This window comes from Ischnura elegans, chromosome 10 (genome assembly GCF_921293095.1).
Source record: "Ischnura elegans chromosome 10, ioIscEleg1.1, whole genome shotgun sequence".
NCBI lineage: Eukaryota > Metazoa > Arthropoda > Insecta > Odonata > Coenagrionidae > Ischnura > Ischnura elegans.
This window is the reverse complement of record NC_060255.1, coordinates 299,420-443,598: the sequence shown is the minus strand read 5'-3', so window position 1 is coordinate 443,598 and position 144,179 is coordinate 299,420. Positions and strand designations below refer to the sequence as shown.

The 144,179-nt window shown below is 38.0% G+C and overlaps 2 protein-coding genes and 4 long non-coding RNA genes across 7 annotated transcripts; 3 read left to right on the top strand and 3 right to left on the bottom strand.

The window, feature by feature from the left end:
* The first annotated feature begins 30,689 nt into the window (after nucleotides 1-30,689).
* LOC124167097 (jerky protein homolog-like) lies at nucleotides 30,690-31,430 on the top strand. Its single transcript, XM_046544887.1, has one exon. The coding sequence runs from the start codon at nucleotides 30,690-30,692 to the stop codon at nucleotides 31,428-31,430; it is 741 nt and encodes a 246-aa protein (XP_046400843.1).
* Nucleotides 31,431-42,761: 11,331 nt separating this feature from the next.
* LOC124167079 lies at nucleotides 42,762-87,583 on the bottom strand. 2 transcript variants are annotated; one of them, XR_006866605.1, is made up of 6 exons: nucleotides 87,508-87,583; nucleotides 63,561-63,650; nucleotides 47,050-47,348; nucleotides 46,387-46,553; nucleotides 42,955-43,240; nucleotides 42,762-42,781 (listed from the first exon to the last, which is right to left on the bottom strand). It is a non-coding gene; the product is annotated as an uncharacterized LOC124167079 (long non-coding RNA). The 2 variants fall into 2 exon arrangements; XR_006866604.1 differs by lacking the exons at nucleotides 42,762-42,781; nucleotides 42,955-43,240 and having other exon boundaries at nucleotides 46,181-46,553.
* Nucleotides 87,584-88,604: 1,021 nt separating this feature from the next.
* Nucleotides 88,605-98,352, bottom strand: LOC124166798. The gene is made up of 3 exons (XR_006866514.1): nucleotides 98,312-98,352; nucleotides 97,567-97,713; nucleotides 88,605-89,716 (listed from the first exon to the last, which is right to left on the bottom strand). It is a non-coding gene; the product is annotated as an uncharacterized LOC124166798 (long non-coding RNA).
* Nucleotides 98,353-102,348: 3,996 nt separating this feature from the next.
* LOC124167349 lies at nucleotides 102,349-125,822 on the top strand. The gene is made up of 4 exons (XR_006866666.1): nucleotides 102,349-102,888; nucleotides 103,165-103,334; nucleotides 103,914-104,051; nucleotides 125,751-125,822. It is a non-coding gene; the product is annotated as an uncharacterized LOC124167349 (long non-coding RNA).
* LOC124167348 lies at nucleotides 125,490-126,693 on the bottom strand. Its single transcript, XR_006866664.1, has 2 exons — nucleotides 126,652-126,693; nucleotides 125,490-126,204 (listed from the first exon to the last, which is right to left on the bottom strand). It is a non-coding gene; the product is annotated as an uncharacterized LOC124167348 (long non-coding RNA).
* Nucleotides 126,694-138,866: 12,173 nt separating this feature from the next.
* LOC124167346 (myb/SANT-like DNA-binding domain-containing protein 4) lies at nucleotides 138,867-140,970 on the top strand. Its single transcript, XM_046545347.1, has 6 exons — nucleotides 138,867-139,501; nucleotides 139,811-139,993; nucleotides 140,090-140,132; nucleotides 140,214-140,270; nucleotides 140,473-140,598; nucleotides 140,732-140,970. The coding sequence occupies exons 1-6, from the start codon at nucleotides 139,289-139,291 to the stop codon at nucleotides 140,965-140,967; spliced, it is 858 nt and encodes a 285-aa protein (XP_046401303.1). The 5' UTR covers nucleotides 138,867-139,288; the 3' UTR covers nucleotides 140,968-140,970.
* Nucleotides 140,971-144,179: the final 3,209 nt, after the last annotated feature.

Here is a 144,179-nt window from a genome sequence, read left to right as displayed (position 1 = left end):
GCATAGAGCGTGTCATGCTAAAATGAAAAAAAGTCAGCACGGATTTATCCGTTAATGAACGCGAGTTAATAACTAAAAAATATAGGATGACTAAAGCCGCCACGAAGGAAGCGTTCAGGAATGCGTTTACGAATTTTAAAAGAAAAACACTAGTAGAGCAGTTACAGGATAACCCAAAAGCATTTTGGTCATATGTTAGGGAAGTTCAAGGTAAACGATCTACCGTATGTTCGCTGAGAAACGACAATGGGGATGTGTTGACAAGCAGTTACGATAAAGCCAATTTATTAAATTCCTACTTCAAGAGCGTGTTCACGGAGCCTTCCGAGAACTCACCCGAGACCATTGACAATCCCTGTATACATAAGATGCCAGCTATTGACATTAGTACGCTCGGAATAGAAAATATATTGAAATCGTTCAGTCCAAATAAATCACTTAGTCCAGACGAAATCCCTTTTCGCGTATATAGAGAACTAGCCTAAGAAATTGCCCCCTACTTGCAGTTAATATTCAATAAACCCATCAAAATCAAATAATCATCCACGAAGTACCTAATGACTGGAAAATCGCTAATGTAACGCCAATATTTAAAAGTGGAGACAAGGAACAGCCATCTAATTACAGGCCGATATCCTTAACGTCCATCTCATGCAAGGTCCTTGAACACATCGTAGTCAGCTCGGTAATGAAATACCTAGACGCGCAAAACTTATTGGTCAAAACTTATTGAACGCGAGTAAAGAAGAGCCGCCAGGTATGTGAAAGGTCGTTACGATAGTCTTGTTAGTGCAGCTGACCTCTTAGATAAACTCGAAGAGGAATCTCTATTGGACCGTAGATTGAAAAATAGACTAAACTAAGACAGGTTCAGAATGTCTTTTTTCCACGATCAATAAGAGATTATAACGGCAGCCATAGAACTCATAAATAGATTTCATGACTTGTAGTGTAGCCTACCAACCCATGTAAAACTTAGTGCATGTCCTTAATTTTATTGTTATTTCTAGCGGCATATGGTAGCATAATTTGTTACTATACATGACATTTTTTGGATCGTGTGCTGTGCATGTGGGAGTCCAATTGCATGATGCATGTCGATGATTGATCACCCCCTGCCAAACACCCTAGAGGTGGCTCGCAGGGTATTGTGTAGATGTATCCAGGACCAAAACTGGGGGGAGCAAGGCGTGGTCGTGCAAGTTGTAGCATCGTAGCATTGTAAAGGTTAATGAAACCAAAATTTTAAGAAAATTACGAAAGCAAATTATTTGTTTTTCTTATCATATTCTTGGAGGTGTGATTTTTTATTTTTGTTATCTGTCACGTACTTTTACAGAAACTTTGTTCAAACATTTCGTTTTGGATTTATTTACTTCCGCCCTAATGGGGGGCAGTTGCACCCTCCTGTCCCCCGCTGGGTTCGCCCATGGATTAGAGGATATAAACTTTGCAATGGTTCAAGGCTTCTCGTAACTATGAAGGCACCAAGGGACTATATGGTTTCATCGAATCCAGTCGGGTAAATGCAGTGTTCATTGCATCACGTTAGTATATATACCCTTAGTTATAATATATATGGTTAGTACCCTTACATACTTCCGCGTCGGCGGCAGTGCTTCCTGCGCAAACTATTGCCCTGAGCGGAGAAAAACTCGCGAGTCCTGCTCCCACCAGTTTTCAAATGCGCCCACAATCAACCGATAACGGCCTAGGCGCTCCAAGTTACCTCTCGCTTCTCTATTACATTCCGTACCATTCAGCACTGGCCGTCGTTTCTAGGAATCATCTTTCATTTTTATCTCACCACTTTTCCTTCTTTTTTGTATTTTTTCGTAATGTTTATGGTACTTTCATTTTTCTGAACTTAATTGTCTCGAAATCGAAGATTAATGTGTCACGTATGCATTCAAAACTCCTCTGAATAATAATTCTATCACATAAGTTTTACATTTCTTTTATTCGTACATTAGCACTGTAAATGTGCAGATGCATCTCAAGGAAGCAAAAAAAATGTGAATAAATTAGTTTGGACAATTTTCATAGTTGCTTATTTTAAAAATAATAGATTTTATGTTTAGCGATGATAAGTCCCCTGAAAATGTAATTCACGCAATTGACCAAGGTTCGATGCCGCAGTTTATCTCGAGTCTGATATCGAACACCATTTTGAGATGAAATATTGCACACAGGATCTTTAGTATTGACCTTGGCAGTGGAATTCAATGCCGACATTGACGGAAATGTAATACCGGGATTTCCAAGACGATCGCAATAACTTAGATGTGAAGATAATGACGGATTATGACTTGATGGATGTCACCATTCAGCCTGATAAAGAGATGGAAAGCGAGGAAGATAATGCAGGAATTCAAGAACTCGTCCGAAGAGAGTCAGGAAGTGGATGAAGAAAACGCCAATGCACCTCACCTAAATTCTTCCGAAGGCACTTAAACGACTTACGATTTATGGTACGCAGCTAAACTCGAAGTAACGGATACGCCTTTTTCTGGCCCCTCAGGACTAAAAGTAAATCTTCCCGACGAGAATCCTTACGACTATACTATACTCATTTCCAATGATGATTTGTTTAGTTACTTGTGAAAAAAACGAATGCCAATAGTGATTATATGGTTCGAAATAATACTCCTCCAAATGCCGGAATAGCGTAGTGGAAAATCTTTAGTCGATGAGAATTGGAAACATTTTTTGGCTGTCTATTTCTAATGGAAATATATCTCTTAGAAGATTACAAATATTATTGAAAAAAACTGAAATGTATAATTTCCCTGTTTTTTTCCAATTACATGTCACGCGATAGGTTTTTGCAAATATTGCGCGCTATGCACTATGGTAGAAATGTGACAGAAGGCGAACACGAACCCAGTGATCCATTGCACCAAATACGTGCAGCTACGAGTGAAGGGTAATACCCAGTAAGGGCAGTGAGTCTAGACGAATTTCCATGAAACGAAGAGATTCCCAGACGAAAGTCCATAGTTCTTTGTAGAAATCGGTTACTGGTTAAAATTCATTCCTAAGAAACGTCACAAATATGGAATAAAATTGTACATGATCACTGAACCATGCGGTTTAGTTTTTGATTGCTTGATATATTGTGGCGGTGAGGATGAAGGAGTAGAGAGTTCAGGTCACGTCGAGAAAGTGACTCATGAATTGTTGGAAAATTTTTAAAATACGGTGCAATCAGTGCACATGGGCAACTATTACAACAGCCTGAACACATGCAATTGTCTGCTTAGAGAGGAAACATACGTTACAGGTGCACTGCAAATGAAGAGGAAAAATAACCCCGATATATTGAAATAAAAATTGGAGAAGGGTGATCTTGTGGCTTGCTTCGATAGAAAGGGAATGGGCGTTTTAAAATGGAGGGATAAACGAATGCAAAGATGATTTCGTCCAAGTATGGACTTTTCAGGCAAGAGGGGAGGGAAGTCCACTAAACCCGCTATGATGGACACTCACAATAAACATATGGGAGGCATAGACAAGGTTGATGAATTGTTGCTTATTATATTTGCGAAACGAAGAAGAAGTTGGTGCCTAACATTGAGAATATACTTTATTCAGATAATAATGAACAATTATTTCACATTACACCCAAGATTTAAAGGAACACCCATACATTTGTTAGAACACTGCAATGAAATGATAAAATCATTGCTAAATGTCCTACCTGAGGGGAAGCCTTCAATGAGTTCCTTTAAAAATATTCACTTCTTAAGAAATGTAAAGAAAAGGAAGAAAGAAGTGCAGCGTATGTGCCAAAAATAGAGTGAGGAAAGGTGGTAGCACTTGCCATTCAGATAGCCGGTGGAAACCGGGGTTGTGTTGCACGGGTTGCATAGCTTAGTCAATGCTGTTTGTGGCAGGCGCAACGGTTCGAACTTTTTTTTTTAAAACAAGCATAGGATTATTATTTTTCACGGTATGTATAGAGACAAATCTACTCGGCTCTGCAGAAAAACCACTGTCGATCATGGGGACATTTTTCATCAAAATGGCAAAAAGGGAGAGTATTAAATAATTAATGCATGATAAGGGTGGTAGGTGTAAGCCCCACGGTTTCATATGTTGGCAGAAAATGAAGTGAGCAGGTGCTGGGAGAAATAAGATGTAGAGATTACCGAGCTTAGATTTGGAGTGGTGTCAGAGGATGCTCGCGAATTTTTCAAGATAGCAGAATTATCATCCAATGGTACACATGTCCTTTTTCTTTGAGCATTCTCCTCAATATAGTAATCAAACCGTTGTGTTCACCTTGGGTGGCGTAGCATACAGCAGAGTGAGACCAACCGTGGGAGTTGCATTGCGAGAAGCCAAGGAGATAACGTCAACAATCTAAGAGCCCGAAAACTGCAGAAGTCGACAAAAACATGTAAACAAAATCAAATGAAACAATTTACGAGAATACCTTCTCTATAACATACGACACTGATAATCGACTGTGAAAATTTCCTTTCATAGCAAATTTAACGTCATAGAGGCAAAAATCTGCTATATTTGCGGCTTGTATCTCCTCGGCAACAATGATATGTAAAAATGTATCCCTGTAAGTTTCACCACTTAATTTGAGCTGTTCCTGTTGGCGGAGGACTACTCACCCTTCCTCACAATGCTCTCTTTATAATTAGCTGGCATGGAATCAGCGAAAAGAGGATAAGCGCAGGGGTGCATTAGGACTAGACAACCGTTAAGGGGAGACGCGATAAGCCAGCCGCAATCGACAGCCAACAATCCCGAAAGCTGCGGAAATCGACGCAAAAACGTAAACAAAGTCTAATGATACTATCTACGAGAATACGTCATGAAATACCGTACGACACTAATAGCCGACTGTGAAAATTCCTTTTTAGAGCAACTTTGACGTCACAGACGTAAACATCTGCTAGATTTGAGTCTCCTATCTCCAGGGTGAGCATACATTATAAGAAAGTGATCTTGTTAGTTGCCCCACTTAACTTGAGGCATTTATTTTGCGGAGGAATACGCATCCTATTCCCAATGCTATGTTTGTAATTAGCTGGCGTGGTCCTCAGTGAAAATAGGGAGAGCGAAGGGAGTGCATTTAGACTAGCCAGCCGTTGAGGCGAGGACGACAAATCTGCCGTTCAATGGACAGTCAATAGGCCCAGAAGGTGACGAAAATACAAAAAAATTCTAAGGGTACCATTTTCGAGCAATCCACATCCCTTAACAAGCACCACGTAAAGATGGCGACGAAAAAGTAATTTTGAAAGCATATCTGACGTACTAGATGCAAAATCTGCGAGTTTTAAGTGTTGTGTCTCCACTTCGAGAATGGCATATAAGAAGGTAGCTGAGTGTTTCAATGGACAGTGAAGACGCCCAAAAGCAATAGAAGGCTAGAAAAAGATAAAAAATCAAATGATACCGATTACAAGAACACCTCCTGGGATGACTTACGGCACTAATACCTTGGTTCGAAAAAAATCCTTTTTAGAGCAAATCTGACGTCCACGAGACAAATATCTGAGAGATATTAGGATTGTACCTGCACGGCGAGAATAACATTAAAGAAGGTATCCCTGTAAGCTGCCCCACTTGACTTGAGCTATTGCTCTTGACGGAGGGCTACTCAACCTCCCTCTCAATGCTCTGTTTGTAAATGGCTGGCGTGGTCTTCGGAGAAGTGAGGATTTAGTGGCTTTACTGTAAGTAAAAAACAGTTAAATTATAGGAGCCACTTTTGAAACAAGTTAACTATGCAAAGGAAAAACCGTCGCCTGTATCTTAAAAATTGCATCAGAAAACCTAAACGCAGAAATTACTGCGAATCATTTCCGGTATTTTCCATGGAACTTTTAAAGTAAAAAAAAACTCCATTCAAGGCGGAACAAGCCAAATATAAAAATTGTTTATTCCCAGATTTAAGTATATGACCCCGTGAAAAAATTCTTATAATCCAAGTGAAGACTAAGGATTAGAAATGGAAACAATTTGGCATATAACATAATAAAATGTCGTGTAATATTGAAAATTGAAATTTACTTACCATTCATTCCTCAGGATCACTCTCCAGTGTTAAAGAATTCCGAGACATATCACTCGTATAACAGAAACACCACAACTTTCACATGGAATCGATACACTGAAAATAATGAAAAAGAGACACACATTAACATATAATTTTTATCATGCACCAACCGACTATTACGTTGACGGAAAATTTCAGGTAAGAAACGAAGTTGATGATAATGATAGTTAATACACTAATTTATTTGATAATCCTTCCTTTTGTGAATGCTGAGGCCATGCAAGTTAACGGCCGCGAAGAGAAAAAAGAAGAAAAAAACTTATGCATTAGCTGGTTAAATTCCGAGGAAATTCCGATATATTTGCGATAAATTTAAGCAATTACAACCTCCTGACGACTTCAACAAAGGAGAGGCGTCCTTTTTCAACTCTAAAAACGAAATATTTAGGAATATATCTTGAAGGATCCCCGAACAATATCATGCCACTGATAAACTGCAAGGTTATGCAATCAGCGGTGAAATGGCACAGCCTTACAAATATTCAAATATCTTGGTGACAAAGTCCCGAAAATTCGAGTACAAATACCTTGCGGCAAGACGTCATGAAAATACTATTATAATCCCCTCTAAACCACGATGGGAGACAAATCACTATATTATAGCTGTTCCCAGAAGCCTTAAGAAATCACTCGAGAACCACGTACGGGTTACCTTCAAGCACTTCGTTAACGTCACACAAACACTCAAAACAGATAAAATTAAACAGAGTACACCTTAGGGACTAAATTATCACAATATGGCCACTGGATCGCTGCAATGGACAATTTCAAATTGTCTCATACGTAAGAAATGTAGACAACATTACTGAAACTTGATTACTAGGCATCGTACTCAATGAATAATAATTCAGACGTATCCCGTATCACAATAGCAATCGATCGTGAAAGAGAATAACGAATAGCCCACTATCCACGAATCTTTGGCAGGAACAATAAAAGCATTCAAATTACTGGCGAAGATATCGAAAAACATTTCCCTCAAATTATGTGGGTGATAAATGTTCTTAAGCGTAATAAATCTAAATAAATCAATCAGCTCACGAATAATTTTCGGCATTAATCACAGCAAATTCACAGATATCTTAAACATTAAAGTAAAAAGTAATGGCGTAAATATTAAACAGGGAACCGGTAACTTAAACATGGCTTCGTTACTTACCTCTTCACTCGACGACGACTATCACCAAACTGAGGCTCCCGAAGATTCGTAGGTTGAGCCGGCATGTGATTGGATAACACCTTTGACGTCACGAACATATGGCCGATGTATTTTCGTATAGATATTAAAATAGACTTTCAGTTAAAAAATAAATAAATGGGATATCATTGAAATTAAATTTAAAATGTAATAATTTATATACATGTATTTATAATAATTTACTATTTCAAAGAACTTGCATCCTTACCTTGCGTAGCGTAATAACTTCGATAGTTTCAGAGTTTGGGCCCTTTTGACTCTCCAACGGTTTCAGTGCTCAATTCAATCATGCGTCGCTGAATTCCATTATTGATCCTCGCCACTCCCTCACCCTGGCGAAATTTCTCGTCTTGTGACCGTCAGAAGACTATGACTCACTCTCAAGTGTCATTTCGAAGACTACTTCCACACTGTGAGTGTTGCAGTGTCTACACCAACGGACCACCGTCCCTGACTTCATCAACAACGGCGTGCACACAGGATACGCTTGAGAAATTTGAAAGCAGTGAAAAAATCTGTGCATGTGAGGTTCGAGTAGGATAATAACCTGTTGCAAACAGCGGCTGGCTGGGAAGAAATTTACGTGATTGACCGTGACTTAGTGAGTGAGTAAATTATTGTTATTTTGTGGGCACCTATTGCCATCATAATCTGCATTCCATTTCTTAATGCGCCGGTTGTCGGCAATTTGTTATAATAACACGACAAATATTGTCGATTTATACAATTTATGATTGAATTGCGTGAGTTTTTCTATTATATTACTACTATTTCTCCTAAGGGAGCTGTTGAGTATATATGATTTTACACTTTCCCGGCGAACACCTTTAGAAAAATCTTCTCGGGATACCGCGCGGGTTAGATTATTTAAGAGCGCCGACGTTTCGGGTACCGACTCGCTACCCATGCCGTGAGAATGGGTAGCGAGTCGGTACCCGAAACGTCGGCTCTCTTAAATAATCTAACCCGCGCGGTATCCCGAGAAGATTTTTCTAGAGCTGTTGAGTGGTAAAACTGATATTATTTCACAATCTGACATTCTCCGGTGGATTCTCGGAAAAAAACCGTTGTAGTATTTTTTGAATCTCTCTGTCTTTCTTATTTTTTCCTTGGTATGGAGCATTGGGGACTAATGATAGGATTAAACTATGGATAAGAGAATTTTTGAAAGATAGATCCCAGAGGATAAGAGTAGGTAGTTGAAGGATATGTCTAGGAGATAGCGGTAACAATAGGGGTCGCCCAAGGAAGCGTATTGGGTCCAATATTGTTTTTCATATACATTAATGACATGCATGTGGGAGTTGACTCCAAAATACTCTTTTTTTACGGATGGTTGCACAATCTACCGAAGGATTAAAATCAGAGAAGACCGGTGTAGGACCTACATTTCGAAATGACTTAGATAAAATATCTTCATGTATGATACCCTTCAAAATGGATTTTAATACCAGAGTGCAAAAAATACATTCACGAGAAGGAGAAATGAGGATAATCGGTCATATTTTTTTCGGGGGAAATATTTCCAACTTTAAGGTATTTAAAAAATTGGGGGTTAATTTCACATCCAAACTTGGTTGGGGAATGCATATTGATCAGGTGGTAGGAAAATCATTAAAAACTCTGCATTGGGTCATAAGAAAAATAAAAGAGAGTACAAAAGAAACCAAATAATTTGCCTATATTACTACGGATCGACCTGTATTAGAATATGCTGCTTCGGTGTGGCATCCGTTTTGAGAAAATGATACTTTAAAGCTTAAAAAAGTTCAAATAAAAGCAGCCAAGTATACTCTAGGAAAGTATATAAGGGGGGACAGTGTCACAGTTATGATAGGGTTTATGGAATGGAAACCTCTAAAGGTGAGAAGAACTATAATATATTATGTGGGGTCTTCAAAGCATTTACAAAAGAGTGGGGCTGGAAGATAATAGGTGTAAAACTGGACTCACCCTACGGAATAGAAAGGAAAGATCATAAATTCAAAATTAAGTTCAAGAAGCAGAAAACAGAAATGTTGTTAACATCTTTCCTACATAGAGGAATAAAGGAGTGGATCGACCAATCTGAAGATATTTTTAAGATCTTCCTCTTTAATACTGCAATTTTAAGAAGCAGTAATCATCAATTCTTGGCTGTTAACATTGCAGTTTATTAAGGAGAGTTTGAAATGGGAATATTTTTGGTCATTCGCCATATTTTATAATTAATGTATTTTTATAATATAATTGTATTTTCTGTTAATATACTAAGTTATTACGTGAGTAGACTAGTCATTCATTTTCTTAAATCTAATGCTTTATATACCACCAAAAAATAGACTACTTGCAATAGTTTGTAATAAATAAATTGTGGTTCGCACACATACCGTTAGGAATGCGTTTGTCCTCTCATTCACGTAAATTCCGATATTTTTTCGTCCTATAAATTTGAAAATTATAATTATTGGTCGAATTTTAAATAATTTCTCTTACCTTAGGGTATTCATATAATGATTCTAACCACGAATGTCTTTGGTTATTTAGTGAGAAATGTAGTTGATATGAGAAAGAATTTTTCTCAACTGAGATTGGACATTATTCAGCCGAAAGGACACGGACCCCTGCCACTTCCTCTGCTTATTTCCTCTCAATGAATAAATCTGCTTGAAAATAAATGTGTTAATAACGTAGATAGTCATTATTTTTTTAAAATTAGACGTTTGAAAAAAATCAGTATTAACCGTTTATTTAGTTAACTGTGTCTATTATGTTGTTGTGAAGAATGATTAGTTTACAAAATGAAGTAAATATAATATTACTTCGGATTCGAACCATCCCAAAAAGCTAAGCGCAACTAATTCACGCAGGGATGCCAACTTACAAAAAATATTGGGGGGGCCGAACCGGGGCTCTTGCCCCGGGAAATTTTATTAGTAGTAAGTTTTACGTTTTTTACGCATTTTAGAGGAATCACATGATCGATATTAGAACCCTGATAACTCTAATATCGATATCTGGACACTCCGGGGAAAATCGACTAGCCTGACTCATTTTTTCCTCACATCCATTAGGAATTTTTGAGGGGGCTCGGGCACCCTCATGCCCCGTAGAGTCGGCGCCACTGAATCCGCGTGAAATAAACCTACTCTACAATGGAGCCACATTTACCCAACATGTAAATGTTGAGTCCAAATAGGAATTTGAAGAGAGGAACGACCTCGCCAAGGAGCCCGAATGAAAACATTCCGACCGCCAAAACATGAGCGTGAGTTTCATCAGTGCCTGTCATCCGCTTGGGCTATTGCGCTTGGAGTTTGACTCCTGTCTCGCTAGCCCGATCGCCCCCGCGTCCGTCCTCGTCGGCTCTTGGTGGCGTGCGGTTGAGGCATGTTGTTACCCCATGTGCCAACCTTCCAAACTCTTACCGACCCGACCGCAACAGTGAAGTGGGGATCGTGGGTGTCTACACATTATTGGAAATGATAGTACATAACGTTTTAGACTTAAAGAATTAAACACTTTAACGCATTACCTCATGCATGGGAAAAAAGCCGCTATTGTATTCGGTTTGTCGGTATAAATTAGGGATGGTTGGATCGGATACCTCGGGTCCAAATACCCTCGGGTATTGCCCTTCATCGGATACATCGGATCCAAAGTCGCGGAAGACATCGGATCTGGATCCGAAGTTACGTAGCAGAATTTCAGCCGAGGAAAGAAAAAAAGGCAAAATACGACTGGCACAAAGACTGACTCTCCCAATAGATTGAACAATCGTCGGGGGAATCTCAGCGTCGTAGGATAATAACTACGTCAAAAGTAACTACGTCGCAGATTTCGGAAAACCACCCTCGGCCGTCCATCAGCCCGTGCCTCTGTTGTTTTTTTTCGAAATCTCACGGACCATAAATCATTGTCTTCGTTACGGGGGTGGGTGCAAAACCAGGGGGGAGAATTTTTAAATAACAGGGTACAAAGTAGAGGGTTTCAAACTAATTTGAACACCCTTCATAATCTAAAAAAAACTTCATTTTTCCATGAATTCTATTGTAAATTCATGATTTTTCGATATTTTTCTTTCCTTTTATGAAGGAAAATACTTGAATAACTACTTCGTTTAATAGCAGAAATATGAAAATGCATTTGGATCCGAAAATAACCGATCCGAGAGATCCAGCTCCGAAAATCTAGGATTGGATCCGAAAAAAATCCTGGATCCGTCCATCCCAAGTATAAATATATATATGTATATAGAACACCACGCAATATTACATGATGTCGGTGGCGGTTGTAGGTTTGGGATGGAACCTCACAAAATGGATTTTTGCGCCCCCCCTTGAGTTTTCTCGCATCCACCACTGACCACAGCTCACCCAGCCAAACGGAAGTAAGGACGGGGTTATATGGGACTTTGGCACGATAGTACTCGCTGAGGGTTAATCTAAGAGAGTGAATTTATCCTTAATTAAATTTTATTTTTGAGTATTTCCCCAGTAAAATTTTCCCATTTCCAATCGTAATAATGAGGTTTCAGATCCGATGCTGATCTCTGCTTTTGGTAATCGACCTGTACCGACTAATGATTATCATAAATCGAGTTGAGTAATTTTTTTCGTTGCTGTAAACCACCCTCGAGTAGAGTTTTCAGTTCGTAGTCATGCCACGTAAAGTCAAGTTAATCACTTCTCCTGCTTGCTGTTATAACATTAGTCCACTGTCGCCAACGTTATTCGCTCATTAAAGATAATTATTAGGTATTGAGAACATTTTTCTCGGATGGACACCCGAAATTCTCAGCTACGTCAAAAAGGTTGCAAAACTCCCATCGTTATGCTAAACGACCACTGCAATTTTAACCCTTTATTGGCCCAATAGTTCAAGAGAAATGCACTCTTAACCCAGGCTCGCTTATTGGTTTTAGCTCACGTATATATTATCCGTATGAATAAGTGACGATGCTTTGGGTAATCGGACAGACTTAGTACATAAACTGAATACATTGTAAAAATATTTGTATCATATCATCTTAATCATCAATTTCATGTTTCCGAGAGAGCAAGGAGAAGTGATATTTTTCTAGAATTTCAATCTTGCTTCGAGTAAGTGGAGGCTTTAAAGTCTGACTGCCTTCACACTGCTATGTGATTGATTGTGCTTACTCATTAGTGGACTCCGAGAAATACATTTTCAGTGTAGTGATGGGCCAATTATTGCATAGTCATCGTGAATAGACATTGTGTACAGCTAAAGGGAAATACTACCGTCGAATATTCCTTAAGCTTCGCCAATGGTAAGATTAGCTAAGTTTACTACGAAAATGCGTTTCATCCCATACGCATTATTATTTGGAAGTAAATTTTCTGGGAGAATTACCGTGACAGCATTCAAATATAATTTTATCAACTTTATTGATTTTTTAATTACTACCCCGAAATTTTTAACTATGTTTTTAACTAGGTTTTAACTAGGTTTTGTTGGAACTGATCATTTTTTACTTCTAATACTCCAGCCAAAGTAATCTATTTTCGACTGGTTTGACAAAACTAGAAGTTTTGCAATACCAACCCATGATCGACTAAAGTTATTGTTTAATTCCTCTGATAAAATGTCTATCTTCCACGTTATGGATTGAGTGCCGTATCAATGGCCTACGATAAAACCTTACACACAATTCAAATGTCATTCACCATATGTATTAATTTCAATAAAGTACACCGAAAAAAGTTCAGTTAGAAATATTACATTCTAATGAAATTCAGCGAACATTTCGGTCTATGTGGAACATTAACTGTTTCGGTAACAATGGCCAAACCTAATTGATAAATTTGATTTTCATTCTATCAAAATGGTCGCAGCAGTTCTATAATAGTACCCAGTTCAAAAGGATAGTAAAACCGACGAACAGTGCATATTGGACAGATTTTCCACTCGGACAAATTTGGGCTGATTGAAAAATCACGAAGTTAGGCGTTTAACGTAAGTTTCCACAAAATCATCATCATCACTGGTCAACAATCCCAGGATTGGTTTGACGCAGCTCTCCACTCAGTTCTCCTATCAGCTTATCTTTTCATTCCATCTACGTATTTCTTCTCTTGCGTATTTCACTCTTACGTATTTCTTCTCCTACGTATCTCTTCTCTTCCACAAAATAAAGGCGAAAAAGTGAAGAGAAAAAGACATCTTCGGGAAGCATTGAACGTTGATTTTTAATGTTAACGTTGCAATCGGTTGCTGTTACAACTAAAAGCACAGACGCTTCAGTGTATTTCTATTGTTATCACTCAACCTAAGTTTTGAAATATGAAGGAGGTGTGACTGCAGTTTCCTTTCGAAAGCTTAAGACAGTGCCGGATGCAGAAAAAATTCGAGGGATGGGGCGCATAAGGTATCTCGAGCTACCTTTCATTTCATTGTAACGAAATAATCAAGTAATACGCTTTTGGTAATCGACCTTTACCGACAAATGATTATCATTGATCGGGATAAGAAAGTTATATTTAAACTGATTATACACACTCAAGACAATGGCATCTTATGTTATACGGTCCCGCAAAGAGGGGGGGGGGGGGGGTTTACGCGCGCCCCGTATGTATCCGCCACTGTCTTAGGTGAATACATGATAGTATACGAAGGTACCGAATAGCTATATCTTGTGTAGATACGAAAGAAAACTTTTTGCAGGTTCTTTTATTGATGTCATTTTGTAATAACGTGGTAGGTGAGACCCTTGGCATGAATGGTGTACTATGACGAATTTTATCACATGATTAGTCATCATGATCGAGAATAATAACACTTCAGAAATACCTCCAATTAAATTTTTAATGTGTGGAAATACATAAAAATCTCATGACAGCTTTAATGTCCATGATAATACTCAAATCATCTCTTGAGTAGCAGAGGAAAACCAATTATTACTCAAGTTATGATTCTGAAGATGCTGACAGCTAAATAACTTGGTCGGTCAATCAAACGTGATCCTCGTATGCGGAAGAAAGGATTGCCTCCGAAAATTTCATTGCTGAATGCACGATTCCTTCCTGCACGTTGACACATGAGCGCCTCCGTATAAATATCGCTTGTCATATCGCCTTCCTCCGAGGGTTTCCGCGAACTCTTTTCGACCGGTAGGGGGTACACCCACTTTCCACGCTCAGAGTGTTCGTTAGTCTTTGCATCGGGGGTGAGGTTAAGAGGCATTTCAAATTCGACTTCAGATCGAGACTTGAAAAACTTCGGCTTCTTGGTGGTAAGATATTTACGTGCGGTGCATGATATCAAAGCAATCTTTTAGTCATGGCTGTCCGCAGGAGATATACGACGGTGACTTTTGGGGGAGGAATTAATATTTTGAGGGATTTCAAATATACCCTATAATCGCGATGACTTCGAGAACCTTTGGCTGTGGATACGAGTGCCTTAGTTTAAAGTAACCTAGTGTTGCCTTTACTGCATTGGCTTTTTTCTAACATATTGTGAGATCAACCCTCGATATAGAGCACATTGTTTATATTTTTACAAATCTTTTTATCCTATTATTTTTCATCACTGAATTTTTATGGCTGGATATTTTACGATATGCATAAGTTTACTAAACATAATAATTTCTAACGGTCGCCATGCATTAAAAAAATAACCGATCAGTTTAAATGTTTCCGGAAGGGTTTTTTCCAGATGGTTTAACTAAAAGGCTATTTAGGGGGAGACTGTCATTATAGAGAAGAAAAATGTTTACCTCGAATTACGCGAGATGATTCAGGAATACGAATCTAAAAAGAAACCTCTAAAATAAGCTTTTCGAGTGACCCTTTCAAAAAAGAATCAGGTTGCCTTTATTCTTCTGACTCCTTTATTTTATTTATTTTTATACGACCTATTTTCGGTGGATAAGTCATAAATAAAGCAAATTAATGAATACTTGGAATTTTACAATTACAAAATAACTTTTTATTAATTACACCTTTCATATAAGCTTCACGATAGACGCGGGCGTTGTGGGGGCCCCTGAAGCTCGGGGCCTTCGGCGATCGCCCACCAGCCGATCTGGCCTTACCGCCCCCGGTTACAATCATTTCAATCGCCAATGTCAACCGATGCGATAGCTATCGAAGAGAATGGTGGGAGGAGCGTCCCCCCGTCTTTCCGCCCCCCCCACCTAACAATCGTCCTGGCTACGCCCCTGAATCCGAGCGTCGAGTGAGGACCTACTCCCTATCGGTCAAAAAGAGTCTTGGAAGCCCACGGCGGCGGAAGACGTTTTGATCGGCGATTTTCATGACTGTGTGCCCCAGGATGAGATTGTGACCGGCCCCTTCGCTTATCAGTCGAAAGACAACTATTCCATCCTGTGCTGCCAGGGCCGGCCTCAGGGCGGGACGACCGGGGCGAGAGCACCCGGCCCCGCGCTTTGGGGGGCCACGCGTTCGTGAAAAAAAATTAAAATATACGATAGTTTTGAAAATGCAATTTCAACTATTACTGTATTGTTAAGTCCGTGCTTGACAAAAAAATTAATAAATAAATGAAAATGAAAACTCATAATCTAACTTATAAAAATATGTACCTATTGAAAAAGCGCGTTTTTTGTTTATTTTACGTTATAAATTTATGAATAAATATAATTATAAATTCTATTTGTATCTCATACTATTTTGAACTCAACTGCGTGATGGTATCATAACGGCGTTATTACGAAGTCCGAATTTGGGAGGGGAACGCATACTTAGCCAGAGAGCGGTAGGGATTCAAAATGCTCGAGTTTGTAGATGGGGTATAGAGTTTAATATTTTAAGTGACGGACCCCGCACTGAAGGTTCGCCCCTAGCCCCGCACCTGCTAGGGCCGGCCCTGTGTGCTGCAAAGGAAAAGAAGTGGCTTCTGGAAGTGGGGAGGAGAGTAAGACGTTTTGACTCGCGATAATGAGGTGATCATGCGTATAGGCCCCCGTGACACAGGGAATCTGTTGAGTTGAATAGTTGAGTCACGGAATTTTCCGTGGCCATCCTTTCGTCCGCATAAGTCATTTTTCCCCAGAATACGTCAGAATACAAGAGCCATTTGTGCCTAGCTATTAGATGCGTCGTGCCAAATATTTTCAAATCCCTCAACGATCGTGGATAGCTGGGATCAGGGACGCAGCTAGGAATTAAGGATAGGGGGGGTTTCAGGCGTAGCTAATACTGGGTTGCCTGAGTGTGTGCTATACCCGCTAGGGTAAGTGGTAGGTGCGGGGGCCTTCCGCCAGAAAAAAATTAAGGTAAATGGTTCAAAAGTTTGAGTTTTTCTGCCCTCTGAGGGATATTTTGTTAATCATCACACTATTCTGTAAGCAATATTAATCCAATTAAGTAACATAGATTTAACCCTTAACGAGTGACGTGCAATTCTTGTTACACTACCAGTGACCGCAATAAATCAAAAAGAGGGGCAGGAGGGGGCAGCGGCCCCCCCTAGAAGCAAAAATCCCCGATTTCTTTAAAGAAAATAATATTTTTTCAAGCAAATAATTAAAAAAAACTAATAAGGAACTGTTGCTTGGGCAGCGGTTTTGTTGTTTTTAAAATGCTGGCCAGATTTGGTGGTCTTTTAAAGACGAGGGAAGGGCATCGCGGGAAAAATCTGGAAGTGGTTGTATTGTCTGAGAGGATGGGGGTCCTGCATTAGATCTAATCTTGCATATTTGTCTACCTAAGCTTCCCATAAACAAACACCAATTCGAAATCGTCGGCGTACTGCCGCCTTCACGCAGACAAAATACGGCAGGTTCAGTTTTTCCGCGAGGACGCAGCGAACTGGAGACATGACGTCATCAATTCTCAAAGACAGGCTCTGATTGACTCGCTAACCGCGGCGTCAACGCAACGCGTAAGTAAGTAAGGCAGTAAAGTAAGTCAGGCAGGGCACCAGCTGTTGTTTCCGCACGCGCAAATGCTAGCGATTACTCATGAAGCTTTACCCGTTGCACTGTGCCCCTAAATAACTTACTTCTTCTTGACCTAGGATGGGCACTCAAAAAAAACTTAGTGAGGTAGTAAAAAACTAAACATAGAATGAAAATATGTATTTTACGGGGTTGCTCTAATATTCGATGAGACGTAACCCATATTTCTCAAGAGAGGAGAGGAGCCGCTAGAGAAACTTTTCATCTAGCATCTACTCGTCCGTAATATCACCACTAGTCCATAGGCAACCGCCCTCTGATCCTCCTTCTTACGGTATACAGATATATTCCATAATGTCGGCCAATTGCCAACGATGAATTTAACTTTTGGTTTTATTCAAGCGAAACATACTGCCAATTTAATGGCATTTTTTTGTTTCCCAAAGGAACCGGATTGACATGTAAAAAACAGTATATGCAACGCGCATACCACACCGGCATCCCAAACATATTTTTGGAAAAATTTATCCGCGTTCCAGTTCGATTTGAATTTAGAGCATATTATGTTTCAACATAGTATTTTAGATGATTGAGCAATAGTCCATGCTTTTATTTTTTAAAGTATTAAGAATAGAGTTCATTATGATTCTGGAATGAAGTGATCAAGATGAGCCTCTTTTTTACTATTATCATATTTCTCCCTACATTATCAGTGCTAAATCATAATTTGTGACATAATGGATTACTCTTTCTACTCCCCTTCGTATATTTCTATTGATACTAATTTAAATTTGGATTGAGAGTTGTTAATCATCGAATTACAAGTAAATATGTATCGAATCTGTATTTTTTCATCATTGCAATCTATGGAGGAACCATGTAAAATATTAAATATTGAGGCTTTATGAAAGAGGTTCAGATCAGGGGAAAGTCCAGGATTTTTTTTCTGGAGGACAGCAAGGGTATCTAATAGGTCTCCTCATATTTGAGATTAAAAAACAAAATACAACAATTACTGCAGAGAGTATTAATTCTCTTAATTTTGATATGAATGTTATTAACATTAAATTAAATGATTGAGTCTCCGCAATACACAAAAGAAAACGAACGTAATGATGACCGTATTAAAAATCTTGTATATATATTTTTTTAAGAGTTTGGGGGCGGGGTGGCATGTCCCCCTATGCCCCCTCCTAAATCCGCCTATGCCATCCGTCAGTCCTCTTCTCTAACATCCGTGTTTCCAAAAATATGTAGACGACCACGAGCCCCACTTAACTGATGGGGCCGGGTAGGAAGAGACTTGGAAGGTTGGCATATGAAGAACTTTTTCCTTTGCCTTCACGAAACCAACAGCCGACGAGGACGGACGCGACTGAGCTACCGAAGCCGTAGTCAAACTCCACGAGCTAAAGGCCTATCGGATTTCATATAAGCGGATGGAATGCACTGAGGCGACTCCCCTCCACGCACGCGTTGGGCCGTAGGTTTGTATACTTTCGGGCTCCGTGGCGAGGTTATTCCTCTCTTTAGATTCATATTTGGGCTCACCATTTATGTCTCACTGATACGAAGCAATGCAGCCGATTAGTTCTATTCTGTGCGCGGTAGATGTTGTAAAGTACTGGGAGGGTTCGAGTCCAAAGTAATCATAATTTATGCATTTTTAAATAGAAGACACCTTAACACCAACATACTCTATGCAGATGGCTAAACGAAAAGATAATATCGAATTTTCTAAAAGGCTTAATTATTAAACTGATGAATCTATCTACGTTACCATATTCATTTCTACACAGATTCATTCAAGCAGTGGAAATAAGGAGAAATAAATTGGTAAATGAACTCTTTACTCTACTTAATCCAACGACTATTCATAATAATTCATTAATTACCGAAATAATGATCACCTTTGTCTCCCAACCGTTTATTCAAGCTAGTCCGTGATTTTACTGTGATATATTTTTTCGGTGTAGAAGGCTCTTATAGCTATTAGCGTAACAGATCGTGAAATATTAAAACTAATGCGGAAAAAAGTTGAGAAATTAATCAATGGGCCCTGATAATATGTCCATCTATACATTGAAACTAGGGGATGAGGTAATATATTAGAATAATTTTTTTCGTCGCCCTAATAATGGGTACTTGCCCTGCGATAGGAAAATGGCTACCGTCACACCCATTTTCAAGGGGGCGATAAAACTAAATTAGAATGTTATAAACCAATCAAGACTAATGTCAGTAGTGTGGAATTCAATTGAAAAGGTTATCGCTAGGTACTAGTGCGAATTCTAGGATTAAAATGTCAGGCTATTTTTGTATCACTATTGTTTCAGGAAGGGCTTTTTTAAGTTACCCAGTTACTGGGGTTATCGCAAGACATTGCTAAAGTCCTGTATCAAGACAGTGAAATTGATGCAGTGATCATTGATTTCAAAAAAGCTTATGATAAGGTGTCAGATGGTCAATTGATATATAAAATAAATTGGATCGACAGATACACATACAGATAGACAGATAGATTAACCATGGATAAGAGAATTTTTGAAAGATAGATACCGGAGGGTAGGAGTAATTGTTGAACATTCCTTGGAGATAGCGATAATATCAGGGGTCCCGTAAGGAAGCATAGAAGTGGGAACAGAGTCACAGTTATGCCAGGGTTTTTGGGATGGAAACCTCAATGGTGAGAGCCATTAATAGGTTATGTGGTGTCTTCAAAGCCTTTATAAAAGAGCGGAGTTGGCCGGAAATAGGAAGGAACGATCATAAATTCAAAATTAAGTTCAAGAAGCGGAAAACAGATATTTTGTAAAAAAAACCCTAAAAAGAGGAATAAAGGAGTGGATTAACGTCCCTGAAGATATTTTAAAGATATTCCCCGTAAATACAACAATTTTAAGAATAAGTGCTCATCGATTCTTGTTTGATGACATTGCGGTTTATTATGGCGAGTTTGGAATAGGTTTATTTTTGGTCAATGTTCACATTTTAGTTATTTGATAGTAGAATTAATGTCTTTTTAAATAATATTTGTGTATTTTCTGACAATTTAATTCGTTATTTCATAGGTAAACGTTCATTCATTTGTTTAAATCTAATGCTGCCACCAGAGAAAAGCCTAATAGCAGTTATTTGTAATAAGTAAGTAAAATGTGGTCTCACACAGTTAGGAAAGCGTTTGTTCTTTAATTCACGTAAATTCACACATTTTGTTTTCGTAATTAAGTACTAGACATTTGAAAACTATAATTATCGATTGAATTACAATTAATTTTCTTAGGATACGGAATTCAAAATGATTTTACATATGAATGTCTCTGGTTATTTACTAAGAAATGTAGTTAATATGAGTAAGAATTATTCTCAACTTAGATTGGACAGTAGTTAGCCGAAAGGACACGAAGATGCAACCTCTGCCACTTCCTCTGCTTATTTATTCTCAGTGAATTAATCTGCCTCGAAGTAAATGTATTTTAACCGAGATAGTCATTATTTTAATAAATTTGGTCGTTAAAAAAAATTCGGTATTATTTACGCATTGAGTTTACTGTGTCTAATATGCTGATTTTAAGAATGATTCTTTTACAAAATGAAGAAAATATAATTACTTCGAATTCGAACCCGCCAAAAACTCAAGCGCTACTAATCCGCTTGAAATTATCCTACTCAGCTACGGAGCCACATCTATCTCACATTTAAACGTTGAGTCCAAATATGAATCTGAAATGAGGACATAGTACATCCATTTTATGAAAAGAAGGTATGGTTACCTCGAAAATTAATTTGATGCATGCGTATTTAAGCCATTCTTTAGAACCTGTTTTCATGATAAGAATAAAAATAACCTATAATAAGCTGATGTATAACTCTGAACAGAATAAATGAAAGGAAACTTTTCCAAATTAGAGAAACAAATTTGAAGAGATTAAGTATTCTGATAATGCATTCGTGAAACATGGCTTCGTTAAGAGGTAAATTTTCACGTACATTTTTGGCTCATTCATTAAACTATAATAAAATGGCAAATTCTTATATAAAATTGCACGTTGTATCAAATAAGATAGTGGGAACCGAGGGTGGAACGGGATAGCGATTTTAAAATGTGAAAAAGGTGCTCCGCAAGCGGTAATAAACTACAGCTAGTCCAGATTGGTGTTGCTCATAAGTTCATCAACAATAATCTGGACTAGATATAGTTGTTGCCGCTTGCGGAGCACATTCTTCGGCACTTATAAATCGCTGACCTCGTTCCGCACAGGGTTCCCATAATTAAAATAATATAATAATAATAAAATGTGTTTTTATGGCGTAACCAGTCCTTCCGGTAGGATCTAGAGAGTCAAGCCCCAAAAACGCAAGTTGCATAAACGACAATAATTTTTACTTTACCTCATTGCCAAAGAGTATATCTTTACTTTGCACCTAACGATCAAAACATATTGATATAATAAGCAGAAAAAGCATGGAATAATAGTTACAAGTAAAGACCTACCTCTATTCTTCAGCAACAGACCATCCGCCTCTCACCACCAATAAAACAGCTGTGAGACTCCGACTTCACGATAACAGAATGAGGACTAAGGCCCAGTTTCACCAACACGGATAATATTCTCTATTATCTCAGTTTTCAAAAACTCGGTTAAAATCATTATCTCAGAAATGTGAGGGCCGTGTTTCACCAACGAAGTTTTATCCTAGTTTTCAAAAACCGAGATAATCAGAATAAATGATTTGGCTTGTACGTTTTTCATAACTCTGACGTGGGAAAAACAAATGACGGTAAGCAACCGTATGACATGGAATCAGCTTTAATAAGCCGGTAAGTGTACAATCAAGTACAGAGTGATAAAATGAACAGCAACAGTATTAATATAGACAATGAGAGTTCGAAAAGCTCAAATATTAAGTTTTCGTGTAAGGATTTATTAATTTGCCTTACGAAATACCACGCACGGGTAGTAAAAAATAAATAAAAAACAAATAGGGGAACCGCGTTTAGCAAGAGCAAGGAATGCGAGAAAATTGCGGTAAAAAAACTTGTAAGCACCTTTGTTTAATGCATCGTTATTTAAAAATGAAAATTTTTGATTTACCGAGACTCCCACATATAAACAAACACAGTTCTTGGTTATTTTGTGCTACAATAATTAATTACGTCTCACATTGGTAAAATTGCTATTTCGAAGATAACGATGCTGTTACATAGGTATTAATTCAGGAAGAGGACAGAGATAAAAGATTTTTGTACATATATGTAAGAAAATTCAAAGAAAGGCTTATGACATTTATGAATACGAACATATTTTGGCAAGAGTTGTCGGAAATATTGGCTCAAGGGGAGCATAGGCATGGGAAAGCTCAAGTTTAAGAGAAAGAAACGTGAAATTTCTTTGACAAGGGGAGATCACGTACCCCATTATGATGATAAAAAATTTTCCTCATGTCTATGCTTGCTACAATTAAAATTATTCATATACTTGTCGCCGTATGATCAAAACGAAGACGAAAAAAAAAGCTATGCAAAAGTTTCCACGGCGAAGGATCGAACCCTGGTCCCCTGAGTGAGAGTCGCCGACGGTACCACTACACCAACTACCCGAGATATGAGTTGCCGCGCTATTTTAGCATTATAAATCATTATTGAATAAGGCTTGTTAAAAGTACCGCATGAAAATTAATTAATTACAGCCAAACAAAGGCCCATTCATTAGAATCACCACCAGTTTATAGATGTGTTCGCCATTCCGAATGCTATAAAATATACGGCATTGGAAACCTCCACTTCCCCTTGTTAGTAAAATTCGTCTTCTTCAATGAGAGCGAGAACTGCCTTTGCAGTTTCATATGCCATTTTGGGATGAGTAAATAAATGTACTTTACCATATATATTAAAATAATCTGCACGCTCATTTATCCATAATGAACGTGGTCTCCGAATAGAATGTCGATATTCTTCATCGCTGTCATTCGTATTTTCCGAGAGCTGATGAAGCTGCATGCGCGCCATGCCATCTGCCCTCAGATTAACTCGGATAATAAGCTTTGAACTGCGGAATATCGTCAGTAAAAGTATAAACCGAGATAACAGCGCAAAACCGAGTTAATGCATCTGGTGAAACACGATTGTTGTAATATCTCGGTTTTTGAGAATATTATCCGAGTTAATTCAATTATCCTCGTTGGTGAAACTGGCCCTAAGTGGAAACACCGAAAGCGGTTGCACTGCTTCTTACTTACACCTCTTGGGGGATGAGAAATTGCTAAGAAATGTATGGGGTTCTCCTCGGCAAGAATAGTCCAATGCAGAGTAAAATGCACTGAACTGATTTTGAGTCACAGTGCACCACGAAGTCAGACGGGTGAGTTTCGGTTTACGCGTCATTGGGCTAGCAAGGCAGGGAGGGAGTCGGTGGCTAAGGGGAGGTAGTAATAGAGCGATGGCGAGACGAGGGGGGGGAGGGGAAGTGTCTCAGGGCGCCACCCTCTATGCACTAACACCATTAATTAAATTTTAACGGTGAGCTATCGCTACATTAATTTGCTGCCATGTGTTCTATTACATGCACTCTGGCTATTTTAAAATTTCTAGGCGAATTTTATGATCAAGCTGACAAAAAAATCATACGTAAATTTACAACTTGAAATTATTTCATGTCCCTCGTTTTAAATTCAAACAAATTATATCGTATTTTTCCTTTGCGTTGTTTAGGGATCGCGATGCTAAGGTTGGTTACCTTTATAGATATTGAATCTCCCTTTTTTGCACGGAGTGCTAGCTTTACGGCACGGAGGTATCGTTTAGATTGCAACAGGTGTTCGTTGCGAAGGAAAATCAAGTTTTCATTGTTACTTATACTAAAAAAATAACAATGTTGATGCGAGTAAACGGAGAGGTGGTGAGAACTGAATCTCAGAACATTCGCAGCACTAAATTTTTGGCGCAGGGCGTATCACTATTCGAATGTATTCGTATCGACCGGCTTAACATTATGGTGTTAAACGAAGTCAAGTTAGGATGACGTTTACCGTCGTACTATGGTAGACGTGATCACGAGGAGAGAGTAAAGGAACAGACTGCAACGGAGAGACTTGAAATGCCATTTTACTCGTACTATTACGTATAGCAACGGTGTCTATGAATTAATAGAATTAATGGCGTTATTCGCTATGACAACTTATTGCATGTTTTCTCCATAGTTCTAACCTTGCAATGGATTTGCTACAGGAACTAAAAACCACTGGAAAGTTTTGTCTTTGCATGAGTGATCACCTATATTTTGCTATAATTCGTAATATTTCTATAACCGTGTGGTGTGCATGCTGGAGTCCAATTGCATGCTGCATGCTGAAAAATGATCATCCCCTGCCAAACACCCTAGTGGTGGCTTACAGGGTATCATGTAGGATAAATTTGAGCCAATTAGGGTTACATGCACGATAAAAGCTTGTGGAATCAGGATTTCCCATGCTCGGAATGATTCACTTTAGTCAGTTAGCACCTCACACTTCATTATTCCTCCCTTATCATGGACCAGAAAAGAAGTCGCTGGTCACCGAGTAGGGACTACTTTGGCTCAGTTTCCTCATGTACCCCAAGGAGAGGACACCGGTGGCAGAAAGGCCTGCTGAGCGCGGCTCGCGACTATCTTGGGAATTAGGAACGAATTGGCGGAAATGCGATGCAAACAATGATTTTTAAGTCGACGTTCTAGAACCAACAGAGAATTGAGAAAACTAACGTATGAGCTAAATATTCTTTTATCTAACGTTCAATCTCAAGTGTCTCAGATGTCTCAAGTAAGTGTCTAAAATTCTCGATGTAAGTGAATTGAATAGTAAGTGCTTAATCATTTGACATTAGTAAATTGATAATATCGTTAGTCATTACAACCCAAGATTTATGGGAAAATAACTATTGCTTAACTCGGGGATTGTCTGAACATGCATATATCATTGTTCTATTTTATTGTACTCTTTTCAGGGGCCGTATTCTGTATTTCGTCGGTACCGCACCGGTCGGTTTCCCTTCCCAGCCCACCTACAGCAGATCATTCCGTACCGACGACGGTTTCCATACCGACGACGGCAAATTCAGCGATTCAGTATGGTCGTCGGTATCAAACCAGACGGTACGGTTCCCCCTCCTTTTAAAACAGGGAAAATCCGAATATATCCGAAATTGAGTGAAATAATAGTTGCCTATTCAGAGTGAGATAAAGTGATAACATTGCGGCATAACTCATATTTAATCAAAAATATATTTTTTATGTCAAAGGAGCAAATAAATGATGATAGAGAGAAATAAAGCCTATTACAAGCGAGTGAAAGTGGTAACATAAATGAGAGAAAGTCATTATATGTTAGCAAACCTCATTTTTATTAACCATTATCTTATATTTCTGTCAAGGTAATTAATATAGATGATGACACAGTGAATTATAGAGGCGTATTCGAAGGGGCAGAAAAAGATAACATTGCAGAAAACCTCATTATTTACTCGGTGATGAGGTAAAAACAGAATAAAACGTACAATGCGCACCCACCCGGAGTTCATGAAACCCACTAGTCGGTGGCCGTACCGACACCTTTTTGCTGTCGGTACGGCTACCGACGATCTCCCGTCCTCTCGTCGGTGCAGCACCGATCGGGTTAGTACAGAATCGCACGACTTCTTACCAGGAGTCGGTGTGACGTCGCACCCGACGAATCGGTGCCGCACCGATCGGTTTGGAGTTACAGGATACGGCCCCAGGTCAATTCGTGAAAAATTTGACGTCAGCCATGCAACTGCCTTGCTGACTGTGCGGATAGTGACAAAGGCGTTGATATCGCTAGCACCTGTCGTAATTCGATGGCCTAGGCGCCATGGAGCGCAGGTCGTTTGGGGAGGTTTTGAGGCCATCAGTGCCTTTCCTAAAGTTTTGGAAGCTATCAATGGTACACACAATCATATTCCTGCTCCAAAACATAATCCGGAAGCCTATATTAATCGGAAAAAAATATCATTCCATTCAGTTGCAGGTAATTACTAACTGAGTAATGTGACCCTGGTCAAATTTCAATTCGAATGATGCAAAGATACCAATATAACATTCATTATTTCTCACAGGGAATATGTGACCATAAAGCCCGTTTCCTAAACTGCTACGGTGGGCACGTAGGCTCACCCCATGATCAACGAGTTTTCCGTCTGTCGGAAGTGCAAGACTTTCATGGCGATGCAACAAAATTTCCTAGTGACAGTCATTTATTACGCGATGCTGCTTACAAGCTGCACTCAAACCTCATTGTCCCCTACCGAGATAATGGACACCTGATGCGACGTCAGAATCATTTTAATTTTTGTTTATTGTCAGTTAGGATATCTATTGAGAGGGCCTTGGGCTCCTGAAAAGTCGCTTCCGCAGTTTGCTGCATTGTCTGCAAATGACTGACACTGCAGAAATACCCCAGTTTGTTCTTGCTTCTTGCGTATTACACAACATCTGCATATAGCCCGGAGATGATTGGCGCGAATCGACCACAAAATAACAATACATGCAATGGGCATGCCTCACCGGTATCCCAAAGCATATTTTTGACAAATTAATCCGCGTTCTAGTTTGATTTGAATTTAGAAGAAATTACGCTTCAATACAGTATTTTAGATAATTGCGCAATAGACCATGGTTTTATTTTTTACACAGTATGAATAATAAGCTCATTATGATTTTGGAAAAGAGTGATCAACAAGAGCCTCTATTTTATTATCATCGCATTCCTCCCTACATTATCAGTGCCAAATCATATTTTGTGACATCTGATGCTACCACATTGCAGAAAGAGATTTCAACTCATAAAAATAAAATTTTCATTGAAAATCATGGAAATAATGATGAACAGCAGCCTTTTGTAAAATGGAAGGTAGAAAAAAATTATGCCGCGGCCAAGAATCAAACATAGGATCTCCGGGTAGGAGTCAAGTACAGTAACCACCGCTCCCAGTTGTTGAGACCGTATTTCTGAGGGAATAAAACCAACCTGTAAATATCTAACCTCGTTTTTGTTAAAACTATCGGTTATATAACCCCATATGGGGGATGATTCGTGGTCAGCTCCCGATGGACTACGACACTACTAAGTTAGATCGAAATCTGAGACCCTCACTTCGCCACTTTCCTTGTTAGACAAGAGGAGGAAGTAATAGGCTTATATATTGAGGCAGGATTAACATCTGGAAAGTCGCGGTGGGTCTAACTAACCGGAGAGGTTTTTAAAATGAATAAAAGATACTGTCATACATATATTATTTAATTTTTGAGAGATTTTGCTTATTTGTAATAAACCATTGCAAGCATATTTAAACTAAGAGTGAGAAAAGTATATAAATTCTTTTCTATGTAATTTTACCAATCCATTCTTGTTTTAATCTTAACAACAAATACTTTTACGGATCATGAAAACACTTTTGATTTAAAAAAAGAAGTTCGCCTCCATAAATTGACGTACAAGAACAATACTTGCAAATTAGCAGTAAATATAAGTATTAGACCACTGGATCATATGGAAAAACGATATGATAACTTCTTTTTACTATCGCCAGCTGGCTTATAACTATCACGCCTTTTTATTACTAAAACCCAGATTTTTTCCAATCATAATGCCTCTTTAGAGAGCGCTTGTCGATACCCGTAATAGATTCGAGAGCAGCGGATAAAGCTATTAATAAAGTACTCGTATTGACCATGACAAGGTGAATTATTTCAGGTAACAATGACTGGGGGGAGAGGGTGTTATATTTTATTTACGAATGAAAATCATCGCATTCTGAGAGCTGTTATTAACAGAACAACAGAAAAACTCCCTAGCGATATTTCACGTCCACAATACGATCTAAATTCTAACTGGAATTGCAGTCTTTGACTCTCAAAAAGGATAAGTTGCCATTAATCCTCTGGGCTACTAAGACTATCACTGAAAGAGAGACCGCACTCACCGGCAATCGCCTCGATGGCATGGTTCAGTTGAGTCATTCCGCGATGTAAAAGGAGTGTGTTAATCGCACAGTATGGGTGTACTCAGTTGGGGGGGTCAGGAGGGGCCAACTGCCCCCCTCCCCAGAATCGAAAATTAATGTAATTCAAAAGGAAAGTTTGGAACAAAATTTATTTTGAATAAAAATGGTTTGAGCATAAAACGTGTACTTAAAGAAATAATTTTTTCAAGCAAAATATTTAGAAAATGCACGACTACGGCTTGTCCCCTCCCCTAGTTGTGATCCAGGGTAGCCCCTAGTCTTGGTGGTCTAGGGATGACTACTTTCACTATGTCTAAACATAGGACATAATACTGAATGCGGGTGAGGTGACGTCGAGATGCTAGTAAAAGAAGAAGGTTGGGATATGGACAAGTGAACAAAAAACCAACTAACGATGTGTAATCTAGCGATTACCTTACTATTTCAAGTCGGAACATCCCGAATGAACTTTAAAATGCATATAACTTACTGCCATCTGACTCATTCACAATCCTGGATAATTAATACTCACCACTATGAATTGCAATTGCAGGCGCAATACACAGTTAAGGATTTGGCGGAAAAACGACTGATCCAGGAAAACACGCAGTTCATCCCTGTAAATTAAATTCAATTGAACTCAAAATAAGGAACAATATACGAAAGATTATGGAATTCCGTCTCCCTGAAAAAGATCGACCAATTAAAGTGACATTAATCAAGGTTATCTGTAAAATAAATCAGCATGCATGAAATTCTGCTAAAAACCCTAATCTAAATAACTCAAATCAAGTCTTTCTATCGCTTTAATAGTGTCAACTAACGTCTATGATAACATCACCCAAACCAAAACGGGTTTACTGTTAACCTTACGAAAAAATGAGCTTACCATCTTGATATTTTGAGCGTTAGCAACTACAGCAGACTCCCGATTATCCGGGTGCGGATTATCCGTGCTGCGGATTATCCGTGCATGATTTTTCACTCTTCGTTGAAATTTTTCGCGATCTTTAAAAAAAAATCGCCGGAGTTCCGTATTTAGTAGGATAAACTTAAAGCCGTTTCACATTAAATGGGTGCTCATTGTGTCACCCGTGGTAAGGAGTAGTGAATATAAATTCGTCTAAAGAGAAAAATGTCCAGTTCCGGGACGACTATTTAGCCTTAACTCTAATTTCTTCTCGCTACAGTTTTTGCGAAAATTAATTGAACGAAAGAATTCTAGCTTACGTTAAAAGTCAAATGCAAGTTTTGAAATCATCAGAAATGGATGGATTTACTAATATAATGAACAATTAGAATAACAAGAACACGCACAGTCGGAACGCGTCACAAGCGACGACATGGGGGTAGAATACGACCGGCCGCAGGGAAGGGGCTAGGCTGGGCAGCGGAAGCACGAGGAGAGGGGGGAGGAGGAGGGGGCTTGGAGGAAGAGGGGGCTTGGAGGGGAAGGAGCGCGTTTTCTTACGACTGCTACGAGGTTATACAAACGTTCGTCTCTTGACTCCTCCCTTCGAGTTAAAGAGAGGAAGGTGATCCTTGAATAAATGACTCGTGCAGGAAGTGAAAATAATTATGACGCTCATAAGAAATCAAGAAAGCAAAATATAAAGATGCATTTGTAGCGAAAACATCTTAGCGGTTTTTTCGTGCAGCCAAATACAGGAACTGGTGATTCTTGGATAAATCGATAAATGAAAGTTATGGTGCCATGCTTGACAAATTTTTAAAAAGTCAGAAATGCGTCGTGTTTGGACTCATTCTTTCTTATACTTGGTGCACGCTACTATTATCGAAGTCATATGGAGGCAAAACCGTAATTATGGAAAGTTGCTTACTGTCAGCGAAGAACACAGTGGGTGACTCATGCTGGCAGCTTGGTTCATATATTGGGGTCAAGGAAGTCAGGTTGCGTGAATAGAATTCTACTGGAGAGGAGGGGAAAGACTTCAAAAGATACATTTCCTATTGCCCTCAGGTAACTTGAAGCTTTTGCTCAAGGCTAGTGAACCTTTCTGGGAACTTAAAGTAATATGATATTTTATTTTGAGGCCAATAATGTATCACCTACGTAACATATGATCCCTGCGCGAAACATAATCTGGGGTGACTTGGGCCTGTTGGATGGTCTTAGAAAGGTGGAAGGGGTAAAAGGGGTAGGTTGAGGCCTGATGAAGAATGGAGGGATGAAGTCGTCCTAAACTTCGTAACTTAGTGATTACTTTTTGCTGACACGTGTGAGTAACTGCCGGCAGCAACATATCGATTAAGGCTTGAGTTTTGTGGGTCTCCCGCAGTCGCGGCTTATGCTTCGTGGTTCTCTGTTGCATGTGCCATCGTTAATTAGGTTGTCCGGTGAACAATTCATCCACCTGGAGGAAGTAGCATGGCTGATAAACGCAAGAAAATTGTGTTGACTGTAAAACAGAAACTGGAAGTGATTAATAAACTAGAGAAGGGGGAATCGGTGATAAAGATTTCCAGAGATTATGGCATTGGATGTCAAACAGTGCGTGATATTTAAAAAAATAAGACCAAGCTAATGGAATACGCTAGGAACTGTGACAGTGGCGCAGGACCATCAAATCGCAAGACAATGAAAAGTGCATCATACGAGGAGTTGGACGCCGCAATGCTTCAATGGTTTACCCAGAGGAGAGCGGAAGGCACACCTCTTTCTGGTCCAGTTGTCACAGATAAAGCAAAGTTTTTCTACAAGCAACTGGGCTTCGAAGGCGAGTTCAACGCATCATCTGGGTGGCTAACAAGATTTAAAAATAGACACGGCATACGTGAAATAAGTATTCAAGGAGAACGACTGAGTGCTAACAATGAGGCTGCAGTAGCGTTTCGGGAAGAATTTCAGCAGTTTGTGACTGAAGAACGGTATGACTCCAGCCAAATTTACAATGCTGACGAGACGGGGCTATACTGGAAATGTCTGCCGTCTAAAACGCTAGCGTTCGTGCAAGAGAAGCATGCACCCGGCCACAAATCCTCCAAAGAACGATTGACAGTGATGTGCTGTGGGAATGCTTCCGGGAGCCATAAACTTAGATTGTTAGTCATTGGAAAATCGAAAAGGCCTCGATCCTTTAAGGGCACTGAAGGAAGTCAGCTTCCCGTTGATTACAATCAAAAGGGAGCGTGGATGGACCGAGAGATATTTGAGTATTGGTTCCACTCAAAATTTGTTCCCCAAGTTCGTTTGTTTTTAAAAGACAAGGGATTGCCTCCGAAAGCAGTGCTACTCTTAGACAATGCCCCTTCCCATCCGAATTAGAAAATTTTAACGTCAGACGACGGATTAATAATTACTAAATTTTTGCCCCCAAACGTCACATCAATTATACAGCCAATGGATCAAGGCGTCATTGCATCAATGAAAAGAAATTATCGCGTTGGTCTTCTGCGAATCCTATCCATTGAAGATGAAAATTTGATGAACTTCTGGAAGAAAATGACAATATTAGATGCAATTCACGGTGTATCTCAGGCCTGGCTTTCGGTGAAAGATATCACACTAGTTCGTTCGTGGATAAAACTTTTGCTAGACCTCGAAGGTGATTTCGAGGGATTTTCAGAATCAGATGTGAGTGATCCCAACTTGGGGGAACTAGTAAAAATAATGAAAGGGTTCGAAAATGTTGATGTAGAAAACTTAAACGAGTGGTTGGAGAGAGACGAAAGTGAACCGGGATTCCGTCATATGACGGATGAGGACATTATTAACGCCGCGATCTCTACCGGAGTGGCGAGTGAGGAGGGGAGTGAGGGGAGTGAAAGTGACGAGAGCGGAGAGGAGGGGAGTAGCGACCGCATGACCAAGGCCCTTATATACTGGTTACTAATCTTTGGCTCAATGTTGTTGCCTTGACTGACGCTCCCACCCCTCAAACCCCTCCAGAGAAACTCTGGCGCGCAGTGGCGCTACCACTAGGGGAAATATGGAACTAACTGCGGTCTCGGCGGCGGTTCGAAAGCAAATCGGGACGAGATGGAGTGATAAGAGTCGGATGTGGACGAATTATAGGAGGAACGATTAGATTCATTGAATAATTTCACCATGGAAATGCGCTATGGGCTGTAAATCACTAGTTCCTTAGTTTCGGCGGGTAAATAGGACCTAGTGAAGCCAAAGTAACAATAAATTTATCTGCATTAGGGTTTTACCTAACTCTCGGAATTTTCTGATCGAAGGCGGCGGCAGTTGGAAAAAAACATATATAGGTACATTAAAAGGCATTTCTCCCGTTAACAGCCATTTTACACCGTGCACATAATTGCACAAACTGATGAATTTACTAAGGCGCTGTCAAAATAACATCGTGCAAAGCGATAAAGTGCTAGAACGAATACATGCAAGATGGTGAAATAGCCCCTATTCTAATTTCATTGAAATATCCGTGCAATTGCACGCCAGATGGGGATAGAATAAGATCTCATGATGGCCACTGCTAGTCTTCTTTACAGAGTGAGTCAACACTTCCAATGGTCATTTTAACAAAACACAACAAAGAATCACTCTCTCGTCGCCTAGGGTCCGGTCTCCCAGATGCCAACGTATGGTGAGGATATGATTGATCAGTTCACCTTACACATGCTTATATAGGGTTATGTTATGCAAGCAGCTACATAACATACAGGGTGAATTCTGAAAGTGATGCAATTGAATAACCCGTGCCACCCCAATTGGTTGGAGTGGGATCAAACTACTTGGAGTAGGAGGAATGGACTCTAATCATTGTTGCAAGACCAATCTGATCGCTTTCTAAGCTATGGAAGGACGTAAGTTATTATAAACCCCCCCCTTGGCCGACCTTGTCAAGGAAAAAAATGGAATCAACAGTCGAGCAAAGTTTAAGTTTTATGCTAAATATCTTTAGGAAACGAAATAAGTTGTGAGGCTTCTAGCGACTCTGTTCTGCCCTACTCACAAGTTTTGAGGGAGTTAAAAGCCTTTACAATAATAATAATATGCCTTTATTCAGGCGAGGTTGAGACTATGAAGTCCCCTCTTCCACCTATTGAAGGGCTCCTTGCCACAACATGCTACGAATCCACACCCTGGTTCCCGGCCAAACACCAGATTCGTATGCTGCCTCACCTGTAGTCCGGAGGTCACCCCATCAGATATTTTTGTGCAAGTTAGGATTAAGGCAGCCCTGAAATGAACCCATTATTCATCCATAGAAGAGATACAAACAGCCATGAAAAAGACCTTACGAGAAGCCTCCGAAGAAACCTCCTTGGGCATGTACTCAGTCACAGCACAGTCGCTGGAAAAAATGTGCAGAGGCCTAAAGACAGTACTTAATCAATTTCTTATTACTCTAAATTAATGACACAATATCCAGATCACAAAGGAAATATAGTTAATTATTAACCTATGCTATTTAATGTCTCTTTAGAAGTGCACCCTATAACATTTATTGAATTAGAAATATAGAGCGGCTGTAAAATATACAAGACCATTCAATGCACTACTCTCCAGTGTTGGGAAAAATCTGAGAGAGTAAAAAGTTCTCTCTTATCTTTTGGAAATAATCACTAGGATTACCTCTATCAGGAAAAAAAACACCTTTTGAAGCTTACCAACATTTATTTCCGAGAAAAATTGATAAGCAAACATTTTCAGGTATACATTCTATCAAAAGGAAGTAAATTTCCACATCAATTCGTCAAACAACATCTCTCTATAATGTCATGAAACAGACAGCCATAAAAAGCATCAATTATTCTCCTGAAAACGGATTAAATAAAAGCTGACTGTAAGTTCTTCATTTGAATTCTAGTAGGAAACAGCCACCATAGGTCTTGAATATTGAAGTCCACTGATGAATCATCTTAAGGAACAGCCTTCAAGGAGTTTCACAGACATCATATTAGCTGATAGAACAAATAATAAAAAAGTATTAGTACAAGTATAAGGGCTAATAACAAAACCATGATAAGAAATTTAAAATAAAAAATGTCCAAAATTTAAGAAATTAGACCAAGGCATTTAAAACATATTAAGTCACAAATAACACAAATATTAGTAATGTGAGTGAGAGTAAATTATTGAATAAACTGAATAAGAATAGGAAAAAAATAAATATTCAGGCTTACAATTAGATAATGATCAATAAACAAAATTAGTTCACAAATTTGGCATTTAAAGTAATGATTTCTTAATGATTTTATAAATAATTAAATAGTCATCCATGAATTCCTAAAAGTCAAAATGTAAAATTCATAGCATGAGCTAAAAAAATTGAGCCATCAGCAGTAAACACTATCCCACTGAAAGCGCAAGTTTTATTAGAACACATTTCCCAAAACTACATCACATCAAATTATTTTCACAAGTTCATGGTTCACTGGTTTCATATACCAGTTTATCATGTGGAAATATGAACAATAATGAGTCCTTCTCTAGACTGTGAGAATGGAATTGAGAAGCAGGATAGATGCAGGTGAAATGTATCTCATGATCCAATATATAATAGATTTGCCAGTGATCATTTTAAAAACCTGGAATTTGCTAGAGATGAGAACATGGCCCATAAGGACATTGCCCCATCTCAATTCAATGCTAAGGTAAGCCCTCCTCTGGGGCAAATGTGCAGAAAACTCGGTTAAATAAATCAAGCCGGTGTCCCACAGTCAAATTTGCATCCAAATATTTGCCTCAATATGTTTGGAATAAAAATTTTGTTGCAAAAATTTGCATGCAATGGGACAGGGGTTCCCCACGATGGACCAAAAACAAACGAAAGACAATGTTTATGTATACAAATTTGGAAGCTTGTGGAAGTGAAGTATTCTGTCTTTTTAGCAGTTGAAATCATCTGAACAGGCCTCTTGAACATTAAAGAGAAAGAAAACAGAAGGAATGCTGAACTTGGCGTTGGCTGGAAAGCGTTGGAGTAAGCGTGCTTAACATATTGGAGAAGGAGTTGCTCACTGATGTTCCTGTATATTACTGATATTAATTGACGATAAGTGAGGATATTTTCATGTCCCTTATAAGCAAGGTTGAGGGCAGAATAAAATGCCAGGATACAAACGTGAGGCAGTTTATTCCCGCAAGGAAAATGTTATTAATAAGTGATGGACATGGTCATTGAAATGTTATGAATTAATAGTGCTTTAATACCTAAAGTAAATCTTTTATTCTTTCCAAAACACCCCCTCCTTGTATTGTGAGTCTAAAAGGAAGGTTCCTTCTCATTAAACATGAACTCATTTACACATTACAGATTTCCTAGTTGAGAGTTTCCATCGCGTATTCCATACAGTATTTATGAAAAATACTCCACCGGTTTCGACCTTTTCAGGTCTTATCAAGAGGTGAACGATAATGAACATGACCTGAAAAGGTAGAAACCGGTTGGGTTTTTGATGCATACTGTATGGAATGCAACAAATTTTATTTTTGTGTCCATTATATATATTTATTAATTAATATGCTCATGCAGACGATAAATAACCTATGTGGCCTGTGTGTCAGCGTTTGGCGCTTCTCTTTTGTCCAGTCCAGTGATTGGTTGGTTTCATCCAATTGGATGAAAATTTAGAACCTGTCCTACCCATTTGGACAAAACCGTGTTTTGTACAAACCAAAGGACCAAAAGCCAGTTGGATGAAATTTTGACCGTGTGATAGGGTGAACGTCAGTTGTATCAAATTTTGATACAAATTTGACCCTTGGACATCGGCTTCAAATAACTGTGGTGCCCTACTGTATATTCAGAGTGTATACGCTCACATTTATGAACTTTGATGGTTACTTTACTATGAACTGTGGATAGTGATGTGCTTGGTAGAGGCATCAATTCCGAATGGCTTAACAATAAATTCAAAAGGCTTCTGAGCAGGACAGTGAATAAAAAGTGATAAAAAATTGTCTTCATAGTGACAATTGGCCTAAAGAGTTAAGATTTTATGAGCTTATCCAACATGAATTGGGTCAAATTAATTAATTGCTAATAAGGGCCATTCCACCGTTACGTACGGGACATTTGTACTAATTTTTACAGCTTTAAAATATTATTTCTGCTCCTAATATTTTTTGTGTTTCATTGAAACAGCTATAAATTGTTAGGTGTAGACCTAAGCTATTTTTCAAGCTACAGTTTTGGCTTTAGCACTTTGTTGTAACTGTTGCAAGAAAAAATAAGTGCCTGTTACGTACGGGACAAGCTGAGTCAACCACTTGTTTGGCTCATGTTATGAAAAATGATATTTCAGCTCAATTAGAATTTTCATAATGCTGTGGTATTTTTTTTCATATAGCTTAAAAAGTATGCTTCAAGTACATATACTTAACATTATTAACAAATTTTTTTCAACTAAGTTACAATTTTTTCACCTTTTGTTACGTACGGGACAAGGGTGTTACGTACGGGACATTGTACACTTCAGGCTAAAAGTTATTGAAAGCAGGCAGAGTTAACATGGTCAAAAACACATTTATCAGAAAAGGTTGTTAAGCCAATTACAATATAAGAAGATCATATGTTTATAAGCATTATTTTCTTGATCAATTAACTTGTATTTGCTTAGCTTAATTATAATACAATTAAGGTATAAAAAAAATTATACAGCTACTTTAATCTTGTTACCATGGTATTATTAAAAAAAAACAAGGAGAAAGATACCAGAGTTCATAATTTAAGATCTTTACGGTTAAATTTTCCATCGTCTTTTTTTGTTCAACACTATAGGAGGAGAAATAGCTTTAACCACCTCTGTCTCTCTATTGTATACAATACAATCGGGCAGCGTTGGCCATTTATAATGTTCTGGGGACTGGTGGGTACCATCAGGGGTACAGCTAGGAATTAAGGCTAGAGGAGGTTTTAGAGGCGACTAATAGTGGGGATCTGGGGGGTATGGAATACCTGCCAGGGCAAGCAGGAGGTACGGGGACCCTCCCCCAGAAATTTTTTAAGATAAATGGTTCAAAATGGGGAGTTTTACAGCTTTCTGAGGGATATTTTATTAATCCTTACACTTTTCTATAAGTAATATTAATCCAATTAACTAATTTAGATTTGGGGGGTGATTATGCCCCAACCCCCCCCCCTCGCTGCGCCACTAGGTACCATGACTGTAACTTACAGTTGCTTCTGTGAGACAATTTCTGTGATTTTGCCTCAAAATAAATTGCCATTATATTGCACTAGAACCCACTGACCTCTGAATTCTGTCTTCACTTCAACAAACAGGTCTAAATTCAAGTTGATATCTTTAAAATGTTTCTCTCCTGAAAAAATTTCATTTGTATTGCATATCACGTGAAAGCTAAGGATATCTGGTGCTGCTTGAACATTGTCTCAATGCTTTACTTTGATGATGGTATCATTTATATAATCTTCTCCAGCATAATATGCCTTGAACAAACAAATATTGAACAACAATACAATAAAACTTGTCTTTGAACAAACTACTGAAGATTCTGATGCAAAATCCTTGGCAGATTGAATAGAGCATCATTTTCATCCTCACTACTCTTAACATTCAGTCAGTTCTCTAAAATTGCATTCAGGAGAACTGATGTGAGCTTGATTTTTTAGCTTAAGTTTGCCTGCTATTCACTGTCATTTTTTCCCTTTCATACTTTTTCTTTGTCGGTAAAATTTTCTCTCCGCTTTTTTCTTAATTAATTTATCCTCTTACTTCTTTTTAAGAACCCATCATGATCACTTGCATTTAGTTTACTTCGCATTTTCTTTACTCTAGCAACAGCAGTTGCCTAAGGTTTTTCCACCACCATTTAAATTCTGAAAAAGCATTAAATTTCTTATCTTCAAAGTTTCAGGCATTACTCAGTGGTGCTTATGTAAACTTACTTAAATAAAAATACTTCATGTAGTCCACATTGTTTATTTTCTGACCTTGATTCCCTCCTAGTAATCAGTCACAAAAATAACATATGCTATAATCACTCACGCACTGAAACTTGTATTACGTGTTGGCTAAAGGCGACTGTAAATTCTAGTATCACCAAACATCTAATCGAGAACAACTATCCCAGTGATTTCACATCTGAGATCTACCACACACTGAGACAAAAGAAATTAAGTCCCCACTTTTTGTCATGAAGAACTGGAGATTATTGAGGTGACAAAATCAAATGAAACGCAGGAATTAAACAGTCATGATTTACCATTTCATTCACCTTACTTTTTCTAACCTTTTCTACCCGCCCTCTATGCACCCAAAATTTTACTTGTTCTTCTGTTTACTACAATGCATACTTTCAACCACAGCACCTACTCCTCTGCCACTTTGTCATTTCATGACATAAACTTAATACCTGGCCCTTCTATTAACCGATGCCAAACTCCCCAACCCTGAATGCCCAGAGCACAATTTTAAATTTAAATTACTGTAGGCCTAGACTTTTCTGGCCTAAATGTAAATAACGCTTCATTTTATGTTTTAGAATTAAATATTATCAAAATTTAGTAATGATATGACATAGTGAATTCATTTTTATGTATATTGCATATTATGTTGTGAAGTGTCCCGTACGTAACGTTACGTACAGGACAGAAAGAAATTGAACATTAGGGTATGTTTAAATTTTATTATTTTTTCACAACATCATAATCATTTAGTTTGACACAAAACCAGTTTAGAAAATTGTATTTTGAGTAGCTGTTTGTCAAGAAACTTTGTGAAAAAATAAATTTATATATTTTATGTTACATACGGGACAAAGAAACAATCTACTTTCAAACACTGTATTTTACCATTATACTATCGCAAAATTAACATAATTTTGTGATAGAAACTCTTATACTGTACTAGATTTTGATATTATAATTACCAAGACACATAAAAATAGCATTTAGTCAAGTATTGATATGGCAACACAACCTATGAAAATGGCAATTTTTGAACAGCTGATGAAGAGATGACTTTGAACCTAGGTTACCTACATATTTAAACATATTTGACTAAAATTCCTAGTAAATACTCATAATATAACCTTATGAGAAGACAATCATGACACAATAAGTTAAATATAAAAAAATATTTTTATTTCCAAAAGTTACCTATTTTCATGGAATGGCCCATGAGAGGGGCAAGAATAGTACATATTACCAAAAGTTCTCCAGGAGTGTAAGTCAAGTCGTCGTTCACAAAGGTCATATGGAGGTTGTTAGTATGAAGAAAATTTTAAGAACCAAGGTTTGGAGGAAAAGTATGCAAAAAGATGTTGAACAGTGGTGTAGATCCTGCCATGAATGTCAGTTAGTGGCTAGTAGTGACCCACTAGAACCAAGAGTACGATCTGAATTGCCATGTCAACCATTGTAAGTTTGTATTTCCTTGGCCCCTAACCATCAGGTGGCAATTTGTTGATAGTGTTAGATTTGCACAGTCCTTATTTGTCTAAAGGCTTGTTTGCACGGTATGGTTTGCTAAAATCTATTTCATCAGATAATGGACCACCATTTAAAGATGCAGGATTTCAGAGGTTTCTGAAAGATTTAAATATTATCCATCATTTTTCTACACCATATTGGCCCCGGGCAAATGGAGCGGTAGAATGCCAAAACAGGAACATTATGAAAAGATTAAGGATTGCTGGCGCATAAAAGATAAGTTGGATAGAGGAACTTCTGATATACCTATCCTCATATTGAGTCACTCCCCACTTGGTAACAGGTTGCCCACCAGCAGCGTTGTTTTTAGGATGCAAGATTTGGTAAAAAAATTCCTGATTTACAGTTATGTATGCAGGTGAACCTGATATTAGCTGTAATAATTAGAGACAGGGAGTTAATGTTGAAAGATGATGGTAAATTGTATGCTCATTTAAACTGTCTTGCAAAGCCTAGTCTTGTGGAACCAGGGGATGTGGTGTTAATGAAACAAGCTTGGGAAAACAAACTATCCACTCCCTTTAGACAAGATCCTGTGACCATTATAGAATCTAATGGAAATTCGGAGTTCATTTATGATAATCAAGGGAAACCTCATAGAAGGAATACTTCTCATGCTAAACCATATCTTCAGAGGGAACAAGAGAATGGGAATAAGGAAGAGAACTACAATGAGCTAACACCAAGGGAGGATATATGTAGTACAGTTGAGGACCAAAAATACGGAATCCAGAAACCCAAAAAAAAACAGAAATCTAAAATGTTTGAAAATTCTTCTGCATAGGGTTTCGACTAGACACCTCGTGGCACCGGCCTCTGAGCCTTGTTCTGGGACGAGTAGGATGTTAGCACACTGTAAACATACACTAACAACCTGGGCACTTAGGGATCTCAAATATCAAGCACAAGAGCCTGAACACATTTATAAATTAATTAATTAACAAAACATACCATGAAGACCAGAAATCCAGAAACCCTTTGGTCCCAAGCTTTCCGGATTTGAGGTCCTCAACTGTAGATGGAGGAAAGAATTTGCAACCTAATCCTGTGATGGCAGGAAACAATTACAGGAAAACAGGAGACTCTCCAGGAGAGATGAGGTCAATGAGAGAATGTAATAAATCTAGTTCTTTGCAGTATTATAAAATGTAGATCACTGAATAACTAGTATTTATTTATTTATTATTTATTTACTGAACACTCAGTATTTAACATGCGCTGATTATTTAACATATGCCAAGCTTGTAAAAAGACTTTTGATTTATCTGGAATGAAGAATGTTATTTTGGTTTATAAGTGAATTGGTGTAGTAAGTATCAGGATTTGCATTTGTTTTTGTTCAAGACTTTACGTTTATGTAAGGGTAAGAATGTCTCTTAAAGGAGAAAAGGGATGTTGAGTCCTAAGGTTTGCCACCATGCTCAGAAGTTGGGAATGAGAGTTCCGGTGTAAGAGTGATGAACAATAAAGATGGCGAGATGTAAGGTGTGCTTACACATCGTTGATACATACTCTAATAGGTGATTGATCACCCAAGCTTGGTAGTACATATACCAACTTTTATGTTATGCTTAATGGTCTAAACTACCTAAACCTCTCACAGATGTTGGACATTGAAGTTGTAAAAATCATCCATAAAATAAAACTTGGGCTCATGTCACCTTACTTAAATTAATAAACAATAATAGTGATATTCATAAATATGAGAGCAAAATTTTCATATTACTTCTATGAGTAAATCGGGACACAAATGTTCAAAAGAACAAGCTCAGATCAGACATCAATATACATTTACATATTTTCAAATTTACTCACATTGCTGGAAGGCGGCTGTATTTCTCTTGAGGACATACAGTATATTTGGATCTGAGGGTTTACATCATTCTTTGTATCTAAATGTTCGACTCCTCCAGACAGTATTATTAGGTTTCATCTCCCAAAATTACTTCACATTAAATTACATTCACAAAGCTTCATGCTTCACTGGTTTTATATATCAGTTAATCCTGGGGAAAAATAAAGAATAATTAGTTCTCAAAGCCACTTACAGATCCAACATCAATATGCATTCATGTATTTTCAAATAGTAGCACGGTTAGACAGAAATTGTTCATGAAACATGCAGGGTGTGTAAGGCTTGTCAGCAACTGGCTAGTTAGTAGGCCATTTATGACTTGGCAGGGAAAGATGGCCAATTTCTCTTGATTATCCAGATAATTTGCACTGAACCGAATCGATAAATCTCAGCAATTGTAGAAGCAGATCACATTGATAAACCTCGACATCCAATTATTTCCAGAAAATTTATTGCAAGGCATTTATTAAATAACTATTTCAATTTGTTAATTCACGCATCTAGTCTTTAAAAGCTCCCGAGTAAAACAGTCATTGGTTCCGGTCATTGATTATAATTAATTGTAATTCCCAAAATATCATATCATAGTAGAACGTAGAACACTTCGAAATGGCAGAGCAAAAATGAAGTTAATTACATTAAACGCAAAATCAACCAAAGGAAATTCTTGTGCGCGACATTGCGAGATACCTGTTACGCTTTATCTATGAATCCTACATAAAAAGTTAATGTTTGTCTGTGTCTGTCATACAAAAATCATCATATAAATGTGGTTTTTATCCGATCGAGCTAAAATAACGTAAAAGAATATTTATCGGTTGTTTAAATTGCAATGCATTTAAATTCTTCAAGACTATTAACCCTGCAAGGCACTAATATACGCTAAAAATAGAGGCCAAGATAGAGAAAAAATACACTTATTTGCGGTGTGTAGTAGGATACGATCGAGGAGTACTCCTCTCTGCTACCATGAACAAAACTTATGAACCTTGTGACGAAGAGAAATAAACAATAGCATTTTCACGCACAACGGCCGACTTCAATGCACAAAGAATTAGGCAAATTCTCTAACTCATCTCCGAGCTGCTCAACATCAAAGGACTTCTCAGCTAGTAATGTATATAAACAAGAAACCCAAACCAAAACATCAGGTCCATTCCAGATAAAAAAACTTAAAAATAACTTTTCAAGAGTTTGATTCTACTTCCGATAGAGCAAAAAAATGTTTAAAAAATATCAACTTTAAATGCGAATACTCACTGTGCCATGCGATGGACAGTATGCGGCACACATTACTTACAAAATTAAAATTAACGTGTCCACCACATTCTGCCATCTTGGAATAAGGTCGGCTAAAAATGTTGAGCGGGATAGGTGTTTCATTTTCGACAAATGCTGTAATATGGACACGCAGTTGAAACATTTGCATTGTTATTAAACTTAATTGCTAAGATTAGTGACACTTCGGGCCTTCACCGTTATCATAACTTCGGTACCATGCACAAGAAACAACTTATTCAAAAATGCAACATGTAAACTGTGCTTACCGCCGTAAAAAGTGTACTTACCGCCGCCTTCCACAAATGGGAGTTTATAATGCCCAGTTTGGAATTTTATTTCTTCTTAGCATTATATACTGACTTAAAACCACGCACAAAAACGATCCCTTGTCGTAAGCCATGGTGTTCACAGGTAAGTAAACGGGATCCCACTACGAGCGAGGGCACGGGATTTGTTTCAAGTCACTACTCCTGAACCATCGCTGATTTTTCTGAGCTAATAGCACTAATTTCTAGCCACTACACTCAGTTTCGTACTGTCAAAAAATGAAACCTCCAGAAGGCCTCCTTACCACTGAAAAAATGGAAAAAAACACCACAAGTCAGCGTTTAGCCTATACTCGCCATGTTAATTTTCCTACAACTAGAAACCATTGGCACCCTCGCGCTGCCACTCGTTCAAAAGAGGAACTATTTGGTGTCGGAAGATTGAGGCAACAGCGCCCCCTACCGATTTCAATGAGAACCTTTTGGAAGATTAGTAACCAGTATATAAGGGCCATGCGCATGACTCACAGCCAAGCGCTCACCTGCGTAGAAAATTTGCTGCGCTACATGGAACACTGTAATTACGATTAAAATGACGTTATTGCAGCAAAAAAAAATCCGTGTTCAGGTGAAGAAAGCTGTCAACGAGTCCTTAAAACAAACTAAATTAACGGACTATTTGCGAAAATGAATATACGTATGATAATTTTGTGCATATTACGGAAAATTTAAGAAATAAAATGGAGTTTGGATTATCCGTGTTTTTTATTATCCGTGCACCACCTCCCCATCATTAGCCCGGATAATCGAGAGTTTGCTGTATAGCAGATCCCATTTCGACATTTTCCCGATCACTGATATGAGGAGCGAATCACACTTCGATGAATAACTGTCGGCTGACTAGTGGCTAACCCTTTAAGAGTCGCCCGAAAGTGCACCACCACAATTCTTACGACGAACCCCCTTCATTTCAATCTATATTCAATTCACGATCTATATTCAATTTCTCTACTCGAAAATGGCGTATTTTTTCCAGTCGTTACAATAAACCTTATTTACAACTCCTGATAACGTGGACTTGTGCGCCTTCTTGAAAAAAATCTGAACTCGCGTGATCGTCGCCTCAAAACCGTCATCGCCTCGCTGTTAACGAAGGAGAGGGACATAAAGAGAGAAAGAGTTTTGAATTTGATCGTTCCGCAAGCCTGAAAATATATTCTAAAGCAAAAAGGGTCGCTACGTTTAGTGTTGGCAATATTTGGTCGAATTTGTTCATAACAATTTAAATTAAGCTCAATTTAAAATTAGATATTGATAAAATAAATAAAATCTATACCCTAGTGACCACTATTAAGTTTTAATTGGGTGTCACTAAACTTGTTATTTATCTCTCATAATCCATCTCAGAAGTCGAGTTATCTTTTCATTTCAATGAATACATACCATTCCGAAAATAAACTTAAAGTAGAAACTCATTTATGCTTGTGGGAAAAAATTTAAACATTCACATTTTTCTCACGCACATCTCTTGGGCCCTCCAATATAAATACATACATGAGGGTATTAAATACAACTTTTATGCAATGAGGCTCATGAATTCAAGTAATTTATTTTCATTTTTTTGAGGGTGAAAACCTCCTCCTACTTCATGATATTTAAACCCTTAAAAATCAACCCTTATTCGGGGTTAAGGAAAATAATTATTTACCACCAAAAATATATTTTTCGTCAAAATGCCCTAATTTAAGAACGATGCCGATTTAAATATGTACAACCCTTAAAAACCACCCCTTGTAACATTTCAATTCTTACAAACTACTTAAAATAGGTAGAAATAGGAAAAAAGTAAATTTACACACTAACGTTTATTTAAACAAAATTACATTACAAATATTTACATGCTTAGAGAGATATATATATACAGATAAAAATAAATATTTTAATCATGTTCAGCATGTATAATTATCGTGGTCGTCGAAGTCATCCTTGCAGGAATAGAAGGATCAAAAACTTTGCTATTTCCAAGTAGTATTATATTAAATATACTTATCACTTATCACCCCAGCCCCATCCCACTCCATCCCCCATGCCACCCCATCCCCCATCCCACCCCATCCAACCCCATCCCACCCCATCCCCCAACCCACCCCATCCCCATCCCAACCCATCCCACCCCATCCCCCATCCCACCCCATCCAACCCCATCCCACCCCATCCCACCCCACCCTTTCTGCCCACACCCTCCAAGATGGCTTGCAGCTGAGGGGAGAAAGATGGTACAGAAATTGAATTTCCATCGCGGATTTATAAAAACTGTATGTGAGTGCACTGAAATTTAATAGGGTATGAGGAATCACTGCAAAAACAGCCATGGGAAAATTCAACATTAGTGGTATAAGAAGCCCGCGTCTTATCTCTGCATGAAAAGTTGAAAAGATGTTTCATTTCGATAGGGATGCATGAAAATTTCAATGAAATTTAAACAGAATTCAAGGGAATATGTTCAAAATGGTTATAAAGTTTCTAGAAAAAACTTGAAATCCTAAAGCTGAAAGTAGTTCTAATATGTGTTTAGTGCTATAATTTAGGACCTGTATAAAATTTATCAAATTTATACCAGCAAATTTTTAAGTTACTTCCTGTGATACGCTATGGACGCCAGAGAGCAAATATCTAAATGGGCAGAGTATTTTCCTAATGAATTGATAAAATGGAGGAGACTCATACAATTGGGATTCAACAAGAATTCTTTACTTAGCCAACGAGGTATTTCTTCAGAAGTGGCATTAAAAATATAATTCACTTTATAATCTATCAATACTTAAAAATAATTCTGAAGAACATAATTTACATTCTTTCATTCTCTACTTAACATATTCACAAAAAAATGATGATTTGATTTTTTGAAAAAGAACTTTTGCAAAATGTTTTGAGAAAATATTTAGTTTATCAATTGAGAAAGAAAAAAAAACATGAATAAAAATTAAAGAAACTGATTTTCAATGCAGTGCTTGGATGAGCAATAATAAAAAAATGAAAGGTGACTGATTACATACAATGTTCATGATGCATCAGGATTATGCAAAGAGGTGAGATTAAATGAATGTATCTAAACTTGTTTGGAAGAACTGAAAGATGTTGACTTCATTTTGCATTAGTATAAATTAGGCTAAAAAAGCAAGAAATCCTTAATGGCAGAATATGCATCATGAATCAAAAAAATAAACTCATGTGGATATCGTTTTAAAAAATTGAATTGAATGTAGAAGAAATTATTTTATAAATGAAATTAATATGCAAAATTTAATTGAAAGTGGGTAATATTGATTGGTTGTCCTTAAAAGTTGATTTCATTGTAATACAAATTTTGGATTGTTATTCATATTTAAGCGGAGTTGGTTTGCGCAGAAGAAAGATAAAGGTGCTCAGGACAGTATTTGTGGAGAAATTTACCTTAGTGAATCTATCAAACGTTTCTACATCATCCTGATAATGCAATTAAATTTTAATAGGTTGACGCCTTCCTTCTTCTTTGTCTTGACATGTTTCTTCTCCTTTCAGTTGTCTGATGGTACCTCTTGCAATGCCTACATTCCTTCGGCCACCGGAATGTCTTGAGCCTAGGGAGAGAGTGGGTTAGTTCATGCAAGGTATATAAATGATCCTTCCCCCAAGACATAGCACACTCTGCACTGCAACATATGGAAAGTCACTGTGGGAAAGGAGGAAATTAACCCTTTCTCATTCAAGTGACACAGTTTCTAACCCGAGCACTGCAATGGTATGCTGTGAATGCCAAACCTTGTTTCAACATAAAATTCTAGATAACGCTCTTTAAAATCCTAGCCTTACTCGACATAATAATTCAAAACCCAGAGGGCCCAAAAAGTAAGCTACGTGTGAAACTGGGATCCTCTTGTCTTGAGCCTATGGAGAGAGTACATGCAAGGTAAATACCTTTCCCCCAAGGAATTGCATAAGCTTCATTGCGGTATACAAGTCATTGTGGCACAAGGAGGAAGTTACTACCTTTTCATTCAAATGACAGTTTCTATTCCATAATGCTGCAATGCCCATGTCAAACCTCAGTTTGACAAAAAAGTATAATTGACTCACCTAAAATAACTTAGTCTTACTTGGCACAATGATTCATAGTCCTAAGGGCCAAATCTAAGCTAAGTCACTCGCATTCTTCTTCCTGGAGTGGTCTTCTTGTCCTGGAGTCTCTCTCTTCTCCTAAATTTGGAGGACTCGAGAATCACACCCATCCTTTTGTTTCTGAACAATCAAAAGGCTCAAAATTTTTGCTCAATCATGCAACCCATCAGATAAAGTGCATGCAAGGTTCACACACTTTTTGCTTTTTTTATTCTATCTTCAAACTCCCATCATTTTGCTTCATCCTCCACGCAATCCTGGAAGAGAGTGAATAAATGACATGAATGAAATATACCACACTGTAAGTTATCCAAATATGTATCGTAAAATCGAAGAAATTATAATACATAGTACACATAAATTTCCTCAATATGGTACCTTTATGCCAGTTCCTTATGTTAGCTTAATATATGTATACCATTTGTGAATGCATATTGTAACCGTAGAAATTTGGCAGGTTACATATATTGGTTTGAATGGATATTTTTGAGGGAAGGAGAGCTTCATTTATTTGTCTTATATAAGTTTGACCGTGTGTGTGTGTGGGTAGTTCAGTGTGAATGGACTTGTGTGTAATGCATTTCACCTCCCCCCCAATTCCCCACCTCCAGATTTTGGGGTTTTCCCATCACGTGACTTTGTGTATGAGCTGGACCCAAATAGAGAAGAGTGCACTCCTTCTCAACCACCCACACCCACCGAGGAGTGATGGTGCAAGGCTGCCTACGACCACCTGATTCTCCATCACCTATACATTCACCCTCTCCCCCCAGATAGATAAAACATACCTTAACTCTCCCCATGGTGACTTACCTCTAGAAATAGGCCTCTTTCTCATTTTCTCCCCACCCTCCTCACCCCCTGAAAACCAACCCTCTTTGAGGCATGAAACCTAAGGAGCCACCACCTGAAAGAGATACATCAACCCTGGCCTTATCATGCTGCCGGAGGCTCTGCCATTTTGTCAGGGCAAGCGCCTCATTACATGAGTGGTCTATGGAGAGAGAGGGAGAACCTGGAGACAATGGAGTTTGGACCGGAAAGGAGGAAATGAGCGGAAACAGGAGAATGAATGGTAGATTTCCATCATCAATAAGAAGAAGATCAACCCATGTCATCCCACTGAGTATTCTCTCAGCCCAGGGTGTGTAGATGGTTTAGCGATGAGATATGAAGTGAAACACTTTGCAATTTCCGCATAAAAATTTATTAAACTACAGTCGATATATTTTGTGGGAGTCTTGATAATTCTGCAGTGCAGCAAAACATGTCGACTGTAGTTTAATACATTTTTATGTGGAAAGTGCAAAGTGTTTCACTTCATATCTCATAATGGATCTCCACAAAGTATCTGCCTCATCCATTCAATTTAGGCTCGGCGATTGCCGAAAAGGAGCCATTTGAGGACGTCATCCCTCAGCCGTGAACAAGACAGGAAAACTTGATAAGCCGAACCACAATCCTGAATTGTATCCCCTAGTAAAGAAGAACCTTCACTCAAAGCCCTGATCTAGTGTTGTTAAAGAAACCCAGATTCCCCCCCCCCAGAAACGAAGAAAGAAGATGCCGGAACCTTTGTTGAAGAGCCTTTGCCCATGAGTTTTTTTAATTGCATTTATGATTCTATCCTCTTTTCCCCTCCCCCCTTCCTTGAGTGATTGCGTGCACTAAAGTTTTTTAGGACAGGGTGTACTTTTTTATCTATAAGTATGCTTAAGGTTAATGTTTTCTTTTTGTTAACTAATTTTTGGGTGTTCATGTCTTGGTGAGAAACCAGGCCAAAGACTGATTGGAAGGAAACTTCCTGTTTTCTTTTTATTAAGTTTACTTTGTTTTGTTGAATTAATCATTTTGGTAATATCCACTGGCCAGTTTAATGTTCAAAGCATAGAAAGATATTGAACAATTTCACGTGTTCTATGTGTACATTTCCCTTTTTTTCTGCATTAAATATTCTGTAGAACTCAGAATCTATGTTATAAGCTCTAATTTTTTGTGTACCCCAATCATCGCAATGAGCCTCCCCACATAATAATAGGGTAGTTTTCTTCATCAAAGAAAACACAAGGCATGGATTCCAATTCGTTACCCATGATTAGTGCATTCATAATATAGAAATTATTTGGTTTTAGAAATTCCAGTTTAGACGAATGGCAATGGTTAATTTTAACCTCATTTGAAAAAGGTCAGATTGGTGCCCATGCAATGCCACTCGATGTGACGTCACCTAGTTTCTATACGAGTAGATAGGAGTTTTACATCGTCTGAAATTACCAATGCATGCATGAGGCACAGAGCTCAGGGAAACATATCTTAATAATCAACTATTTAAACTTCCTGTGGCCAGAAAGTTTCCCTTGTTTGATAGGGTATTAATAATCCTTATTTAAGCCGAGCGCTACCTGCTAGCAGGATAGTCCGCTTCCTGCATCACAGCAGCGCACATACCCTCACCAAAAGGTCACCTCACACGTCGACAGCGGGAACCATAATGACGTCACACGGGGTTTTCCCAGCATTCATACTTAGCCGTCACATTTTCGCGCGCTTGAAATTTCTCACTTTTCATTTAATCGCGAAAAATATATATAGTAATTTAAAAATCTATTAGGGTATAACACATACTCCAGGAGTGATAACCTTTCGATTTAGGCAATAAAAAAATAATAGGAAACCTCCCTATTCTCCCTTCCCCTCTTTCCCTCCCTTCTCTTTCTCCCCTCTTTCCAATAAACCAACCAACCCCCACCTCCTCACGTCACAATATGTATTTAGTCCCCATATGTATGCATGCATGCTATTTTATTCCATTGATCACTGAGCAACTATGTACATAGTTCATCAGAGCTATCTTAAAAAGACCCAATTATCATTGAGTCAGTAACCCTTTCCTTTTCACCATCTCTTTAGAAGTGAGTTTACCAGGATTATCACAAAAAGACTCATTTGAGGACCATGATTTCTTATTCTTCCCTGCCAAGGAACTCATGCAGTAAGTTCATTGCTCAAGAATTATTCTCGAAGAAATTGACAATTTAACACGAAGAGATTTGCCACTTGGTGACCTTATGACACTCCTTTTTGTGTAAAAGATGACAAATAGACATATAGCATTGTTTTCCGGATAATCCTCCGATAATTTATCTTACAATATTGAATTCAAGATATATTTCCAATATGGCTAGCAGGCCACTTGGAATTGCTCGTGAAGGATAGTTACCAGAGAAGTGGGAAACTTTGAACTCGGAATTCATTGTGACAAGGAAGGAAGAAGCGATATACAAAGTGATGGTATTCATATGTAAAAGCAACCAATGGAAAGAACAATTTCCGTATACTACAGCCAGTGGCGTGCAGGGGGTCCAGACCTCCCCACTCGAAATATAAAAACACTATTATTTTCCTTCATAAAAGAGAACAAAATATTGAAAAATCATGAATTTACAATAGATTTCTTTGACAAATGAAGTTTTTTCGATTATGAAAAATGTCAAAAATTAGTCAAAAACCCTCTAATTAGGACCCTGTTTTTTTTTAATTTTCCCCTTGGTTTTGGAGCCCTTCTGAACGAAATTCCTGGCTATGCCACTGACTACAGCTTTTACCCTGCTCGACATAAAAGACATCTCGACAAGATTGATCTTTATGTGTACCCTAATGTGTTTTAGACGAAAAGCATCGTGTGAATGCATACCTCAGCAAAAAGGTTTGCATGGAGAGGAGTAATAGTAAAGTGTTGAATCATATGAGCTATATTTGTCATTGAGAGTGTCAAGAGGTGTGCCTACCCGGCAGGATGTCCAACCACAGAAGTTCTATACAGTGACATAACAAAGGGTAATGAGAAAAGGATGTAAAGGACGCGTCAGGCACAAACCGAGGTGGCACTACGCACTTTGGGAGCATGAGATGCACCAACGTACAAACTTTGGTTGCAATCCGTGGAGTCGTATGGAAATGTATAGTGGATAGACAAACAGACATCCTGCCTTTTTTAAGGGGCTATTCGAAAAGGTTATTACGGAGGTATTTTTAGATTCCAGTGCAGTTTCATGGAATGGATTCACTAAATATATAATAGAGCCATAACACATTATTAAATTGCATAATCTGTGAAATTTTCACTTTTCATAGTATTTTCTCTCACGAAATATTTATTTTGTTAACTATTATCTAGTTTTTAAGAGCCAGAAAAGCGACAAAATGCATTTCCCGGCATACAGTTTCTGAAAATTTTCCGGGGTTGGACACCCGCGTTCTCCCGTGATACGGACCCTATATCATGAGCCCCAGCCTAGCTAGGATCGAGTGCCCTAGGGCAGCCGATCACCTCAGCCCGCCCAGAACTTTTTTCTCTCCTCCTTATCACACTGCCACAAATGGGGCATCAGAATATCAAGTGAAACCTTTTAAAAATAACATAAAAAGTATTATTTATACTATAGCACCTGAAAGTATTGAATTTCCTCGTTCAAAGGGGCATATGCTTTTATCAGCATAATAATATAATATTATTTACATCAGCATAATCTATGCAGACGACTCAAGAAAAAGTTGATACTGAATTTTTTTAAACGACTAAAAGTTATTAAACCGAACGTAGTCTAGGCTACGAGTAGCTACAAGTTAAAATAATTTTGCGGAAATGCTCACATCAGAGTAAACTAAGATGCGGTGATGCTGGAAAATAAATAATGAACATTCCAAAATGCGTACTCCTCAGGGAAAAATTAAACCAAATGTAAAAAGCACTTCTAAAGTAAAAAAAATACACAAAAGCGTGTAAAAGATCAAACCGAAAGTCAATCTACAAAATATGTCACTAACTTGGTCATAGTTAATTGCAATTGCGTTAAAAATAAGAGCGCTAAAATCAAGCACATAGTTCAGGACGTAGCAGTTTTTCATTAATCGCACTCTCTTTTACTTTCTTGCCCGAAAATATTTTCGCAATGCGCTTGACGCCATAAATATTTTTATGTAACTCATGGTTACTTCTCTAGTGCCTTAGTGGTGTATTCTCTTCCCTAGTGCCTCTCTGTTTAACCCCCAAATATACCAAGAAATAATTATCCGTTTTGATTTTCCAGATGACTCTATTCCTATTTTTAAGGCTGCAAATATTACTTTGTGATCACATATACCGTCCACGATATCGATTTGATTCATCACCTTAGTACGGCTCTCTGCTTAAAAGTCTAATAGTTTATTTTCCCTCGTGAACATGTCAACTACTTGTGCAATTGAGTGATTTCCGTTTAATAAGATCTCGCAGATTTCTCTATTCCTTGAATACGGTTCTATAGAGAGCAAGAATCCAAATTTATGCGTGGGAGATAGAAATCTCGCAGAATAATTATAACACTTCTACTGTGTCTCAAATAAAATGCAGATTTTTTATTTTCTAATAGTGAAATAATATCAAATCGCTGTCTGATTGTACACCATACCATTTCTATTTCAATGTCTGTTAATACATGGGAGGCGATGTATAAATGTGATTTGACTGCTAGAAAAACTCCGCCACCTTCCCCATCGCAATAGTAGATTTTAAATAGTGGAAAAACTTCGCTGTCTCACATATCCTTCGTAAGTCGATTCTCTGTCACTATGACCATAACCGCGTCTCGAAATTTGTACTAGATTTTAGCGCTCTTGTTTATAACGCAATAGTATGAATTGCGACAATGTTAATGTCATATTTTGAAGGTTGAATTTCGGATGGTCCTTATCTACGCTAATGTGGTTAAGATGGGCAAATTACACTGGGTGTGCTCATAAAATTTCATATAATTTCCCTGGGTTAATTGTTATGGATTTTTCCTTAGTTTCCGGCATTACTACTCTTAAATTTACTTCACATGACGTGAAGAATTGCCCAATGCGGATTACCTCTGAGGATAACCTTACTCATAACTAATATTTAGTGTAGAATTTTTCTCCCCGAATATCCCGCATAGATTATGTTGATGGTAAGAGTGCGTCTTTCAAAAAATGAGAAAAAGTATGATTATTGTGGACTAGATCCCTCCCATGAATCTACCGCCACTACCGCGCACAGTATAAACCTACTCACCCATGAAGGCACGCACTAGGAAAAGGTATACGGTGAGTTCAAATATAACTCTAAAGATAGGAAAAAAACCTCGTCCCGGAGCCCGAAAGTAAACACTCCAACGGCCCGACGCCTGAGGGGACGTGAATTACCTTAGTGCATTCCACCCGCTAATATTAATTTCGATGGGATATTTGCTCCTGGAGTTAGACTCCAGCAGGATTATTCCTCTAATCGTATGGCCGGGCAATAAGTCAAAATCGACCATAACTACGGCCTCGGGACATACGTATGTCTTCGAGCGATTAGTACGTAGAATTTTCATTTTTAGAAGAGCTGATTTTGATGGGTTTAAGGGTCATCTGAAAAACGCTCCTGGAGTTTGACTCAAGGTCCGGTAACTCGGTCGCGTCCGCGTTCGTCGTCGTCGGCTCTTGGTGCCGTGAAGGAAAAGGATGCAGGCTGCTTCCTGTGCCAACCTTCAAATTTCTTCACCGACCCGAGCCCATCAATAAAGGGTGTATCGTGAGTGTCTACATATTATTTAAAACGATAGAACATTTATGTAATACGAAAAAGGACTTGATGGAGAAGAATACCTGACTGAAATATTTTCCTATTTCCCTCCGACAAAATTCCCTCCCACAGATACCATAGAAAGTGCTGAAACTAGTTTCCAAACTGCGGTGAAAGTGGCATCGCTTCATTCTTTGTAATAATTAATCCCACTGTACCTTCTATAGATTGGGAGACGCATAGATTCATTCCTGGTGGGAGGGATAAAGTGATTTCCGAGGCGTTTGTACACACTTTTACATCAGATTCATTGTTTCAAATAGCATCCGCACCAAATAGAGGAGAAAGTATTCTTGGAATAATATCGACAAATATACCTCATCAGGTAATAAACATGAGCACCGTCGAATGAATTAGTGACCATAGGTTAGTAACTGCAAAATCTTCTTTGAATACCGCTGAAATTTTTAAAGAGCCTAAACTTTTAATTTTTAAAAGAGCTGATTTTGATGGGTTTAAGAGTCATCTGAAAAATGCTTCACCTGCGTTTCAAGAATCATTATCAAAGTTAAATGTAGGTGGTACTTGGAAAGCTCTTCTTTCGCTCGTATCCTCGGAAGTGAATAGCTACATCCCTAGTGAACCAAAAAAAAGAAGATAGCGACCGAGATGGTATGACGCGGAAATGAGAAAATCATTGAGGCGAAAAAGAGCGTGACATACTAAAATGAACTGCCACCACGCTAATGAACGCGTGGTATAATTAAAAAATAGTTTTTTTTTTAATTCCGCCACGAAGGAAGCGTTCAGGAATGCATTCAGCAATTTTCAAAGGAAAAACACAAGTAGATCAGTTAAGGGATATCCCAAAAGGATTATGGTCTCATTTTAAGGAAGTTCAAGGTAAAAGATCTACCGTATGTTCGTTGAGAAACGATAATGGAGATAAGTTGACAAGTTCCGATAAAGAAAATTCATTATATTCCTACTTCAAGAGCGTGGTCACCGAAACTTCTGATAACTCATCCTAGAAAGTGGTCAATCTCTGCATAGGAAAGATGCCGCCTATTGGCATTAGTACGCACGGAATAGAAAATATATTGAAATCGCTCAGTCTAAATAAATCACCTGAACCCGACGAAATCCCTTCTCGCGTGTACAAAGAACTTTCCTCAGATGTCGTTCCATATTTGCAGTTAATATTCAGTAAATCCATCGAGCAACACAAAGTACTTAATGACTGGAAAATTTCTAATGTAACGCCAATATTCAAAAGTGGAGGCAAGGAAGAGCCATCTAAATTCGGACCGATATCTTTAACGTCCATCTCATGCCAAGTCCTTCGAAATATCGTAGACAGCTCAGCAATGAAACACCTAGATGCGCAAAACTGTTAATGAGAACTCAACATGGATTCAGGAAAAGTAGACCATGCGAAACCCAGTGAGTGCTTTTCGCCCTGATACTTTAGTCTCCGAAGAGGACAACATTCAATTAGAAGCGATCGATCTCGATTTCAAAAAAGGTATTGATAATGAACCCCACGGAAAAATGATAATGAAACTGAAGCCTTACGGCCTAGATGAAGATGTCATTTCCTGGATAAGAGAACTTTTGAGCGACCGCTTGCAGAGAGTAAGTAGTATTGGACGGTGAAGTCTCCAACGAGGTTGGAGTCACTTCTGGCGTCCCTCACGGTAGTGCCATAGGCCCACTCCTATTCCTTCTTTATGTGAAAGACACTGGTGATATAGTCCACAGTAAGCTACGATTATTTGCAGAGGAGGCTGTAGTTTACAGAGAAATCCGTTCCAGCAAAGACATAGATGAACTAACGAATGACCTAGCTGCTATCCAAGCATGATACGATGCATGGCAGTTTGAATTAAATTTGAAAAATCGTAGATTCGTAGTAGTTTGGGAGGACCAAGATCCAGCCAGGTATACTGGACCCAAACAATGGTCGAGCGCGACCCTTTTGCGAACCCTTTCCTCGGTCACCCAGAGGTTATCCGGGACCTCTGGAGACTGCCATAACAGCACGAGCTCACCCCTACAGATATCACCTGTTGTAGTAAATTTTTTGCTTTTTTAATTCCAATACTTAGCGGTAAATAAAGGCGCTAATCATATTCCTCGCGGTTGAGCGATTAAATTCGTCTTTTGATCGAGATTCTACGATGAAAAATAAGTATTTTATGAAAAGTGATAAAATTAACGCCGATTGCCTCCAGAGATTTGCAACGCCGAAATTTTGTGATGGGAGGGGAAAAGTAAAATAATCCTTTCTCTTCCCCCACTCCACTTTTTAGCTTGACCACGTGTGTGAGCGTATCCGAAATTCTGGTGGAGACCGCAAATGTATTTGGCAGAGTGAGAGTTTTAACCCTCGTACACTATTTTCTTTAATATTGTAAAAAACCCGAGGTTGGGAAGAATCATAGAACACACTAAAAAAAGGATAAAAAACACTCACAGTTAGTACTAAATTTTCGGTGGCGTATTACCACCTTCCTCAGAGTTAGGTAAGAGACTGTAGGTAAAGGATAGCTGAGGGAAGGGGAAATAGTGGGGAGGTAGGGTCCAAAGAGGGGGGAAAGAGTGTGTTGAGGCAATTAAGGGATTATCGATTGATATTTAAGCCAGGAGGAAGAAATGCTTTGAATAGCCATATGTGCGTCAATTCAATGGAATTAAGTTTGAGTGGGTGGTCTGTGGGGGGAAGGGAGGCCAAAACTGATAGGTACATTGTAGCAATCATTGAATTGACGCTGATGAGTGGCCGCATGTTTCGCCACTGGGAGGGACGCAAAGTGAGAGGAAGTGCACGATGCCCTGTGGTCATTGATTTTTAGGTTAAGGGGGGTTGAGGATTTGCCTATATAAAAGGAGGGACAGTGTTGGCATTGAATGAGGTAAACTCCATTCTTGGAAGTACAGGAGGCCGCAAGGGGTGGTGGTAGACAGGTGACAAGATGACTAGGGATAGAAGGAGGGGCAAAAATTTGGGAGGTTTTGCATCTAGGATGACCACAGGGCGAAGTAGTGGGTGACTTCTGTAAGGGGTTAGTTGAGCGGAATAAATTTGAAAGGTTAGCAGGTCGTCTGAATGTGACAGTAGGGGGTTTGGGAAAAAGATTGGCTGTCGACTTATTATTTTTTAGAATAGGGAAGAGGTCTTTGAGGATAGATTGCAGGGATTGTATTCCAGGAAAGTAAGTGGTGCAGAGGGTAAGGTCACGTGGTTTGCTTCTATTGCATGGTTCAGCGGGGCAGTTTGCTGGGGGGAGGGGGGGTGTTTGAGAATTTTTTTATACAGGAGGGACTCTGGGTAGCCTCTATGGATGAGGGAACGGTGAAGGCTGTGAAGAAAATTATTCAGGGCATCAGGATTATTACAAATACGGTGGCCTCGAATGGAAAGGGAATAGGGAAGGGAGCGTTTAGTGTGGGAAGGATGACAACTGCTAAAATGAAGGTACTGCTGCTTATTCGTGGGTTTTACATGGACAGAGGTGAGGAATTTGTTGTTGATGAGAGAGATATTGACATCAAGGAAGGTAATCTGCGAAGTAGAAATGGTTGATTTTAATTAAATAGTTTTATTTTTTATTAGATAGTTTTATTTAATATTGTACTTGCGGATCTGCATCTACATAACTCAGTGAGGGAAATTCAAACAAGGCAAACCATTTCCTTTCTCCGCCGTCCAAATACGCACCGATCACCGAGTCTCCCCAAGCCAGAGCATGACTCGCGATGAACTCCGTAGCATGGAGGCGCATTCGACGGCATCATGTGCGCACATTGGGAACGCTACTCTGAATTTTCCTTCGCCTATCTCAACGAAACGGCAAAAATCACTACGGGCTATAGCAAGGTTTCTTTTAAGGTATACAAGACAGTAAAGAGATGATTCGAAGGGCCACTTATTTGAATGCAGTTGATTTTGAAGACGTTTTTCCGGAATGACTGACGAGCACATTGCCAGAACGCGTTTTTCTTTCGATCGAGAATGATATGTTCCTATCTTGATTTAAGATGCCTTTGTCAGCAGGCGAAAGGGGGAAAAGAAGTCAGCTTGTTGGAGGCAGGCTTATTCATAGCGGAAACGTAGCTAAGGATGAATAAAAATCGAAGCACCGTGTACTACTCTGAGAAACGCAACAGAGGCATTGAAAAATCGTAGAAGACATCCACCTGAGAAGTGACCGATTAGGACCTAGGTGTACAACCTGAGATGTATTTGCTTGCAGATAATAAATCGAAATGCTGCTGAGATTTCAAATTTAATAAAAGGAGAGATATTGTCCCAAGTGAAGTGTGAATTCAATGGAGTATATTTTTCGTTCTTCATTTTTTTCCGCATTAACTCAGATATTTTATTTGACCCTTAAATACTGTAAAAAATAATTTGACATCAATATGTCGAGCATTGATTTAATATTACGAAATTGGTTTTCAAAAAATGGAAGGAAAGTGAGTTATATAATTGCAGAAAATAAATTTTTTTTTTGCCACTAGTTAGGAATAAATAAAATGTTAATTTTGTTTTGCGAGTTATGGAATTTACCTCGAAAAATTGTGTCGTCAATCAAAGGCTATAGCGGGTTAAGATGGTAAAATCTGCACTGGGCTGAAATCTTATTTAGGATTATGCACTCGAAAGTAAATATTTAGAAACCCCTTCAGCGAAATTTTTAGATGCCTAGGTGGTCCCACGGTCCTTTTATCGTAAAAAACGTGTTTTTTCGAAAAACATTTTTCCTGAGCGATTCTTTGCTTTAAAAAATCTGAAAAAATTCATGAAAGTATATTTTTATGCCCAAATACACCCTGATTTTTTTCATACTTTTTGGGTCAAAATTGAGTTTATGAAAATTATTTTAATTTTTTCATGAATTTTTAGGTTATGTTAGTAATATTTGGCAAACTTTTAAAAAATCATTTTTTGTGTATTTTTTATTGTTCTTTTGAATGGCTGTGATAGATTTGCCATTTTTACTCCGGAAAATCTTCAAAATTTGAAAAAAACCCAATTTTTGGTGTTTTCCCCATACTTTTTAGCAGATAAACTCTACCGCATGTCAATTAATAACGATTTTTAAATTATATTTTCGTTTTTTTAAGTGGTGGGATCAGATTTGCCGTTTGAGCTTTAAAGAATCTATAGCCCAGCGTATTAGTGAGCTCCCTGAATACATTCTGCACGGTATACAACTGCTACGTAAAATCTCTAATATGATAAAAGGGAAAACAATAAAAATTAAATATAAACTACGCTTAATTACCATCATTTTATTCAAATTTGAAATTTTATCGAATTCGAATTACAATTGTGGTAGAAGCCGCATACTTTAACAGCTAGTCAATGAGTATTTTCGCATTTTAAAGGGAGACTTGGAGTCTTTGTGAAGATTATTTTGTTAAGATTATTTGAATGTGTTTGGGAGGATAATACAGAACTATTGGTGAATTGATGAGATATATTGTTGTAATGGCACGCTGGGGATATTGTTTAATTATGTGTGCGGGATTGTTGCGAGGAGTGTGCAGTTTGGCTGAGGGAAATATATTGTTGACAGTCGGTCGTCGCTCGAGAAATGAACTGATCGGTGGTATTTTCGGTGCGCGACATTTATTTGAAATAAATCAACATTCCGCCCTGATGATGAGTGCCGAGACGGTACTTGAAACGTTGGCCGTTATAAAAACATTAACCCGGTGGGAATCCCGAGAAGAGTTTACCCACATTATTCGCCGAGAAAGTGTAAAATCATATTTCACAATGAACATTTTGGTTATAGCATTTATAAATAATGAGCGGCGGAACCGATTTGAATCATTTTTGACTTATTATAATACCGTAAGGAAAACATTTAATAAAACTACAACAATTAGTATTACAATTGCTTGTCAGAAAGGCATTTTCTCTATCTACATAGGGTTGACCAGGGCATGTTACGCAGAATTTCTTTCTGTGAATTTTCTAATTTTTATGTTTTAACTTATCAAAATTTAGACATTGTGGTTTTATGAAGCAGTTAATAAAGTCCAAATTGTGGCGAGCCATTTATAACTCGGTTTGGTAAAAGTGCACTCCGTAAACGTGCCCCGTAAGTAAACGAACCCGAGTGTACACTACACATTTGGGTTTATTCTGCACTAGCACCTTCTGATATACAACAGTTTTTGCTTTGTTATTAGACGCACGAACAAATGAAGCGGATAGTTTACCAACAGTGAACATGACACATATAATTGTTCATGAGAAAAACATGGATTTCCTAAATTCAGACTACAAACACTCAACGGTTGACATAGGAATTAGCTAATCATCATCGCAAATGAAACACGAAGCCGAAATTTGAATTTATTTGAACTCATAGGGCATATCAGATGGGATCATGGGAATCCTTGGAATGAGAATATCCTCATCTTCGAATTTTCCTTTGAATATAACCGCGTGAATCACATTGATTATCGTTTTTTATCACCTAATATGTTCCATTGCATATTTTAGGTTTCAAAGGTTCATGACCACCGAGTCAACCTTCTGCTGTACATTTTGCGTTGGTCACACCTAAGAAGTTTAAAAATGCAGATGGATAGTTGGTGACTTCATCTATTTTTGTAACACAGTCAATAGATTTGAGTGAATGCAGAATACCGATTATTTGCAAATTTCGAACTTTCGAAGAAGTAATCCACATCTTTGTCCTGAGCCGCCAAAATTGCTTGCTCGCTCTAAAATTTGTGATTATTGTGCTCATCAGTCATGTTCGAGAGCACTTTGTTGAGGAGTTCATCTTTCGATGAAACGAAATTGCAAAAATGCCGAGGATATGAAATAAATCCACTCGATTCGTCGACAAGAACACGGCCTTTACCGATAGTCAAACATTTTTATGAGGCTCACTTATTAAATTGGTAAAAACAAAACAGATCATTTAGTAAGTAGAATGACCGACTTGAACTTTCCTAAAAATGTCCCCTAGCATCCATATTAATTTCTTCCATGAACTGATATTATTTTTAAATGTTAATTCTGCTATTCGAGGTTGATACGAATCCAAAAAATTCTATTCATCTAGAAAATCGTTCAAACATATGTAGCCGTTCTCGAGTTACAAATAGTGTAACTAACACGATTTACGACTTTTTTATGAATATAAATATACTTCGATTAAATAAATAAATATCATAGAAACACTGAAAAAGGGACACTCACAAAATGTTTTTCAGACGTTTCACTGGGGTTACCCACCATTCTCAATGCGTGAGACAGGATTGCTGATGTCTTCTGTGGAGTTTAGGGGGGGGGGGAGGTTGAAGGGGTAGATGGAGGTGGGGAGGGATAGGCTGGTGGCTACTGAGCGACGTTTAGCCCTGGCGGTTTGAACGCTGTTTCCACCCAGGTGTGCTGGGTAAATTTTCTGGTAGTATTTCGATTTAGGAAAGGGAAAAGCACTGCTCGAAGGAACTATTTTGTGTTGGAGTACTGGTTCAACGAATGAGGGGGACTTGGTGGAGAGGCGATGGTTGTTCATTCGAATCGAGAATGCCGTGGTGCATTCTCCAATGTAGTAGGCAGGGCAGAAATTGTAGGATAGTCGGCAGATGGAATTAAAGGAAGTATTTAAAGGAAAAAGGAGAAGAGGAAGATTTGTTGATGACTGGTGGGGAGGTGGAGCGAAACAAGAAGCAGCACTTGCATCTTTGGCGGTTGCATGTTGAGGAGGGAGAAGATAGGGGGGCAGTGCGGGGGAGAGAGGGGCGGATGGATCGGAATATTTGCGCACGTTGGGCGCCTTTCTGTAGGTGATAGAAGGGCGGGAAGGGAGGAGATTGGAAGAACTTTGGTTTGCGCTGATGATGGGGTAGAGGTCTCTCAAGATATTTTTTATTTCTTCGGGTTGTTTAGGCCTTCTTCTAATTCATTGGATAAAATTCTAGATTGTGCATTCGCAATAGGGTACAACATCAACAGGTTTCCACTATCAGCTCGCCGATTACTTGGATGAATCCGTTCTGACAAATTAGTTGGATCTTTGCATTGATTGAAAACTAGAAAAGACATTCAACGCAAAACCCAAATGAAGTAGTATGTGATGATTATAAAGGCTATTTGCTGTATGTAAGTCAAGTTGGACGTCATATAATGACACACATATCACCCGTCTCAAGGGACGGGTGAAAAAGTATGGAGCTCATTGCAGAAAATCATAATAATCAACAGCTTTCTAAACTAATTAATGCAATAATCAACTGCTATGTATGACCCTTCATCGCCAATCTAAAATCACTAAGTGAATACCAACGCTGGGTTTGAATGCATCCCTTACCGTCGGGTTACGGATACCCCTTTTGCAAATCCCTAACGTTCAAAATGTGTACTAGCAATCCATAAAAAGGATACGTCAACCCTTGCCCAACTCTTAACTTGTATATTACCAGTTACCATTTAAAAAAAGTATCTAACGGTTACAGCGAATTTAAATTATTTGAAACCCATTATTTATTACAAAAGGAGTAGCCAAGGAAAAAAAAAGTTGAGATCTTAATTCCGATCAGGGGAATCGATCCAGCAACATTTACTATGACGACGTTGCATCAACTCCACTACGCCACCACGACTTTTGACGTTGAGGTCTTTATAATACATAATATCGGAACAGCAGTGAAAACCGGAGCAAGGGCACAGAGTATGCACACGAAATTAATCATTAAATCCATCAAAGATCAAAACAAAACGAAAAATTTAGTAAGTAACTTCTCCCTTTTTGTTCATATATCTTCACATGGAAGCGAAATATTTGCAGTGCGTGAGCAAGGAAAACAAATGGAGTAAGGGAAACTAAATTTTCTTGAGAAGCAGAGGTGGCGCCACAAACTTTGTCCTAAAACTTTTGAAAGTGACTGTACCTAAACAAACCCGTCTTTCGAACTGCCAAAGCATTTTCAGAGGACTAAATAACCACGTCAATAACTCTGATGGACAAGTTATCTCTTCCGCAAAATTCAGGAATCAAACGTGTGTGCTAGCAAGTTACAATTATTTAATCCTATTTTCAATAAAAAATTTCAGAAAAAAAACAGTTTAAATATCTTTGGAAAAAAATGAAGTGTTATAATTTAAAAAGTGCGTTTAAACGCAATACGAAGTGTTTTAAACTTCAAAAACAGGCGGTTATATTATTTAGCTGTAACACGCAAATACCTATAGCAAGGATCTCTTAAATATAAAGAATTCTCAACTGATTTCAATCTAGATGCATTCGGAAGAATTGAATGATTAAGTTAGGTGCCATAGCCATAAGTTTAACCATAGTGTAGATACTAACGCGAGGAAATATCAAAAATCTGTTGGCGTTGCAAAGAATGGAGCTCATTTCAGCATATTTTCCGTCAGTTTCTACTAGACAACACTATCAATATTCTATTATTACATTTAAATGTTGTCGAAAACCAATAAGAAGTAGCATCGGGGCATAAACGTCTTAATGTTCCAAGAGAACCCATCTTCTAATTCACCCAGTGCCAACATACTCAAAGAATCACTCGTCAAGCGTATTCAGAAGGCGTTGATATCCATAACAAATATACAAGTGTAGTTAAATTTTAGTCGTCGCCTATATATTAAGAAATTAAGAACACCAAGAAACCTAAACGCACAAATTTCCACGCATCTTTTACGGTATTTTTTCTGGAATTTGAAATTTTTAAAATCTCCATGCTGAGCGGAGGAAGTCAAAAAAAATGTTTATATCTACACTTAAGTATATGACGAAGTGAAAAATCTCTTATTTCAAGTATAGGCGAAGTATTAACAATTGCAACAATTTGGCGCATAACATAATAAAATGTTGTGTTATAATGAAAATTGAAATTAGCTTACCATTTATTCCTCAGGCTCGCTCTCCGAAGAATTCCAAGAAATATCATTCGTGTAACTGACACACCACAAATTTCACATGGAATGGATGCACTGAAAATAACCAAAGAAAGACACACATTAACATAATGCTGATAGTTTACACGAACAGAGAGTACGAAAAGCATAAAATTTGAATTCTTAAATATTATCGCAGCACCATACGACTATTACGATGATGGAAAATTTTAGGTAATAAACGAAGTTGGTGAATAATGATAGTTAATACACTAATTTATTCGATAATCCTCCCTTTCCCAGTCAACACAGTATTCGTAATGAGGTCTTATATGAACTCATACGTTGGACTCCTTTAAGATTCCACATTAAGAGACATGAAAGGGCCTTTAAGACCTCACACTTCATGAGGTCACATGAATGATGCCTTAAAGACCGCATACTTCATGAAGTCTTGAAGACCTCACACTTCATGGGGTCTTCAAGATCACACACACACGAGGCCTGAAAAATCAAGTCATGTATATGTTAATGAACTATAATTTCAATCGTAATTATATATTTCTGCGTGTATAATATTTTTTCTTCCTTCAATTAACTCTTTATATTAAGAGATGGTTTCGTAAACTTCTCCCTCCGATTCTATTAAATAAGCTGACACTTCCACTTTCCGCTAGGTCCGCCATTGTGTTGTCGTGTTATTCTACTGCCTTGAGCTCAGACGTCTAGTTTATGATTAATATCGTGTGTATTCCATGGCCTAGTTCTTGCTCGTGTTTTTCCTTGTGTCTACGAACGTGAATCAGGATTCCATCGGATCTGAGATTGGCACGAACCTTGTGGACATCATGATGTGTTACGTGCACGGAGACTTGGAAGGTAAGTTTCAATGATTTTATGTGTCCGATTCTTTATCCACTTGTTAATGAGAAAATCCATTAATAATACTATTTTCAAAGCTGGTTAAGTTCATGCTTATCTTTGATTATCGGTAAATATATCCATGTAAAATATTTAGGTGGAACACGTTCTGTAACGTGCCTTTGTTGTTGTTCACGTTTCATCTCAGGGAAAACTTTTTGCTTTGTAACTGCTTTGGAAGCCTTTTGAAACTGCTTTGGAACACCAAAATCTGCATTGGAACTGTTGTGAAACTCATTTTCACTCATTTGTACCAAAAATTAGAAATATGAAGACGTTTGTAACTCATTTGTGATCCCCTTTGGAACTCCTTTGTACAGAGTGTGTTCGTTTGGATTTGCTTTCTACTCATTTGGAACTACGTTTGAACGATTCGGCAGGATTTCCAGACGTCATCATTCGTATTGTAACTGCTGTGTACGGTGAAAATTCATTTGGAACTCCCTTTGAACGAGATGACAGGATTTCCGGGCGTCATCATTCGTATTGTAACTGTTGTGTACTGAGAAGATTAATGTATAACGGCTTTCCATACGTTTGTAATTCTTTGTGAACAAATCCATGCGATTTATATACGTCATCATTTGTTTTGGCACTGTCTTCTACGCGCCAACATACCATGGCCAGGTTCAGTCTGATACGTTTGGTCGAGAAAAAAAAAAATCTTTAATATATGCAATAAAAATGCATACGTAGTTTAATAAGAAATAATCGCAAGTCAGTTAATAGAAACGGAACTACCAAATAATCACTCGAATTAGTTTAAAAATTATTCTATTTTCCTTGTGGCTTAATCGTATTTTTGGGTCCGATTTGAAATGCGACGAGATTATCTTCACTACGTACCGAGAATTTTGGTTGCGTATAATAAAGGTATTCAATAACAAATTCATAGCGCTCGCGTTTTTTTGCGTTTCCAACTATATTATTATCGTAAAAATTCAATGTCTATACTTTCAAAGTATACTTCGCAATTATAAATATTGAGAATTTTACGGCATATTTGCAACCTTTTCTTTCATTGCTTTCGTTCTTTGATATTACCGGAAAAGTAGTATTTTGCATAGATTAATATACATAAAACCATAGAGTAAGTATATAATATACTTACTCTATGATAAAACATACCGATGTATTGTCTTCGCGATCCCTAGGAAATGGTTTATGTCCATATTTGGATCCGTATTTTAGGGCTGAATTTTTTCGCCATGAATCCCTCCTTCGAAAATATATTTCAATGTCGAGGTTGACAAGTTCGATTACCCGGAAAGGCCTTTTTTCGCATTTCCCATTGCATTTTCAGATATTTAACATGACGGTTTTCAAGAAAAAATATCCAGAAACGAAGGCATTTCACTCAAAAATGGACACTGAATGATCCACATCAACCACGTAAGATCGGAATTAAGCTCTCGATAAGGACTTTCTTGACCACCAAAGTGACTTACCCCTCACTCCCCTTTAAGAAAACATGAAACTGATGAAACACTTGTGAAGCTTGTCGAGCTTGAAGGTCTTTCGTTTATGACTATTGCTTTGCAAAGCAATGGAGCTATAGTGAAATGGCGGCACTGCCGCACTTCCATTCGTAATAGTCATTTTGCCTAAATATCCGAAACAGACTAAAATTAACTTCAAGAAAATCGAATACGCCATCTTGAACTGCAACAAAGCAGGTGGCATAGTGTACAAATAAGTTCCAAATGGGTGTCCAACTGGTACAAATCAGTTTCAAAACGGATGAACGAGTGGTACATACGAGTTCCAAATTCAAATCCAAATGAGTCCCATAGCAGTTTCCAATGGAAATCCAAGGCAGTTCAAAATATGTTACAAATGAGTTGATGACATGGTAGGATGCTAAGACGTCATGAACTGCTGTGTACCGTGTTTCAATTCCACAGTAGTTCAAAAGCACATACAAATCAGTAGTACAAAGCAGATAGATGACAGTTCCAAATGACTTACACAGCAGAAATTTTTCCCCGAGATTTCATTCATTCATCGTATCCTTATAAATTTGCTGTTATCGCATTTTAAATTATCTCCGCTAATATACACTATCTCGATCATGTCTAGTACGTGTTCAAGCAATGTTTTTATTATCTCGGGTTCACAAAACAGTTTTCTCTAAGATAATTGAAGTTTATAAACTTCTCAGTTCTCAAAATCATGACGTAAACAAACAAAAGTGCTAACCGATTTATAATTTGCTTGATTTTACTTCGTAATGTAACTTATGGAACGATAAAGCATAGAAATAACGTTCACCATGTATTTAAGTTAACTTCTAAGAGCATTCTAATGCAATAGGAATGTAATTAAGTGTAAGAGTTAATCAAAAGTAGTTCACTAATTCGGTTACTCCTAAAATTAACCAAGTTAAAACGGTCATCTTCGGTGCTAAAACCGGCCCTGGGAGTATTTAGGGACTGCTAATGAGATAAATAGTCTTAATCTGGTTTATTTGATGTTATCATGTTATCAATCATAACTCTCAACAAACTTAAGTTCAATGTTTTTTTGGCAGCCTCTCTTATGAAATGGAACCCGACATCAGCAAGAGGTGTCGCCTTGGAGAGAGCGGAGAGGCAGCGGCTGTATCAAGCGGAGACCGCGTAAAGTATGCAGAGAGAAAGAATTCAAAAACTCGCGATGTTTGTTTATTGACTTTATATTATGAAGAATAAATTTATAAATATCATGAAGTTGTCTATTCCATTTTGTTTTTCTGCCGTATTTCCACCTATGGTTCTCATTAAATGTACTATTTTGCTTTATTTTAATTGGATACGTCGGGTACTTATGTCATCGGAGAATTTTCTTAAATAAAGGTGCGTAAAGTATTTTGAAATCTTAATTAATGGGCTAGTAGGGGCCCCGGCGTTTTATTAGGCTATTTCAAAGCCATCTATCAGAATTATTACGAAGTGGGTAATTTTTCTGGTTCTCCAGGTAGTTCCATTATCACACACGTGGAGGCGCCACATTTGCGCCTATATCATATTGGAACTGTTATAGGAGTCCTTTAAGACCTCTTGACTGAGCTCCTTCAGAGTCGTGTGAGACCGCGAAAAGAATTCCTATACGAGTGCATATGACCTCACGGAGACATCATTATGAGGCCATTTGGGACTCTTTTGTAGGAGTCCTACAAATTCGTCAGACTTCTTTATGACCTCATGCATGAGTCATACGTGTTTACTGGGTTATGATTGCTAAGGTGGTGTAAGTCAACAGTCGGTGAGAGAGAATTTAAGAAAAAAACCGAAAGGTCTTGGCTGGTAAAATTCCGAGTGAATTCCCGAGCATTTGCGGTGAAGTTAAACAATCACCAGCACTTGCTGACTTCATCAAAGGAGAGGCGTATATTTCAACTTTAAAAACGAAATATTAAGGAATATATCTTGAAGGATCTCCGATGAATACCATGCCACTGATAACTGCAAGGTTAGGCAATCTGCGGTTAAATTGCACAGTCATACAAATATTCTACTATCTTGGTGACACAGTCCCGAAAATTCTTTTACAATGTTCTTGCGGCAAGTGCTAAGACGACGTGAAAACTCGATCACTATCTCCTCTTGCCAACGATGGGAGACAAATCATATTTTTAGCTGTTCTCAAAACCCACTCACCCACCCACTCACAAACCCACTTAAAAATCACTCAAGAAACACGTACGGATGACCTTCAAGCACTTTGTCGACGATACACAAATACAGGCATCCCCCGAGTAACGTGCTCAGGACAAACTCTCCCTTTCATAGTGTATATATTATTCTCTTTTAAGTTGGATATAGCAAACTGCAGAATCGCCGTATTCTTCTCTGGCAGCGCTGAAATAGTTATCAACCCTTAGACCCTTAGCACACGCCGATTTTGGACGGCCGTCCACATTCCAATAGTGAACGTGGACGGCCGTCCACATTCCAATAGTGAACAATGGAAGGGCATGGAAGCTTGCACAATGACCGACCGCGCACCGGCACCGGTAAAAAGTCGGTTAGCTACTGATCATTGCCACTACGGATCTCGGGCGCCGGCTCAACAACCAAGTAACTTATCTTTTGACCTGTAAAAATCCGGCGTGTGTGCAAGCAGCGCTTCACCGGTAAAATATCGGCCGGTATACTACTGGCTATCCAAAATCGGTGCGTGTGCAAGAGGTCTTTCAGTAATCTTCGCAAGAATAAATACTGGCAACAATTCGCAATTCTATGTTACGATGAAGACGAATCTGAGGCGAACAAAATTGATTATTTTACGATATTAGTTCCCCTTAGTCACCATAGGCTAGAAATGATCAAAAGCCTTTAAAACTTGAAAAAAAACGAGCGTTGTGTGACAGGGATTGTTAATATAATATGAAATGCATACCTCTAGGACCACTTCAGCGTTTAACAGGGGATAATTCGAATAAAAACGGAAGCCAGCCAAGGCCGGGTAAATCGTAACAAAAGTAAGTATTTGATACAAAATACACTCATAAGTACGATTAACATATTTAACAGTGCTATCATAATTAATATGCATTGACTCCTAACTTGCCCGCTTGACTCCTTGAATTTCCGGAGCGCTAAAAATGTCATTGCTGCGTATTTAGATATTTTTCTTGCCTTGCCCTCTATTTATTAATGATGAAAAATGAGCACCAGAGCACTCATATTAGGCACAGAATTAGCCCTCACAAAATCACAATCCGAAGGCATTTCTCACCACGGCATCCACAAATTCAAGCACGGCTCGGAATACGGCGTTCACCGAAAGCGTGTAGTCAGCGAGGTAGCTGTGTGTGACGTCACAGCCATTCGATCCTGACTTCCCGCCGAAACAGGCCGTTTCAAAGGCGCACAAATTTCAACGGAGCACTAAAGAAAATGTAATGCACCTATTGCAGAATTTTTTTCACCAATGTGAATTATTAGCCAAAACTCACCGTTATCATCTACTTAAATGGGTATTTTCGTTTGAGGTTAACACCCCTATTGGCTTGAAAATACAAAGGTAGATCAAATTTGTTATGCTTCGGAAAAATTATTAAATTTTTTAAGTAATTTGAAACAAGATATAAAGTTATGTGGATAGTAGAAGAAACTCTTGTCTTACTGATTTGGAATTGGTTTCTCCAAGCTGCAATTTGATTTTAATTTTGATGATGGTGATAAAAATGTCTCTGATAGCTAACTTAAATATTCCAAAGAGCAAATCAATGACGTACATTGGATCTTTAGGTATTCCTAAGTACCTCTTGCGGTAACTTCATTATTAAGTCAATTATATTATTGTTTCCACCAACTCCAAAACTGCCAGCTGAGTATGTGCTCGAGAATATTTCATCAACAAAAATTATGTTTGGCGACTGTATGGCAATCTCTGGTGTACTAAATCTAAGACTAAGTTGGCATCAATTAACTTCGGTGATCATTGAATAGTAGTATAAACATTATTCTTAATCTTTCGTAAATTATTTTCCTTCAAATGATTCAATAAAAATTGTTTTCGATCGAAATCCGTTCGACTTATTTAGGAAGACCGAAAGTAAAACAGTATATCACATTAACTGACGTTCTAATATATAAAAATGGAATTTAACATACATATAAAACTAACATTAAAATGATATGCACAGCAAAAATACGATGTTTTTCCGCTGATTTTTGGTCATCTCGCCTTGCTGCAGTAAACAATTTCCTTCGCACACGAGAATTAAGGGGCATTGCATTAAAACGTTCTCCCGGATTTCTCATTGTGGTCGATTTACAAAGCGGTATAAAGCAATATATATACACGCCTTCTTCCTAATTCCCTCCATTTTCACCCTCGTTATTTTTTCGCAGACGAAGGATCACAGGTTTGTTGACGGGATTAACGGGTTCCGCGAGAAGTTCGCTGTGTGTGACGTCAGCATGCCTTCGGCAACCATCGTGCCCTCTCGGAGCGTTTGAGCCGACCCTCGTATTCCACACTTTTTGCTTAGCCTTTTAAGGGTTAAATTTTTTAATAAAAAAGCGCTGAAACTGCCGCCAGTATCCCCTCGGTGTGTACTTTCATTTACGACAGTAAAAAAAATTGGTGAACAACCCTATCATTAGCCGCGTCCGGCTTTCCATACTATCAGGGGCTGCGGCGGACTGCGCGCGCGGCAAAACATCGATTTTTATTTTGCGTGATACTAACGGTAGTTGTTGATTTTTTTGGATGGACACTCTAAAACGTTTGATGTAATTTTAACTTAAATATCTCGAGGTAACTCGGAGATCCTTTCTTTTATAATCGTACGTGAACACAAAATTTCGACGAAAAACAGAGTCCTCCAATTTGTCAATTTGTATCGAATCAACTATAAATATCGCAAGACAGCGAAGAAATTAGGTTATAAGAAATGTAAAATAAATGTGACCCTAAATAAATTATATCTTATACACAATTCACTTGCTAAAAGATTCACTTCCCAACGTCCGCCGCAGAAATATCGCCGCACGTTAGAAATATCGATCTTTATTTCGGCGTCGCAGGTGGTCGCAATTCCCCTTTGGTATCATACTCTATAGGTTTTGTTGTATATGTGGTGTAAATATCTCACGGTAACTCGGTGATCCTTTTTTTATAATTGCACATGAACACCAAATTTCGACAGAAAACAGGGTCCACCATTTTGTATCATATCGACGATAAATATCGCAAGAAAGTGAAGAAATAAGGTTGTATGAAATGGAAATTAAATGTGGTACCAATATAATATAGCTTGTATACAATTAATCTAATTTAAAAGATTAAAGGTCCAACATCTGTCGATCACGATATTCCCCGTGGCCAACAGCGAGCTGCGAACTGTGCCGAACGTTCGAAAAACCAATTTTAATTTCAGCGTCGCAGGTGGTCGCAATTCTACTTTTGTTATTATACTCTATAGGTTTTTTTGTATATGTGGTGTAAATATCTCACGGTAACTCGGTGATCCTTTTTTTTATAATCCTAAACGAACACAAAATTTCGACAAAAGACAGGGTCCAATATTTTGTATCGTATCGGCCACAAATAATAAAACTGAGTCGTGAAATTTGCCAAGAATTAACAACAATAAATCGCATAATAAAATTATAAGTTTTTGTTTGTATTGAATCACTACAGAAGGTGTAGCATTAGTTTTAACATTCTGAATTTCGAAAAATATTTCAATGATGGCAATTTTTGCGAAAATTGTTCAAATTTGAGGCCAACTAATTTGTTTGAAAATTTATCCAAATGTCTAGTTTGTTTAAATTTAAATTTATCTAGCTTGCGTCAAAAAATGCACTTATGTGTTGACAACAACTGTGTAAAGTTTCAAATTCCGCACTCAAAAAAATCGATTTTAAGGTTTTGACCAGCTTTTTTTCGATTTCAGCCCACTGCGTGATCGTCTTCAAGGATTCCTGAGCTGAGATTCCCTTTCAGAATAAAATGTGCTCTGCGTTAACTTTTCCGCCTCTGTACTAAGAAGTACCCCAACAAAGTTCGCGCCACCACTATAGCTCAACGGGAGAGTCTGTTTCCTTTCCAATGGGTTGTTATTCTCTGGTCAGTGAAGGAAATTCAAACAAGGCAAATCATTTCCTTTCTTCGTCGTCCAAATACGCGACCGACCACTGAGTCTCCCGCAACCCACAGCATGACTCGCGATGAACTCCGTAGAATTGAGGCGCATTCCACGGCATCACGCGCGCACGTACGGAAAGCTACTCTGAATTTTCCTTCGCATATCTCAACGAAACGACAAAAATCACTACAGGCCATAGCAAGCTCTCACTTGAGATAAGCAAGACAGTCAACTCGCAGATTAGATGGGCCACGCATTTGAATGCAGTTGACTTTGAAGAAGTTTTAGCTTTTCTGGAAGAACTGACGAGCACATCTCCAGAACGCATTTTTCTTTGGATCAAGAAGGATATGCTTCCTATCTTCCTTTGAGATACCTTTGTAAACAGGCGAGAAGAGAAAAGTAGTCGGTATGTTGGAGGCAGTAGCGATAGCTAGCTTAACGTTAGCGGAAACCTAGCGAAAGATGAATAGAAGTACTGCGTACTACTGGAAGAAACGCAGCAAGGAGTGTAATGAAGCATTACAAATCGAAGAAGAGTTGTATTATGTACACCTGGGTGTACAGCCGGAGATGTTGACGCTAATATATAATACATCGAAATGCTGTCAAGATTTCGAATTTAATTAAAGGAAGAGATATAGTCCCAAGTGAAGTGTGAATTCATTGGAGTATGTTTTTCGTGCTTCGATTTTTTTGTCCACGTTAATTTAGATATTTTCTTTGGCTCTTAAATATTGCCTAAAGTAATTTGACAGCAATAAACGTCATGAATTGTTTCAATAAAAAAATTGGTTTGCAGAGGAATTTAAAAGAAAGCGATGTATCAAACCAAAGAAAAATAAAGTCCTTTTTGTTTGTTTTGGCCACTCCCTAAGAAAAAATAAAATTTTATTTTTTACGATTTATGAAATTTACTTCGGAAAATTGTGTTTCGTCATTTAAATTTGTAGCAAATGTGAGTAGGAAACATTTTAAGTCGCAAGTAACGTAAGTTACTAAAACATTTTAAAGTGATGATTTGTTTAGGTGTTTAGAGAAATTCATGATGCTCAAAATCGCCCCTCACCATTGCTGCCTTGCAGATTACGTCTAGCGAATATTCATGCAGTAAATTATAAGAGACGAGGAAATGAGGAGGTGGAGGTGGGCATTCAGAGAATTCGAGGACGAAAGCCAGAGTAGCTTCGAAGAGGAAAAGGAAAGGAGGTTTAGAGGGAGATAGAGGAAAAAGGAAGGCACAACAGATAAGGATATCGAATGAGCTAACATTCTGGTGAGCCGTACGAAATACGTTCGAGCCTCGGCTCGAGGCAGGCAAATTAACCGTCACGACCTTGGTGGCTTAAATAAGACCGTAATTGAATTTCCCTCGTATCTTTCCAAAGATTATACACCGTTAGAGAGGGAAACTTCATGGATTACGTGGACATTTCATGTATTTGTAAGTGCAAGGAGCCCTTGGAAAAATTAAATCGCGTTAAGAATTCGTTTGATCGTGGAGTCACTTTGAAAAATGATGATTATTTAATCGCCTTTCGCCTCATTATTCATCCATTCTCCCACAAAGCGATGGTGGCGGCACAGACTCTGCTGGGATACTTTTTTATGCCACTGTACGTCCACAGAAAAAATTAAAATTTTCACGAGAGGATTTCCCATTCGGTCCATTAATGTGTTTTTGCCCACCGCGCATTTCATTGGGCTTACACAAGTCGCCGCTCGCGTCACTAACGGGCAAAGCGAGCCGAAAGTCACGAAGGAGTGAGGCTGCGGCTGTTGACATAAATTCATATTCGTAAAGATACCTCCGTGCAGTCCCAATGATTTCGGCACTATCGCTAAAAGTGGAATTTGCCCTCTCAACAACATTGACTGTGATGATGTCCATGTGGGCGCACAAGGAAATGAATATAAGCAATGTGATAATATATGAATATTTTAAAGCTATTTAAGAACGCTGGCCAAAAAAAGGAACAGAGTTTGCCAAACTTATAAAAAGCAATTACAATGACAGTGATTTTAGGTGAAAATGTCATGTATTTTTAAGTGCAAAGAGCTGAACCCCTTGGAAAAAGAAAATCATTTATAGAACTCGGTTTATCCTGAAGTCACTTTGACAAATGATGATATAATTGTCTTTCGCCTCTTCACAGTTGCTGGATTCCGTCGGTAGGATCAACTGAACTCAGTTTGGAGTGTATGGTGGATATGTCTTCTTTGAAATTAAACATTAAGAGGAATCCTGAAGCGCAGCATTCGATAACGGATAATTAATAGTACCATAGATAGTGAAAATTGAAAGTAAACAGGGATAGGAGACGGAATAGAATCAATAGGATTGCAATATAAACCTGAAATAAACAGATGAATGAACGCAAACAAAATTAAAACGTATTCACCATCACACTTAATGAAAATAAAGTCATTTCTACCAACCTTTCTTTTATGCAAGGCCGGATTAAGAATCTTTCAACTGCAAATGTGTATTGGTATAAACAAAAGAGGAACGACAGACCGTTCAATAGATTACGAAACTTCTATCGAACCAAATTTGCATAACAAATTAGAGTCTGATAATTTTTACCAAACACGCAGCAAAATCCGTAAAATTAATCATAACTTCGATAAAAGTTACCTATCTCTGAATTGTATTGAATTAATTAAGTTATTTTTACCAAACTCTCTCGTGCAACTGACCAAATTATGAAATATCAAAATGTTTGATGAAATATATCAAGAGCGTTTGGTAAAATAAATCAAGAGCTTAATAATTTACACCAAAGTTTAAGTATATTTAACAAAAATACTCCCTATCAAACCTGTTTGATATTCTTAATCAATTTTTTTCCGTGTGCACAGCGCTCAATAACCAAGAAAGCAATGCGAAATGAAATTCAAAATTTCAAGAAAAAAGTACCTAGGGGAGACTGGGGCACAGTGGGACAGTTTTAGCATTTCATTTTTATATCCCACATAATTATTGAAAAATGGAAGATTTTGGTGCCATTGCTTAAAGAGTATATTCCTCGTGGGACAGGCTTGCATTACTCAATAAAATACAAAGTTTAAATTAATTGAGGGTACAAATGAATTAATTAACATTAATGGGTGAAATATACATGCAAGCGAACATTTTAATCAAGAAATTTTTATTCAAGATACATGTGCTGATAAAAAATATTATTGAGTCATGTAATTATAAACTTTAAAACACTGCATGCAATGTTTTTCATCAACATTTAATTACGCTAATGGCTGAGGTTCTGCCAACTGTCCTTGGTGGTAAATTTAGTCACTTTATTCTGAAACTGTAGCTATATCTTCCATTTCCAATCTTTTTTTTAGTTCTTTAATGTGAAAATCTTGATTTTCTTGACATTTTATCGCTCATTTTTCAACATTTTCTTATGACCAGGCTTTTTTTTCTCTCTTTCCTTTGATGATATTATTTTATTTATTATTGATGATATTTTCCAGTCTCTTTTTAACTGGTGTGTCCGTAGGTATCTCCTATCTTTTCTTTTGTCTAGCATGTTTAGATATTAGCCTGCTAGATTTTGGACGTTATTCCTCAGGGGGGAAAACTATGCTCTCTAAAACGAAGTTTCAACCCGGGTTGTCCTGGGCTTTCGAGATTTTACTCGGTTTCTAAGTGAAATTCTAAAGGTCCAACAAACTGATCTTTGACAGTTTCTTGGGCAAGGTCTTTGTCATTAAAAATACTTGGGTTAACAGGGTTGAACCGAAAGTAAAAACAATATGTATTATTAGATGTAAATGCTTTTTTATATGCAGGGTTTTCTTTAAAAAAATTTGCGTGATCGATGAAATATTTTAAAACCAGTAAAAATAAATTGATAGCCATCCATTCAGAAGGACATGCGGCACCTACTGATCCTATGGGACACTTCAACAGTATTTTTTGGAGGAATTTCACTCTAGACAACACAAGAAATGGAGGAATTGTATTAACCTGAACCTTTATAATATAGCACAATGACATCGAGGAGCCTCTTTCAGAGGAGGTAACTTCACCTACTTGTTTTCACCTTTGAGGGCTATCACTTTTCCCTGGAGTTGAACGGTAGTGGAACCACTTTCATCATGATTACACCTCCAGCGGAAAATACATGTTGACATAAAGAGCTGATAGATCGGAAAAAAAATGCACTCACAACCGTCCTATAGAAGCCCACGTCTCTGGCCAGTGAGGTTGCTTCTGGTTTTCGAAGGCTAATCGAAGGATTCCGCTTCAAAAAAACGTAAAATAAACCAACATCAGCGATGTCTTTCTGATCGCAAGATGGCGGGTATTTCTTTCTATTTCTCTGAGCTAACTCATATACTAATTTTTTCGTGCGCAGAGGAGACAGTCTGTGGTGCAGTCGTGCTGCAGTTTTAAGTCACAGTTTACTATGGTGGTAATTTATTTTATAAGCTATGAATCTCAAAAATTCAATTTATAAATAATTTGATTTAAATAGATAATACGTAATAAACAATCTTGCCTCAAAATTCTCTTTAAAAATCAAGTTTTATTGCCTGTTTTTCTTCCTTTCACGCAAATCACTGAATGTTCCCAGAGCAGGCTTGTAGAAAGGAGGAATGTGGCAGCAACTATTGTTTATGAGACTCTCTCCTCTCACTACCTCAAGCTCGCTTCTGACCAAGACTGAACTGTTGAATTAAAACTTTTGGGCTATGTCGCCGCGTCAGATTTTGGGTGGCCCCAACGTTTCCCGACCGATGCTGGTCGCTTTCTCAAGGGAATCTGAAGAGGTGGGATTTAAAATTGGTATATATAGGTATACGTGTCAGGTGGTGGGGGGAGGGGAGTGAGAGGTTGGAGGAGTAGGTTGTCGATTATTTTTGCCGATTACGGGTTGCCAAGTACGGCTGATTTTAAGGCCAGTGTCTCTGTTAAAGTTGTTTTTCTCCTCTTTAGATATTTCTATTGCTTCTCTTACGAGTCTCTGTTTAAAGCCTTTCACTCTCGCAACAATTTTTGCTTCCTTGAGGTCGATTGTGTGGCCCAGCGCTGCGTGTTCGGCTACTGCGGACTTCGTTGACTGCCCCAGTCGAATTGCTCTCTCGTGCTCCTCTAGACGTGTTTTAACCGATCTGCCTGTTTCGCCGATATAGTTCTTCCCACAGGTCTGGCAAGGAATTCGGTATACCCCTTCGACTTGTAGTGGAGTTCTATCCTTGACGGTTTTCAATAGATGCTTTATCTGTACGTGAGGCGAGAATATTGTCCTTATCTGGAATTTGCGTAGGATATTTCCTATTCTGTCAGTCGTCCCCTTAATGTATGGTAGGAAGGCTTTCTTCTGGTCGCTGAGGTCATTAACAGAGGAGTTCGCTGCTTCTGCGGTGTTGATTTTGATCTCATTGTTCTTTCTGATAACTTTATTAAATGTTCGAGAGATAACTCTGTCGTCGAATCCATTTGCCCGTAGAATGGCCTCTAGCTTCTTCCTCTCTTCGGCAAAGTTGTTCTGGTCGCTTATTTTGTAGGAGCGGTGAATTAACGTGTTGACCACTCCATTTATTTGCGCTGGATGATGGTGAGATAAGGCGTGCAGGTACCGATTTGTTGCTGTAGGTTTTCGATACACTGCATGCCCCAATGTTCCGTCCTTCTTCTTTTCCACGAGGACATCTAAGAATGGAAGTTTTCCGCCTTCCTCCACCTCCATTGTAAACTATATGTTGCTGTTGATCCCGTTCAAATAAGTAAAAAATTCCTGAAGCTTTTCTTTGCCGTGCGTCCAAATGATAAAAGTGTCGTCGATATATCTCACCCAAATCTTCGGCTTGTAGGGGGCGTTCTGAATGGCTGTATCTTCTATGTGCTCCATGAATATATTTGCAATTGCTGGGGAGAGAGGGGAACCCATCGCTGCTCCAGACGTCTGTTGATAAAAATTATTCCTCCACCGGAAGAAAGTGCTCTTGAGGCAAATCTCTGTCATCTTGGCGATGTTTTCTCCGAACCTGTCTTTTATGATATTTACCGCCTCGTCACAAGGAATATTTGTGAAGAGCGATGTTACGTCAAAGCTGACTAGGATGTCTTCTTCTTTGACCTTGACGCCACTAATGATCTGAAGAAAATGTTGCGAGTTTTTCACGAAAGATTTAGCGTCTTCTACTGCGGGCTGTAAGATCGGTGCCAGATATTTCGCTAGTTTATATGCTGGTGAGTCAATGGCGCTGACTATGGGTCTAAGGGGCACTCCTTCCTTATGAATTTTCGGCAGGCCGTAGATACACGGAGTTTTCGGAAATATCTAAAGAGGAGAAAAACAACTTTAACAGAGACACTGGCCTTAAAATCAGCCGTACTTGGCAACCCGTAATCGGCAAAAATAATCGACAACCTACTCCTCCAACCTCTCACTCCCCTCCCCCCACCACCTGACACGTATACCTATATATACCAATTTTAAATCCCACCTCTTCAGATTCCCTTGAGAAAGCGACCAGCATCGGTCGGGAAACGTTGGGGCCACCCAAAATCTGACGCGGCGACATAGCCCAAAAGTTTTAATTCAACATGACGAGCACCCGCGAAAGTTTTAACGAAGAAGCAAGACTGAACTGTTCCTTACAAAGAGCACATCTATATAACAGATGTGGGATTCCGGAAATGTAGACAAATTGTCCATACGATCGAGGTTCACACTAATTATTTACTTCGGCATTACTTTTCTCATGTTCATTGCTGTTGCCATTCTTTAGTTTTGTCCTCACATTCACTAACTGAAATGTACTGCTTCAAATGCTAAAGCATCAATATGGAGCCAAAACATTATAAAGTAAGCATGATATGAAATTTGAGAGCGTTTAGGTAACGGATATTGATAGTACGAAGCTCCTGGGCTGTAATTCGGCATCAAACTGTGCCCCAATTCGAGTTGTCCCACTGTGCCCCAATCCATGTTGTCCCACTGTGCCCCAATTTCAGCTGTCCCAATGTGCCCCGCATGTCCTGAAGTCTTGTATTTGTCAGCAAAAATTTTAAACATGTTACTTTCGAAAAATATGTTTAGAAAAATATTACTAAGTATCTAAATAATGTATTCACCAAGTCATTCCTTATGAAACTTGCTATAATTAAGAGAATTGCATAAATATTCATAACATGAAAGTTACGAAAATTATAGCAAAAAACATATTTTATAACATTTACGCGAAGCTACATAAGATTAGGAAATAAGATTTTTGTGCATTATTCCTCGTGATATGACTTCCTTAATTTTAATGCATTTGCCCTTTGACCGAGTAAATTGTTTAAATAAATCAATTGTCCCACTGTGCCCCGTGTCCCACTGTGCCCCAGTCTCCCCTACTCGATGAATTACTAGAAGAAAACGCGAAATCCTTTTGGTCGTATGCGAAAGAGCTTCCGTGAAAATCTTCAACCGTAGATTCGTTATTTGATAAAGATGATAAACTTGTCACCGAAAATATTGAAAATGCTAAAACGTTAAATTCCCACTTCGAAAGATATAAAGTACAGAAGATACCAAATTCAATTTATACGTCCCATGTACTGAGGAATCGATGAAAGAAATCTCTATACCACGTGATGGGTAACTAAATAACTAAGATCAATAAAGAATGGTATATCTCCGAGTACGGAGAGAATACCCGCGCGTGTCGTCAAGGAGTTTGCTCCACAAATCGCACCTTAATTAGATATAATATATTCAAGAAGTCTCTGAAGTGTGAAATCTGAAGGAAAGTTACCGCTAAACTGGAAAATTGCAAGCGTAACAACGATATCCAAAAATGGAATCAAACATGACCCAGACAACTATCAACCATTTTCATTAACAACGATTATAGGATAGATACTTGAGCATATCGTCGTTAGCAACATCATGACTTGCTTGGGCAGTCGGAACTTCCTCCACGGCTGTCAGCACGGATCCCGAAAAGGTAGATCATGTGAAACACAGCTCAGGCTCTTTATACACGAAGTTCTTAAATCTGGTGAATCGAAAACATAAGTTGATGCATTGATTTTAAGAAAGCTTTCGACATGGTCCATCACAACAAACTTTAATGCAAATCACAGTCATGCGGATTAAACAAAACAGTGGTAAACTGGATACGCATCAGCTTTCGACGCGACATCTTCCTGAATGATCGTAAACAAAAAGTAGTTTCTGACGGAATTAGCTCTGATGTAATAATAGTGACATCAGGTGTTTCACAAGGAAGAGTAATCGGCCCTATTTTGTACATTTTATACATTAATGACCCCTGCTCCCGAATTAGCAAAAAACTACGTTTCAAAAAAGGCTATTCGGGCTTCCAATCTGGCAGAATGAAGGGAGTTGAATCTTTTTTGAATATATTCGCCGGGAAAGCATCGAATTTTATTTCAAAAACGTTTATTTGCTGACGGAGCTGTCTTCTATCGCAAAATTAGTGATTTAGCAAAAGATTTAGATATCGCAAATTACTCTATGAAATTCTATCATCGGATTTAAACAGCGTTCATTTATGGAGCCAAGAGAGGGGACTCGAACTTAATCTGAGCAAATGCATGTCGGTGCATTTTTTGCAGAGTTCATCCAACTATAACCATGCTTACGCTGTGAATGGTATTAACAAAAAGGCAACAGAGGAAGTGAAGTACCTGGGAGTTACGATAACCTCGAACCTTACATGGGGAACACATATAAAGAATATTTGCGGCATAGCCCCGAAGAAATTAGTATTCGTCCAGCGTATTGTGTAAATATTTACGGATGAGAAAGTAAAAGAAAGGTGATATTTCGCGCTCGTCCGACCGCACCTTGAATATACAGCGAGCATATGGGATCAGCTACAGAAAGACAATACGCGAACTGAATAAAATTCAAAGGAAGGCTGCGCGTTTCGTCAAAAACTGCTACGGGCGTACAGACAGCGTTACCTAGATGTTAAGCGAATTAGGGTTGAAGCCGCTGGTGACTCGGAGGCTGCGCGCTAGGATTAGATTGCTTGAACAATTCAGAATGGATATCTTTAAGAGCAACACGGAGAACATAATATTAGAGCCCCACTATATTTCCAGGTCCGACAAAAGCGATAAATTGGGAGAGATATTTTACCGAACAGAAGGATATGAGAATTCGTTTTTCCCCCAAACCATAAAGAACTTTAATAAATGATAGTCGCAATTTCGTTAGAGCATTTCGTTTTTATGCGCAAATGGCTGGTGCCCTAAACTCCTGCCACACGCCTTTTAGACGGCTTGCGTGGTAGTATGTGGATGTAGACTTAGAAATAGATGTCTTAATCTTAATATAAGTTAAAAACCATCTATCTGCGACATTTGGTTGCGGATATCTAGTAAATTGCTTGATTCTGATTCCCTTAATCTTATTTCCGCCTTTGTCCAAGACAATTTTTCACTAATTATAAAAATCCCTGGCGCATCCCCAAAGCATCGCCCATAACTCCCTTAACCAATTTCTTTTCTTCCCTCTCCTTTGACAATGAATATATATTTGAGAGAGCTACGCTGCCGAGCACCAGTACATAATATACTATTATACTGTATAATATGTACTATGAAGTCCAGCTCTTGCATAAATTTCTTCAAAATGATTTATTAATAATGGAATTAACAATAAATGGTGTCGTTGATAGTATTTAATTGAAGATTTTGGCCATATTACCGAGGTCTGAAGCAATCAATAAATTCATCCACTAGTATTTTAAAAGTCTTCTGTATGTGTTTGCAATGGAGAGAGTACAAAGCAAGAAAGATGAGAATGTTAAAATATTATCCAAAATGCATTCATGAGTTTACGTTGAAAATTTTCTTTAAGAAGGCGTGGTGGGTATTCCTTAATCATCATGAAAAGTCGAACTCCGAGATTTAGTATCCGAGATACGTTATAAGATTCGGGAAAATTAAATAAAGAAATGTGATTGGGAATGGAACCAAACACATTAAATTGATATCGAATGTCTACATAAAGGCTTAAATACAAATTCAGCTAAGAACCATCTCCCTGACCGGAATGTCCAAAATGCATATGAAAAACTTCCTGCAGAAAAAGCTAGCAATGGTCAGGATAGAGACAAAAACGTTAGATATCGTATCGGTACAAGTTTACACACCAACTTCAGTCAGTGAAAATGAAGTGGTAGAAGACGTAAGCGGGAAAATCAAGCAGTTTTGAACGTAATAAAATCTTATTGTTTCATGGATTTGGAATTGTGGAAGAATGTTAGATTAACGGGAAATTACGGATCAATAAAACGAAATTAATGACGATAAATGCTCCTAGAATTCTGAACAGAACACAAGTAAGTGGTTGCCTACCCACCGTTTAAGAATCGCATGCAAAAAATATATTCTTCGAAAATACGTAAGCAATATTTAGTTCAGAAATAATATTTCATGCATTGCGCACTTTTGCGAAGCATAAGTTCAAAAATTAGAAGGTCTACAAAAGCTGACGTAGCGCAGAAGTCGACCGTGATCATAATGGAATGAGGATGAAAATCCATCTAATTTTATGATAAAAACAAAAGGGAGAAAAAAATCGAGGCTCAGAGGGAAAGAAATGTAGTCGAGAAAATTAATGGTTCTCAGATGAAGACTTGGACTTCAAGGGAGACGGAAGAAAACTCAGGAGTGTGAAAACGGAAGGGCAAAAGTACTACTCCAGGAGAATAATGAACGAGAATTGTCGAAAACCGAGGAAAGGTACATAAACATGGATGAAGAACCATTGCGATGAAAATGAAAATAACCTCCCCATGGAAAAGTGGGAGCTGCCTACAGAATTCTGAGAAACCATTTCAAGGTAAAACGCAAGTTTGTAAGTGGCACGAAATAATGTGTGCTGATTGTAATGGAAGACCGAACTTTGAGATGGAAAGAATACCTGGAAGAGTGATACAAAGGAAGAGAAATAATGATCGAAGAGGAATGCGATACAGAAAAGAATGAAATGAGAGCTAGCATCTTATGATAGGAATTTGAAACTGTAATGTCAGACCTGAGAAAGAATAATGCTTCATGAATGGACGATATGTCTACAGAGCTAATTGAAAATCCAAAAAAATTAGACTTTAAACAAGCTCTATAAACCATATGCAAAATATATACATCAGGGGATATACAAAGTGACATCAGGGAGAACATCATTATTCCTCTTCCGAAAAACAAGGGAGTAGAGTAGTGTGAGGATCAAAGTAATGAAATATTCGTTAAAGATATCGAAGAGAATCATTTACAGGAGAATAGAACGAAGACCAGAATAATTCCTGGAAGTGGACCAAGTCAAATTCAGAAATTATAAGGTCCCAGGAAAGGGTAGCGAGTCGGTACCCGAAACGTCGGCGCTCTTAAATAATCTAACCCGCGCGCAATCCCGAGAAGATTTTTCTATAAAATCAATGTTGTTAACTAGACTGAAAATAAACAAAAGAATTAAAAGAACAGACCAAAGTTCATGGCATTTGTCAGCTTGGAGAGGCCTTTTGACTGCGTGAATTTGAATTTAATTGTCATAGTTCTCAATGTAATGTTTTTTTTCGTACAATGATCGAAGAATTCCCCACAGTCTATTTAAAAGCCGTGATGAAATGTGAACCAAACCGTGCAGAACATAAATATCGAAAGGAACGGGACAATTTGTGAACCTTTTCTCGAAATATTTCATGTGAAATCGAGAAAACAGTCAAATAAATCACAGAGAGGGCTACAGAAGACGACATCCGTGACGAGAGAATTAGCATGAATTAACGATTTGCTGGCGAAAAACGACACATAGAAGAGAAGAACCTCATAAATATGAAAAGGGTAATACGCAGCCGAACATCCACGAAAAAATCTCAAATGTTAGCATCAAAAGAGAGGAGACTCGGAAAAATGTTTAACCAAAAAAAACAAAAGCTTTAAGATGAGAAAGAATTTCACTACCCAGGAAATCAGAGAAAGCAGCGAAGGACGAAGACAAACAAGAAACAGTCAGTACAGTAACTTAAGGAAAGGAGGTATTCCGCGCAAAAAATAATCTACGCACAGTTTAGAATGCAAGCTTAATCAAGGAAATACGTTTTCACATGCTACGTATGGAGTACGTTTCTTAATGAGAGTTAAGCATGGACAACGAAAGCGGCAGAAAAGTCATGAGTCAAAGGATTCGTATAGTGGTGTTGACGAAAACTAATGAAAATAAATAGGTTCGCTTCAATAAGTCATAGATAAGGGGTAATAAGAGTAGAAGCAAAAAGAAGTTCAAAAACCATTAGAAGAAGGCGGAGCAACTTTAATTTGCCACATCTCAAGAATGATGGACCGATGAAAATAATCGAAAATTTACTGTAGTCTTATTAACTCCGTTATTTTTACTCTTAAAGTTAAAGTAAATTATAATTTCATTTTATAAAAATGCTACACAGTTTATAGCGTTCTTCAAAGACATTTAATAAATATCAATATTCAGATATTCCTTGTATGAACAGTCAATTTTTGGGTAAGATTGAGTTCTTCGTGAAATCCCTAAGGTGAAGAAAGCGGAAAAAACTCTCACGCTTTGTAATAATGAAAAATGAAAACATCAGATTCAATAATCTGCGATAAAGGTTTACGAAGATTTTTTAAAATCGTAGGATTCTCCAATGGAAGATCATTAAGCAATGTGTAGCTCACCATATTGCTTCCAAGGCCATCGCATACCAAAGGCAACAGGCACACAGCAAGAAATATTTATTGTTATCATGCCAAGAGGGCCATTACCTCATTTGCCCTCAATCAAATATTGTTTCATAGAATGAACGAATTGTTTTTTCACTCCGTGTGGAATTTATCAGTTTTAAGTTTTGAGAAAGATAATATAAATTTAGAGCCATTTATTTATTTATAGCATTTCCCCCCCTCGACCCTTGATAATCAAACCATAGGTTACGCGAAGGGCGTGAAGTAGCGAACGAATAAGGCTATTCGATTATTGAACGGGAGGACATTATTTATCATTAGCAATAAAATTCCATCCATTTTTTAACGCCCAATTAAATAAACTTTGAGAATATACCTTGAGAACTTTTGAAAATGCCAAAAAACATCACTATTCAGTATTCGATTTAAAGGGAGAGATGCACTGAGGGATGATAAAAAATTATATTCTGAGGTCAAAAAAGTATAGCGTTAGCTAATTAAATCGTTCAATTTAAGAGGGCTCGCATTAAATATCAGTTTAAGTATTGAGACTAGGCAGAAATTGCTTAAACTTTTTGAATGTAGTGCGCCGACACATGAATGTGAGATATGAACACTAAGGAAGAAGGTGACCAAACTTGAGAAAAGCTGACATGAGGTTAGGAGGAGGAGTATAAGAACTATGCGGACACAATTCTAATAGGGTAGTTTCCTTCATCAAAGAAAACGATAGGCATTGATTGCGATTCGTTACCCACCATTAGTGTATTCATAACACACAAATTATTTGGTTTTTGAAACACCGGTTTAGACGAATGGCAAGGGTCAAATTTTATCCTCATTTGAAAAAGGCCAGATTGGCGCCCATGCGATTCCTCTCCGTGTGACGTCACAGGGACCTAGTTTCTACACGAGTAGATAGGAGTTATACATCGTCTGAGGTTACCAATGCAAGCATGAGGCACAGAGCTCAGGGAAACATGTCTTAATAATCACCTATTAAAACTGGCTAAGGTCGGAAAGTTTTCTTCGCTTGATAAGGTATTAATAAACCTTTTTTAAGCCATGCGCTACCAGACAGGAAGGTACTCAGCTATCCGCTAGCATCCTGCGTCCTATCAGCGCTCAGAGCCTCGATCAAGGTCACTTCACAAGGAGAGAGGGGGAACCAGAAATGCGTCGCACGGACTTTCCTACTTACGCGTCGCGTTTTTGCGCGCTTGAAATTTTTCACTTTTCATTTAATCGCGAAAAATAGATGTTGTCATTTAAAAATCTAAAAGCGCGAAATACTTACTCCAGGAGTAATAATCTTTCGATTTAGGCAATAAAAAAATAATAGGAAACCACCCTATTGGGCACGCACCCAATGAAGTCCATCCAGAAAAAGAACAAATGGTAAAAAGAAGGAAAATAAGAAACTTGAGATCATCGGACAGTTACCCAAGCAACACAACTTCAAACGGAATCTCATAAAAGGAAATATTCTTTAGAAAATAAAGAAAGGACGACCGAGACCTTGATGCATTCAAGTTTTGGCGTTGGAAATGGGATGCAACTACAACAACGACATGTAAAGGATGGCCGAAGATAGAGATTGTTGAAGTCATCACCGCAGAAGTGAGGGCAACTTTTAAAAAAGGAAGGAACTTAAGAAAAAATGTATTCGGAACAGTCAAAGATTTGCGAAAGACTAAAATTAATTTCAACTACTCTAATGATAAACGCCTCCCATCCGCAAAATTCAGCAAGCAGAGTTCAGGAGTAAGCAAATATGTTACAATTATTCGATCGTATTTTCAACCGTATGTTTCATAAAATTTTGTTTTCTTGTTTTATTGCGGAGTCAAATACTCCAATGGAAATGTGCGACTGAAAAATATCCACATAAACAACGTTGGAAAACAATAAAAGGACTGTGATAGGTGTCCCTAAGAGTAAAAAAACAGCAGGATAGGTTATTCAAGCGTTACACGGGAGTATCTATAGCGAGGAATTCGTAATTGCACAGAATCCTTAACTGGCTTTATAACTAAATGCGTTTGGAAGAAGTGAACGATTAAGTTGGGAGCCTTTGCTAAACGCTTTACCAAATTTAGATACCAGCGCAAGAATTCATCAAAAACTGCTGCCGTTGCAAAGAAAAGAGAGTGCATTGAAGGCTAATAGATTTTCAGAAAATTTCTATGGTAGAAGATTATTTTATCTAGTTAAAATACTATCGAATAACAGCAGGAAAATCGATAGAAAATAATAATGAGACGTAAACGTGTAAATATTACATGAGAACCAATCTAGTGCCCCAAAAAAATGACAGCTGCGAAATGAATCAGGTCAACTATACACCAAGTGTCAATGTAATAAGAAGATAAATTGTCAAGTGTATTCAGAAGACGCTAATATTCATATCGAAGTGCAGGTAATATTTTAGATACCTCTGATTCTAAGAGGTCTAATTATAGGTTTAGCCAAACAGGTAAACTATGAATGGGATCATAAATACAAGAATCCGTCAACTTATGTCGAGAAAAGCTTAAAAAAAACTCGAACCCAAAAATCACCTCGTATCTTATCTGGTATTTGAAAGTTTTTAAGAAATCACGGAGGAAGAAGCCAAACAAAAATGAAATTGTTTGTAATTGCGCTCAAGTATATCACACCCGTCATAAAAAAAACTCCTATTTCTAGTAAACAATGAAGATTAGCATACCAATGGCAACGTTTTGGCATATAACATAATACAATGTTGAAAGAAGAAAATTGCTTACCTTTCATTCCTCACGATGTGGAAGGATTCCAAGAAATATCACTTGTAAAATAGCACACCATTACTTTCACACGGCTTGATTTTCTGAAAATAATAAGAAAAAAGACATATATTAACAAAGCGCTGTTATCATGCACGAATCGGGAGTAGAAAATGAATAAAATCTGAATATATTGTACTATTGCAGCAAAATCAGGCTACCAAGGCGACGGAAAATTTTCAACGAGAAATTAAATTAGCGAGAAATGATAGTAAATCCACTTACTTATTCAATCGTCTTTACTTATTGATTGCTCAGGCCATGTAAGTCGACGGACAAGGAGAGAAAATAAAAGACGAGAACTGAAAGTTCTTGGTTGTATTCGTAGGAAACTCCCGAATAATTGAGATAAATTTAAGGAATGACAACCACTAGGCGAGTACACTAAAGAGAGGCGTCTATTCCAACTCAGAACACGAAATATTAAGAACTCAGTCCCGTAGGCTCCGCATAATACTACGTGACTGATAACATCAATGCAAGGCAGTCTGCTGTCAAATAGGACAGTCCTACACAACTCAATGACCTCTTGATGACAAGCCACCGGTATATCTTCCAAAATTTTCTTGCGGCGATTAGGTGAAAACTCGATCACAATAGTTTTTAGCCAACGATGGGAGACAAATCATAACATTTTGAGTGTTCTCAAGTCCTTAAGAAATCAACCAAGTAGCACACACGAATGACCTTGGGTAAAGCACTTCGTCAACGATCCAAAAAAACAAAAATCAGGTAAAATTAATCAGAGTCCACCGAAGTGACAACCCAGATAACACAAAACATGTAATACACCTGTAATACAGCTGTATTACATGCATTATACATGGTGTATAGCAGATGTATACATCTGTAATACAGCTGTATTACACGTGTAAAAGTAGCTCAAAAGTCCTGCCATACAGCTGTAATACACATGTATTACAGCTGTATTTTTCTGGAAAATACAGCTGTAATACTCGTGTATTACAGCTGTATATGTACATGTACAGCAAATATACATGTGTATTACAGCTGTATATGTACATGTACAGCAAATATACATGTGTATTACAGCTGTATATGTACATATACACGTGTATTACAGCTGTACATGTACATATACACATGTATGTAGCTGTATATCCTATGTATGGATACATCTAAATTATGTTTCTTGCTCAATAGTATTCATTAGCTGACCTCATTATCTTAAACATGCTGATTCCTCTAATATTAGCTGCTCTGGGAATTAATAGAAGAATTTTCTCTGACATAAATGCAATCAATGGAAAAATTACTTATCTGCCTAAACCTTACTTATGCTCTGTATTTCTAATTTCACTTGATCACACATCATCTTACCATAGCTACTCTAAGCAGCAGCTGCACTAGTTCAAATGCAGAGGCCCTTCATCTTCCTTGAGAAAACGTGATGGCCCTCATAACCTGAAGATCGAACATCATTGACAATATAATATGAACAGACAGAAACAATACATTTTACAGAGTAGTAAAAAAGGAGGACCATATAGGATACCAGAGAGGAATAAAATGGATTGGACAAACCCTGAGTGCATGAAGAGCAAGATTGAAGGGAAAATGGAACAGTTCTCGATGGAAAACATTTTATGAAGTTCACGGATAAAAGAAAGGGAAGTACGTAGGATGTGTTATCAAGCAGTGAGGACTAGCACAGGGAAGAGTGGAGGTTAGGACAATGAAGTAGTCAATCCTAGCAATTCCTGACCAATGACAAAGTGAATGTCATGCTGGGAATCCTGAATTCCATGAGAAAGGAATGCATCCAATAACCATTTGTAATGCAAATTAAGAATATAGTGAAGACAAAAAATTCCTTCATTTAAAAATTATCATTTAATGCACAATATGTACATCATTAAATATAACAGGAACTATACAAATTCTTTCATATAAAATTATCATTTAATGTAAAATGTATACATTATTAAATATTTATCACACAAATCACATATCACACAAATTGTGCATATTCTGTCATTCAAAAATTTTCAATTAATTTAAAGTTCATTATATACTGAAGTAGGTATATCATAAGAGCCTTGGCTTCCGGGCATACCTCCGCATTGAGTTGTCCATAGGTGTCGACAGTTTTTCCAGCCATCCTGCTGGCAGCTTCAGGTCAGAAGTAGTGATGCATAAAATTGGGAATCTGTATGAACAGCAGCAACAACATGCAAGTGATCATGCAAATCAAATTTATTAATGTATACCAATGGTAAACATAACTAATCACTAGAATATAGGATCAGTGCAAAATGAAATGGCAGAAATTCCCCATAAAAGGAAGGATAAACACCAAATGGATTTAGGAGTACAATATCCAAGGTTTATCACAACATGTCGCTAAGAAATGCCTTAACACTAGAATGCCGAAGGGTGTCATTTTGACACCCTACGCGTACATTTTTTACGGAGCTGGCCCTTAGAGAGTGTTGTAGAAAAAAATCTTTCGTGGCTTTTATTCATTTTTAGATCTTAACAAAACGACAGTAAAAGGGATACCCCCCCTAATTTTTTTCGTCTCAAAAATTCAAATTTACCTTGAATGCCGGAGGGTGTCATTTTGACACCCAGTATATTATATCATTTCTTTCTTTGGTTTAGGTGTCTCGTGGGATGTGGCTTGATAATTATTTGTCAAATTAGTATAGTGTAGTACATTATATTCATGTGTAGTACCTTTATGTATAGTATAGTATATTTTAGTATAGTATACAGTGGAACTTGGATAATTCGAATCTCAAGGGACCAGCTAAAAACTTCGAATTATCCAAAAATTCGAATTAAAGAAGTTCTTATAACCGGGGAAGTAAACAATAATAACACGTTTTAAATGAAAACTATTAACTTTATTGATACTATTTGATCATTAATTTATTGAATAATGCCTATTACAGTAATAGTATACAATAAAAATAACTTTCAATCGCTCAAACGGCAACGAAATTAAGTAAACAATCTTAACTAACCTTAACCCTCGGCCTCCACCTGCTCAATACTTACGTGAACTCCACCTGGGGTCTTTTTTGACCCCATGCCGTAAATTTATAAACAAACAGGTATTTTTCAGGATATTTTTAATTATACAGTTTTAAATTATAATAAAGACATAAATAAGTAATGTAATTGCTTTATCAAGTAATATTAACATTTTGAACGGAAATAACATTTATCCTAGAAAACTCAACAAATTATTGTTCATCCAGAAAATTTCTCCTATAATTTTTCCGTTACAATCCAAGACAAAAACAAATATTTTTATAAAATTATGTATTGAAATAGTAACTAATCTATCTTACAATCCTTCACATTTTCTGCAGGATGTAATTATATGATGACATGATCATTACAAACGAAGACTTCACATTTTTCACACCTCGGATTCATTTTCGTACCGGATTATCTCTTACAAAATGAACAGCGTCCACGTTTTTTCTACGTAGTGGCAAATCCCTTCTACGCTGCAGTGGAATAAATGTTCAAATCCTGCAGAGGTAACTGCTTCCCTAATTACTTGCATTCGTGTCCGAGGATTTTTCAACTTCAACATGGTCTTCTTATCTCTGGTTCTACTAGCTCCTTTGCCAATTCAATAAGAAATTTTCTCCTTGATCCTTTTCCTGTTTCCCTATTGAACCTCTTTGAATTTAACAAAAGCAATTATTGCTGCAATATCAATAATATAGAAATAGAGCAAGAGGTCATCTTCTTGTCCCATGCTTTACTGAGTAATGGCTTGCCATTAGATCTAATGTCGACGCCGGATTTTGTATGATAATAAAATAAAATTACGTTTTTATGTTTACCGCGACTAATATCAAATGACCGGCGTTGAGTTGAAAGTAGACTAACTGCCTTTCTTGGCTTTGGGATATATGAAACCATTAGCGTATTCTTTGCATAAGAAAAAATACTTGAATGCTCTTCTCAATGCTTGGCGGTTAACATCACCCTCGGAATTCCTTCGCGATTTGATCTTAGTGTACCTACAAGTGTTAATTTCCTTTTTAGGAGTTCCTGACCCAGTTCATTGCTTGTGAAGAAATTATCCGTAGTTATATTATTTCTACTGCCTTGCAAGTGGCAAACCAAATCTAGAACTGCGCGTTTACCTTGATTCACTTACCGGGATCCTTCAATTTTTTCAATGTATATCTGTGCATTTACAATATACTGAGTTTCAAGTCAACGGCTGCCCATACTTTTATTCAATGTTCCACCGGCTTTGATGGCATGCACACTTTGAATCTAAATCTACCTCTAAATTTGCACAAATACTCATCAACTGTAATGTTTGAGGATGGTTTGTATGATAAAATGCAGGCCTCCGTAAACATTTCAAACACAGTTCTTATTGCCTCCACTTTATTTTTAGATCTCTCTTGCCTAGCCGCACGAGTCTCATTATCAAATCGGAGACACCTAAGAATATCTTGAAACCGGTGACGAGACTTTGTAACTCTAAATATTAGTAAGCCATAGTATGCAGACCAAAACTCTGGCAGCGGCTTTCCTCGTCCTTTCTGAACACCAGCCATAATCAGAAGACCAAGGAAAGAATTTAGCTTTATGATATCCAAATCCACCCATTTAGATAGTTGAAAGTAACATATTTATATTTTTATTAATGTTTTGGATGTCACTTGAAAAATATCAATGAAATATAATGGCAAAATATCAATCAAAATGAAAATATATACATATTTACTACAACGTTTTGAAGGTACAATTTTTTACTGATCCCACAAAATCGCTTGCGAAATGGACTAAGCACCTATGGAGCTGGAACGAAAATAAGGCCTGTCCTCCTTGACATGAGAGTTGTGTGAAATACAGCGGTGGCTAGTTTGAAAATGAGGAGGAAGGGGAAATCCTGCGACAAAGTAAAGGTGATGAATCACCGTCACAGTTGAGGCAAATTGTCCCATAGAGTATTTTCTTTTCCTTCTCTCAATGCACCCACTGATGACATAGGGTTACGATGCTCTAAGAGGCCAAATAGTGCCTCAGACATAGGCGGGTTAATGCTTTCGGTATAGGCGTTACATGCCGTTATTATTTCATGAGTGAAAATGCTAAGTTTTTGACATGGAATAATATGAGGATAATACATCAACATGATCTGTGATACCTTATATTCAATATATAACTCTAAACGGAAGAAAAGATATTGGAATCTACAAACATCTTCAGCAGGAATGACGGGAACCAACTACCCAACTCATGGAAAATAGTACACATTGGGTAAAACATAATCACCCCCTGCCTAAAACCTTAGAGGTGGCTAGGAGTTTATCATGTAAATTTAGATGTTGAGCAGAATGCTCCAACATAATACGGAAAAATTTGATAGGGAAAAAAGGAAAACACGAGGAAGGATTGATCAATGAGATGAACCCAGCCATGAACGAATGATACAAAAGACAATCTCTACCTCCACTCTGCACTTCAGTGACCTGAAGATGCTAGCTACAATGCCGGCGAAACTATTGTATATGAAGAAAGACACACGCGGTGTATAACCCGGAAACTTTGCATATGAATCTTCATCCCACCATGAAAACCTACATTAGGGTTATCTACCTTTCAACACGTTTTATCAATTATATTTCCATAGATATACGTTTCAAAATTTAATACCTACACAGTCTCCACCTGGGGTCAAATTTGACCCCACCCAGAAAAAAAATTCCCATCCATTAGTAACTCAAAATTTTAATTTCAAATTATTATGAATTTAAAGACAAATCATGCGGGAAGGCATATCTGTAATATAGAAAGATTATCTGAATTGAGTCAAAAATTGCAGGCATTTTATCAACCCTGGGGTCAAAAAAGACCCCAGGTGGAGTCGGAGGGTTAAAATGTCCTCAGCAATAGCTGAACTGCACTGCATGACTGCAGTTTGCAAACTACGCACGATTACCAATAGTCCATAGCGAAATAAAAGCAAAAATCTATACAGAACTGAAATATAAAACATCGATCAAAGAGAACTAAAAGTCTGGACACTATATTAACTGAATAAACAATAAATATAAATTTATAGGCCCTAACCTATTGTTTTACAAAAAAAGAAGAGATTTTGGCCTGTTTCTTTGAATTTAATCTCTCGGCCGTTATAAATGATGCTAAAACATCTAATGATTTAAATTGCACATCACCAACATTATTTCTGCTCTCCACAAATCGCCGAATTTCTCTCAGGTAGTCCATAGCGTGGGCTGCACTCGGTACTGGCGTTTCTTCTTCATCGGCTCGTGACCCCTCTATCTCGTCCCCTTCTCGATCCTTCATTATTTTGTGTCTCGGTGTCTAGGACTTCTGCTACGATGTCGGCGTCAGTTAGTTCTCCGCACACAGCGACATTCTCGTCCACATTCAGAAAGTCCTCGTACAAGATGATTGGATTGGGTGCCACATCCTCCCAGCCGTCGATTGGTAGAATTTCATCCAATTCCGTTCTTTCGGCGCTTTCTTCGTCGGTTTTAACAAAACCTGCCTTTTTAAAACAGTTTTTTATTGTTTCCGGTTTCACTTTGTCCCACGCTTGTTTACACATTCGCGATGCTTCTAAAATATCCAGCTTTATTTTGAGAGCGTTTCCTTCCCCGGACAGGATATTCTCGACCAACAAACCCCTGTAAAAGTGTTTTAAATTTTTTATGATCCCTTGATCCATGGGCTGGACAACAGAGGTCATGTGGCCTTCAACAGGCGGTGGCGGGAGGGGAGGTATGAGTCATCAGACTAAACGCAGGCGCGCGCGGTCCCGCGTTTGTTCTAACGCAAACATTTAGTCAAATGTGGCTTGGAATATGTTTTTTTACTTTTTTATTTATGGATATTTTGAATCGTAATTTAATGATTTGCTACTTAAAAATTCGAATTATCCAAAATAAACTTCGAATTATTCACGATGTTTTAGCATTGTTTTAATACAAAATGCTAGGGACCACGGGAAAAATTCGAATTAAAGAAGATTTCGAATTAAAGAAGTTCGAATTATCCAGGTTCCACTGTATTACCTTCATGAATGTTTGTTTTACATAATTTCAATGAGCATCGGCTGTACGTATACTACTTTTTTCAAAAGTTTAGCAGCTCGTTAGGTAAGTATATTCCGCTGCCTTTTGCAAATGATTCGCCTTGAAACCAGCTAATTTTTTTTTACCGAGGTGACACTTATATGCCCTGAAACATTGCAGTAAAGTGACGCGGCGACAATGCAGTTAGCTGCTGCCGAGCCTGTGTTCGGCTGCCTGGCTCGCGCGCGTGTTTGGCAGACTGGGTCGCTATGGTCGCGACCTGCTGCTTGACTTGCCTCGGCAGTTCTGTCTTGATAATGGCACTGCATAGACGTGTTACGATGGAGCAATGTATTGAAATACTGAACGATATTTCTGGAGACGTGTCGGAGAAGGCGTCTGATGCAGATGTTGAGTCGGACAACGATTGGGTTGCGCAGGAGGTGCAATTTAGATCATCCAAAAATGATGAAAATAGTGAGCACGGTCAGTTTCAGTGTTTTGTATATTTCAGTTTAGTAATTTAATCACAAAAGATACACATATTTATTTTACAATACGCATATACACATAATTGAGATACTGGATCTGCACTGGTTATCGGGCAGAAAAGAAATTGTGCGTGGTCGTGACATGGTGTGCCGACGTGTAACGCTAGGTAGACGCTGGGTAGACTTCAAGGCGACGTCAACTCCTTGTTCAAGATCGTAAGAAGGAGATGGCCATGCTGAGGAATCATAACCTGGGCCAAACATAACCATTGACGAACAGCTGTTTCCAAGCAAAGCTAGATGTCCATTCAAGCAATTCATGGCACCAAATCCTGATAAGTATGGGCATAAATACTGGTTTGCAGTATATAAAGACAGTATGTATTTGGTAAACTGATTCCATTAAATTCCAGATTGACCAGAGGCGTCAAGGACGGCTCTCGTCAAGGTGGCGATCGCGTTTCAGATCATGTTGTAATGAAACGTATGCAACCCTACATGAGCAAGGGCAGGAATGTAACCACTAGCATTTGTTTCACATCACTTTTGCTAGCTCTACTCGAAACAAAAGGGTTCTTGCCTTTCAGGAACCGTAAATAAGGGAAGAATGGAAATACCTGGTGAAATAAAAGCTTCTCGGGAAGAGTTGTATTCAAATAAATTGAACAAAAATGGTGAATCTCGACTTACTGTTCATAAGGGCAAACAGAAAAAAATGTGTTCTTGTTCTATGATCTCTTCGCCCTCATATTGAAATTAGTAACAACTCTAACAAATCGCCCGAAACAGTAAGGTATTGTAATGAGATAAACTTTGAAGTAAATATTATTGATCATATGGGGCGGAAATACTAGGCATAGGCGCCGACTCCATGGGGCTTAAGGGGGCCCGAGCCCCCTCAAAAATCCGTAATGGGTGTGAGGAAAAAATGTGTCAGGCTTGTCGATTTTATACGGAGTGTCCAGATATCGAGAGATTCGAGTGATCAGGGTTCTAATGTTGATCATATGACTCTCCTAAAATGCTTAAAAAACTTAAAACTCACTACTTAGAAAATTTCCTGGGGCATGGTCCCCGGTTTGGGCCCCCCCAATATTTTTTGTAAGTCGGCGTCCTTGATACTAGGTCAGAACTAGAATCAGGTGATTGCCTGTTTTTTTCTTTCCAGAATACTTTTGACTTGGTGACTATATATTCCTGAATACTATATATAAGGAAATAACTTCACAAAAGATGTCCCGAATTATTTTTACAAAATTTATCGGAATAGCTTGCTTTCCGTTACATTGAGTCAACGAATATCTGGCAACTAAATCCAGAACTGACAAGGGATTGTTAAGTATAGATAAAATGCAACGAAAACAGAACTGTTGATTTTTGTAAGCTCAGTGAAAAGTCAGTAAACCTACGGCCAAAACAGACCAAAAGTGCCAGAATGTAGAGAATCTACTATTTTGATGAAGCTTTTCGTAAGTCTGTATGAAAAAGCATTCGATTTCTTTTTGGGTTCATACGAGGTTTTTGCATATTATTTTTAAAAATTTCGTAGTTTTGTGACCGCAATGGTTTTATTTTAATTTTCGTCTTTTGAAGCACACTTCTACAGTCTGTGACGAAAAATTAATGAAAAAAGTTAACAATAATAATAAGAAGAAAAACAATGTCTTATTCATTTTATTCTATCTATTCATTCCTGTCATATTCATTTTATTTTTTTATGCACATAAAATTTAACCAATTGCAGTGAAATAAAAAAGTATTCAATGATTATATATAGGTATTATTACAACCTTCATGCGTCCTCCGACGTTTCAGCGCAATCTTTTCGATGGATGCCGCATTCCAGGAGAGTATTTTTTTGTAAATTTTTTTCTTCAGTGATACTCTATTAAAACATTAAGTTTTTTAATGTTAGGGCAAAAAATCAGTATTAAACAAAAGTTGACACTATTTACTCCAAAATAAAACTAATCTGCAACGTAAAATGCATATTAAAGCATGGGTGTCAAAATGACACCCTCCCGGCATTCTAGTGTTAAGAAGTTTTAATTGCACATGAAATCTCCAAAATATCATTAAAACCATAATACTTTCACACAACAACACATCAGGTCTTGAATAAGTTATATCTAACCATTAACAATAAGCTTCCACTCTTCACAATCACTATTTACATGGCATTTATAAAAGCACACTTAAACACATAGGCTTAGTAAAAGGAAATCTATAAGTAAAACAATAAGTCCTAGAAAAATGTATATGAATAATATACACTGACAATAACGTTTTGAAATTGAAATTATGTACGAAGAAATAATGAAAAACTCCTAGTTTTCCAAAGCCATATTTTTTCAATGATTCTAAATTTTTAGGCATGAATGGCACCGTCCTCTTTGATAATCACTGAAACCATTAAAAAAAAACCTAATTAATTGTAAATTTTCAAATCTTACAATTTGCTACTAAGCTCGAATACGTACCACAAGTAATTATTCGGCCAAAGATGTTGAAATTTCAAGTACACAGGAGCAGACAACAGCATCAGCCCTGGGCCACGACAAAATTTCGGTGTTGATGTATTTTTTCGTTTTAACCAGCCGAAGGAATGTAATCCTATTATTACAAAACTGGAATTAAAAAATTCGAAATGAATCAAGGAAAAGATTCGTCGCAAAAGCGACTCGTCGAGATTTTAATTGCATCTTAAAATTTAGCATTCATACTACGAAATATCACAGTCAATCTTCTCATGAACAACACACAAATAAAGCAATGAAAAGCGAAGTTTCATCCATTATTATGTATCGGAATATGCAGATTCTAGTCAAAAAACGTAATTGTCTTTATTTGTTGTAAACGACCGTAAGATTACTTCATACCGGCATTGACACAAACAAATATTTTTATTGAATACAAAAGTAGCATCATTAAAAAGTTATTGTTACACTTTCTGGTACTTAGTAAACACTACGACAATCATCTCAGTAACCCAGATTAAATATTGTATTTTAATCACAAAATTTCACACATTCCATTGATGAATAGAAAACAAAGAAGCATTAAAACACTCGTCACGAACCTCGCCGGATTATCTGAACCGGAATAAATTTTTAAAAATTACTACTTGTGCACAGTTCAAACCAAATGATTGAAATACGTGGATCAACACTATTAAAAATTTAAGGTAATTGTATTCCAGGAACCATTATGTGTAGAAAAACTTACCTCACGCAAGCGGGAAGACGTTGTCGGGTGCCACTTGTCCCTTCGGCATATTTGAAGCCATTTCGCTCTTCTCTCAGTATTTTGAGGGAAACTAAAATTTTTAAACACGTCCTTGGTGCTAATGGAGCAATTAGGAGCCGAGCTACAACATATTGTGCCGTATTTCTTCTACAATAGGGAAGTGCACTAATTTTTTTTTATTGCTGAATTTGAAAGTTTAGCCTAAAAAAGAAACATTAGTATAGTCACTTTTATTTCCTGCATCTGGGGTATGCACTTTAAAACGTTTTGAAAGTCGGAAAATTTCATGTTGCGCTGAAACACAGTGCCTCCATCTTGATTGAGATGTGACGTCACAAGGCAGTAGTCACCAGTGGAGTATCGCTGTATTACGTCGCCTTCTTTAGCGCGGCGAGAGTTTCCGGGAATCGGTGGAGTTTGCTTCCTAAAAATGTCGTCTAGTACCGAAAACATGAATTCAAAATAGAATTATAAATGATTTTTTGTTCCAAATTTCACCTCGACGTCGAAACAAAAGCCTGGAGAAGATATTCATTCCCGTGCCTTAAGCACAACCTATACGGAATAAATGGTTCAAGGCTGCTCCTGACTCTTAACTATCGATGATATTCTGTTTTGAAGTTCATTTGAAGGTATTGTAAGATCAAATTGATATTTATATTATAATAATTTACTTAGTAGGTACCTCAGTCACATCAGAAAGTGTGTTAAGTCAAAATATAGCATCTTCCGCGTAGACTTACGTAATTTATAAATTGAAAGTAGTTTGGTTAAAGATTTGTGGCGCGACTGTTATTTTACACGACCGGGCAAAATGCGTACTTTGACCATGATATGTGCATATATGATAACAAACGATTTTTGCTAAAGTTAATCTTTATTTGTTGAAATTAGTACATTTATAGGTGATACAGATATAAAGGTACACAGCAGGTCGCGCGGCGTAATTTGTACTCCACTGGTGACGGGTTCATCTTGCTGATCTAAAAAACTAGCTACAGTACCTCGAACTTCGAAAACTCGCAATACAGGCAGTCAAAGTACATTGTAGGAATACACGAGACCATTCTAGCCCAGAATGTACGTACAATGTTGAAATCCTTGGGTTTCAAAGATTGACGTATTTTATACGCCAGCGCGCCCGGTCCAGGGTTATCAACTTTTATTTCATCCTATTTGTTAATTGAAATTATACTTCGGAATGGTTCTTTTAGCACTGCTTCTGAGGTAAACTGGTAGGTACTGAGTAAGTAAACTCCCTTTGGAGTAATGTGAATTACAAGTGTTCGAGATATATGGCATCTTATATTCACTTTGTGTTCTTATTAATTATGTCTGTACGTATGTTGTTGACCGCCGCCAGCCTATAATGGCATGTGCTCTTGCAAGAGTGGTTTTCATTTTTAATGTGGAATTTGGTCAGTATAAGCAAAGAAAAAATTAACATTTTAGCGCACACCAATCCTTGTAGTCATCGTAGCTCTGCGTTTGTAATGACGATGCTAAAATACCTAAAGGCCATTATGATGATAAAAAAATTTCTTACGTCAATGATTGCTGCAATTATAATTAATGATAAACTTGACGCCGTATGATCACAATGAAGACAACAAAAAATAATACCATAACATAGTCTTGAACCCTGGTTTTAAGGGCTTAAGGGTGGGAATTCGCGCACGCTACCACTACCCCATCCGACCCATTACTTTAAGCAGGATATTTTAAATTTATATATATGGCTTGTGAAAAGTAACGCATGAAAATTAATTAATTACAGCCTAACTGAGGCCCTAATTGAAAAAGATGGAGCAAGGTACGAGGTCTCCCCTTGCTAGCCTTAACGTCTCGCATTTCTATGGAGCGTTGAACCTGTCCTCCTTTTTCAAAAATTCAGTGACCATAAATACATCAAAGTTTGGTATACCATTTATAAATCGTTGGAATTTTCCTTCTCCCAACCAAGATTATCTTTCTTGAACCCATCCTGGACAACGAACCATTGCAACAACCAGCCAGCACGGAAATAAGGCTAACATCCCATGATTCTAGTTGTGAAGGGCGAAAGTTCCGGCTGGCGTGAATACATACGCAACGAATAAGTCTTGCAGCAAACGTCTTAAATAGGTTTATTAGTTTGACTCGGTTCTTACAAAAAATGTTTTGGCATGATAAACGGCATTGTGCCAAAATATACCCAGCGAAAACAAATACCATTACCTATTTATTAAAGATTCAATGTGCCATTCGTACTTCTCTTTCCAAACTTGAAGTTGACACGTAAATGAATATTAATATATTACGCAATGATGAAGTAATTTACTCAAAAGAGAAACAGCCACATATATATTCTGAAGATATTTTATGACAGCAAAAAACGGATACCCTCAAATTCTGTAATTTTTCTATGCAATAATAGTGGTAGAACTAAACGGCGCGCCGCGGCGTAGAAGCTGCCTTCTGCTACTGCCTTGTGACGTCACGGCCAATATTCAACATGGACACCCGTTTTAGCGGCCTTTGACTTTTTCCATATTTCGGACGGTTATCTCGAATCAAGTATTCACTATTAGGATTTAAACTGTGGTTTTACGACATTATGTTATTCTGAACTCTAATTTAAAAAATGTGTTTGGTGCATTTGAAACACTAGTGTACTTCCCTATTAACGGAAAATCTTGCCGAGCAACAGCTGGCCACATTAACTTTCACAACATAAACAACGAGTGCGGAGAAAAAAAAGAGGACTGTCTAATAATATGGCGATTGAGCGCAGGAGGCCATGGCGCAGCGTAGTACGTTAAGCATATTAATTAACAACAAAACATTACCATCAGCGTTCATATTTAAATATGGGTTCCAAAAAGGGTACCGGCATTATAAATACAATTATAGATCGAAAATAAATCCTATTATGAAATGATTACTACCTGAATATTTGTTCAAGAATATTAGAGGCGATGATGCCTTCATACTCGTGTATTTCAGCTGTATTTGTACATATGTAAAAATACACATGTAATACCACTGTAATACAGCTGTATAAATACATATGTATAATTGGTGTATACGTACAGCTGTATTACATACGCTTATTATTTCCACATGTAGAAATACACGAAAAATACAGGTGTAATACAGCTGTATAGATACATATGTATAACTGGTGTATTCTTACAGCTGTATTACATGTGCATCATTTCCACATGTAAAAATACGCGAGTAATACATGTGTAATACAGCTGTATAGATACATATGTATAACTGGTGTATTCTTACAGCTGTATTACAGAAGTGTGTGTTATCTGGGAAGATGTACACGATAGCATCAATGGAAAATCTACCGCCATCTGAAACGTGTGACACGAAATTGACATTTCCGAACCTACATTACGAGGCATCGCACTTAATGATGAACAATCCAGACGAATCGCGTCTCACCCGTGAAAAAGAACAAGCGGCAATAACAATGGACGGATTGGAAAAATATTCTCGCTGTTCTCGTATTGGCAGGAACGATGCAAGAATACAAATCACCTACTGAAACAACGATGAAAATTATATCACCTACCAAGTATTATAGCACACTCCCTTCAAGCCTTGTCGTACTTTGCAAACGGTAAAATATTATCGTAGGCGAAATAAAGCAGTGTAATCGAAAATAATTATCGGCATTAATCGCACCAAATATAATGATATCATAAACTCTAACACGAAACAGTAATGGCACACATATAAAAAGGAACCGATAACTTTAAGATGGCTTGCTTACTTACCTCTTCACTCCAAGCCGGCTAACATCAAACTGATGAATCGAAGCGCTTCAGAATGAATAGCGCCAGAGGATAGTTACCTGATTGGACAACGAATGTGACGTCACGAGAAAGTCAGATATATTTTCGCAAAAAAAAATATAAAATGGATTGTTATAATATATTAATGAATAGGATTTATTTGAATTAAATATTAAAATGTAATACTACATATCAATTCGTGTAAAATAGTTAATTTTTCCGAAATCTAGTTTTTACGGAGAGTAAATATTGGTACGTCACATGCTGTTCGCCTTTGGCGAAAATTGATTGTCTTTTGTTTTCTTGTGACGTCTTTCCCAATAATTTCGCTAGTCTCGGTGCCCGGCCGCTTTTGACTCTCCGACGGTCTCAATGCCCTATTCATTCATGTCCCACTATATTCCATTGTTGACCTCCACACCCACTAACTTTCGCGGTATATCTCCTCCCCCACCCTATATTAACGATCTTATTTTACCTTCGACAGACTATGACTCATTCTCACGTGCCATTCAAACTACTTCCGCACTCTCAGCGCAACAGTGTCCACTCCGACATACCACCGTCAGTTACACCATTTACATCGATGTGACGCCCAACGGATTCACGGATGCAGCGACGTGACTGTTTATTGCACACATACCACGCTGGAGAAATTAAAAAGGAGTGAAAATTGTGTGCAAGTGAAGCTTCAGTTAGAAGATAACCTGGCGCAAACAGCGGCTTATTTGGACGAAATTCACGTTATCGATCGTGATTAAGCGAGTGAGTACAAAATTGTTGTGTAGTTTTATTGCCATTATAATTTTCATTCCATCACTTAGTGCGCGGCTTCTCGACAAATTACCATCAAAATTCAAAGATAATGTCGATTTTTTGAATTAAATGATACTATACCAATATATAGCAAACTCTAAATAGCTCCTTAAGAGCTGATAAAAGGTAAGAACTGATATTACTTCGAACTTTGGTATTCTCCGATAATCTCTCGGGAATGCAATAAAAACTTCTTAGTGTCTGTCTTTTACGTGCGTTTTTCAGCATCCTTCTTCATCGCCGTGTGTTTTGACAACGATCCTATGGTCTAGCATTGTATCTGCTTCTCTGTTTACGGGGAATGTGATTTACTGATTGTTACGGAGTGAAAGGAGAAGGTTTGGTACGGAGGTGCTCGCGGAGTCAAAATCCAATTGAGTGATCGTGATTATTACGTGAGTGTTGAAGTCCTATCTATTAAGTGCCGTCATCTTAGATCGGAAATTCGGAAAACCGTTTCACGCAGCACTCAATACTATTCTCCTTTCAGCTATCACTTCCATGTTTGCGTGCATACAAACCAACACTTAGTTTGAGGAAATGAGTGAGCGATGAAATTGGTTAGATTTTTATGATCCCACTCAATTAAACTTCTACGCCCCAACCCAAATTTTCAGTCGTGCACTTAGTACCGTCACTTCAATTGGCACCCATGATTAATATTCCCGAAACTTATCGCGTGGATTTTAATGTATTATCGGCATTGTTTCTCAATTTTCAGTCCCATAAAAGTTAAATGTTTCAATTCCTCAAGTTACATTCCTGTTTCTTAGCAAGATTTAATTAGCATACAAATCTGTGGTTAATCATTTACATTTTCTGGTGCCATTGGTTCATTTAATCATTTTATCTATACATTCCCAAGAAGTACTGCAGATGAAGATAATACTTAGCATTTATTCAAAGCATTCATTTATGATGATTATCAACTGTCCCGACTTCCAGTTATATTTCTAGCGTGTGCAATTTTGCAGTTGCTGAACTACGAGTCGTCCTGCCAAATGATCCCGGTGTTCGTCGGGACAGTTGTCACGCCTATGAAGTGAGAAGAAAATCTGGTGGGGGACACCGTTACGTGCATGTTTGCGGAACGGAAACACACCGGAATAATCGTAAGTGAAAAAGTTAATTTTCATGTACATGCAAGTGATATTGCAATCTATACAGGGGTACCAACTCCCTCCACGGCTCACCATCACAAACCTGAAGATTAAATATTGCAAAACAGATGACTCGCCTCCTACTCCCATAACCATTAATTTGTATATTCCAATAAGCCTACTTTTTCTCACAATCGCCCCTCATCCCCATCCTAAGTGATATTCACATTTTTTGGTGATGACCCTTAAATTGGTCTGGACCGCTGGATAGCTCAGTGAATGTTAGGACGGGGTAAAAGAGTAATTTTATACGAACATGCATTTAGAGAGTTCCCTCTTGGGGAGGGAATTTATCTTCGAAAAAATTCCACTTGTGACGACGAGTATTTTCCTTGCTATTGCGCGTTTCCAGTGTATAATGGAAGAAAAAGATCGAAATTTAAATTAAATTCATTTCGAAATATACCCTCCGCTAATGCAATCCATGGAATTAACAAGCGACTATTGGACCGATTTGCTACCTCCCACGACCTTCAGATTTTCGCACATTTTTGAGGAACCGTTTGAGCCCCCACCTCCAAACTCCTTCCTCACACTTACCCTACCCACTTCGAATAGTACCTAATTTATTATTTCTTGGAGTGTGGGTCTGACTTAGGTTACTATAAGGGTGTTTACGGATATCAGCTACTCCATACACGAAATGTCCTTGCGCGCGAACACAATAGGCATCAATTTCCAAAAATTTATCACGAAGTGTTTCCAACAGACATAACATTATGTTGATGTAAGTAAATTATATTCACCTCGACTTGTTTTGCGCTAAATATGAATCCGAATTTTCGACGCCCGTAACTGTACAGCTATGCCAAAGCCTTGTTCACAAATAAATTCATCACTTGATTAATGGTGGATCAGAACAATAAACCACTTAATCTTTCAATCACAGAACAAATCGCGAATCAATCCTGAAATGAATATCAGAAGTTTAATTTCATTACGATTGTTTTCCTTGGTAGATACAACTATCTGACTTGATACCGGATAATATCAATAGAAATTTTAGCCAGCATCAGCTGATGATCATCCTTAGCAGAGTTATAGAATTTTTGAGTGGTGTGATCCAACACAAAACCCTCTTGTAGAATTTCATTCCATGGCTTGTTCAATTTGGGAAGGGGAATACGCAAAATACACAAAACGCCGGGATGGTGCACAAAATATTCCATGTGAACCAATTTTAGCCGGTAGAGTAGCTCTACCTATAATACATCTGGGAAAAGTGTTTTTTTAACTTCCGGACGTCTTATGAACACTTTGTATGCGTGGATGTCGTAGTGATGACTGCTTATTCCATGTATTAATAAAAAATTTCCGGTACATACCAATAGAGCTCATAGTAATAATTGTTAATGGACGGGTGACGTCACTACTTTGGTCCCAACATGCCTCAGAGCGTCAATGGTAATGTGGTATTGCATCACGTGACATATGTACGCACGATTAACAAATTGATGCGCATTTGAGTGACAAGAGAAATCATTCGAGGGAAGCCTAGTGGCCTTATATTGGTTATTAAGTTTTAAAGTATTTTATTTTAAAGTATTTAAGTTTTAATATATTGTATTTCATTTTGATATGTACCTAATTTTCCTCCATCCCCGGGTTCATTAATGTCTGAATTTCCCACGTCACGTGATACATATGATGGACATACGTGTTTACCGAATAGGATGTTAGGCAGTTTATTTAAATCGGCATTTCACCAATCACAAAACTCCAGAATTGTAGGATCTATGAAACAGACTGGAGTTAGTAATTGAAAAACTCTTTCCTCACACTTGCCCTACCCACTTCGAGTAGTACCTAATTTATTATTACTTGGAGGCATTGGAATTGGGGCATGGATCAACTTCAAGAAGGTACGTCAGTAGATTTTACATTAATTGTGTATATATTTGTCGCTATAAATTTGAAAAATAATATTATATGTTCATTATAATGCGATTTAATTTATAAAATCAGCCTTCATAAGTGCAAACTTATATTACTCAGATACCAACGTGTTAATAAGAACGATATTAAGGAATATTTTCCCAAAGGAAAATATAAAATTTCTACTTTAAACGTTGAAAATTCTGAGCTGAATCTTTAACACGCATGTATGACCTCAATATAAGTCATTGCCAAGGGGGGGGGTCGCTTTTGCCAAAATTTAATGTTGTGAAAGGCGTCACGTAGCAGTCAGACATCCCACATAACCACGATCACGATGGCGTTTCCATTTATCAAATGCGACATATTCTATGGATGCGACATTTTGCATTTTCAATTGTATTCTCACACATCCTTCCCAGCAAAGCGCACTATAATTATTGAAATTATAGCCGCGGAGGAAATGAGAACTTTAGTCTACTTCGTAAGTCAACGCGGCGAGGAATTCGCGCTAGGTGGGAGACCATAAGATGAACCACGCCTCCTCGTGGGAGCACAACAAACCTACAAGCGCTGCAATGGGAGAGACTTTTCTTAGGTGGGGTCCAAATGGAGTGATTAGTTATTGAGGAAGGGAATTTGAGTAGCAGAGTGATTTTTGTGATTGGGTGCGCTCGAGTCCGAACAATTGACCCTCCCTTCAAACTCACGAGGGTTTTTTTGTTCTGCGAAGTCGAAAGGTTGGTTTAGCGTCGTCGCCAATTCGACGTTTATTCTCGAGAAAAATTTCGGCTCCTGGGTGGTAAGGTTTTAGTCTCCGAGACTATACTAATGCTGCGCCTTTAAGGCAAAGAATTCTAACTAAACTAAGAGTAAGTAATTATTACAAATTTCACAATTATAAATTTTCCGACATAATAATTTTCTCACATGCGTGGAATTGAATTTACGTGGAAATAATACGTGTCATTGGAAAATTTGGAATAATTACTTCACAAGGCGGAACAGGCACACCACAGAGAAATAAAATCAACACCCGTCAAACGGTTATCCAACAATTGAACTATATTCTGAGTGCCAATTTCAAATGAAAGAGGCTATAATATTATCAAATATAGGATTCTCCATTCAGCTGCCACTCGCTATGCATTTTAACTGGTTTACAAACGAGGGTGATCCGAACTTCATGGGGATATTATTAGATAAAGTTAATAATTAGTTTAAAAATGTTAAAATCATTCTTACTTGCTTGTTTCCTTGGATTTGTAGCCCCGACTCTTTCAACAGGAATGAAGTTTAATCCTAAGGTCCGAGTATCGTTTGATGTCTTATTCCTCTTCTGTAACTCTCATTGTATCACAAAATGCTAAACACAATGTAATACAATCACCACATGTGCTTACACACACACACACACACACCATCGAACACAATTATCACTATGCCATGGACTGACTCAGTGATTTCCAAATTCCGATTTTATCCCACTTCTTATAGACCAATGCACTTGTTCACAATGCGCAACGAACAGTAAACGTTTTAAGATGCATAAATCACTTCCTTAAATTTATTGAAAAATGGAACAATTACTTCACAAGACGGAAAAGGCACGCCTTTCGGAAAAACTCGACATTCTCATCACACGGCCATCCAGAAACTGGACTATGGTCTGAGTGGCTTCGCACCGATCGGAAATTTTCTCCACCCTCAAATCAATATTGAGTCATGCCGAAGGCCTAAAGCCACGATCAACTCAACCAGTCAGTACATGACCCCACAAATTGTTAGTCCCTAAAAAATTGCATAGGTACGTCCGGTTAAACGGCAGTGATGCGCCTTGTCTACCGCACGCGCAAATTTTAGTTATTACTCACTTCGGTGGATTCGAATGGGCATTCTTAGCTCCGAGTGCATTGCCTGATTCATTATGAAGCGAGGGATAAAAGACCAACTCTCACCGCGGTATACAATAGATTCGACAGTAAAGTAAAAGCGTAAGGTGAGGTGGGGAATCATAAATCCATAAGTATAATATTATAACGATCGTCATATTTCTCCATCGGCTCATTTCAGCATAGATGTCCCCCACGAGACGTACCACGGGGACTGTGCACTACACTTGGGCAGGACCTCGGCACATTTATTTTGAACAGGAAAGATTCGGCAAACGCTAATTCAAGAGACACCAATGTTACAAAATAAAGAATTTTATAAGCAGCGAATTTTTCTCACCGCGAATTTAAACGGCTTTGCAAAAGAGACAAAGCGATCAGAATAGGGTGGTTTCCTATTATTTTTTATTGCCTAAATCGAAAGATTATTACTCCTGGAGTACGTATTTCACACTTTTAGATTTTTAAATGACGATTTCTATTTTTCGCGATTGAATGAAAAGTGAAAATTTTCGAGCGCCCGAAAACGCGACGGCTAAGTTTGAATGCTGGGTAAACTCCGTGTGACGTCGTTCTGGTTCCCGCTGCCGCAAGTAAGGTGACCTTAGGGGCGAGGCTTTGAGCGCTGATACGACGCAGAATGCTAGCAGGTACCAGAGTACCCTGCTAGCTGGTGGCGCTTGGCTTAAATAAGGATTGTTGATACTTAAAAAACTTAACTGTGGAACTTAAAAATCTTTACTTAAAAAATCTTCAGCTCCACAGCATTTCCCTTACTTAATTTTTTTCAAAAAAAAGTACCCGTTTTTGCGTTTATTTCGCCGTAATTTTCGTTCCAGTAGTTAGCAATTTTGACGTAAGAAACACAAAACTTGTATTAACAGTTTGCAAAAACATATTGTCTATACAATTAAAATTGATGGATTTGTTGCAAACAACGTAAATCTCTGCTAACTTCGAAACCAATGGGTCAATTGATTGCTATTGAACCTCGTGTGCTCCTTCCAAAATTCCGTGGTCCTTTATTATGCCTCCCTATCGGTTTCGGTGAATAAGAATAATCAATATATGGTATTTTCCTTCATCAAAGAAAACGAAAGGCATTGATTGCGATTCGTTACCCACCATTAGTGTATTCGTAATATACAAATTATTTGGTTTTAGAAATATTGGTTTAGACGAATGGCAATGGTCAATTTTATCCTCATTTGAAAAAGGCCAGATTGGCGCCCATGCTATGCCACTCCACGTGACGTCATAGGGACCTAGTTTCTATAGGAGTAGATGAGTTGCCGGAGGGTACCGTTTACCGAGGCAGACACGATATAATTTATCGATAAATATCAAAGGCATGAATGCCTTTGGAACATTCAAGCACCGGAGTATCGGAGGCTTGGCTTGAAAAATCGAGCATATTTGAACCTGGCCGAGACTTTTAACTTGTCGGTGGAAGCGGTCAAAAAAAATAAATAATATACGGTCCACGTATCTGCAGGAGAAGAAGAAAGTGAAGGCAAGCGGTAGGACTGGGTCAGCGCCCGAAGATATCTATGTGCCATCGTTGGTGTGGTACCACCAATGCGCGTTTTTGGATGACGTGGTGGTACCAAGGAAGACGACGTCCAGCTTGGAGGTAGGTTTTTCTGCTTGTGAATGCATAGTGAATAATTGGGAATAAAAATATTGATATCAAATAAATTTCTTTAAAATAATTAATTAGCTTCGTTTCAAGTTAGCATTCTACGGAATCGGCGAATTTCATAAATCCACAGTATCACTGTAAGTTATCAATTGATGCTTCCTATCAAGCACAAGTTGCCTAAATTTTGAGCTAATCTTGGATTTTGCTAGCTTCAATTGATATGACGTTATTTTACCAATTTTAAAACCTAAGTTAATTAAATTCTAAATAATATCTTTCATTGTCTCTTTCAATAACATTCATTTTTGTTATGGAGAGTTTTCATCGAAATTTGACCAGAAGCCACAAGGCCGTTAATTGGACAATAGTTTAGTAATGAAGTTGTTCTTAATGGCGTTAGCTGTCAAGGAGCTGTCTGGAATTTAGTATTTGAATAGTACATGTGCACTGAGGTTTCCATGTACATTAATTGCTCCGTCAGCTGCACTCCTAGGCACAGCGATGTTGTATTTCCTAAGCAGTTGTTATACATTGATTGGGCTATCGTATTTCCCCAGCATTTATTTGCGCTGTGAGTTAACTGGAGGTGTTACTGTACTTTTCAGCATCAATCAGTTTCAATAGGTCTATTTTTAAATTTCTCATACCATCCCCCACCTGAGGCCATTACATATTCTCCTTGCTTTCAATTCGCTTTCCTCCATCTTACAATAATGTCTGTAGTAGGTTTATGGTCCTCAACATTCATGTACATTTATACCGTTCACGCCGCCTTCACATTTTCTGCCTTGGTTCTCAAAGTCATTCTGTGTGCAGTGTACATGATAAATTGAATAGGTCTCTGGACAAAATTTTAATATCCCTTCAAATACTAACTAAAAATCGTAAAATATAGTAAAATTGTCATATAGGCCACTTTAATGCACTCATTTCACATATTTTCTTAAGAACTTTGAAAAGAAATGACCGAAACAGCTCCAAAAACACACCCACTTCAAAACGCAATTCCATTGGCCAGCCGGAAAGTGACGTCAGCTCATGCAATCGTGTGGGAAATCCAGTGGCGTTGCGCATTGTCACCAAATTTCTCGGTTTAATTAACGACTTTGACGTGAGATTTTATTTCTTATACATCTTGCGGAGGTTTTATCGTAAAAAACAAACGCCACGGAACCTGGTTTCACCAAGGCTGACACCGGAAACTTGCCGAAAATTACAACGGCAGCAATGTTTACTTACGTAAGCAACAGAAATTGCTACATGCAGGTTGAAAGCCGGGGAGTGAAGATGCATAGCCATGGAAATATAATATCACCGGCTCTTGTAAAATAAATATTAAATGTGTTTATGAAATTTAACAATGAAATTCCATTCATTAGGGTCGGACGGGAAGATTACGCTGACGACGCCATTGGCACAATCTAAACATATGTTCAGATTGCCATTGGTTGCGTGCAAATTATGCACAATGAAAACGAATGTATAGTTCGAGCTCGTGTGTGCCCCGAGCACAACCTATTATGTGGAGGCACGAGTTTTTGAGGAGGACGGTGAGGTGGAAGTTAACAGCCTTTCTTGCAATGATTGCATAGCTAGTTCTGAGAGCAGTTCAAGTATTGTGTAAGTAGAGCTGGGCAAAATTGAAATGCGCAAAACCTTTGACTTGGGAGTTTGAAATCTAAAACAGTATTTGAAATACTTTTTGAAATAAAAAAAATAACATTTGTAAGCCGGCTGGTCGACGGCCGACAGACGGCTTCGGTAATATTTTTACAACACCTTCCATAGGTATTTCGCTGGAATCCTCATTCCATGGACAGGTGAAACTTATTTCAGTTCCAAAAAAGTCCTCAAAAATCAAACCACGGCATCACCTTATTCATTAATCTCCAGAATTTTCCCTGCAGAGTGAGCATCTGACTTTTTGCTGCTGAACCTAGCCAGAATCCAATCCCCACTTTGAATGTTAGTCACCGAATTTGTTAAGCTTTTTCGGCTCATGCTATCTTGTTTCAGGCATTAATGCCATGTCGTCTACATCCTCCTCGTCAGAAGACATGATATCCAATGCCCTATCATAATCAATCAACAAACTGAAGTAAGCTATCTTTATCAGATAAACCTTCGAAATAAGAGTTAATGAGAGGACTCTAATTAAAAGACATAGTTTTATAAACTTCGGTGTTTTGCAACATTTATTTAAGAAATTTTAACGCAAGAACTGCCAGACAGAAACTAAAAGTTTAACGCAAACACTGTTACACAGAAGCTAAAAATTCAATCCATACCTACTTCAACCTCGTATCCTGGGGTAAGTGCGGCAGGGGGTCGCATTAACCCCGGGCAACGGGGTCGCACTTACCCCAGGCAACGGGGTCGCACTTGCCCCGGAAGGTAGGAATGAATGGTTACGACGGGGAAAGTGCGACCCCCCATCTAAACTAAATATAATGACCCGAGTTCCTAAATTTAAAGTAAAGCAAGGAAAACCAATCCATGAAGAAGAGAAAACAAGATATAGTTCTTACCTAACACCTCCGATGCGTTGATTCAGAGGGAACTGCGGTGTAGCCTCTCCTCACAACCAACTAAGTCTACGAGATGAACGGACGGGTATATTTCCTAAGCATGGGGAACGAGAAATTAAGGGATAAGTATTACAAAGTCGTTCGCTCTGGTTTCATAACAATGTGTGGAATATGTTGCACGACCGCCACCTGCTTCGAGAACGGAAATACGATTTACCTGAAGGGGGGTCGCACTTACCCCGCAGTCGCACTTACCCCACCTCACCTTATGGAAACTAAGAGATCTTAAAAAATATTTAACCTGTTTTTGCTCGTAAGGATAGTTACAAATAGTACACGAGAAAGGTATGTTTTAAAAATATATATTTTATTTTTTAAAGTAAAACTTCTCAAATGTTGCTCTATATGGTTGCATTAGTCTCCCTGAGGAATATAAATTTTTTAAAAAGTGTCGGACAGAGATCCCCTCGAAATGGATAAAGCCAGCAAGTGAAAAAACTTTCCACTGGTGAAGATGAGTAGGTATAGGATTGTGTCAAATCTGATAAACAATGCGTTAATATTAGAATTCAATTTTTTCATTCATTCACATTCGTCGGCACTTTCTAATCTGAACCAATCTTCATTCTACGTCTTTGGTGACCGTATGAAAATATTTATTTGGAGCATTTCTAGCCGTATTTCTGCACTTAGGCACAATGCAGTACTTGAAGCTATACGCTGCGACATATCGAGGAATAACTACGACACGAAAAATACGGCGTAATAACCACAATATCTCCACTGTAAACTTCAATAATGCACACGGTCAAGGTGGTTAAGAACAACACTATTGCATGAGCTGACGTCATTGAAGATGGCGGCGGTGCGACTTACGTTTTTCCTTGATGGCTTGTAAGACGTATTTTAAATGCTCATAATAAAAAAATAGATGACTTTACAGCCATATTGTTATAACTTTGAGCTTAATAATTACACCTACTTTTCAGAAACGTCTTTATCTACATAGGTGTTCAGAGACCTATTGGCGGCAACCTATCCCATAATAATAAACTTGTCCAGGGGCACGACCAATAGGTTAGTTTCCTTCGTCTAAGAAAACGTAATGCATTGATTGCGATTTGTTACCCACCATTGGTGTATTCATAATATACTAATTATTCGGTTTTAATAATCCCAGTTAGTCCCAAGACGAATGGCAATGGTCATTTTTTATCCTCATTTGAAAAAGGCCAGATTGGCGCCCATACGATGCCACTCCACGTGACGTCACAGGGACCTAGTTTCTATACGAGTTCTACATTGTCTAAGACTACTAATGCATGCATGAGGCACAGAGCTCAGGGAAACATCTCTTGATAATCACCCATTAAAATTGCCTATGGTTAAAAAGTTTCCTTCGTTTGATAGGGTAATAATTATCCTTATTTAAGCCAAGCACTACCTGCTAGCATGGTACTCTGCCACCTGCTAGCATCCTGCGTCGTATCAGCGCTCAAAGTCTCTTCCCAAGGTCACCTCACAACAATATCGCGGTTCTTCGGCGTGGCGCCGGGTTTCCTCTCCTCTGTCTCTCTTCTGGTCTGGAGACGTGGCAAAGTGGTGTAACGCATGGTTGAGGCAAGCCATTGGAAGTCAATTCCCATATCTATGCGTTCTGCTGAAAATATCTCCTAATTCATAAAAAGGGTGGTTTCCTATTATTTTTTATTGCCTAAATCAAAAGATAATTACTCCTGGAGTACGTATTTCACGCTTTTATATTTTTAAATGACGATATCTATTTTTTGCGATTAAATGAAAAGTGAAAATTTTCAAGCGCGCGAAAACGCGACGCCTAAGTATGTATGCTGGGTAAAGCCCGTGCGACGTCATTCTGGTTCCCGCTGTCGCGGTGTGAGCTGTTCTTGGGGCAAGGCTCTGGGCGCTGATACGACGCAGGATGCTAGCAGGTAGCCGAGTACCCTGCTAGCTAATAGCGCTTGGCTTACATAAGGATTATTAATACCTTATCAAACGAAGAAAACTTTCCGACCTTAGCCAGTTTTAATAAGTGATTATTAAGACATGTTTCCCTTAGCTCTGTGCCTCATGCATGCATTGGTAATCTCAGACAATGTATAACTCCTATCTACTCGTATAGAAACTAGGTCCCTGTGACGTCACGAGGAGTGGCATCGCATGGGCGCCAATCTGGCCTTTTTCAAATGAGGATAAAATTGACCGTTGCCATTCGTCTCAACTCGGATTTCTAAAACCGCACATATTGGTGAAGAAAGTAAATAATAATACGTCACTTTAATGATTTTTTTTCTCAATTCTGATTCATATTTTTCTTTTATGAAAAATTCAATAATCAAGACACGCCAGTGCTATAAATGACTCCGCGCACCATAAAATTAGCCGTTTTGTCAACTTCGTGAACTTCGCAACTCAACCTAGGTATAACAAATACGTCTACAACATTCGTCTTCCACAATAAGTTGCAAACATTAATACAGATTGATAAAATGGCTATTGCGTATTTTTAGAACGCATACTTTGTTGTAAAATTATTTTTTCATTGGCATATATGCTATATTTGAGCAATTTTTTTCTTAATTTCTTGTGTGGAAAAGGTCATGAAACTTTTCACATGAATTTGTTTAGTTACATTTCACACATTGAATTGCTTTTAAAGTTTCAACACTTGATAGTGATTTTTTCTGATGCACACACTTCATTGGTTGATTGGTTATGGTGCGTTCTTGGCATTACTATTTATTGATGGTTATTATCGAAATACAATGTACACTCACGTTCTTTAGACGCAGAAGGATCGCTCAACATGTTCCCCCACGGAACCCCAGAATCCATTTTCCGAAGAAGTCTGTTAATTTTTAATTCTAAAATTGTGTTTAAAAACTGCTTACGCACAGAAAAAGCCGAAGAATTCATTTCAAAGAAGAAAAAATAGTACTATTCATCGAAATTTATCATTGAAAAAAACTATCGACTATTTAACCACATAGCAACGGATTCCTGCAGTGAAGATGATCATAAATGAGTTGAAGGGTTGGGTTTAACTGTCGAAGAATGGCCCTAAAGGACTCGCTAAGCTGAGTGTCTCAGGCTGGGCCTGAATGCATCCGACATTGCTACCACGATCTTAGAAAAAGAGATTTTTCTACCTCAGCGGTCGCTTCCCTTCCCTCTCGACAGCAAGACACAACCTCCGATCGTTTACATCTAAAACATCCGCGACAACTATACCCAACGTCATTGGTCTTCCGCGTATGAAAACGTCCGTCGGCTTAACCCGAAGTTCGGTGCGAAAATGCTACGACCTAAGCCTTCGACGCCTGGAACAGAAGATGCATAGAAGACGCTAGAATAAACAGTCACACACACTAAAGTATTTTCTTTTTAAATCTCACAAACACAAAGGTCTTATAGGGAGCTTGTTCATTGGAATCGGGCAAAATACATAGCAAGAATAGCATCGCCACAAACCACGGCTGACTTTTAAAAGTGATTCTCCTATCGGTGATCGCAATCACAGGTAAGAATCGCAGTTACCATGGGCGCAGCCACAGATATATACAATAGATTGGCAATGGGAGTGGGGGGGGGTGAAGCCATGCCTTTCTGCTGGCGGCCATGTTGCTTTCACCGACCTATGCGTTTGCGTAAGTAGGGAACTGGAGGAAAATTACATTGTGAAAGATAATGGCGCATTGATTAAGGCTATAAACTATAGAAAACGTTGTCATTTTCGTTTAAGATGTATCCAATTAAAAAGAAAGGGACCGATCTTGACACTTACGTGGTAAATTAACCAATCTTTGAGCGGAACATCACCGTGACGAAGTTATGAAATTGGTAATATAAGCTGAGCTAAGATTAATACTAATTCGGTTCCTGCTCAATATTATGGAATTGGAATCCATATGCATGAGTTATCTCGAAAAAAAATATTGTGTCCCAAATGTAGAAGGGGCGTAGCAGATGGGGAAAATGGTTAACTACGTCGTCTGCTAGTGTAGGAAGGTAGCCTACAATCGTGAATACATGGTATTGTTCACCCTTAGATTCACCAGCGACATTGTCACACTATTCAAACAAAATAATTCGAAAATTCCAAAGGTTTGATGCTTCCACTTACTGTATTTTTGTTGCCAAAGAGTTGTTGCTCAGTTAGAGTTGTCAATTAGACGAAAAACGTAGAAGCAATGCTACCTAACCTTTCACTGCCATAAGTAATCGGGCCAAAAATATTACGTAATTAAATTTGATTCAACCTATTTAAACCCATTATGATCTAACTTTCTGAGCAAGGCATGCTGCTTGGTGCTGTAAAATGCTTTTCTGAGGTCGTAAAGAGTCAATGCGATTGAATCAGAAATATAATTTACATTATTTTATATAGGCAGTGTTTTGGATTTCCCCTCACGATCACCCAATTGCGAACTTGAAAAGAAGTAATTGGCTTAAAAAACTCAACGATTTGATCCATGATCATCAATAATCAGTTACATGTTGTTATAATATTCGAAGGGGAAGCAGACTATAATATAAATCTTACATCATGAGGGGGTACGTTTTTAATTAGAATTTCTATCTTACCGGGATAAGTGATTATAACAGACACCATATTCTATATAGAAGCCACAAAATGATCAAATACCTGATAAGTGCTACATGGAAAGGTTGAATTATAATAAATGTGACCGCGTCATTTCACCGCGAGCACATGCAAACCATTATTTAAGCGTTCAGTTTCTCGGAATTTCACTCCATAGATATTAACAAAGTCAAAACTTATGCTTTTGAAAGAAATTCGTTAAGTTTCCAGATAGAGTTAAAGGTGCATAATACACGCTCTACATATCTAAATAAATAATAATACTACAACGGAAATAAAATTCCGATACAATGTAATAATGCAACAGCGGAAAGTATATGACATAATGGAAACTGGAGAAAGTCTTTTCTTGGTAAACACAGAAAACACAACTGAAAACATCATGATGATTCCGTCATCAAAACACAGACACCGAGACAGAGAATGCACATGTTAACGGACGGCGTTGAGGGGTTAATAATTATTAACCCCTCAACGCCGTCATGCGTACCCAGTACGCTTCCTGACCTACTGTATATAATTTTTTTTCTCCGCCATATATTGTATTTTAGATTAAAACAAATTGCTCTATCTTTTGAAGAAATGCTTTCCCTCTCCAATAAAATATTCATAACGACTTTAGGCCTTCAGAATTTTTTAAAATGATTCGATGAAATTCCGTTTTAAACCAGCACATTGACGACTTCGGTCGAAAAACTCAACGCCTATATTTATTCAAATCGCTTGAAAAATTATTATATAGTAGCGCACTACATTATGCAAGTTTACAAAAAATTTTAATGATAATGATCGTATATTATGAACGATATAAATTATTGAATGATAGTATGCCAATAAGGTGAAGTCTTCTTAATCTCATCCGGCCGCTGGGATGGTATTTAAATAAATGCCCGCCGCGCTTGAGGGGTTAATTACCGATCCTAGAGATATGAAGCTACTGCATTTGAAATGATATCGCTTTCAGAAACTCCGGTAAATATCCGCTTCCGTCACACACCTTTAGAATTTGTTTTCGAGAGCAATTTGCATTTCAGCAAAAATAACGTGTCACAGTTTCATGATGCTATTTCTACAACTATGTGAATTTTGCCAACGATAAATTTAAAAAGGTAGAGCATAACCTGCACTTCACGTGATATAAATTTCGTGGCGATACGTACAAAAAAAAGGCTTTGGAAAATATTTCCATGCTCTGTGAGATGGAAGCGGAGACATTACTGAACGCAAACCATGCTTTCCTTATATCTATTATTTACGCGTGTAGAGACACATTTTCGCCCCCAGGAAAATTTCCCCTCGTAGTATACTTAAATGTGCACCCCCACATAACGCAGTGGTTCACCATTCTTCTTTTAAAAAGCTCCAAAAGCAGGAAAAGTAGCCTCTCAAATACACGTGTGTTAATGGCACATGAGCAACGGTCGGTGAAAGCAAGATGGCTAGTTGCGCAAAATTCTTCTGCCGGCCGGCTTCAGCGCCACCGTGAGGAAAACATAGGCACTGCCAATCTATTGTATATATCTGTGGGCGCAGCTAGCAATTAAGGCTGGGGGGGGAAAGAGGTTTGCGTGCAACTAATACCGCGGGGTGTGTGGGGGTATGGAATACCCTCCAGGATACGGGGTAGGTGCGAGATTAATAAATTGCGGAATTTTAAAGATAAATAAACGATTTCAGTTTTTCCTGGTGAATACTTCTGACAAATATTTATCGGGTTTGCATCCAGGTTAAAGCTTTTATGCAAGCCGACGTTTCGGAGGATGGAAGACAAGTCGTCTTCCAAAACGTCAGGCTTGCATTAAAGCTTTAACCTGGATGCAAACCCAAGAAATATTTGTTAAAGATAAATGGTTCAAAATGGTGAGTTTTATGGCTTTCTGAGGGAAACTTTATTAATCCTTACACTATTCTATATTATTAGTAATATCGATCTAATTAAGTGAGATGGATTAAACTTTAAAAAATTTATGAGCTCTGGGGGGGGGGGGAGGGGTTTATCCCCCTAAATCCCCCTGTGCGCTATGCCACTAAAAAACACAACGGTCTGATAGGGGAGGGTCGTAAAGGGGTTGAATTATTCGCAGCTGGGCGGATCTTGGCCAAAAAGCGTGAACGCAAGGTAATATAAGTCCAGAGGCCTTTATTTATTTCTTTGTGAAACTCTTCTCTGCTTCTTATACTAAAACCAAACACGCACAATAGGTTCTGCAAGTATAATTGTAACAGCCAGCGGTGGATGCAGAATAAGGGCCAAAGCAGGGGGTATCTATTACCTCTCTGCATTAGTGGGTGTTCGAACAAAATCACCACTCTATCTAGTGTGTATACATACATTGGACACCCAAGGGGAGGGCTGTGGCCCTTTAAAGAACTTATACCACTCAATTGCGACATAATAAAAGAGCACGTAAAATAGGGCATATGTTTAGAGCTAGTTTGTATATCAATTCGTTAGAGTAGGTATATATATGTAACGGAAAGTATATCTATAAATACTAGTATACAAGGGGGCAAACCCTTAACCAAAGCATTCATGAACGGGAAAGAGTTTCTGAGAGGATCATCACATGAGAGTTTCAACCTTTCCGTGACTGTGCTGTGTGAATAACTTAGTCACCCCAAATTACGTTAATCTTGTTCACTTTTTAATTATTTTGTCCCTTTGACAATTTTTGTATTTGAGCTCTACCACTTGGTCATTATTTAGGTGATGGATGATTTTTTAAACATTAAATTGTTTTTGAAAACTTCAATTTTTATTTCGAAAACTTTGAATTTTACCCCACAGCTGTTGGTGGGAAGAAAAAAACTTGTTTATTCATATGAGTGCAGGAATAAAAGTTGAATTCAATAAATTTTATTAACTTACAACTTCAACAATGTCTACATTCTACATGATGGCACCTTTAGTAGTTGTTTTTCCATTCCATGATAGTCAATGCACAGTTACATGCAATAGCAATTAATATGAAATATTCGACTGCCATTTCGGAGAAAAGAAATGTAAAAACCTAAATGTAGCCTCCTATGTATTTATGAATTATGCATAACAAGATATTATATAATTAAAAAAGAAAGACATGGTGTTGAATTACAGGAAATACTAAAACAGTGCATATAATTTATGAATTGTAAATGGGGTACCCTCGAGATACCCAACAATGTCCTTCACAAAAGTTTTCTACGCACAGTACAGGAGGGCAAAAGAAAAGGTTGGAGAAAGGTTTATTTACTGGTGTGTAGAGTATTACGGTGCAATTATATTTGCTATTTACTAAGAGGACAATTTCCAACACAATGGGGAGTGATTTTTTAAGAGTAAGGATAGGAACGTAGAATTCCAGAGAACAATATAGTCAGAAATCAATGTTACCGTATTTGCATGAATCTAAGACGAACACGATTCTAAGACGACCCCCCCTTTTTTGGAACTCCACTATGGGGAAAAAATTTTTCTAAGGGAAAACGTTCAATGTGGGGATGTTTGGCTAGGTTGTCTATGTCCCAGGAAACGAGGGATTTTTGGTGCGTAATGACAGGAATAGTAGTACTTTATTGAGACACTTAGGTCTTATTATTGATTCGACTAATAATTTCTTTGGAGGGGCCATGGTCCGAAGACCAATAAAATTAAACTAGTGAAAATGAAGCCTGACTTTATTAACCCTCATATGGATTCTCTGCGCCTTAGCGGCGCTCGTGGTTTTAAAAGTGGTGTAAAAATTTTCCATTCCAATGGATCATTCTGAAATTTTCAGTAGTCTATTTTTTCTGCCTTCTTCGTCTACGTATAAAATTTTGTTAGCATAGTGTCGATAGTTTACATTTTATTGGCCTCTAATGGAAAAAGTTACGTCGTTGGATTTTCGGCGCCGCTGCGGCGCTCAGTATTTCCTCGTCGCTACGTCATTGACTGCACTCCCAATGTTAATGTCAAATCATTTATGTTTCGTATGAAATGCTATAATATATTTATTATCATATTATTTATATTTTTAAACATTATAAACAAAATGAAATTGTTAAACAAAAGGAAAATTTTACCATACCTATTTTGCTTTCTATTACAGCTAAAAATCAAAATATTTGCCTCAATATGATGTTCATTGACAAAACTTCATCTTTTTACAAAATTATTCATAAAAACTTATGGCTAGTCAAAGTTTTTTTTCTCATGGGCCGCCGACTTAGTTTTGCTTGGACCGAGAATTTCCTCATCGTTACGTCAGGGTCTGCACTTTCAACGCTAATGTCAAAGCAATAATGTTTCATATGAAATGCTATAATCTATTTTAATCCTATTATTTAATTTTTAACTTATAAACCAAGTGAAATTGTTTAACAAAAGGAAAATATTACAATACCAATTGTGCTTTCTCTTTTAGCTAAGAATCATTACGTTTGCTTCGTTATATTGTTCATTGACAAAACTTCATCTTTTTGCGAGAATTATTCATAGAAACTCATGGCTATTCAAAGTTGTTTTTCCATGGCTTCCGACTTAGTTTTGCTTGGGCACCTTCTCCGCTCCGCGTCCACGTTACTGCCGTGGTGATAGTCAGCTTTGGGTAAATACTAGAGTGACTCTGTTTAGAATTACTCCAAGCAGCAATTCTAAGAAAATTTTAACACAATGCATTATCCGAATTCGTAGAATAATGCTTCCTCACCGTTGTGTGAATATTTCTCGCTGAATGAGTAACTGTAACTTGCCAGGAGATTCAGAAGTTTCCCCGACTACCGTGAAGAACACATCGCACAGTTATTGTTATATGTCTTGTACCTTTCATTCGAAAAAAATCCCTTTGCGGCTACGATAGTCTATACAAAATTGCTGGCGTTTATATAGCTACTGATGACGTGACAGTTTACCATTGAGGTGAAATCAAGATAACTACCCAACTAATTTCGTGATAGAAAATAATTTCTCTTTCCTGACGATGAGTTTAGACTTTACATGGTAAAATCGTTTCATTATGAATAGATGAAAAGACAATTTACCATGAGGTGAAAATTTGTAAACATATATCTCGTTTCTATGTGTACTGAAATGTACAGATGTTTTATGCATTGGGGGTGTTACTAACGTAAAGGGATGAGTGAGAAGGAGAAAGGAGAAGGAATGCCAGGAGGTTGTTTTGAGGTGAAGGGGCAGTAGTGTGTAGACTGCCAAGGATCGGGGAATACCCAGATCGTTAGGACAGGTAGGAGTAGAAAATCCTTATCGCAAAAAAGGTTGGGAGTGCAAGGAGGCAATTAGATACAAAAGCCTGCTTTTTCTTCATCCTTCTAACGCTGCATGAAGGACAGGGAACAAAAGCCTTGTCAAAACGCCCCGCGGTGGCCCTCCCTTCATTCCAAGAAGGTCCAGCTCGGTGGGTCATTAGGGTGGTGAGAAGTTCAATCAAGTTTTGTGGGAGGGGGTAAGAAGGTGGTGAATGACGAATAAGGGAGCTTAGTGGGAAAGTATGGAGAGTCTCAATGTTTGGGTCAGTGAAACGCTAAGAAAGGAAACGGAAAGAAAATGTAAGGGAAGTCCTTCCAAAGTGAGGGTATTTTTGTCACCCCAGAGCATATTATCATCAGTTTCTCACGCAGATTTGGACGAAAAAAAGGCAGCCGCTCATTCCCCTCTACCACCAATAACACATACTTCTAAGAATTTATTTTTGGACTTCCCACCAATCCAGGAGTAAAACCTAATCTTATGCACTCCCACGCAAAACATTTACCCGTCCATATCTAAGGAAACCTTTCGCTTGGGCTACACGTCCCCAGTGGGGGAATGGGGCTCCGTGGTAGGAAAAGAGTACCGACTCTTCTAGCTCCATCTCCAAAGAAGCGTTGAGTTCTTTGACACGCCGCTTATCATCCCATATTATTTATATTTCAAAAGCCATAAGACTTGATTTTTTTAATTTCAGGACATAAGCTCCCAGAATATTAGTAAGATTTGTCTTGATCGCCAGAATCTTGTAAAAATCACGAAAGTTACACTCGTCTCTTCACACTTAACCTACATCTGTTCCATTATTAACGTTTAATAACTTATCCTTCTATATACACTACAAAGATATAACATATGGGTGGACGCATTGAAGCAAAATTATGTCATATGGGCATAAACGAATTTTATTTGGTCATCATTTTTAGCATTTAGATACATAAAATTATAAACAATATAAACATTAAAAAGCGGAGTTTGCCGAGCTCTGCATATCAGAAAAATATTTCAAACAACAATTACTCACGAAATTAAAACTTTCACTCAAAAATAACATACAAAGGGAACTGAAATAAAGAGCATTACGGCAAGAAATGGAAAAGAATGCAGCGTTGAATTTTTTTTGTTATTACTTCAACAATAAGGGTTTAAATCTAGCAAAACACGGTAAGAAATAAAGATAATAGATGTAGTTACCATTATCAATCAAAAAACTTGTAAATTCAGGCTAACTTTGAAAGATAATAGCAAAAAATGACGCGGCGCCGCTGCGGCGCCGAGAATCCAACGACGTAACTAATTTTGTAAATCCATATGAGGGTTAAACCCACACGGAAAACACTCGGTGGTATGAAGGCAAGACACCCTGGAAAGTAGGGAACCAATCGTACGAGCTATGCTATTGCGTTCGGCGTACGCAGAGTATACGGCTGAGGGTGAAGCATGGCCATTTGACTGCGCCATGAAATTTTTTGTCCCAAAGATACCCATTCTTTTCTAATTAGCGTAGCGCCAGATGGGCGGATGAATTCGGATTACCAGTAGGGAGGAACAAAATATCCTGAGAAGATATCCCTTCGTCAGTAACTCTGACAAGTGAGACTTATGGTATAACTCGTAAATTGACAACTGATAATAACCTGATATCCTGTTTTCAGAAAAAAATTGCGGCATTAACTGCCGAGAAGCTCAGCTACTAGGATATAGAGTTTCCCCAAAAATCATTATCGTATTTTTCCAATTAGTTCCTTGCAAATACTTAAATAACGTTAGAAATACGTCATGCTTGGTCTCATTCTTTTTTGAATTACGAGCACATTGCAAATATTTCAGCCTAATACCAATATATATAATATAATAATAATAATACCAATTGCCGAAATTCATTGTTAGACACCTTTTGAGCTAATAGGTGATTCATGCAGCGGTTGACCTCCAGAAACTGGGAACTTTGAAGCAAGTAGGCTGAAAAAGGTTAGCGGGTGAGAAAATGGGGGGTGTGAAACGCATTTCTATTGTTCTCGTGTAACGTGATATTTATTTATTTCGTCTCATTTTCGTCAAAAGATGGATGCAGGAAAAATTATACATCGGGACCACGATCTTCAAACAATCAATGCGGGGAAAGCGATACTTCGGAGATGCAGGAAAAAATTACATTGTCTATATGGAACTTTATTTGGGACCAGAAACGGCTAACGATGAATGCAGGAAAATGTTCAATACAGGTATGATAGATCGGGGTTCCACTGAATAACTTTTCTTTTGAAAGCGGCAGTGGCAGCGGCAACTTAATAACTTCTTTTCTCTGCCATCGTAATACTCTGAAAGGCACGGAATTACAACTGAATCGATCTCTCTAATCAGAGGCAAATCATGTTGCCTTCTTACCGTTGCTCTGAGAAAAATGCAACGACTTTGTAGCAGTTTATTCTGCGACGGCATTGAGGCTTTAACATTACAATTTAGGTAAATTGTAACCAATCACACGAACATTTTGTGAGTTGATCGAGCTTTAACTTGAATGGAGCCAAACCCAGGGTAAAGCAGGCAATCTCGCAGACACGGCAAAAGTGCACCCGGCGGCTGATCGGCACGCGCCGAATTTTTGCCTGCTGCCCAAAAATGGAAAATGTTTTTTTTTCTACTTGAACACAAAATTAAATATGCTAAATTACTGTTAAGATATTTTTGACGTTGATTTTTCGTTGAATAGTTATCAGGTGGCAAACTCAGGTGTCCATAATTTTTCTGACGTAAATTATGCAACCCGATTGACGTCGAGAATTTTGCATCCGATTGTAAGACGAACTCTCTTTTCTGCAGGAGTTAGGAGGAAAAAAAACCTCGTCTTAGATTCGTGCAAATACGGTATATGGAGAGAAATGATTCAGATTTCATCTGGTGGAACTCTAACATATTGTAACTTATAACTTATTAATAAAATCAACCCAAATTATTTATTAAGTTGATTCAATTCCATGATGTCACGCCTGAGACAAGTAATTATGGTAAAAATAATCATCCATTTCAGATAGATTCTAAATAAAAAATTGAATACATATATCCTCTGTTGAAAGGGAAGTAGTAAGCATATGTAATCTTTTTCCCTGATTATTAGCAGTCAAAATAACTTGCAATATAGCAGATGACCATATACATATATATGCCCACCTAACATACTGTGTTTACATTGCTCATGTGTACATACATACATGGAATGACGTGCTGAAAAAACACACTATTTGTTTAATTTTTTGGCTTGAAAAAAGCACATATTGTTAAAAATACTAGCATGCCACCCTCGCATTGATAGGGAAGGAGAGGACCCATACAAGTGGGAAACTTGGAATTTATGGTAAAATATCGAGAACAAGAACGACAGTCCCACCCCGATCGTATTCCCCATGTCACTGCCACCCAACGCAGACCAAAGGCCGACCTGAGAGACCATTGTATGTGTCCTGGAATCCTGGGTAATGTTTCTCTGAACATACTGATGATTCTTGTAATACCAAATCAATAAAAAATAACACTTACTTATTCCACGCCGTCATGAAAGCAGGTTCAGGAAAAACCAGGGCTTATATTTTTGAAGTAGGCAACTGACATCTGATTACATACATTTACAGGGATAAGTTAATGTAAATTGTTTCATTGCAGGTAAGTGAAGGTGTTGCATTACTTGAGAATTGCTAACCTTAATTATAGCAGGAGCTAAGTGAAAGCGTGGTTAATTGAGTGATTGTGATCTCCATTTAAACCTGACTGAGTATTCTCCTATTAAAAATTACTCTGGTTAAGGAACCATCTTGTACCTGGCAAGACATTTTTTAATGAATACCTAAAAATTTGTTTTTCCACAGAATTTTTTATTAAATCACCACCATGATGATGTTGTCGGGACACAAGTCACTCTCGGCTGAATCGCCGCCTGATGTAGGGCAGCCTAAAGATAAACTGATATGAGGGACGTAAACTGTTGCATCGGAGACAGATCTCTCTTGGGGGATAACTGGCATCAACAATAAGGGAATATAAACGTCGCAAATCCTCCAGTAAAGCCCCACTCTTGAAAAAAAATATATAAAAGAAAATCTTATAAAAAGAATTCTATAAAAAACCAGAAATGAGGCAAAACGATGTATATGAATTGACTGTATAGAAACTTCCAGAACAGTAATTAATCACTTTATTAACTAAAAAATCCTGTACCAGAGCCCAGATGGCTAATGGCACCTTCTCTCCGCCTAATATGTATTAGGGCATTTTCTCATCTTCTTTGGCATCAGTTGGACTAAACACTTAACTGCAATTCACCTGGAATGAAAAGAAAATTTTGATCATCTAACAGTCCAAGAAGATTATCATGAGTGCGTGAAATATATTTGGCAATAAAAATTGTAATCAGTGACTAGAACCCATTATTATTTTATAAATTAATTGGTTACCATTACAAGTATATTGAAAATAACTATCCTGAGCATTTTAAAAATTTAACAATAGGTTTGTGGACCATAGTGAGTTTAGTTCATTTTAACCACAATTTAAGACTATTTACTATGTATCCGCAAAATGCATAATGCTTATAATTTAGAGTATTCAAACAAGAGTAGAAGAAAATATCAGATATCTGACATTCAACTTAAATGATTTTGATCAGCTAACAGTTCATGAATATCATCAGCCATGCGTAAAGTATTTAGAAATACAGTGGAACTTGTTTAGTACGTTTCTGAAGGGACCACAAAAAATGAACGTACTAACCAGGAAAACGTGCTAACGAGGAAAGTAAAAATAGCAGTCGGGGTAATTGCAATCTGTGGAAAAGTCGTCATAATTACAATTACTATCGGTAGTTCTCGTAGGATCGCCTTCCTGAACTCTTTTCACCTTTAAAATAAAGAAAATGGGCACTACATTGAAAACTGATAAGCACCATCGAAGATACCGTTAGTAAGTACATGAATTTGAATTTTAGTTATGTTCAATTGTATTTGACAAAATATATTTTTCACTAATGATGTTTCATTGAGTTTTTTTTATGTACTTTCATTCGTGTGGTTTCATGCAATATTTTTTGCACAATTCAGCATAATGAAATTTCTGTTTAACAAACCTATAAGAAAATTCACCACAAAATTCAGCTTCCAAAAAGGCAAAATGTAGTCATACCACACACAGCCATATATTTTAAACGGCATACACTAAATTTGTTATTCATTCTCACCCATTGTTAAACCATAGAACTCTTTTGGTAAACTTAAAACTTTGTTAAAATAATCGTGAAAATTATATACATCATTATTTACACTGTTCAACATAGATTATGTCCTAGAGACATAGTTGGTCGATCTTAGATATATTTTTCATTCTTATTCCAAATCTGTGCTTATATTCTTTTTATGACGTCTATTTCCTTAGGACAGCTTAATGAATATTTTTCCATTTACAGAGGTAGTCATTTAATTCATTCATATCTCGTTATAGCATCATTGGCATAGTCAGGGGGGTGTCCAGGGGATCCGGACCCCCCCCCCCCAGAATATAAAAACAAAATTATTTTCCTTCATAAAAGAAAATGAAACATTGAAAAATCATGAATTTAAAAATTATTTCTTTAATAAATAAAGTTTTGTCGATTATTAAAATTAGTTGAAAAACCATTACTTTTTATCCTGTTTTTCAAACATTTTCCCCCATGGCTTCGGACCTCCCCCCCGAACGAAATTCCTCGCTACACCACTGGATAGCAAGTGAGCAAGTGAAAATGAAACTTTCCTGCCTGCACATGAACATATTTCATAACCACAGCCCATCTCACACGGTGCAAGAACGGCCGCATTGAGGTACGTTACACTCCCAATTACATATATCCTAGTGGGCTGAGATGACAGGGAGAAGAGACGGCACGAACAATCGGAATACACGGATAAACCAAACTTCGACTTTTAATTTTTTTTTAATATTTGTAAGGGTGTCTCGATTGCCGTCTCGTGCCACCTCGGTTTCGCTCTCAGGGTAACGGAAGAATCGCAGAGTCGCGTTCGAGTGATGGGTCCAGTATCTGAAACTCATAACACGTTGCAACCTCTTGCGTGGGATCCATCCTCGTGCATGACTCTGACACCCTACTCCAATTAACAACTTGCAACATGCTCTCGCGTGGGAATTGGTCTCCGCGTATTCCTCCAACACTTTATGCCGTAACACGTTGCAGTATCTTGGCGTGGGAAGGCGTATGATGTGCATAATCATGCGACCTCTTCCGGCCAATAGGAAGATGCCGAGAGGGTCACGAGACGGACGCGACACGGGAGGAAGCCTCTTGGAGGGAATAGTCTTACGCTGTATCTCGGAGGGGGAGTTTGTACCTGCGCTCTGACAATTAAACGTGTGGAACCAGACTTGTCATCGCATTCTGCCTTCTACGAACCTGGCCCTTCCTGTAAGCTTAGTGCTTACATATTTATAATGAAGGTAAAGCAAACAATTTATTTTTATTTACGTACATTTTCTCTTATTTAAGATTGCTTTCTGGGTTCACTAAGAGCTTTCTTCACCCAATCTTTTTAGAGATGATAGCACGAGTGTACTTGTATCCCTACTGGTCCATATAAGACCTGGAAATATGAGACGCTTGGAAAAAGGAACACGGAGCTCCCATGAATGCAGCTAACACACGATCGCATCCATTTTACGATTGGAATAATAAGCCCTGTGTTTTCTAACATTAAAATGCAGTCATTCTGGTGATTTTGCATACAATTTTATTTATAATGAAGATTGCGGAAAACATCAAATGAGAGTTAAAATCATGCATTGATAATCTGCGACACTGATATGCCACAGCTGGATAATTTGGAGTATTTGAAAAGGGATTATACGCAAAAAAGTAGAAAATTCACCACAAAATTCAGCTTCCAAAAAGGCAAAATGTAAAGTCATACCACACTCAGCCAAACATTTTAAACAGCATGTGGGAGGCATATGACCAATATTTGTTACTAGTTCTCACCAATTTTTAAACCATAAAACTCTTTTGATGAACTTTAAACTGTCAAAATAACCTTTAACGCTTTATATATGTTGATCATTTATAATTAATGCCGCAGCTGGATAATTTGGAGTATTTGAAAAGGGATTACAGCAAACTCTTGATTTTACGAAGTTTTCAATTATACGAAGTGATATTGTGGTCCTGGCGAAAAGCCTATGCTAAATACATGGCACTATTGGATTATACAAAGTTTCGATTATATGAAATGATTTGAATTTACGAACCTCGGCTTGGTCCCTAGGAGCAAATGGCATTCGTTTATACGAACTACGGCGAAAAATTTGTCAACCAAACTAGTTACGCCGGCATAAAAAGCTAAAAAATCAGCGCTTCCAACTGTGGTCCATCAAAAGTGCGAAATCGTAAATGATAATGCAACTTTGGAGATAAATGGATCGCCAAAAACCTCACTGTGGGAATTTAGGGGAAGTAGGAGTTCAGTAAAAATATCGCGGCTGACATTATGCCCCTATTTACGTGCCTGTTCGTAAACATATCATCGACAATAATTCGTAGTTTAACATGTCAGGAAGGTCACTCAGGGTATTTCTTACACTCCTACTTAAACCCTGCGTAATTGAATCATACCACGAAAATGTCACAAGTCCATAAAAATACTCAAATTTCAACATTCTTGCAGGTTAATAATCTATAATAATAACCTCGTGACAACACTTTTCTCATTAACAGTTGGAAATATGAGGAAGGAAGAGAATTAATGCACTCGGTGATAGAGGAAATATATTTCATTTTAGACGCTAACGTTATATTTTGGAGGGGGGGAAGGTCGGGGAAAATACTGCGGTTGCCAGCGACAAGAGATGGGGAGAAGTAGTAAGGATATCACTGATGATATCATATTTTATACACGAGCCTATATTGAGGGAGAAATGGCTCCTCTATTGCTAATTCGAATGGGGATTTGATGATTCTGTGCATTAAGTTTTCGCCCAAGCACATTGGTATCTATCCACAAGGCTGTCTGGCTGTCTTTCGTCCTGAAAGCGCTGAATCGTACCGGATGGGCTTGTGCTTAATTCACGAGGGTGCGAAGGGCTTGTCTGTGCCTTGCGAGTGCGTAAGCAACAACCAGTGCTTCTCTGGATCTACAATAGTAACATTTTCTTAGCGAGTGTGTTTGAAATTTGGGAATATGGAGCCTTCACAGCTAAAACAAAAAAGAAGAGTATAACCTTTAGAAATAAAAATGAAAATTATTGAAGAGGAGAAGGCAAAGAGATTAACTAAAAGTGAGATAGCGGAAAAGTTTGGAATCCCACTGTCGACTTTGCCGACAATTCTAGCAAACAGCGGCAAACTACAAGAAAAAGTGGGGTCGGGTGTTTCGCTGAAAAGGAAATATCTGAGCTGCGCCAAGTTCGCGGAGGTTGAAGAGGAGCTATACACTTTCTTTTGTAAGTGCCGTGAGCAAAATCTTCCAATTAGTGGACCAATATTACAAGAAAAGGCCGAATACATAGCCTTGCAACAGAAAAATTGACGATTTTAAATGTTCTGGTGGGTGGTTGACTAATTTTAAATCAAGATTCAACATTGTATCGCTGAAGATAAGTGGGGAAGAAGGCTCTGTTAGTACTGAAATTATTGATAAATGGCACATCGATAACGATGATATACTTCAAGAATATAGTCCCAGAGATCGCTACAATTTTGATGAAACTGGGCTATTTTCTAATACATTACCTGACGCAACCCTGGGTTTCAAAGGGCAGGGGTGCCATGAGGGGAAAAAGAGTAAAGTGCATGTTACTGTGGGGCTGTGCGTCAACCAAACAGGCACGGACAAAATCAAGCCCGTTGTCATTGGGAAATTTGAAAAGCCACGGTGCTTAAAACATGTAAAATTGGAAGCCATCCCAGTTTTTTACCATGCAAATAAAAACAGCTGGATGACCCGAGAAATTTTCCAGCAAACAGTTATACTACAGAGAAAAATTGCTGGAGAGAACCGCAAAACTTTTTTAATAATGGATAATGCCACCGTTCATAAATACGTGGAAGATCTAAAATTGGCTAATGTTCGAGTCCTCTTTTTACCCCCGAACTCGACTAGCAAGTCCCAGCCCTTGGACCAAGGCATTATCCAGGATTTTTAAGTCCTATACCAGAAGGAGCTTGAGCGGTATTACTTGCGATGGATCGGTATGTATACATTCATCTATTTTGCTCATGTGCGTTTGGATATCGATTTAGATATTTTTATTCATGATTATCATTCTTTCAAATCTATTTGCTACTTTTAGAAATGGGAACAGAAATGAATAACATCCCGAAATGGACGTTGATACATGCAATCCACGCCATAGCTGAGTCCTGGAGAGAGATTTCCTCCACTACCATCGCAAATTGCTGGAAATCGGCCGGATTCCCTCCGATAGCGCATCATGAGGATGTTCTCGAGGTTAGTAATTGATACAACTAACCTAATAGTAATTTTACTGCTTTAATATCACGGCTCTGGTTGAATCGTTATGTTGTACCTTCAGGAAGCCGCGGCAGATGAAATCGCGGAGGAGATTAGTGGCTTAAAAGAAGATTTTAAAAAATATTTGGAAAAAGCAGGAGCACAGCGCGCAACAGCTAGTGATTATATTGTGCTAGATGATGATCTCCAGGCTTGCGATGATTCGACGCCGGTGCCTGCGTCCGAAGAAGCAGCGGCCGGGACTAGTCATAATAGCAGTGACGACGATGATGAAAGTGAGGAAGTAATTCCACCTAATAAAAAAGAAGTATACGCTGCCTTCCAAACATTCAAGACATTTTGATCTGGCTAACGATTTGGACCCCCAATTTAATTACCACATATGCAAGTTAGAAACCATGGTGGAAGCGGCAATGGAGAAGGGAAAAAGCAAAAAAATAACAGATTTTTTTGGGTAATATCTTTTCGTGTATATATCTAGGCCTTTGTGAATAAACAACTTAAATATCTCAAGTATCAGGCTCTATTTACCGCCAATTTATTTTTCAGGCTTCTTGTAATGAAGACGCACTTCCAAGTCTAACCATCAACTTTCTTCTCATGCGCTTCCCCATTTTCCCATGCTGAGAATTCTTTCTTTCCCAATTCTTTGTTTACTCCCTCCTGCCGCCTTTGGCTGATCTTGCTGACACCCACCTTACGCATCCCAAACCCCTCCTTCCCCAGCATATCCCATTCACTCCCTTCCTAAGGTCACGGAGCTTGCTTGCGTCGCAACAAAATACGGCCCCCAAACGTAGTCTGAGGCAGAGCTGAAGGACCTTTCCCCACCCTTCTTTCTCCTGCCCCCTTCACCTCTCCTTATGCTGACCACACTTATTTCCTCGGGCAATCCCCATCCCACTCCTATTCACCCCATCCACTGGGAATGTTCTCCGACTGTAGAGAAGGGCATGGTTCATATTTACTGGCAAGGGGGGGTAAGTTTTTAACCGGAGAGAGGCTGGAGAAGTATCTTCCATTGTCAGGGAAATGGTGCCGTGCTTATAAAATTGTCGCTCTTCTTCTCTGCTGACTTAAAAATTGAAATTTAATTATTTTCTTTGCGCTTTCCACTCTATATGTATTTACGATTATGACACGCCTATTTTTTAGTGCTAAAACTAAGAAAATCTTTTCTCTATGTCAATGATCCTTTGCATAACTTTCAATACGGCGGAAAAAGAAACACGAAAACTAAATGAGGTGAAGGTACAGGTTTTTGCGTATCATTTTTGGGAATCCACGCAAGTGAACCAATATTTCACCACGTTGAGAAATGTTAAAACGTCTCTTGTAGGAAAACAATCAATGTGGATAATAACGTTTCTCTCCCTATTTCTCCGAAACTGTAAGATGTTTCTCCTGTCGTTTTTCCGGTTGGAACCTTGCTCCTGTCGGCATAAAAGGAGAAAAACATACTATATGAACAGGTCACCTCACACCCAGTATGAAAAATATGGTCCTGATGAAAAATTAAGTCTTTTATGGCAACGTCTGCAAAGATGATGGAGCACAGTAGTCGGACGGATAACGCAAACAGAATTTACTTCAAATATTCGCCAGAAGATAATCACATCCTACCTTATTTATGATCGTAATTGAATCTCAGTGAAAATAGAGCACATTCTGCTGAAAATACGAAGTAACTCGAAATATTAACTTACGAAGGTTATTTTGGTAACGGGCTAAGGCCCTTGTTTTTCTTTTTTTCTCGTCACTTTGCGATAGAGGGCGTCCGACATAAATGGCGGTTAGGCTGGCTGCCGCTATAATTCCGTGGGTGTCAGAAACAAATATCTATACTTAGCATACTTAATAGTTGCTATTCGCTCCTAACCACAAACTTATAACATTAAATTCTCATAATAAACATTGCAATTCATTATTTGATTACGTTTCCTAAACTGGTCAGGAATTTCTTTAGCGATCGTTGATGTTGAAGTATGAACAAGAAATGGGAATTTTATGGTGGTATAATTATTTAACGATTTTTCACATCATAAATCGATAACAAAAAGCCTTTTCTATGAATTATACCGAGAATAACCACCAAAAACATTTAAATAAGGCCAATGAAGACAAAAAATGGCGGAAGAAACAAAAGCGAGCATTTTCTCGTGACTTATGAAAAAGGTTTGAATTTACGAAACTCGATTTTACGAAGTGCCAATTTTCCGGTCCCACTGACTTCGTAAAATCAAGAGTTTACTGTATATGCAAAAAAAAAGTAGAAAATTCACCACAAAATTCAGCTTCCAAAAAGGCAAAATGTAAAGTCATACCACACTCACAATCAGCCAAACATTTTAAACAGCACGTGAGAGGCACATGATCTAAATTTGTTATTCATTGTCACGAATTGCTAAACCATAAAACTCCTTTGATAAACTTTTAACTTTGTCAAAATAACCTTGAATGCTATATATATTGATCATTAATTACACTGGGAAACAGCCACTTTGCAGTCTTAGATCTGTAACTTTTTTCTGACTAACTTTTGGTCTCTGAAAGATTCTCCTGGTTCATTTTCGGGGTATTACTCTAAAGAATCTCGTAAGACCCTCATTGCAATTCTCTCTCCTGCATGTTCCATTCATCGTGAAATAAAAATGCTGGAAGATGCTCATGTAAAAGTTTTCGGCAAAAGCAAATTTATGAAAATAATATTTGCGAGACAAAAATGAAAATTTGTTCCAGTGCAAACAATTAAGATTAATCGAGGAAATTAATTATGAATTGTTAACATCATCAGGTAGTTTGGGAGAAGATATTTTGTGAGAACAGAAATTTTTAAGTTGTCGTCATCTCCTAGCAAAGGAGACGGAATACATTTTCCGTCTTCCATGAATCATATAACGTAGTATCGCCAGAAATGGTTCATCAATTATATCACCTGTTAAACATTTTCACTATGCAATACATGATCGATTTTAACCCTTTTACTGCAGCAGCCTATTTCAAGTGGGATGTACAAAGACTGCAAGGCTATTTTCCGGAATTAGCAACATTTCAGGTTTAAAAATTTCTCAGCTACTTAATAATATTTAATACTTCTAGATTTTTTCCCAATTCCTAAGATATATTTATATCTTATAACCATAGATAGATTAAGGGGGTTTACTTAAATTACAGCCGATAAAAAGGCCACAATCACAAAAAAAGTGAAAAAATTTCGCTCAACCAGCAAGGACTGATATATCAGCCTGTTGGCAGTAAATGGTTATATCAATTTTTCAAATTGTTATCTAGGAAATGTTTAAATGTTTGTTCAGAAATACCCCCCCCCCCACCACCTTCCCCCTACCCCCCCACCTTATCACAAATCTATTTACGCTAGGCTATTTCTTTTTGTATCACCCCTTGCGAAATATGGAATCAATAGGGTAGTTACCTTCATCTAAGGAAACGAAAGGCATTGATTGCGATTCCTTACCCACCATTAGTGTATTCATAATATACAAATTATTTGGTTTGAGAAATTCCAGTTTAGACGAATGGCAATGGTCCATTTTAACCTCATTTGAAAAAGGCCAGATTGGTGCCCATACGATTCCACTCCACGTGACGTCACAGGGACCTAGTTTCTATACGAGTAGATAGGAGTTTTACATCGTCCGAGATTACCAATGCATGCATGAGGAACAGAGCTCAGGGAAACGTCTCTCAATAATCACCTATTTAAACTGCCTTTGGTCGGAAAGTTTCCTTCGTTTGATAGGGTATTAATAATACTTATTTCAGCCAAGCGCTACCTGCTAGCAGGGTACTCTGCTACCTGCTAGCAGAGTACCCTGCATCGTATCAGCACACATACCCTTGCCCCAAGGTAACCTCACACGGCAACAGTGGGAACCTGAATGAGGTCACACTGGCTTTTCCTGACATTCATACCTAGCAGTCACATTTTTGCACGCTTGAGAATTTTCACTTTTCATTTAAATTTAGGTATTCCTCATATGGAAACGTAACCACGTCTTATCAGATCCCTCTGAGTACCACGCCGAGAAACTCGAGCCTAAATTCAAAGGTCTGTACTGTGTCATGAGGAAAGTGTCCCCAACAATTTACCGGCTCGAATCTCTACGTGAAAAGAAGGAATGCACCGTGTACATCGAAGACCTCCGACCCGTTTCGCTAAAGTATTGGTTTTTTTCAGAGGGGATGTAACGGGTAAAGTGCGCCTTTCATGGCCCCACTAGATTCGGGGCTGGCGCACAACGCAATGCAAGACCCGGAGGAGGAGTGGGAGCTGGTCAGCGACGTGTAGGCAGTCTGTCACGAGGAGCCGCGGGCAGTGGGTCGTGCTGAGCTGGAGAGCGTGGTCGAGGCCTGGCCGCGTGTGCTTTTGTGATAGAAATTGAAATTGTGATAGTGTACCTTAGGCAATTAAACCTTTTTTTGTTACAAATTCAAAAGGAAATACTATGAAACATTGCTACACATATGACGAACGGTTGTGTGATGCCTTTTCTCATTGGGCTAAACTTCAGGGTGTTTATAATACGTATGTTTACCTTGTAATCTCTAGTTTTTTTTCGGAGTGGAATCCATCATGATTGCATGAATCGTTAGAAATTTACTCTGTAATTAAAGGATCCACATTTGAGATTTTAAGAGTTGTGACTAAAAATCGTGAACATGAAGACGAGAAGCTCGTAGTTTGGTAAGGATGAGCCTGTAAAAGAGAGGCGCTAACTTCTTTACCAGAGCATGTTGTCAGCAGCAATACCGATAGTCCCTCAATCATAATGAAACTTGGGTCAACGGAGATCATCTCGGACAAAGAAGGGGGACGGAACGACACCTCTATGGGTCATTCCATGTCAGTTCACCCAGGCATGGCACCCACCGACTCGGATTTCAATGAAATTTTTGTCACTAGCTGCTATCACCTATTTAATGACTCATGCAAAATAGTTCCTCTCTCACTCTCATAGTTTGCAAGATATGAGGAGTCGAAGTTTGAGATGTTTGCTCAGAAGTGGCGCTAGTGGGAGTCAAATTCCAGAGTGCAGGGCACAGGGTAAAAATTCATAACTCAGAAACCACTTAATATGTTTGAATGAAATTTTGACCCCTTGTCTATCCAAGTACATTGCTTCCATAGTAATGTCTTTTATTCCCCTTGCGTTGTTATGTTAGCCAAAATGATGTCAACAGTTGTTAATTAACCGATTTCTTAAGCTCAAAAACATTACTTCATATTTTCAGAATTATCACCAAAAGGCAGAGCAGTTAACTCATCCAATTTTTTTTTAAATTGAAGGTTAATATGTGCTCCAATAAACTGTGAAATAAAAATGGTGGTGTTTTGACTGCCACCATGAGTATTTCAGGTTTTACTTTTTTTCTGCCCCCGTGAGAGGGATTTTGGACACGTACTGTAAGATAATAAGTATAAGTGTATCCATACCTTCATGAGGATATATTTGAAATATTGGTCAGTAAATCTAAGACCAAACATGTAGTCTAGTGAATGTGGCTCTTGTTCATACAATTGTTTTTAATAGCAATACTTGGCTTGTGGCAGATGAGGGGAAAAGAGTCCAAATGGCTCAGAAATGTGAAATGATGCTTTTTTCCTGGAATTTACCCATTTTTCAAGTGTTTAGTTTATGGAAAAATTGGTATCAACATACATTAGACTCTTACTGTGCATTAGAGGATAAATGGAAATACTAATTTAATTAAAATTATTTAAATAATACACTTCAGTGTGTTTAAGGCATCTCCTGAACATCTCTGGAGGCTCTGATGGGCAACTAAACGCTTAACAGTACCACCAATTCCATCACATGGGGATTTTCCATATAGGTGCATAAATTTCACTTTCACATCATTTCTTCCTCGTGTTTAGAAATCACTAATCCAAAAAACCAGTGGTCATCATAAGCAAATGCAATGTACAAGTTTGTTAAGATCTGTGAAAAAGTGATTAAATGAGTCCCGCTGAACTGGAGTAGTACAAAGTTAGCCTCACTTTCACAAAAGAAGTACGGTCTTCCAGACCCTTGGTGATGGAAGAGCTGGCAGAACAAATGGTATTACTTAAAGATATGCAGCAGGTTGTCACCAATATCCAAATTCCTTGATGGCAACTGGAGTATTAAATTTCTATTTCACTGGGAGAGATAATGCTGAAATTATGTTCCCTTCTCCCCTGCCTCACATATGATTGTATAACATGACAAACTTGAGAAGGTAATACAATCCCCCCTATTCAGCCTAACTTTCCAGTGTTATTCCATCTCCCCAAGGAATAAGAGAATTAAGTGCAACCTCTACATTAGGAAGAATAAAATGTTTCAATTATCACAGTGAGGGCATGAAAAATCAAAATAGATTCTAGGGTACCACTTTTAGTCTTCTGCCAAGTCTTCTTGTGTGAAGATGCTCCATGGGTGTCCAAGTTTATTCTGTGTGTACGATCAGTGTATATTTACCAGTACATTAATTGTGTGTGCTATGAGTTAGGCAAAGCTGCTCATCGTGAACTTCGACATTAAAAAAGGTTAGTGTCTCCACTATGCTTCAAAATGAGCAAATTGTTGAACTGTGCAGCATTGGAAAAGTAACTGCATCTGATTGCAACACCAGTGGTGCAACTGAACAAAATTGAGATCATGAGTATACTTCAAAAACAGCTGTTACCTCTCAGAAGTGGTGTACCCGGGGAAGTCCTATCCAATGTCTGCAAACATCACAGAATATACTATTTGAAAAAGTATTAAACCTACCAAATATATTGTCTTGATCCTTTTAAGAGCCACAAGAAGAAAATATCAAAATCACAGAGAAATGCAAGTCTTGAATTTGCAGGAAAGGCCTGTAAAATCCCAACTCTTCGGAAATTAGTGCCAGGAATGAAAATATGCCAGCCATGTAGGGAGGAGGTAAAGAAACACTCCAGGTTTGGAAATGAGCTTTCTGATGTTGAAGCAGTAGATAAAGACAGCAATGATAGTATTTTGAATTTTCAAACAACAGTATCCCAAGAAAAATCAACTGAGCTACTTAACAGAACGCTGCAAGATATAGAGGAGTCACCTTTAAAATTTCATGGCATATCATCTCACAGAAGGTCAACCTACGCTAAAAGGAAAGTAGAGTCAGCATGCAGTAATTTTAAAAGGAAAGTTAAAAGAGTTCTTGATAAAGAATTATCTCCAGAAAAGGATGACCCAAAACTCCCAAAAGGACTACTTCAGATAGTTCATGATATGGATGTGCTCATAGACTTAATCAAACAAAAAGTTGACACATCAAGCACTCATCAAGGAAAGGTACATCTGTTATCATTGGTACCAACTTCATGGAGCAGGAAGAAAGTAATGGAAGAGTTTCATGTGAGTGAGTACACTGCCTGCCAAGCAAGAGAACTTTTCAGAGAAAATTTTGTTGAATTCCCTCTCTCCAAAATACAATGCACGGAGCGTTCCGAAGAAAAACTCTGTTGAGGGCACACAGAAATGCTTGGTCTGCGAAAGGACGTGATTTCCAGTGGCCCGAGTCTTGAAATTTTCGTTACTCACCGAACACAAATCGACTTTTTCGTTATCATCGGTAACTTCGTTAGCCTCATAGCGAATTTCGGCATCAACGAATCGCGGAGCAAGTCCTTAATTTTTTCGTTAACAGTACAGCGAGTAATCTTCGTTTCGTTATTCCCGCTGGTGCTGCAGCGATGTCTGTGGCTTTGTACCAAACTAACACAAATGACTGCTCTAACGCAATCGTACCCCAACCCACCGTTACTGATGGTTACTATGGATTCTTACAGTGTTTATTTTTCCTTTGGAGCGACTAGTGCAGCTTAGGAGCAGATTTTTGTAATCATACATAGTAATAAAAATATAATGGAGAGTGTAGGTAAGAAAAGAATGACCAAAGTCTCCGAGAAGCAGCAGGAGCTAATGCTTGAACTTTATACGAGGCATAAAACTATTTTAACCGGAAAGCTTGGCCCTAATGTAACAAGCAAATCTAAACAGAAATGCTGGGAAACTATCGCACAGCAATTAAATGCAGCAGGCCAGGGTCCAGCGAAGGACGTGGAGAAGTGGAAGAAGGTAATGTTTTGCTGATTATGACTGAACTAAATCTTGGAAAATGTAAACATTATTGAAAAACTTCAGTCCAGAAGTAAGTAATGCCGTTGAAGTGAAATAACTTGAACTGTAATCATTTAGATGAAATTAATTGGATGTCTTTGGGAAAAGGTGTTTATTTATTCGGTTCCTCTCTTCGTAATTCATGCTCCTTGTTCTAACGTTCTCATCAAGTCTGTTAACTGCTTTTGAATTCGGAATAGTTTTGCACGTTATAATTCATGTATCAATGGTTAGCTAAAAGTGCTTGCAACATTGATTTTGAGACAGACATGGGCAGACTGGAGAAGCTCAGTTAAAGCAAAAGTGTTGCGTCTCCAGAAATATCATAAAGAGACAGGTGGGGGAGGCATGTCAAAGGAAAATTTAAGCCCATTGGAGGAAAGACTTTTAGAAACTGTTGGAAAAGTTTGTACCTACGGAGATCCAGGTTGTAAGGAATCGCTTGTGGAGGTATTTTTGATAAACTTCAGTGTATTTGAGCAAAGTATGTATGATTATTTTGATTCCTTAGTATTTGTTAACATTACGGAATTTCCATTTTAAAAGGAGGAGATTTCAGTTGATAATGAGGAGGTCCTGTCAGCCATAGGTTTGTAAAAAGCTGTCACCTATTCATAGTTTGTAGCATATTTGGATATAGGGCCTCATTAATATATTTTGTTACTGGTAGGGCAAGTGCTCATGGACTTTGGATGTAGTAGTAGCTTTGAAGATAATACCAATGCAGGTGTGTACTGGAAAATGACAATTTTTCAAACTCAAATACATACAATATGATTCTTGGTTTTCTTATAAACAAGCAGTGAGAAAAGGTGCAATGCACACTTAAGGAATGATAAAAGAGTTTTAAATAAATAACTTGTACTAAGAGATATGCTCTGGTGTGATCAATGCCAATTGATGGAAATTACAATGATTGTATTACACAGTAAGAGAACCCTCCTCGCCCTTGGAAGAGATAGTGCCTCCACCCTCTCCATTTTTGTCAAGGCAGATATCTCCTCATTCTTCCCCAATTAATAGGAATTTTGTGAAAGAGAAGAGAAAACTCAAAGGTATAAAACTAAGAGTGTTTCATAGGTATAATTGAAGTACCTGGTGAACCATGGTGAATTGATAACTACCACATTAATGCTTATATTAATTACTTTAATTTCATTTGTTGAATCTTTCCTTCCTGATTAACAGGCAAGAACATTTCTCCTTATGAAAGAACGAAGGAAAGGCTTTCTCAGATAGAGGAAGAGAAATTGAAATTTAAAAAAGAGATTGAAGGAAAAATGTTAAACGTTCTTAATCAAATTTTAAAATCTTTAAATGACCTCCAACAAACTGAAAGTAGAAAAGCAGCTGCAGCTGAGAAGCAAGCTGATGCTTTTGAAAAGATTTCAGAATGCCTACAAAATTATTTAATAAAAAAGTAATTTGAACCTATGTTACATCTATGGCATCAGATTTGTTTGAAATATTTTAAATAATAACAATAAATATCAATATTTAATTGCCAAAGGATCAGAAAGCAATGAGTGCATTGATTCAGATGTATGGTTTTTAGAAAATAGTAAAAGCATCACCAGCAATATCATTATGTTTACGATGGGTAAAAATGGGAATGGTCAATTCTGCCATCAGCATTTTAGTAGAGGTGCTAAAGAAATGCACTACCATTAGTCATTGAAGTCATTGATTTAGATGCATGTAGAGGTAGAAGTACATACATGGTACACTTAGGGGCAATGTTTGGATGAATACAAAAAGACTTAAGAATTTACAAGTTCTCATAGTAATACTATTTTGAGAGGAGAAATACATACCTTCACTTTATCCATGAAAGCCTTATCAGTTGGGAAATCTTTATTTGTAAGGGAATTTTATAGTAAAGTTGCAGCCCCATACGTTGAGGCCCTATAGGTGATTTCCTAGTTCATACAAATGGTTGGTGCAGATCATTTTGTTTTCAGTTGGAGTACTGGTGAACATCTGAGTTGAAGTAATATTCATTCATGTTGTTTTGTGTAAAGAATGTTTAAATTATGCTCACTCAAGAAAGGGTAAAATTTTTAACTTCTTGAATGGTAATGTCTGCATGGGCTGTTGTTATTGGCATGAGGTATAATTCAAACAACCTTCTTTTGAATACTGAACAATTTCAAGACAGAGGAAGTTCACCAAAAGATTATATGCACTATATGATGCATGGGAGTGGAACAAGCCTTAGTAAATGTTATAGAGAATGTCAGTTGACTCCGTTTAGCGGATGGATCTAATGAGGAAGCAGATGAAGCTAAATTTGTTGACCAAAAACAAATATGGGTATCCCATGAAACATTTGAGTCTATGTGCATCCTTAAATATTTGGCTGAATTATCTTGAGGAATATGCGTGCCATTAATTATTATAATTACACATTGCTGCAGGTAGACTATTGCCTGGTGGCAGCATTAGATGTACATGAATAACAAATGTGTACATCCAAAGTTTCTATCTTTCTAATACACCCATGTCTCGTATAGCGCAATTTTGATTAGCGCAATTTCGATATAGCGCAAATACGTTCCTCGGGGAAACATTGCAACGCAGTGTAGCCTAATCAAAACTCTTAAATGCTCTCGTGATAAAACGTGAACTTGTGCGAAGTACAAACGATATATAAAACGCGACGGCTAAGTAGGAATGCCGGGAAATCTCAGTGTGACGTCGTTTTGGTTCCCGCTGCCGCAAGTGAGGTGACCTTGGGGCGAGGCTTTGAGCGCTGATACGACGCAGGATGCTAGCAGGTAGCCGAGTACCATGCTAGCTGGTAGCGCTTGGCCTAAATAAGGATTATTAATACCTTATCAGACAAAGAAAACTTTCCGACCTTAGCCAGCTTTAATAAGTGATTATTAAGACATGTTTCCCTCTCGTGTAGAAACTAGGTCCCTGTGATGTCACGTGGAGTGGCATCGCATGGGCGCCAATCTGGCCTTTTTCAAATGAGGATAAAATTGACCATTGCCATTGGTCTAAACCGGTATTTCTAGAACCAAATAATTTGTATATTATGAATACACCAATGGTGGGTAACGAATCACAATCAATGCCTTTCGTTTTCTTTAATGAAGGCAACTACTCTATTGTTTACATAAAATTAAAATATTCCATTAATCAGCTAAATTCCTGTTAATTACTCGCCAAAATATTGGGTTTCCTGATGCATAGGCGATCAAGTCAAACATTTTCACATTCATCGTTTAGTATTCGAGGTATTCGAAATTCGAGGTACACCCATGTCTCGTATAGCGCAATTTCGATTAGCGCAATTTCGATATAGCGCAAATTCGTTCCTCGGGGAAACATTGCAACGCAGTGTAGCCTAATCAAAAATCTTAAACGCTCTCGCGATAAAACGTGAACTTGCGCTAAGTACACACGAAATTTCTATCAATATACGCATATTAATATTATTTCTTGCCTCAAATCTTCTTTTTTGTTTATATATTAATCGAAATTCATTGTTGCGCAATTGCCAAAAGTATTACTCGTCATTGGGTCCAGATAGCCGGCTTACCGAAGTAATTTATCTCGTCTCCTTAACAGAATGATAATAAATAATTTAGATCGTTAATTAAGCGTGGGGCTAGTGGAAATGATTTTTTTTTCAGCAATACGGTTTGAGACGTATTTTTGCCGTCATAGGTTATCGGGCGATTGACTTCCAGGTAGAGCGTCTCCGCCGTCTACGCTAAAGCCTTCAAGGTCATCGGTATTCACGGGGGAGAAATGGAGCGGTGGCCGAGTTGCGCATGAATAGCATCAACACATAAAAGGGTCCGCTATAAAGTCTCAAACACAATGGCTTCGTTCCCTCCCCGAAGTCTTAAGCCTTCTGCGTCTCAGGAATACAGTTCAGCAGTGGAAGGTGATGTAGATAGAGCCATACAGAGTAAAAACCAAGAGAATATAGCAAAAAATAGGAATGCGTGTAGAAAAATCAAGAATTTATCAATAAAACTATAAACCAAGAAGAGGAATTGAAAGAGGTCAATTGCTTTGAAAATGGAGAGCGTCAAAGCGATATTGCGCGGAAGTTTAAACGTACGATGCCTTATTCTGAATAAAGACGAAGTTAAAACATCACCCAGACGGCACAGGAAGTTTTCGTACCTAAAAACGAGGGTGGACAATCAAGATACAAAAATCGCGCTTAGGAAGTTACTTAGAAGGTTTTGTTTCTTTATTTCCTTTAATGACGAAAAAAGATGCAAGAGGACTGGCAAATTCATATGCATCGATAAAATTGTATCTCATCGATAAAACTGTATTCGGTCTGGGACTATTTTCTTTCGCGGGTGGTGCCATCTGGTGCCATCGTGCCATATCCTCCTTGAAAGATCACATGCCTTCACAAGCCGTTGGAACACGTTGGAGATGGCATGGTTTACGTGACGTCTCACCACATTTCAGGGATTTTTGTGGTTAAGTTTGTGAAAAATAGAGTGTCTGGTAATAGTGAAGTTTCCCTTATTCTTTAATTTCATTCTCTGGGCTTCAGAAACGTGTTTGTGAGATATTTTTGTTAAAATGCCTTCCGTGTGTGTAATGTCGGGATGTAATGGAAACTCCGGGACATACCAAGTTTTTAGCTTTCCAAAAG

Excerpts from the sequence above, each read along its gene's own strand:
- LOC124167097 (XM_046544887.1), top strand. The coding sequence starts at position 30,690 with ATGGAATACGCTAGGAACTGTGACAGTGGCGCAGGACCATCAAATCGC.
- LOC124167346 (XM_046545347.1), top strand. The coding sequence starts at position 139,289 with ATGGAGAGTGTAGGTAAGAAAAGAATGACCAAAGTCTCCGAGAAGCAG. Across the intron at positions 139,994-140,089 it reads GTAAGGAATCGCTTGTGGAG|GAGGAGATTTCAGTTGATAA; the intron begins GTATTTTTGATA and ends CCATTTTAAAAG. Across the intron at positions 140,599-140,731 it reads AGAGAAGAGAAAACTCAAAG|GCAAGAACATTTCTCCTTAT; the intron begins GTATAAAACTAA and ends CCTGATTAACAG.